The 144,179-nt window shown below is 42.8% G+C and overlaps 4 protein-coding genes across 7 annotated transcripts in view; 3 read left to right on the forward strand and 1 right to left on the reverse strand.

Moving 5' to 3' along the window:
* Positions 1 to 4,040: 4,040 nt before the first annotated feature.
* On the forward strand, positions 4,041 to 5,222 carry socs4 (suppressor of cytokine signaling 4). The gene has a single exon (XM_075472287.1). It carries the CDS (start codon positions 4,041 to 4,043, stop codon positions 5,220 to 5,222), a length of 1,182 nt encoding a protein of 393 aa, XP_075328402.1.
* A 3,485-nt stretch (positions 5,223 to 8,707) lies between these two features.
* Positions 8,708 to 49,957, forward strand: wdhd1 (WD repeat and HMG-box DNA binding protein 1). Of its 3 annotated transcripts, none has more exons than XM_075472308.1 (26): positions 8,708 to 8,755; positions 9,050 to 9,143; positions 10,356 to 10,467; positions 10,545 to 10,696; positions 12,158 to 12,269; positions 15,320 to 15,370; positions 15,449 to 15,544; positions 15,627 to 15,719; positions 18,290 to 18,396; positions 18,911 to 19,055; positions 19,466 to 19,676; positions 20,726 to 20,913; positions 21,993 to 22,177; positions 22,274 to 22,515; positions 24,628 to 24,765; positions 24,850 to 25,006; positions 25,439 to 25,553; positions 26,731 to 26,862; positions 26,973 to 27,196; positions 39,712 to 39,863; positions 39,944 to 40,000; positions 40,696 to 40,727; positions 41,358 to 41,522; positions 41,682 to 41,836; positions 41,927 to 42,062; positions 49,672 to 49,957. In XM_075472308.1, the coding sequence occupies exons 2-26, from the start codon at positions 9,067 to 9,069 to the stop codon at positions 49,855 to 49,857; spliced, it is 3,420 nt and encodes a 1,139-aa protein (XP_075328423.1). In that variant the 5' UTR covers positions 8,708 to 8,755; positions 9,050 to 9,066; the 3' UTR covers positions 49,858 to 49,957. The 3 variants fall into 3 exon arrangements, with proteins under 3 accessions (XP_075328423.1, XP_075328414.1, XP_075328431.1); XM_075472299.1 differs by having other exon boundaries at positions 8,710 to 8,762; XM_075472316.1 differs by having other exon boundaries at positions 8,710 to 8,762; positions 19,469 to 19,676.
* Positions 49,958 to 51,843: 1,886 nt separating this feature from the next.
* gch1 (GTP cyclohydrolase 1) lies at positions 51,844 to 91,595 on the forward strand. The gene is made up of 6 exons (XM_075472328.1): positions 51,844 to 52,316; positions 63,352 to 63,461; positions 80,937 to 80,992; positions 84,909 to 84,940; positions 86,659 to 86,743; positions 88,946 to 91,595. Exons 1-6 carry the CDS (start codon positions 51,938 to 51,940, stop codon positions 89,070 to 89,072), a joined length of 789 nt encoding a protein of 262 aa, XP_075328443.1. The 5' UTR covers positions 51,844 to 51,937; the 3' UTR covers positions 89,073 to 91,595.
* A 2,967-nt stretch (positions 91,596 to 94,562) lies between these two features.
* Positions 94,563 to 144,179, reverse strand: part of samd4a (sterile alpha motif domain containing 4A) — a 67,123-nt gene continuing 17,506 nt past the window's right edge. The window contains exons 3-13 of one of the 2 annotated variants that reach the window (XM_075466897.1): positions 126,896 to 127,498; positions 123,083 to 123,370; positions 118,874 to 118,983; positions 117,580 to 117,666; positions 115,912 to 116,158; positions 115,737 to 115,822; positions 115,227 to 115,345; positions 113,474 to 113,675; positions 109,404 to 109,530; positions 103,357 to 103,440; positions 94,563 to 98,821 (exon numbers count right to left, since the gene is read on the reverse strand). In XM_075466897.1, the coding sequence (XP_075323012.1) occupies positions 98,793 to 98,821; positions 103,357 to 103,440; positions 109,404 to 109,530; positions 113,474 to 113,675; positions 115,227 to 115,345; positions 115,737 to 115,822; positions 115,912 to 116,158; positions 117,580 to 117,666; positions 118,874 to 118,983; positions 123,083 to 123,370; positions 126,896 to 127,498 (1,982 nt within the window). In that variant the 3' untranslated portion in view covers positions 94,563 to 98,792. The remainder of the gene's footprint in view (positions 98,822 to 103,356; positions 103,441 to 109,403; positions 109,531 to 113,473; positions 113,676 to 115,226; positions 115,346 to 115,736; positions 115,823 to 115,911; positions 116,159 to 117,579; positions 117,667 to 118,873; positions 118,984 to 123,082; positions 123,371 to 126,895; positions 127,499 to 144,179) is intronic. The other variant, XM_075466898.1, reaches the window with a different exon arrangement.

Consider the following 144,179-nt stretch of genomic DNA (forward strand, 5'->3'; position numbering starts at 1 on the left):
TGAAAATAACCGGAAGTGCGTTGCTCACTGCGGCTAGCTTTAGTAGCGCCGAATTCGTGGGAACAAAATTGTATATAGCCGGTATTTTGTCAGGTTTTCAACACTTTGGGGATCTAAACGACTACTTTCCCACCTGAAAATGTTTCAAATGTTGCTAAAGTTTACAGAGTTTAGAGCTTAAGCGAAATCAGCTTCAGGCCGGCTGATTTCGGCTCGGGCAGGAGCGAAATGCATTGTGGGTAAACGCTCTGCATACTGTCTGATCGATGAGTGTGCAGAATGTAGTATGTAGTATGCGGTTTCGAACACAGCCGGAGTGAATAATCTGTGATGCAGCGGCGTGCGTCGATGACGTCATCCCAGTAGATGCGTATGTAGAAAGCCCTTGATAAGCCCCCCGATAGCCCCCAATAACAACAACAAAAAGCAGCTCTGAGCTAACAGTGCAATAGTTACACGTTCATTCATTCATTGGTCTTACAGTATTGAAATAAAGACAGATAATGCCTTATTTAGAGGCTGTATTGTCTCTGCCCTGTTCTCTCCCGTTTATATGGATATACGTCGATCTCCAGGGATCTAAATATCTTCCGAAGGACGCCGACTTTCACCAAACTGTTATCGGTGAGCAGATGAAGGTATTTTATGCCAGAAATAAGGTCCATGTTTAAAAAATAAAAAAAAAACACGAACTTCCCCTTTAAGGATAGGGTGTGGAGCTCAGACATCCTGAAGGGACTCATAGTCGAGTCAAAATCAGCCAAATGAGGTGGTTGAGGCATCTGGACAGGATTCCTTCCGGATGCCTCCCAGGGGAGCTGCTGTGGACACGGTCCACAATGAAAAGGCCTCAGAGCAGACCGGGGACTCGCAGAAGAAACACTATCTCCCCACTTTGACGGGACGCCTCGGTGCCCCCCCCCCCCCCCCCCCCCCTGGAATAGTTGGACGGGAGGTCTGGGGATCTTTGCTCAGACTGTTCCAGGATAAGTGGCAGGAAATGGATAAAAGTAAATTAATTTCTCCCACAAACTGCACACATTTACCACAAAGCATCTCTACGCGTACGCGTACATACAGCATCGGACAGCTGGCATAACAGTGGACTCCTGGTCCTGTTGCACAAAACATTTTAGAGTTTGCAGCTGAGACATCAATTTAGTTAAGTAATCCGATCCCCTCTGTAAAAAAGTTTTAGAGTTTTTACTTTAAATAAAACATTTCCCCTGGGTTTGAGTCAAATAAATTGATCTGGTTGTTTGCCAAGACGTGCCGTTATCATCCTGCCTGTCCGAGTGATAATGTGAAGAGCATTAAATATTCAGTTCAGAGGAAGTCAAGTGTCACTACATTGTCTGAGATATTAGGAATTTATCGATGACCCTCCTTAATCTGTTAGAGCTGAAAGGACGCACAGAAACAGACACGAGCAAACCTCACGAAACCATTGGGACTAATATTATTTGTCGGATAGATGTAGTCTTGTTTGTTTCATGAATTATAGATCTTCCAAAATTCAGAGTGAGTGGCCAGCTCCAGCTCCAGCTCCAGCTCCCACCCTGCGAGCATGACATCATGTTGACTGATGAGACCTTTCAGCAGCACTTTCTGGAAGTTTAAACTGGGAGACTCAAAGGTCATTCAGTCAATAAGTGAAGCTTTTTGAAATGCTTGGCCGTTTCCTCTGCCGGCCTCAATCGTTAATTTGAGTCGGTCCACACACAAATAATCCGTTTGTAGTGCAGCTTCCTCCACAGCCGCAGACTTAAATCGATTTAAAGCTCCACAAGAAACGCACTTTGATGCTTTAAGTTCAGCTTCGCCCCTAATGAAGTCGAAAAAATGACTCGAAGAGAATTACGAGCAGAAATAATTCACTTTGCGTCAGAAAAAAGCACTTTCCAGCTGCCCTGGTTATCTTTTATCTTTCACTTTTTTTTCAGACGGAGCTCATCAATGAATGAGTAAAAGAGAAGAGGATGTTTCACTGCCATTAACTTGGGATTGTCCCTCTCTCCTCCACCCCCCCACCCGCCCATTTCTGCCAGTAGCTCGAGCCCACTCCACCTTCACTCCCATTCATCCATTCATTCATTCATTCAGACCCTGGCGGAGAGGAAACTGCTGCTCCCTCGGGGACTTGGCATCAGAATTATATAGGAAGCAGAACAGCCTGCCGTCTGTTAGAGGATCTAACGGCTGTGGGCTGGTCACACGCGTCCTCAAAGTGCAGCCAACAGCTGGTTATAACATGGACGTGGAGCTCCGGTTCTGACACAGTTTGGAAGGTAAGACAATCTATTCCATTAATCTTCAAAAGGTTGATTTTAACGGGAAGCGATTACCAGCCCGTGATGTTAAACCTCCTGCTGTTAACAGTCTGCTCACTTTGATAAAACCCTCTTTGCAAACTGCTGCCAGATACACATAATTAAACAGCTTGAAGACTGTTTGACGATTAGTAGTAATGAACCCCCAACAGGTTTAACAGCATGACTGGAGATCGGATCAGTTTCTGTGTTTTTATGGAAGATAATCAGTTTTTTTTTTTTTATCTGCAAGACGTTTCTTTATTGCATGGAGAGAGGATCAAGAGGTAAAACAGGCACTTTATGTAGTCTGTGTTAGAACGCGCTATAATAATATAATAATATGATAATAAACACTTGTTTTTAAGATTTTAACAAATTGATGTCAGAATCCAGTGTGGCACGGATGAGTTGGAGCACTCCCCAAAAGGTTGTTCAAGGTCCCGTCTGTACAGCATGTGAAGGCAGGCTTTCCTAAATGGATATTCGCTGATCGTACTCGAAGATTTTTCTTTACCTTTTAAATTCTCACACTCATATGCACCACGAATATATTAAAGAACCACATATTAGGCTCATTTAGTGTTTCATAATTTATTTTAATCAACTTTTCTTACTTAAATGTTCAGAAGCCACATTGATTTTGTCAAGTTCTACACTGTTGTAGCATTTCTGTCTGGAACGCTTCATAGTTCCTGTCTCTTTAAGGCAGGGATGTCCAAAGTCGGTCCTCGAGGGGCCGCTGTCCTGCAGGTTTTAGATGTTTCCCTGCTTCAACACACCTGATTCAGATTAAATGGATCTCTTCAAAAGATTGTTAAGTTCTGCACAAGCCAATGATGTATTGATCTAAATCAGGTGTGTTGAAGCAGGAAAACATCTAAAACCTGCAGGACAGTGGCCCCTCGAGGACCGACTTTGGACATCCCTGCTTTAAAGGGATAGTTCGCTTCTTTTGACATGAAGCTGTATGACATCCCATATTAGCAATATCATTTATGAACATTTTCTTACCCCCTGCTGCGTCCTGTGAGCCGAGTTCCAGCCTCGTTTTGGCGTTGATGAAGGTAGTCCGGCTAGTTGGCTGGGACTTAAAAAATAAAGCGTCTTGCTTCTCAAAACAATATGCGTTCAAAAGAGTAATACATTTGCATCACAAAATCGTTCTCCAGGAAAAAGTCAGACCTCACAATCGCTTGGCGCTATTTTCTCTCCCTTCGTATCACTGCCTGCTGTGTAGACCGAAGTGCAGACCGAGCAGTAAACACCGTGACAGGTGCAGTTATTGGCAGGCGGCAGCAGGCAGTGATACGAAGGGAGAGAAAATAGAGCCAAGCGATTGTGAGGTCTGACTTTTTCCTGGAGAACGATTTTGTGATGCAAATGTATTACTCTTTTGAACACATATTGTTTTGAGAAGCAAAACGCTTTATTTTTTAAACCCCAGCCAACTAGCCGGACTACTTTCGCCAAAACGAGGCTGGAACTCGGCTTACAGGACGCAGCAGGGGGTAAGAAAATGTTCATAAATGATGTTGCTAATATGGGATGTCATACAGCTTCATGTCAAAAGAGGCGAACTATCCCCACTCCAAAAGGCCTAGTCCGCTGTGATTGGTCAGCTTTATGCAACTTTACTACACCACAGAGAGCTAGAAATCACCGCCAAACTTTAAAGAAATAACCAGTCTGTGTTTTTAATGTTTCACAGGGCGGGAAGAGAAAGCAGGTATGTCAGAGAAGAAGCCACGAGGAGCAGACGCTCGTCCCAAATGTGGCCTCCGAAGCTGGAGCGCGGACAGTTATGTTTGGCGGGGGAAGAAACGCTCCCGAAGCGCTCGCAACGGGTCAAGTCCCGGAGGCCTGGAGGCGGAAGGGGCGGAGGAGCTCGGCGTGCGGTCCACATCCTGCCCGAGGCGGCGCAGAGAGAGGAAGTGCAGCTGCAGCGCTCTCGGGGATGCGTTGACCGCTGGAGACATCGACGTGTGTCGGAAAGCCTTGTCCCGGCGCTCTCTGCGGCAGAAGTTTCAGGACGCCGTGGGACAGTGTTTTCCCCTGCGCTCTCACCATCACCACCACCACCATTACCACCACCCGCCCGGGTCCTCGCGGCCCTTCTCGGTGCTCTTCTGGTCCAAACGCAAGATCCACGTCTCAGAGCTCATGCAAGACAAGTGTCCGTTCTCACCCAAGTCTGAACTGGCCAAATGTTGGCATCTTATCAAAAATCAGGCCACCCACCCAAGTGCCCTCAGAGACATGGAGGCTCCCTTAAAGCTGAGTGTTTCGTCCTCCATCTCTCCCCCACAAACGCCTCTTTCCTGGGAGGACATCTGCTGCTCCCCTGGGGCTGGAAGTACCACCCTGGAGGACTGGGATCCTTCATGCATTCATGGTGGCGCATCGGGCAGCTGCGGCCACACAGACTACATCCTGGTTCCCGATCTGCTCCAGATCAACAACAGCCCGTGTTATTGGGGCGTACTGAACCGCTTTGAGGCGGAGGAGCTGCTGGAGGGCCAGCCCGAGGGGACCTTTCTGCTCCGGGACTCTGCCCAGGATGAGTATCTCTTCTCGGTCAGCTTTCGTCGCTACAGCCGCTCCCTGCACGCACGAATTGAGCAGAACGGGAAGCGTTTTAGCTTCGATGTGCGTGACCCATGTATGTACCGGGATCCCAGTGTGACGGGACTGCTGAGACACTACAGCGACCCGGCCACCTGCCTCTTCTTTGAGCCCCTGCTTTCCAAGCCACTGCCAAGGACCTTCCCTTTCCCCCTTCAGCACCTGTGCAGGGCTGTGATCTGTAGCTGCACCACCTACCGCGGCATAGACAGCTTGCCGCTGCCGCCCCAGCTCAGGGACTATCTCAGACAGTACCACATCAAGTGTGACGGGGCCTGTGCTGTGTGAATGTCCAAAGCAAGCCTCCTGAACTAGATCAGCAGACATTTTCTAAGAGGGAGATTTGAAAGGTGATTGTTGATCTTCGGGCGTCAGGAAAAAGAACATCCAAATGCAGGATAAACACCACTAAATACATCAAGTGGGACAGTCTGTCCTCAACTCTCCGTTCTGATCTCAAACCTGGATTTAGCTTCTATGACAAGCCTGTAAAAAGAGATCGACCTGCCACAGATGAGCTCTTAATAGTCACATTGACTTTTAGACGTGGAGCATTTCGTTCTTGACTATAATCACACTTGCCTTGAATGAACTGCACCTTTTATGGCGTCTGACTACAACCAAATCTTGTGTTATGTTCAGTCATATCAACGTGAAGATGCAAAGCTTTGCTACGGTTAATTCCCGGTTAACTTTACAACAAAACAAATGTTTAGATCTCTTTAGAAGTCTTGGTAGTAGTTTTTTTTTCAATATTTTCATTCAAAACAGCTTTCGAAACTTCTCCAAATACTAAAATGTGGAGAATGAGGTGCCTAATAGACCACGTAGGGGGGGGGGGATCAGAGAATCTTGTGATCCAAGTGACCTTCAGATAAAGCTTCAGTATTTATTTTCAACACAAATTGGGTTGACACAATCGATATGGGTAACAGAAACAAATCAAATAGAGGCAAAAATGTCAATTACTGTGTCGTTTTTTTATTTATTTTATGAATGGAAGTTTAATCAGGCTGCATTATGCTCTGCGGCCACAAGATGGCGCCACAACCCGAATAATCAGACATTTGGGACAGCATCTGTTTAACTTTTCTTTCTGAGCAGCCTTCACGTGCTTCTTTTGCTTTGAAATCTCCCCAGTAAATCAATACCTTAACATCAGTTATGCCTCGACAGCTTTCTTGAGTATAATTTTTGAAAACTGTTTACACACAATTAAGACAATAAACTTTAGCATTCAGCATCACCGTTCTTTTGGCATATATTCTATTAGCCACAGTAATACACAAACCAATAAATGCCACTCTGGTGTGACAGTTTCCCATGTTTTTGTCATCGGCGGACCGTTTTAATGGCGCAGCACAAGCCGTGCTCATCCATCCCTGTTCGTGCTGCATCTGCGTCACAGTCAGACAGGCTAATGATATGGAAAATGCTGCTTTTGAAGTATCGCTCTGAAAACAATTCATCCCACTCTTTGTAAAGGACACCTCTAAATGCCAGAGCAAATGGACAGATACGGACATGAAAAAGACCATTTCAGTGTGTCAGTCAGCTTCTCCCCGGCAAGTGGAGCAGGAAAAACAATCCCTGAGGTGACTTCTGGGAGGAGAAAATGGGAATTAGACAGTCAGCATGAAACGGTTATGCTATAAGACGCAAAGAGTTTTCCTTTCTGGTGTAATGTAATTCTGCTTTCAAACAATGTTTTCAGCCTCACTGCTCATCAAAGTTCTCCACTTTTATTTCCCAGCTGCTCCAATCTTGCATCATTCAGACCTTTAAATGGAAATCTTTCAGTCAAAGTGAGTGTTTCTCAACTGTTGTACTTGGACGGCTGGAAACTAACTCTCGGCCTTTGTTTTTATGTTTTTGTGTTATGATGATTTCAAGCCTATTTGACTGTGGAACGGCCCTCTGCAGAGACTTTTACTTTCAGTTAAGTGATGCCATAGAGCCACAAAGTCCACTTAGAGTGAAGGTGGTCGTGAACGGTTCTATAAAAACATTGGAATTTAACCTGGGAGATGGATTCTCAGTCATTCACCTCTAAGAAAACCTATAAGAAACAGAGCTGCTTTCTATTCAAACACTTAAAATGGGAGATCAGTGTACTGAGTCAGCATGACCTTTAACTTAACCCTCCACAGCATCAGAACTCATCCAACTCAGGGCTGACACTCTCTTCTTCTCTTGATGCAATGTAGGTATTTCCAGCCCACCTATCTCCATCAGGTTTGAGGCAGTTTCTTCTTTCACTGACACATTATGCTATCAACAAATCATTAAGAGTGTCTGAAAGTAGTCCATAATGTGAGCTTAAGTCAGTTGTTTAATGCGGTTCTTTCTTTTAACATTTAAAAGTCCTTGCAGACACTTTCTAAATTCATCTAAACATTGATGTCCGTCCGACTTTGGAGAGAAATTTCAGTGGTTTCTAAAAGAAACCGTAATCTGACAAACTGTACAAAAATGGCCTCTTTTTATTGAACATATTCTGACTACTTCTGACTTCTTCATATCAGTATAATAAAAAAAATTAGTTTTTTTTATTCTTGTGAACATTTTTTTTTTAGCGACAATTAATTTCTATTAATTTTCTTTTATCTTCCGTCAGCCGAAAAGAAATAGCACCTTTTAGATTTCAGTCATTGAGCTAAGATCCATTTTTTTCTTTCTTTATTAATCTCTGGTGGGAAATAATATTGTTGTATTGTTACTGGAGATAAAGTCCACCATTTACTGAGAGAAAAAAGAAAAATTAAAAAGAAGAAAGCAGGCTCTTTGAACGCCAACATCTCCGTAGACAGTCTGGTTCCCCATCTATTGATTTTCCTGAACCACTTACATAAAATATCAATATTGTCTTGTATGATCTGGTTATCAGGCACCTTTTTTAGCAGCTCAAATCCAATATTTAACGCTAAAATAGATGTGTGATATCCAAACCTGAGAAATTAAAGTTTATTCCTGATTTTTGAGTTTATCCGGGACTGTTTTTACTCATCCAAGCTCATGTGTAAGACCTCAGAAGTGCTTCACATGTGCATGCTCTCATTTTGAGTCATTTTTAACACAGTTGTCTGTTAATAGAGAACTTCATGTTGCACTGATCAACATCATCCTGAGCAAAAGATAAGAGGTGCATGAGCTCTGCAACGATAGCAGCTTAAATGTGTAAATAATCAAATAAAAAGCAGTGCTGTGTGAAAATAATTGTTTCCGTTTGTGGCTTTCATTGCACACTCTCATTTTTTGTTTTTTCCAGTCACCACCTCAGAGTGCAAATACAAAACATTCCTCCGTCTGACCAAATGAAAGCAAAATGAACTCAGATCACATCTTCATCTGCTGTTTGTAGAACAATTACATGCAGGATAAAAACAACATTTACAATGGAAGATTTATAATGCTTATACACAACAACATCAGACACAAATATGAGCTTTGTTGTATGCTTTAAATTCCTCAATAAACTGTGTTAAACAATATAGTTTTTCCTTTGGGGCTTCATAAAGTATCACTCAATTCGGTTCAGTTTCTACATTTCTTCATTAACAACTGTTAATGTATCAAATTAAACAAACAGGGAAATTTAGACATAAATATATGCATTTGTTTTAACCGTAAGATTCCATGTTTGTGTTGAACGTTCATAAAACAAAACAAAAATCCGGCTCAAACGGCTCCACTCGATTATGGGCGGGGTTTTCAAGTCTGCGTCATGACGTCCTGGCGGGAGTTGTGACGCATCGTTTCCTTGTTTTCAACTCAGCGCGGGAGATCCAAGCGAGCAGTCTGTGGAGTCATCCGGGGAAGTTGTAAGTTGTAAGTTTTGTCGTAGAAACTTGAATTTAGAGAAATAGCCATTTATTCTTTAAGTATTACGAGCTGAACGCTTATGCACGCCAACAGCGTGCAGTATGAACCATCTTCCACGGATTTATTTGGCTTGAACTTTTAGCGTTAGCCTTACTGCTTTGCTAGCTGGTATCTGCAACAGCAATAGGGAAGGATTACAGAGGATGGCTGTGTTGTACAGAGGCGTTACAGATGTGTAATGTTCATGCACTGCTTCCACTGCACGTTTTAATGATTGTTTTCTTCATGTTCAGTCTGGCGGTTTGTCAAAATGCCTTGTGAGAGGAAGCCGATGCGCTACGGGCACTCGGAGGGACACACCGAGGTCTGCTTCGATGACTCTGGGAAGTAAGTCAGATCTTAGGCAGACAAGTTTTATCTAACAGCCTCACTGGAGCGCCTTCTTTTGTTCACAATAATATAGTACATTAAAAACAGATCATTTGGGCTATAATCAGTATCATTTTTTAAATTATTAATCATTAAATCGGCGCATGTCCTCTTTTTTTTGGTGCACAAACTCAACAAATCTGCAAATAGAAGGTTAATTTCTGAAGGCTTACTGTGTGACAAGTCAATATTCACATACAGATTTTTGTAAATGTCATTCATAATCATTTTCCTGCTCTAAACAGCTAGTCAAGGAGTTCATGTGCAGATTAATTCGTATTCTTTATTGATTTATTCAATGATTGAGAAGCAATAGTCACCTAGCTTTGGATTTTTCACCCACTAAAAGGGAACCTGAGCTGGGTCTAACTATTAGGTTAGTTTTAGCATACTGATGATGTGTTGTTGCAGTAGTGGTTTTTCTTAGTTCTACATTTTTTTAATTGGGTTAATTTGAATTTTAATGAATTAGTTTATTGGATTATGATTGGCTTGAATTGGACTGTATCTTTGAAGTGCCTTGAGATGGTATTTGTTGTGATTTATCACAGTATAAGTAAATGCCTCATTTGATGCCTTTTGTGCACAAAATCCACTTAAAAAAACGATTATAGCAAAAACACATTTGCTGTAAATAAGGTAAATCTGGCAGGAAATTGTTATTCGTGTAAACTTATAAGACAGCAAAGTTGGCAGCTCAGTTTCTTCTCAGTGTCTGAGGTACATTTAACCCACTTTCAGAAATAAATGCAGCTGTGATGCTGTCCTGTAACAAAGGTTGAATGGAAATAACTTCAGTTTTTTTGGTCAAATCAAAGTGAAATTTAGCAACACGAATCAATAATATGTGTTCTGTTAGCTGTGATGTAAGCTTTGATGATGTTTTTCTATCAGTCAGAAGTAATTTAACACTGTCTCATCATCTTAATGCTTGTAGGTTACCATAGCAACATGTTTAGCTCAACAGGTTATAATATATAACATCTGATGAGGATCTGTGTTGCCCAGTGAAATAGTTGTTTTAGGCTCACCTCATTAATCTTTATTGTACATCCCTCAGGTGCAGGCTTGGTATTGTTTTACAAGCTCTAAAACCCAGAATTTTACAGAAAAACTGAATTGTGCTGCACAAAGTTGTCCAAATCTGACTCAGATGCAATTTTTTCTCAGATTTATTGTGACTTGCGGGAACGACGGAGATGTTCGGATATGGGAAAGCCTCGATGATGACGATCCAAAGTTCATCACCGTCGGGGAAAAGGCTTACTCTCTCGCACTCAAGGTCGGTCCCCCGCTGGTTCCTTCCGGTTTTAGATCATGTGACGTGCGGTGAGTTACGTTGCGCTCTCTCCTCTGCAGAACGGGAAGCTGGTGACGGCGAGCTCCAACAACACGGTGCAGATCCACACGTTTCCTGACGGAGATCCGGATGGCATCCTGACGCGGTTCACCACCAACGCCACGCACGTCACCTTCAACAGCAGCGGCTCCAAAGTCGCTGCCGGGTCCAGGTACTCGAGCTGGAAAACGACCCGAGAAATTCTTCAAGTGTTTTGTGTTAAGCAGCGTGGATGTAAGCAGTAAATTAGGGGGAATGTGCACATTTTCAAAAGAGATGACTTCAGCCTTCAGAAAACAACTAAACCCTGAGAAATACCTTTAATTATGATTATTGAGAGGAAGAAAAAGAGAGAAGAGGTAAACGTTTCCTCACTGAAATGCTCCAGCATCTTTTACTTCCAATTTAAGAGACTGTGCGGTGCTTTAAATGTAAACGTACTTTATTTATACAGCCCTTTACAGACAATCATTACGGTGTACCAAAGTGCTTTACAGCAGGTAATAAATAAAGAGAAGAAGAAGTAAAAACAAATAAAAACAATAAAAGAACAGTGAAAGCAATAAAATACAACAAAATTGAATAAGATAAAAGTGTCATCATACTACTGGGTATTAAAAGAAATCCTAAATAAGTAGTTTTTTAGCCTAGATGAAGAGGCCCAGGTCAGAAATAAGAGGCAGCTGGACGGGGAGCTTATTCCAGAGCCTGGGGGCAGCTTTGGGAAAAGGCTCGCTCACCCCAGGGTTTGTATTCTGACCTGGGCACTTCCAGCAGAAACTGGTCTGCTGACCTCGGAGCTCTACCAGGACTGTTAAAAGCTCAGATAAATACGATGGGGCGAGGCCGTTAAGAGCTTTAAAAACAAACATTAAAAGTTTAAAATCAGTTCTATAAAGGACAGGAAGCCAATGGAGGGAGTTCAGAACAGGAGTGATGTGCACACGTCTGTTGGTGTTGGTTAAAAGACGGGCAGCAGCGTTCTGCACCAGCTGAAGGCGACTGAGAGAAGACTGGGAGACGCCCACATGAAGCGCATCGCAATAGTCTGACCTTGACCTTATCAGGGCATGGATGGCTTTCTCAAGGTCATGACGACTTAAAAACGTTTTAACTTTGACCAGGAGACGTAACTGGAAAAAAACTAGTCCTGACGACATTGTTCATTTTAAGGAACAAAACGGTGAAATTTGGAGATTCCTGAACAAAAGCTACCAATCATGAGTGCGTCACCTGACCGACAGGCGAGCGAATGTCACTTTTACTAAGTCAAACCATGCGCGTCTACGCGGCCTCGACTTCTCCTGTGGCGCCTGATCGGGCCGCCGTGCGTAATGTGCTCGGTGCTGTGCACGCTCCGACTAAAGAACGTGATCTGTTTTGTTCATCCAGCACAGCTTGAGCAACATTTCTTTTTATCGGTTTATGATTAGCCTTGACTTGGGTTAAATGTCTTGCTTGCAGCCTGAATTGATTTGCTGTACGCAGGTCTGTCACAGCGTGACGCCGTGTTCGATGCTGCTCGCCGGTGTGATATTGATGGTTAAAGTTCGAGCACTCGTGGTTGCAGGGGCTGTGCTCCCGTGGCTTCACTTTGCACACGTTCATTCTCCATCCCTCCATCTTTCCTCAGTGACTTCATGGTGAAGGTGGTGGAGGTGTCGGACAGCAGCCGGCAGAAGACGCTCCGAGGCCACGAAGCGCCAGTCCTCAGCGTCTCTTTTGACCCCAAAGATGACTTCTTGGTGAGCTTAATGATAAAAATCTTTGTGTTGGATAACAAGCAGGGGTCTCACATAAAATAGGGCCTTAAAGGGATGTCTGGTAATCCTCCCGGATCTATGAAAACATCTGGAGTACGTGGTCCGGTGCGGAGAGCTTTGACCCGTGAATACAAACATTTTGGGGTGAGGAGTGCTGAACAGAACTTAAATATCTCTGTTCATATCACACCTTACAGATTGACTTTTATGTCTTCTTGACGTCCACAAGAGAAAAATGGCTGAAGCTCTTCTTCAGGTGGCAAAAAGAAACAACAAGGTTCCTGACAGATTGATCCAAACAGCGTCGTAGCAATCTAATGAACCTTCATTTGGCTAATTACGGACTAAATTGTAACGAGAAGTGCAATTACTCCTCTAATTCCAAATCGAAAGCTTCCTGGTGGAATTTTTCTCTTGAAACAAACAAGTTTAACGTGAATAAACGAGTTTTGTTCATATTCGGTGTTACATCCAAACATATTGTGTGTATCTTTCAGGTCTAACTGACAAGGTGAATGTGTTTCCTTCCTCTCAGATGCTCGTGAATATGTCTAAAAGTCTGTGTTTTCAGTTCTGCTTTGTGTCTAAGCGTCTCAGTTTTTGATTTGCTTGGCAGATGCTGGCTAAAAACCCTAAAAGATGCTTTTTTTAGGGTTCTGTTGGTTTCATTTTGGCTGCATGTGAACGTGAGCTTGAAGGAGACTTTAAATGTTTTGTACTGTGTGAGCTCGAGACTGAGCCGTTAATGGTCGGTTAGTTGGTTTTGCTTTGCGTTCACCTGTTTGTAGTCGCAGCAGCAAACACAACCGTGAGTTTATAAGTCGGCTGGAGTTTCTGTTCCACATCAGGGGTGGTAAAGTGGAAATGTTTGGCTTTTTTTCTTTTTTTTTTTTCTTTGAGTGTGTTTATTGGCATGTATTTTAAGTTTTTTTTTACAGTGGAGAGCCGACTACAGGTGAAGGAAAACATTTAACTGGAGGGGTGTACTATGAAGCGAGTTCAAAAGGCTTATTGCTTGAAAACACAGAACGTCACCATTTATGACCACGAGTGTTCAAGATGGGCAGCAGCTCGTTAAACGGATTCAGACAAACAAAAAAAACTGAAACAGGGGTGGTCCATGGCGTAGTGGGTTGAGCAGGCGTCCCATGTACAGAGGCTACAGTCCTCGCTGCAGCTGGCCCCGGTTAGAGTCCCGCATCAGACGGCCCTTTGCTGTAGGTCGTTCCCCCTCTCTCTGCCCGCTGTTTCCTGTCTCTCTGAACTATCCTATCCATTAAAGGCATAAAAAACGGGAAACAAGATTTCAATACATTAAGAAACACAGAATCAAGTCAAAGAATCAGACAATTTGGCTAAAATTGCCCATGAGATAAAGATTAAGTCCGTCAATCAAAACATCTGCAGCCACATGCAGGTCGCTCCACATCCTCTTAAAAAAAAGTCCAGAGAAACCAGATCTTTAAGTTTCTTTTTGAAGTTAATTCCAAGTAAATGGAGCCGCAAACCTCCATCCATCATCTGCCTCTTCTCCGGGGGTCGGGTCGCGGGGGCAGCAGCTTGAGCAAAGAGACCCAGGCGTCCCTGTCCCCGGCCACTTCCTCCAGCTCTTCTGGGGGGACCCCGAGGCGTTCCCAGGCCAGCCGAGAGACATAGTCTCTCCAACGTGTCCTGGGTCTTCCCCGGGGCCTCCTCCCAGTGGGACGGGCCCGGAACACCTCACCGGGGAGGCGTCCAGGAGGCATCCTAACCAGATGCCCGAGCCACCTCATCTGACTCCTCTTGATGCGGAGGAGCAGCGGTTCTACTCCGAGCCCCTCCAGGATGACCGAGCTTCTCACCCTATCTCTAAGGGAGAGCCCAGACACCCTGCGGAGGAAACTCATTTCGGCCGCTTGTATTCACGATCTCGTTCTCTCGGTCACTACCCACAGCTCGTGACCATAGGTGAGGGTAGGAACATAGATTGACCGGTAAATCGAGAGCTTCGCCTTCTGGCTCAGCTCCTTCTTCACCACGACGGGCCGGTGCAGAGCCCGCATCACTGCAGACACCGCACCAATCCGTCTGTCAATCTCCTGCTCCATTCGTCCTTCACTCGTGAACAAGACCCCGAGATACTTGAACTCCTCCACTTGGGGGAAGGATCTCATTCCCGACCTGGAGAGAGCATTCCACCCTTTTCCGGCTGAGGACCATGGTCTCAGATTTGGAGGCCGCAAACCTGAACGCCTTTTTTCCCCAGTTCAGTTCTGACTTTAGGAACAGACCGTAAAAAAGATCCTGAGAACGAAGATTATAAGATTCTGTGCTCCTCTGACTGATGTAGGTCAGAAGGTAGGACTTAGAAATTAGAATACGCCAGTGACTGAGTCTAGGAGCAGACAAAGAAGACCATCCAACACGAGCAAACAATGATGTGTGAGAGATTTAAAATTGGTGATGAACCTCAGAGCTCCATGATGCACGGTATACAGGGACTGTAAGCTTTTAAAGGAGGCGTGCATGTACACGTAAAAACCAGTTTTAAATCATAAAAACCTAGGTGGACGGTGTTAAAAGCAAGTTGTAACTGTGGAAGGGCTTGGACAGGAAGCAGAAGTGCCCAGGACTGACCCTTGTGGCACACCTTTTGTCAAAGTGGGTGAGCTGGAGGTGCGGCCGTCCACCTGCACACACCGAGATCTGTCCGTCGGGTCATTTTTTTAAACCAGTGTGGTCTGATGGTCCTGCTTTATGTGTGCAAGGATGGAGTATCAAAAGCTTTAGACGGATCGATTAAAAGGGGCTGTTTGTTATCTATAAAATCATTAAAAGCTGCTGTAACTGTGCTGTGTCTGTTTCTAAAACAGCCTGGCTTGAGTTTAGGACCATCTTACACCAAATGAGATCACAGGAGCGAACCACGACAAGAGAAAAGTCCGCCTGAGCACACCTGGACGAGCCATTTGTCCTACTTCATCGTACACCCCTCTGACTGCACGTTTGAATCCAGAGGATGGCACATCACAGCTGTCTGCTCTCTTTTTCAGGCCTCCGCCAGCTGTGACGGCTCCGTGGTGGTGTGGAATATTGAGGAGCAGGTACGCCCGTGTTTCACAGAACGGCCGCGGCGTCCCTCTTTATTTTTTCACCTGACGATTGTTTGTCCTCTCCCTCAGACTCAGGTGATCAGTTGGCCTCTGCTGCAGAAGACGAACGACGTGAGCAATGCGAAGTCTCTGTGTCGGTTGGCCTTTCAGCCCGCGGCGACCAAGGTCAGTGCTGCAGCCGATTGTGTCTTAGGAGGTTTGATGGAAACGTCAGTCCTAAAGTAACACAGAAATGCTTGTGTGTCAGTTTTTGGCGGTTCCTGTGGAAACCAAGGTGCACCTGTATGAGCGAGGGTCCTGGGATCATGTGAGCACGCTGTCTGATGATCTGCTCTCGCAGGTGAGAGCGAGTCTAACTCACGCTTTTCCCTTTTCACAATGTTGAACTGACTCCACGTTTCTTTATGAGAAAGATTTTACACATTTAAGACACGAGGTGATGCAATATGAAGCAAACAAAGAGCTTCCTCAGGGTCTGTGGGCCGAAACACGATGTTCACGACTATGTTTTCAACAGAGTAGAACCCTGTTATCACCCTAAATCGGGGCTATTCAAATGGCGGCCCACGGGCCACATGCGGCCCAGAGGCAAATACCCGAGTGGCCCAACTTGTTGTTCAGCCAAAAAAGCAGAGAAAAACCATGAAAAACACAGTTAGCGAAAAATTAGATCAAAACTCCAACTGAAAAAGTACGTCTCTCTCAACCCTCAAAAGAAAAATTGACGATGAAAACCGTCATTTTAACCCTGCCTGGGCGGACAGATACTGTTTTATTTTACCACCAACTCCAAACGGTAAACTTATGTGTTTACTTTGCAATGACTCTGTTGCGGTACTTAAGGAGAATAATGTCCGGAGACACCACCTGGAAAAACACCCGACTTTGATTTCATTTCAAAAGGGAGACGACATTTTGTGACGAAAATATTCTTTTTAGTCATTTAAAGTGAAAAGTAGCATTGCTGTTACCTCAGGTTCTATTTATTTAGAGAAGTTTTTAATGCACTTTTTGATGTTCTCATGTCAGATATGTTTATTTCATTTCAAAAGGGAAAACTATTTCATCCGCATTGATGTGCACTTTTTGTTTTAATGCTCGGGTTATTTCAGGAGCGAGAGTATTGCGACTACCTCGGTTCATTTAAAAGTTTTGAATTGTGTTTTTATGCACTTTTTTTCCAGGGGCACTCATTTGGGTGCAGTTTGCAGTTTATGCCACTAGATGTCACCCTACACACTTGACCTTGTGATGCATCTTTAACACAGTTTTCTAAATAAATGTTATAGGATGTATATTAGCAGTCCCTCCGGGATTTCGCAATTATTTATTTATTAATTTTTTAATTGTTTTATTTTTATTATTATTATTTTTTTTGCAATCAAAATCACTGATTTTTGTGGCGCTACTTTAGAAATATTTGCAAGGAATTTTGCAATATTTTTTCCTCATTAAAGCGCTTCCAAAATCTACATATAGAAGAAAAAAGACGAGAGCAAAAAAAAACAAAAAAACAAGCAGGTAGATTGGACACACAAACATTTTTATTCTCTAAAGAACTTAAACAGCTTGATATCAGCAGACACTGACACACAACAAATGTCCTGAACAGCTTTAAGTTTTTCATTTTGTGATTCAGTCGCTGTGGTTTGCCTCTGGTCCTTTCTTCTTAAAGTGTTGTTCGGCATGTTGATGTTTGATTCCTTGTGAATGGGAGTCAGTTGTAGATTTCCTTCGGTGCAGAACAGAAGGACACCGCTTTGCTCGGTCCTTTTGCGCTCATGCATGACCGGAAGTGTGACTTTGTTACCCGCCATATCGATCTCAGACTATAACTTTAAGTACTTCAAGGACATCAAGTGGTACAAGTAAGAAATACTGCCACCTGCGGGTGGGAGTTAGTCACTGAAATCCAATTATTTTGATCATTTTTGTGTAAAATTTGCAATAAACTCACAATTATGCATTAGTGTGAAAAAACATGGGGATCTCTGTTGTGTATTAGGGACATTTGGCTCTTCTTTTTTTCATCCACAGCTTTTACTTGGAGTATTTGTGTATTTCGTTGCACCCCGTGTCTGCAGGTGAAATGCAACACTGTCTGCTAGCAGTCGTCTCTCTACTAGCTTGGTGCAGCTTAGTTACCCATCTGTGTCGACAAGCCTTCTAACCACAGCAGTGTGTTGGCTGTTTTATGACCACTTTGTTTATTTTAATATTATTATTGTTGTTAATAACTGTATGTTTTTATTGTCGACTTTTATTGTATTTTATGTGCACTTCTTGTGAAGCACTTTGTGACCTTCATTGTCTGAGAAAGGTGCTATATAAATAAATATTACTTACTTACTTACTTACCTTTAATGTGGCTGATCTCACACAGTCGGCATGTTTGAGATCAGTCGCTCCTAACTTTCTCTGACATCGTGCGTTTAAGCGTAGCAGACAGTTTTTGTTATCGGGGATAAATAATAATAATGATAATAAATTTTATCTATAACGCACTTTACATTTACAACAAAATCTCAAAGTGCTACAGTGGGATAAAAGACCAATACTAAGATCAAAAGCAGGGACAGTAAAATCGGAAAAATACACAAGTAGTGAGTCCTTTAAATGAAATGAAAACAGGACGGAGCTTTTAAAGGAAGATCATTAAAAACATGATGAAACAAATGCGTTGGGATATTAAATGACCTCCGAAGGGTTCAGTGACCGGGACATCAGATGTCAGAGCTCAGCTCGTGTGAATGAACACTTTCCATCCCATTCTGTGTTTCTCACTACATCTGATTGAGTTAATGTTAGAAAAAAAACTTCTTTAGACTGCAGTAGAAGAAGAAGTCGCTCAGTCTGCCTGTTGTCTCTCAGAAACATTTAAGATCTCGTCCCTTCCTGTTTCCTCTGCAGCCCATCAACGTGGTGACCTGGTCTCCGTGCGGTCGGTTCCTGGCAGCCGGCTGTGTGGGCGGTTTGCTCGCTGTGTGGGACGTGGACAGCAAGCTGTGCGTGGAAAGGTGTGTAATGGCTGTGTGCTCAAGCTCAGAGGTGGATTTACTTAAAGTGGCCCCAGAGACGCCTGCACATGGCGTTTCTCCTGCCTGCTGACATTAATCACCATGAATCCTCTTTCAGCACAGGTTTCTGATGCATTAAGCTCCCTTTTGAATTTTACTCTCTAAGATTTGGGGAAATAATAATGGCGTCGTGGACCAAAGTGTTAGAACTGGTTCTGTTGATGCTGCTGCCTTGGCTTGAATTCTTTTAGGACTTCATCAGTCGGGTTCCAGCTTTTAGACGGAGGCTCGTCATCGTTTTTCATCGTTTTTTAGATTTCCTCCAGACAAATTCAGTCAGATTAAGATCCGCTTTGCCGACGCACGCAAGTGACGGAGAGCGTCCGGGACGACTATAAATGAGGCTTTACATTGGTGCACACAGCTTTGTCCTCATCGGGGCGGCGGTGCAGCTTCTGATCCGTCTCTCTTACAGAAATGAACTTCCTTTGATCACGTTTCGTCTTTGCTGCAGGCAGAAACACGAGAAAGGCTTCACGGTGTGCGGTCTGGCCTGGCATCCATCAGGCAGCCAGATCGCCTACACAGACACGGAGGGCTGCCTGGGTCTGCTGGATGGCCTCTCCACCTCCACCCCGGACACCACCAACACCAACAAAGTAAAAACCAGCATGTAGCTGATCCCTTTTTTTTTTTTTTTTTACTCTCTTCTTCCTCAGCTCATCCGGGGGTTTCGGAGGATTATCCAGCTGCGGTTGGGCATGGCTCTGGTTTTAGTTTTAGTTTATTTAAGCTGGAATACATCGCCATGACGACACGGAACGGATTAGATTCAGAGAATGCGATAACACTGAAAAAAGGAGTGGCGCTTAAATTCATCTTGACAATCACGGCTGGTTTTTAATGGTGCAAAGCTGGTTTTATTGTAAATGGTGTCACGTGATTCCTGAAGTCATCACTTTTCCAATTCTTTTATCACTCATTGTCACGGGAAAGACGCTCCGTCTCTGTTTTTAAACATTCTTTCTACCCTTAACTTCCGGCTGTAAATTACTCGCTGGACTCTCAGCAGGCGCCTGCAAAGAAACTTCCCAAAGACTACGACGACCTGTTTGACGACGACGACGAGAGACCTATGGACGAAGGCCTGAGTGACACACACTCGCCAGCAAAGAAACCCGTCGCCAGAGAGGACGAGGACGAGGACGAGGATTTCCTGATACCGTCCACCGGGCGGGTGAGGAACAGAGGGGTGATCCTGGATGATGAGAACTCGCTGGGTGAGTGAAGGATGGCTTCAGTGATGCTCTGAATACAGACGACTGATGAACAAACGATGATTTCACATCCCTTCATAAGCTCTAATAATGTTGTTCTTTTGTGTTGATCTCTGGTGATTGTGAACGACGTAACGTACTCAGATTATTTGGTGTCAAACAGTCACAGAGGCTCGCTCACTTTTATTTCTGCATTCCTGATATTCCCGCTTACGTCTGCGATTGCCAGTAATCGCACATGATGATCGAGGGAAGAAACAGTTTAAACTTCCTCTGCTACGCTTCTCTCACCTCCTGTACTGAAATATAAAAAGAATACAGCTGCAAGCAGCAATTTTATTTATTTATTTTAATTTATTTATTTTAATTTATTTTTTTTTGACCTGAAATGCTTTTTGAAGGTTTTTGATAAAATTCAAAATGGCGGAAATTGACGTCATATGATTTTTATCTCGTCTTTATAGTCTTTATCCAAGGATTCCAACGATGCCAAAGTTAAGCAAATGAATGCACTTCAAACTTCGACATGTTAGTGGCACTAGAGAGTTCACTGTGCGAATAAGAAAATTCTTGACGTTGACTTTGACACTGTCCTGAATACGTGTGCCAAATCTCACAACTTTTTACCATAGTGTTAATGGGGCTGCCATAGACTTCAATTGCAGAAGAAAGTAGATCAATAATGGGAAAAGCTTGATAGTTTAATGATTGAACATCTACTCCAGGGTGAACGGTTCCAGCGGATACTGTAACAGTGTTACTGACTTTGGATTCAGCCATCCCAGCCTTTAATAATCAGAGTTTAAAGGATGCTTTTCTTCTTGACTGATTTTCTCTGTTGTTGAACGTCTGTTGGCTCCAGAATCCGACTGCTGGCTGCCATTTCTTAAGCGTACATATTTATTTGATTTGCTTTTAGCATCTTCGCTCCCTGTTCGGTGTGAGCCGTTTTACTAAAAGTCTTCCTTCATGCTTTAGGTGAATGGAGAATAAGCAGATTTAACAGTCACTAAAACCTGAAATCATTTCCAAATTGGCGTTTCTTGATGCAGACGCTGGTTCTCTGAAGCTCGGTCAAAACAAATTCGATGACGACGACGACGATGCCGGCAGTGCGGTGGTGCCTGCGGCTCGCCCTCCGGCGGCCCCGCGCCCGGTCTACGAGGGGCCACTGCCCACTCCTCCCCAGAAGGCCTTTCAGCCCGGCTCCACGCCCGCGCATCTCACACACCGCTTCATGGTAGGATTCACCGAGGACGGGTTGATAATCGGACCTTTCTTTCCACTGTTATGCAGACGATTTACACATTTATCTACCACTGAAGCCAAATAGTAACAGTGCACAATGTTCTTTGTTTAATTGTATTGCTGATATGAAGCAGTGGTTTAAATAATGACAAAACTGAATTCATTGTGTTTGGGGACACTGTGACGGCTGGCTTTGGCACCTCGTCTTCAAAGCTTAGTTCAACGGTCTGAAATCTGGGAGTGACCTTTGACCTTTGACCTTTGATCTGAGGTCGGACAAACAAATGAACAATGTCGTCAGGACTAGTTTTTTCCAGCTGCGTCTCCCGGCCAAAGTTAAAATGTTTTTAAGTCGTCATGACCTTGAGAAAGCCATCCGTGCCCTGATAAGTTCAAGGTCAGACTATTGCGATGCGCTTCATGTGGGCGTCTCCCAGTCTTCTCTCAGTCGCCTTCAGCTGGTGCAGAACGCTGCTGCCCGTCTTCTAACCAACACCAACAGACGTGTGCACATCACTCCTGTTCTGAACTCCCTCCATTGGCTTCCTGTCCTTTGTAGAACTGATTTTAAACTTTTAATGTTTGTTTTTAAAGCTCTTAACGGCCTTGCCCCATCATATCTATCTGAGCTTTTAACAGTCCTGGTAGAGCTCTGAGGTCAACAGATCAGTTTCTGCTGGAAGTGCCCAGGTCAGAATACAAACCCTGGGGTGAGCGAGCCTTTTCCCAAAGCTGCCCCCAGGCTCTGGAATAAGCCCCCCGTCCAACTGCGTCTTATTTCTGACCTGGGCCTCTTCAGATCCAGGCTAAAAACCTACTTATTTAGGATGGCTTTTAATACCCAGTAGCATGATGACACTTTTATCTTATTTTATCTTATTCCATTTTGTTGTATTTTATTGCTTTCACTGTTCTTTTATTGTTTTTATTTGTTTTTACTTATTCTTCTCTTTATTTATTACCTGCTGTAAAGCACTTTGGTACACCGTAATGATTGTTTGTAAAGGGCTGTATAAATAAAGTACATTTACATTATTTCAAGCATGTAGTAACAGACAAACTGTGCCTCAGATGTGGAACTCTGTGGGGATAGTGCGGGGATACAATGACGAGCAGGACAACGCCATCGACGTGGAGTTTCATGACACGGCCGTTCACCACGCCATGCACCTGACCAACTCGCTGGGTCACACCATGGCCGACCTCTCTGTGGAGGCCGTGCTGCTGGCCTGCCCCGGCACAGACGAACTCGCCAGGTGAAGCCCCTCCCAGCTTCCTCTGCTTCATTTTTTTTGGTTGACGTTTGCTGCAAATGTCTGAAACCTCCTCCCTCCATGTCCCTGTCTTCCCAGTAAGCTTCAGTGCCTCCACTTCTCATCATGGGACACCAACAAGGAGTGGATGGTGGACCTGCCGAAGGGCGAGGACGCCAAGGCGCTGTGTCTGGGTCAGGGTTGGGCTGCGGTCGCCACCAGCGCGCTGATGCTCAGGCTCTTTTCCATCGGCGGCGTCCAGAAAGAAGTGTTCAGCCTGCCGGGGCCGGTGGTGTGCATGGCGGGACACGGAGAGCAGCTGCTCGTGGTCTACCATCGAGGTTAGACGCTCCTAAACTCCGTCAAGAAGCCTCAGAAGTAGTGTTGTTCCGATACCAGAATTTTGTCTTCGATACGATACCTGCCATAAATACCTCGATACTCGATACGGAACCGATACCACGGCAAAAATTAAAAAAAATCTGGAAAAGAGATGAATAATGGTCCAGCTCGGTCTCACTATGGTTTAATTTTTAGCAGCTTCTGCTTTCCTGCTGTTTGAGCAAAGTAACTACAGAGCAAGTATGAGCACAATCTCTTCTGTTGGCATATTGGCTTTTGCTTAACAAGCTACTTTTCTGTCCAATATCAACGTTTGAACAGTGAACACATTAATGACTGACATACACATTTAAAATACTATTTTATTTTAAACATAACAAAATGCCACTACATGGTATATGCCATTACACGAAGGTGGACAAACGTACGTCAGAGAATTGCAGTGAAGTATTTCAACCTTTACACTCAGAATAAATCATTTAAAAAATATAAAAGCCAAAATAAATAGCTACTGAACATGCCTTAACAAAAGTAAAATTATTGCTTTCCTCATGAACAATGAAATCCAGAATACACTCTCTCTCAGCCTCTGAACTTCTGCAATATTTCACTTATTTGAAGTGTCCACCTCGAAATAATTATTAACAAAACGGCATATATGCCATGACATTACCAGAACTGATAGAATATTAAATGGCGTTTGCAAGTTATGCTTCAGTCAACATCACTAGCGTGAACAACATGCCCTTTCATAAACTAACCAGTTGAGAATGATAAAGGCTCTGGTATGAATAGCCTACAGTCGCTACCTCGACAAGTGTTGGGAAAGAATGTTTCATACACTCGATAAGAAAGGGAAGGCTTCCTGTAGGGCTAATGGCGATTTCAGTCACATTCGTTAACCCGTCGGTCTTTGAATTCTTTGTTAAGCAGGGGATCTCTGTCAGCGAGGTGACGTGTTCCCTCCCTTCGTCTGCACTCCTCTGTAGCGTGTCTAATGCTAAAAATCGATGCTTTAAAAAAAAAAAGAACGTATCACATCGTTTTTTGCGTCAGGGTATCACCAGGGCTTGAAAACTAAATTATTTTTCAATCGTTCCGTTCCTAACGGTTCAGGCATGTTTAACGTTTTCGTTCTTGCGTTCCGCCACCAACATATCGTTCCTGAACCGGTTCGGAACGTAAAATATCGTTCGTTCTTATCGTTCCGGCAGTGTTTGGCGGGCCTATCAAGTCTACGTGTGTGGACTTTACCTTAGAATAGACGTACTCATTAGTATTTGCTCTTGATTTACACCGTAGCTCTATGCCCAAAAATAATAAATCACCGGCAGCATCCAAAAACATTCAGATGGGCTATCCATCCCACATAGCTTACTGTAGCATATAGAACTATTCTATGATAAATAATTTCTTATCAAAAACATTTCTGGATAAGTGGGGGAGAGGAGAGCCGGGACGAATGAAACACGTGCGCCAATGCGCGAGATCCAAATTTCTGTTAAGCTTTTTTTCTGCCATTCTGAAGACTATATTTCATCTAATTCACTTATTCTATTATTATTACTTTAGGCTACTTACTTGAGCCCTGTTGCAGAATTTATAGTGGATCCTCCTGTTTTATTTTGACCCAGCATTAAGGCGTGGGTGACAATTGAAACGAGTGTTTCATTCGTCCCGACAGTGTCCTCCTACTGACACTTAAATCCTTTTTGTCAGTAAATCAACGTTAACATTTCATACTTTCGGATTTATTAAAGTAACGATTCATCTGCTGTATGGTCATAACATCCTACTGCATAAAACAACTAAAACAACTTTTGATCACAAAAAAACTATGACGGGTAAGATTTTACTTATCAGTGTCAAGCCCTGGGTATCACGATACCTTTCTAGTATATTTTTCTAGTATTTTTGTGCTGTTCAAACATCACAGCAAAGTTGGACATTTCCCTCCCCAGTGTCCTAGTTTAATGATTGAACTGAGCTTTAACTGTTGCTTTTTTTCACTGATTTGTGCACGTTAACCTGCTGAGTTGCATTCAGCAGGTTTGTTTTGTCATCTATCGTCTTCTACGAGGCCTCATCGGTGCTTCCCTTTACCCCCTCAGCTACAGGCTTTGATGGAGAACAGGCTCTTGGAGTTCAGCTGCTGCAGTTCAGTCGCAGGAAGACGCAGCTGATCAACGGCGAACCCCTCCCACTCTCCCACAAATCCCACCTGTCCTGGCTCGGGTTCTCAGCAGAGGGTCAGAAGCGAAGCATTTCGGTATCTTTGTTAACGCCTTGATGTAAGCTGTTGCTTCAGGGCAGGTTTGTGCTGCTTTTCACAGGCACCCCGTGCTATGTGGACTCGGAGGGGGTCGTGCGGATGCTGAACCGCTCGCTTGGCAACACGTGGACACCGGTGTGCAACACCAGGGAGACGTGCAAAAGCAAATCCGACCACTACTGGGTGGTGGGAGTGCACGAAAACCCTCAACAGCTCAGGTGAGCTTTGAAAAATCAACCTGTCGATGTTTGATGGGGAAGAATCTGTCAAATGTGAGGCTGTTTGAACTAAAACATGCAAAAAAAAGTGAGTTTTTCATCAATAGTGGCATCAATTTGGTTTCGGTTACGATTAAAATAGCCTTTTAAAGACCATATTTTTGTCTTAAAGGAAAATATTTACTCTGTAGGACGTTAAAAAGATTCTGATTGTCTTTTGTGCAAAGTTCTAAAGAATTTTGATTGGTTTTTGCTTTGATAAAGTTGATTTTAGGTCAAAATTGATTCATTTCGTTCTTTAAGAAAAGGATTTACTCATTCCCAGTTTGGTTTGATCAGTTTAATCAGTGATAATGGCTCATTATATGCAACACATGCTCCTTCTCTTGTTGTTTCTTATTTCCTGGGGGCTGTTTCTGATTGTCCCATCAGGTGTATTCCTTGTAAAGGCTCCAGGTATCCTCCCACCCTGCCCCGGCCTGCTGTGGCCATCCTGCCCTTCAAGCTGCCTCTGTGCCAGACCACCACAGAAAAGGGGCAGATGGAGGTAAACCGATGTAAACGCAGCAGTAGGATGGGATTCTTGGATATTTCATATTAGCTGTGATGTTCCAGGAAACCACAGATACTGGCTTTTTATTGATAACCCTGTGATAAGTATAAGTTTTATCAGCATCTGTGTGCAACGTAGATTTAAAACACTCCTTTTTGTTCCCGCCCAATACATTTTCTGCCTTTGCGAGATGCTTTGATCCTAAACAATGGCTAAAACAATCCAAAGTGAAGGGTTTTTGAGTTTAAAGCAACACTAGAGACGTTTGTTAACCTTAAAACCGTGCTTGTGACTCTGATCTTTCTCATGCACGTCGTCAGGCGTGAAACTGCCCTGCAGCATCCAGATGTTAAGATGTCTGATTTGAGCCCCGCCTCAAACTGTGTGGCTTTACTGTCGTTTGACACTTTTCTGGCCTTTAAACTATGGCTGTGTTCGAAACCGCATACTTCTCATACTAACTTTTTGAGTTAGTATGTGAGTTTTAGTAAGCGAGAAGTTCCCGGATGCATACTAGATTCTCCGAAATGTTGGGTATGCATCATGAGGTTACTACTCATACTCAAACTACCCAAGATGCAACGTAACGTGACGTCGCCGATCGTCATTTCCTGTCAAAACTGCAGTTTCAAGCTAGCTACAACGAGGATAGGTTCACTTCCTGTTTTCAAAACAAAAGCACCAATTGTATGGTAATGGCTTTCCCTATGATAAAAGGCAGCGGGTATTTTATTTGGTGAAAATAACCAGAAGTGCGTTGCTCACTACGGCTAGCTTTAGTAGCGCCGAATTCGTCAGAACAAAATTGTAAATAGCCGGTCTTTTGTCAGGTTTTCAACATGTTGGGGATCTAAACGACTACTTTCTCACCTGAAAATGTTTCAAATGTTGCTAAAGTTTACAGAGTTTAGAGCTTAAGCGAAATCAGCTTCAGGCCGGCTGATTTCGGCTCGGGCAGGAGCGAAATGCATTGTGGGTAAACGCTCTGCATACTGTCTGATCGATCAGTATGCAGAATGGAAGTATGTAGTATGCAGTTTCGAACACAGCTGATGATGATTATGGCTGCGCACCTGTAGGGGGAGCCAGAGAGCAAACTCAAATTACTTTTTAAATGTTAGTTTGAAGCGGACAGTGACGGGTGAGCCTTTCCTCCTCTGCGGTCCTCCAGGAGCAGTTCTGGCGTTCGGTCCTCTTCCACAACCACTACAGCTTCCTGTCGTCCAGCGGCTACGACGTCAGCGAGGAAGCTCAGAACCAGTCGCAGAAGGAGCAGCAGGAGCTGCTCATGAAGATGTTCGCAGTGAGTATGACCTGTGGATAATACGGCCACCGTTTTTACCCCCTCTGGTCTGACTCTCCTCATGAATGCACAAATAAATGAGTATTTCTTTTCTTTCTTTAATCTTTCAGCTGTCCTGTAAGCTGGAAAGAGAGTTTCGCTGCGTGGAGCTGGCGGAGCTGATGACTCAGAATGTGGTGACGCTGGCCATCCGGTACGCGTCTCGTTCCAGACGCATGGCCCTCGCCCAGCGGCTCAGTGAGATTGCTCTGGAGAAAGCTAACCAGATCCAGGAGGAGGAGCCAGAGGAGCAGGAGGAGGAGCCAGACTACTCCAGCATCAGGCGGACACCAGGGTAAACATGACAACACATCCGTTTACCGCTCAGTTTTCTTACAGACTGAAGTGGAGCTGCAGCAGTCTCTTGTAGTTCAGCTGTTTATTTGGAGGGTTTGTGATGCACATACTGGGCTTTAACTTTATTTCACTGCATCGACCGCAACTGCAGACCTTTTATTTAATTTAAAATCACAGAAGGAGCACAAATCAGCTGGTTCCACATTTCTTTAGTCTACCGGACCCACAGTTTTTCCTCCCCTCAACACTTACGTTTCCACTTTTCTGTAGTTCAGCAGCTGGTACCAACCCCTCTCTTTGGCACAAAGTGTAAGGCAGCGGTTCCCAACCGATTTTACGCCACGGACCGGCCTTTAAGGTGTGCCGGATAAATACAACAAAGTAAAATGATACGACCAACACAAAAACTGGTATAATATAAAATAGAATAATAAACGTGAATCCACTGTGTACTTCTATTTAACTTTTAGTTTTGAAGGCTTCATTGCCTTCGGTCGCCGCATATTATGCAGAGCGGGCTCGGTGCGCGGGAATCACCTGTCGTAATAAATCCCGGTATTGTTCGTTAAATGCAGCTTTCTTTTTCTTAGTAGTCATTGGCTCTTCTTCTGTCTTCTCACTGGGCCTTTTCCTCCTTCGCAAAGAAACTTTCCAAAGACGTCTGTTTTTTTTAACTCATTTTGCTAGCTTGTGGGTTTAATATTAGCGTTAATGTATCACGTGACCGAAACAAGTATCTTGACACGTGTCGAGAGTGAGTCATAGACGGATGTAACGGAGAGAATTCGGTCATTTTTCAAAATAAAAACCTCGAAATAACGGAAATAATGCAAGTTATTTATTCTTTCTGTGCGGACCGGTACCGATCAATTTAGTTTATTTATAACGGGCCAAATTACAACAAATGTCACCTCAAGCCACTTAAATAATATAGTTCAATTCAAGCCAATTTGAGTTAAATTCATTCATATAGAGCCAATTCAAAAACAATTTCCCAGCTAAGGAAACCAACAGATTGCAATGAAACTTGTCTTCAGTCCAATCTCCCGTCCTGAGCGTGCCTGAGGCGACTGTGCAGAGGAACGACTCCCTTTTAACAGGAAGAAACCTCTGGCAGAACCAGACTCAGGAAGGGTGGCCATCCGCCTCCACCAGCTGGGGTTTGAGAAGACAGAAAAGAGGGGAAAAACCCACTGTAAACACCCCTTATTCCCTAACTAATCTTGTTTTTAGGACAATTTCAAGAGAGAATTTCCGCTGTGTTATGTTGACAGTGCTTGAAGATTGTGTGCTTGTTCAACCATCATCTTGGCATGATGGGCACGGCCTTCCAGAATTTCAGATGGCCTCCTTGTCCGTTGCTTGGCTGTGAGTCCTGTAGTGGTTCTGAATTTGTGGATTAATAATTAGTCGGAAAACAAATCATGCAGCACACCAGAGCAATTTTTCATTTTCACTGTGTCTTATACTCAGGACGTGTCTTTCTTGTCCTCACTAGTGGGCACAGGTTCAGTCCTAGTGCCCAATTCATCATTTTTTCTTATGTCCCCCAAACCAAACAATAAAATTAAATTAAAATAAAATAACCCAAAACAAAACAACTGGCCAGTTGATATAGCCCTTGTGTGCCCATGTAACTCAATGCTGTGCAGCATTACTGCAGAATTCAGTACCATCAATTTCCTTTTGCTGTGGAAAAAAAAATAATTTAGAGAACACATCACCACAGAGACGCAACACAAAACACAGACCAAAGAAGACAAAAACACACACAGAATTTTGTTGGGAAAACTTGAGAAGTAATTAATTGCCGAACTGCTCCCCTGCAGTTTCTGCTCCTGTGTTGCTCTCTGCTGCAGGACAGAAATGTTTGTGGTTAGATTTTATATTGGGAGCAGCACAGCATCAAGAAAGCAGCCATTTCTTCTCAAAGACTAACTGATTTACCTGTTTAGGATGAATATTGTCTGTCCTCTCTTAATTCAGCTCAGAGTGTTAACCCATTGACGCCGGATGTTGCGTAGCGCAACATTGTTCATTTATCATTCATTTCAAGGCGCATGTAATGCACAATGATTGGTATTTGTTTGGAGAGGATGAGGACGAGGACGAGGAATTTTTTGGCTTTCAAGTAGACTGGCAGTCCGCTGGATTTCGCCCCCGACGTCAACAAAAGTTTACTCGTACACCGGGGCTGAAGGTGCCAATATCTGAAGATGCAAGTCCTTTAGATGTGTTCTCGCATATTTTCACTGATGAAGTTTGGGATATGTTGGTGACACATAAAAACTTATATGCGGATCAGGCGCGCGGCCACACACCACCCAACTCGAAGTGGAGCCCCGTGTCAAAGCAGGAGATGAAATCTTTCATCGGTATCTGCCTAACTTTTGGAATAATCAAACTACTAACTCGCCGGGATTACTGGAGGCAGAGCAAGTGGCTGTATCAGACAAATGTCGCCCGAGTGATGGCACGAGATCGTTTTGACATGATCTGGAGGTAATTATTTATTCTTGCGCTTCATTCTGACGACTTCTCATTCTTATTTGAGTGGCGTTGCCCTTATGTAAAAAAAAAAAGAGAGAGCCCGGTGTGAATTACTGCAGTATAACTATGATGTTTTAGAAGTCGTGTCACTGAAGTATACAGTATAACTGCACAATGCAAGATATATTGCAGTTTCTTTTTATCATTCATTATTATTGCTGATATTATAATTTTGCAATGACGTCTCTATCATGGCCAGAAATGTAGCTGAAGTGGTGCCTACATTTAGTACTAATACTAATAATAATAATGATGATAATAATAGTAATGATGATTAGTTATAGTATAGTAATAGTAGTATAATAAATAGCAGCATTGGGTATTATCCTGAATCATGTGTGTGTCTGTGTGTGTGTTTGTGTGTGTATTGACTCATCTTTTTAATTTTTTTTAAATGAAAATGTGTTGGTGTTAATGCTGAATGAACATGACGGAATAAAAGCAGAGAATTTAACCTTTAAAATGCAACTTATTTCATGTCTTTATGTGTTTCAGAGGCTGAGACTATTGAATTGTTCTTAAGTGTTTTCAATTAATTGTTTTTAGTTAAAAAAAACCTCAGGCATTGGGGACCTTTTCTAAAAACTGGCTTAGGCATTGAGCAGCTTTTTTTGCAGGTGCTTTAGGCGCCAATGGGTTAAGATACAATTTCAGCATAATCGGTTTAATTCTCACTTGTTACTTGCTACTAAATTTTCTTAAATTCTTACCAGTGGCTGTGTTTCGTGATGCTGAGCCGTCCACAAACGGTTCAGAATCAGCATCTAGTTTTTCTGCTCCAGTGGAATCAGAAACACTTCATGTGGAAACCAACAGTGTGACATCAGAGCTGTTTCCAACATCACGTGATACCGTAACATGTTTTCATACAGATTAGAATTAGCAACATAGGTTTATTTTATTTGTTAGTTGATCTTAATTCATCCTTTAGTTTTTATCTTTGAGGTGAGTGTTGTGGCCTTGGCTTTCACTGCTTTGTTTTATCCGCTTCTTGAGTTGATGTAGGTGTTTAACAGGGCGCCGGCTGAGGTCACAAAAACCTTTCTTATAAATGGATTAATCTTCCTTTTCCAATCAGAGCGGCTCAGACCTGCTGTAATTATTTAACGTGTTCTAAAATTCACTCCTTTTCTCAGTTTGTTACTATGGCTGAGTGGCATCTCTTTAACTGTAAACAGCATTTCATTTCTATTTCACCCATTCTATCCAATGCTGTACTGTTTCACTTATCATTAATCTGCAGGGTTAGAAACTGCTAATCGTGTTGATATATTGTTTCTCTTGTACGGCTCTCTGGTCGCTGTGGCTGTTTTTAAATGCGTCATAAAAACAAACCTTATCTTTTTATGAATCAGTCTCACTGCAGCTGTAGTTTTCCTCTTTAAGAAAGCGGAATTGGTGATTTTTGGTGATTGACTCCTGTAGCGCCTTTTTATTGTTGTGTTTTTGTTAATATCCTAATAATCTAACTTATTTTAAACCTCTCTATAAAGCACTTTGCTTCTTTGTTAAGAGAGCATTTTAATTGTTTCATAGATCTGCTGCAGTTAAATAGTTAAATAATTTAGTTGAATAGTTAAATGGTATATGAATATTGATAACTATTAACTCAGAATTGGTGAAAAGAGGTAGAGGAGAACTATTTAGATCAGCTAAATTTTTGAAGTCATGTTAATATGATCTCTAAAACAATAAAGGCTAACTTTTACTGCTTTAAGATGATAACCGGCTGTCTGACATCTGCCTGTCTGGCCTTGCTGTTAAATCCTGATTGTTCAACCTATGTCACATGGTCTGACTGTCTGATCTCAGTCCTGCTTCAGGTGGAAATCAAAAAGTCTCACTTTGTAGAACGTTTTGGTCTGACAGTTTTCAACAACTGAATGTCTTGTTTTAAACCTTGTGTTCTTCCTGGATTCATTTTGGACATTTTGTTGCTTCTTATCCCTTCACTGTGATTCTTGCATTGAAAAGCTGTTTTCAGTTAATCTAAGTACTTTGGTATCTCTCCTAATCATATTCATGTTAAAATAAAATGGATGAGGTAATAATAATTGCTCTAGTATAAAACTAAACATCCATTATCATATGTAGTTCTTGTACTCTTAAAGTACCGGCCAATGATCACTCAGGCTGTGTTCGAAACCGCCTACTACATACTACATACTTGAAAACTGCATACTGATCGATCAGACAGTATGCAGAGCGTTTACCCACAATGCATTTCGCTCCTGCCCGAGCCGAAATCAGCCGGCCTGAAAAGCTGATTTCGCTTAAGCTCTAAACTCTGTAAAGTTTAGCAACATTTGAAATATTTTCAGGCGAGAAAGTAGTCATTTAGATCCCCAACGTGTTGAAAATCTGAAAAAATACCGGCGGTTTACAATTTTGTTCCCACAAATTCGGCGCTACTAAAGCTAGCCGCAGTGAGCAACGCACTTCCGGTTATGCCGTTTTGACTGCTCTCGTCCCGTTAACGGAATTTGACCGTTCAAATGGCGATGGGTGACGTGACGTTACGTTGCATCTTGGGTAGTTTGAGTGTGACAAGTAACCTCATGATGAAAACTCAACATTTCGGCGAATCTAGTATGCATCTAGTGTACATCCGGGAACTTAAAAAAGTATGAATAGTAGGAATAGTAGGAGAAGTAGGCGGTTTCGAGCACAGCCTCAGAGTCTGTTCTCACTCTCAGGCTGAATGAGAGAAGAAGAAGCAAGATTGAGATGAGACACTTAGGCTCTGTTTACATTAATTCATTTCACCATTTCTTCGTGTCGGCGTCTTGCAAACTATTTACATTTACACACAAAGTTGCTGTCCTCTCAATAAAAGCCTAACTGTTTACTCTGAAACGGGGATCGGCTGATTCGCTAGTCACATGACTAATCAGTCATCACATGATCGCCCTCGCATCTGGAGCATGCGCAACTGCTTAGAAAACACGACCTACAGGAAGAATCCCTCTGCATTGTGTTGCTACCTGTAGCACGTCACGAGCGTCAAGAGGAATGGCAAACATTAGTTCTTCCAGTGTGAAATGTGTGTTCTCGTGGACAGATGACGAGGTGCAACTTCTTTTAAACACAACCATGGACTATAAAACTTCGGTTGCGGCACAGTGCATAGACTGGGAGTCGGTGTGTAACTGAAGTGAAGCACGCCTGTTTGTTTTTAGTTTCCCAGCACTCAAGTCACATGACGAACGATACCAGCCTAGCGAATCAGGGAGGAGTATGTCATAGTGATGTTGTCCAACCAGGACGAGTAGCTACAGCTCAGCACTGCGGATCCTCGTTTCTCACCGTTTACAACTGCTAAAATCAGCATCGCATGCGAATGCTTATGTGGGCTCCGGCGTCTTTGAATCCTTCCATCTATGAAGTCGTATTCCAGTATTTTAATGCAAATGGACAGTGCATCCGCGATAGAAACGATCTAGAAACAGATTAGTATAAATGGCACCTTAGGGTGATAGTATTTTATGACACAGAGAACAACTAATAACATTATGGAGCAGCTTGGAGGTTATCAGTTATCTGAAAAAGTGTTTCAAGCTTTTAATCTGTGTGATTCATTATTTAGCCAATCTTTAGTTAGAAACTTTGCTCTCAGGCCAAGCTTCCAACTCTGTTGATCTTTTTCTTTTTCTCTTATGTAGGTCTAAAAACAAACAAACAAACAAAAAAATGCTAATTTGATGCTAGGCTAATTTATCTGGTTGCTCTTAGTTGTGATTTTGCCACTTGTGCTTGCAGGGAAATTAATTCCTTTTTCTCTTGTTCCCGTTCTTCGATTTCATTATCAATGTATTGAGTGACATGGGAAGCCCATAATGCATATGTCAAGTTTGTTAATCCAACCACTTTTTTCAGCGTAGATTGCACAGAGGGAGACAGTCCACAGCTCCTCTAAACAGCATCTCAATGGTGCTACTTATGGCTGGATCTTCGCCAGTTCTCTCATGCCATAGTTCTCTTACTCGGAGTAAATAAGCTGCCCCTCTCTCATTTCCCTTAGGTGGATTTCGGCACAGTTCCGCTGATCTCATATGTATAGGGAACTTCTCTCGTATCTGTGGCCAGAGTAAATATACAAGCTGCTGGAGGGGCGTATTGTCTGGGTCCAGATCAGTTCGGCAGTGTCGTTCAATTTCTGTCAACATGCCCAATGACGTGCACGAGGCAAATACTCGTCTGAAATCACCCAGGGCTGGGACTATGCCAGCACATGCTTCTAGAAATGCCTTAATCCATGGTGCCCCCCCCTTTATATATATCTGGTAACTGGGATTTAATCACTACAGTGTCCTGCAAGGAGAATGGATTATATGTGGTGGTAATGCGACCATCACTATTAGTCGTCGTTATCAATGGCATCTGATGATACTTCCGACGGGTGTCTGTGCAAGAGTGAATATTGCCACCATTCAGTTCAAGCGGTTTTCTCTGCTCGAATACGGAAGTCAGGTCACGTACTGTGGGACCACCATGTGCATCCCCTGATGTATTTATGTAGACGAGTTCAGATGGTGTAGCCCACGATCGGGTTACTAGTGATTCAAATGAATCACTTCAATGTTCTGAGGCCGGTGGTTCCAGAGTTCTGGTGGTGAATGGATTAGTGCTCTGTCGCGTCGTTGCGTGCAGGTACTCTTTTGCTTGTGTTTGAGAGTTAGTTTCTCCTGGGAATGGAGCTGTTTGCAGTATGCCATTTTTAACAACCACTAAATTACCCATCGTGGGAGGTGTAGTGTTGGTTAGTGCCTCTGTCTTAATTGGTTCAGTTTGAGGCATCTGTTTCTGGAGAGCGTCCAATAGCCTGCGGGCCTCAGCATAAGGAGGAGGAGAAGACAGTGTTGTCTTATTCTCCTCGGTTGCAGTTGTGTTGTGTAGAGGTGTCTTATCTTTTTGCGTGTCAGGATGTGTCCCTGGAGAAGATTGCGGCCCTGCTGGCATGAGGTGCTGTATCTGTGCAGAGGACTGTGTCTGACAGGAGAATTTAACTTCACCTAAAAAAACACTGACAGTCCGTGAGAAATATTGATGCTCTCGCTCTTTGCATTATGCCTGCCTCTTTTAGCTGTGTTACTGCTTGTTCTTTACTTCCGGTTGCTTGTTTTAAGAAGATACTGAACTCACTCAGCTTCGGCGAAGCCCCCTCCCAGCATCCTCCAAACATTCCTCTTTTTTGCATCTCTCTAGTCCAATCTACAAATCTATCAGTCCCCTTTTTTTCTTCTTCCTTTGGGACCTTTTTTTCCCATCTAGTCAAGGTGTCAAATGAGTGTTTTCCACTCATTGATCATTATTTGTGACATATTTAGATATTATTACACGTGTTAGTCAGAATGGGTGAAGGGCTCAGTGCCCGAGTGGTAGGACCCGTATCAAGAAGCTTCTACACAGGTTCTAAAACTCCTGTGCGCTTGATTCGCTCGGGGTCATTTCCCAGTCCACACACTCGTTGTACTTCACCAATTTCTGAAACACCCTATCTTACTTCCCCCCCCTTTTTCTATTCCAACCCCAATATGCAGAAACCAGTTGAGATCTGTGTACTGTCACAGCAAAAATCTCTTCAAATGGCGAACCACCCCCACAGTTTCATTAAAAATAACAAACTCTTTCCCTGTGTCCTTTTATGATTTGTCAGTCTGACCACCACCGTGGATAAGTTTACGGACTCTTCCCATGAGGATAACCTTTTAGAAGAGAACCTCTCACACGGTTTCTTTTATTTGTTCGAATTAAACTTTTTGCAGGACACTTATGTTCTTTCCCTATGTGAGACTATGTGTTTTTATACCACTCAATAAACCAAACAAACAGTAAATTTATACTTTGATTTTTACTGATCAGAGGACATCTTAATTCAGACAACTTAATTTAGCTTCTCCAATGTGCAGAAATTTAACATATATTCATATATAAGAGGTTTTTCTGCTCACCTTTTTTCTCGGGCGCCTCGAATTGTCTGAACAAAGTGACCCCCTCAATCAGCTCCAGCAGTCCTTCCTCGGAGTCAGTCCAATTCACGGGGTCACGGCACCAGCTGTTAAGACCCGATTCTTTATATTGGAAGCCCAAGAACCAGTTGGAGCAGTCTTTAAGTTAAACAAAGTATTTATTGGAGGTCACAGGTCAAGTATCAGCGCTGGACTCGGAGAGACAGAGTTCTCGCATGAAATCCGTCCGACCAAGTCCCGCGATACGGAAACATTTCATATTTATGTTCACCTTTATCTCAGAGGTTGTACCTACACTTGACAACGTATCATTGAACACTTACTCATGATGTGAGCAGGCCATCCACCATGTTCGCCATGTTCTTTGGATGTGATAAGCAGTGTGTGTGTGTGTGTGTGTGTGTGTGTGTGTTGTTTCAGGCGTGCATTCTACTGCACCAGAACTATCTGTCCTAAGAGACGTTTTATCTGACCCAGTTATTTTATCCCGCTACGTCATCTTAAAATGTTGGACATACATTTCGTTTGTATGAGCAGAGTGTAAACGTACAAACTAGGAACATAGATTATCTAGTGAACTACAGAATATGAATACATAAAGTTTACGAATAAAGCCAATTTAGAACAACACCATTCAAAGGATATCTGTTGGAACAGGGAAACACTAATAGCCATTGTGCTGCAGTGGGTGGGATATTTGATTTCCAATTAAGTAATATTAGTCTTCACGCAAGCAAAGAAACTTAATGCTGTGATGTTGAGTTGCTTCTTAGTCGAGCTTATGGCCTCCTTTGGTACACCGAATAATGCAATCATTGCACAAGGTTGTAAAGTAACTCCAAGGACATTAGACAGTACGTCAAATATGGCCGACCAGTACCCAGATAGCTTATGGCAAGACCAAAACAAATGTGTCAGATCTGCCACACCAGCATGACATCTGATACAACTGCTGTCGACATTTGGATAAAAGGAGGATGGAAAGGAAAGTTTTAAGCCTGGTCTTAAAAGTGGAAAGGGTGTCTGCTTTCCGGATATTTACTGGGAGCTGGTTCCACAGAGAGGGGCCTGATAACTGAAGGCTCTGCCTCCCATTCTGCTTTTAGGGTCCTGATAACTGAAGGCTCTGCCTCCCATTCTGCTTTTAGGGGCCTGAAAACTGAAGGCTCTGCCTCCCATTCTGCTTTTAGGGGCCTGATAACTGAAGGCTCTGCCTCCCATTCTGCTTTTAGGGGCCTGAAAACTGAAGGCTCTGCCTCCCATTCTGCTTTTAGGGGCCTGATAACTGAAGGCTCTGCCTCCCATTCTGCTTTTAGGGTCCTGATAACTGAAGGCTCTGCCTCCCATTCTGCTTTTAGGGTCCTGATAACTGAAGGCTCTGCCTCCCATTCTGCTTTTAGGGGCCTGATAACTGAAGGCTCTGCCTCCCATTCTGCTTTTAGGGGCCTGAAAACTGAAGGCTCTGCCTCCCATTCTGCTTTTAGGGGCCTGATAACTGAAGGCTCTGGCTCCCGTTCTGCTTTTAGGGGCCTGATAACTGAAGGCTCTGTCTCCCGTTCTGCTTTTAGGGGCCTGATAACTGAAGGCTCTGTCTCCCATTCTGCTTTTAGGGGCCTGATAACTGAAGGCTCTGCCTCCCATTCTGCTTTTAGGGGCCTGATAACTGAAGGCTCTGCCTCCCATTCTGCTTTTAGGGTCCTGATAACTGAAGGCTCTGCCTCCCATTCTGCTTTTAGGGGCCTGATAACTGAAGGCTCTGCCTCCCATTCTGCTTTTAGGGGCCTGAAAACTGAAGGCTCTGCCTCCCATTCTGCTTTTAGGGGCCTGATAACTGAAGGCTCTGCCTCCCGTTCTGCTTTTAGGGGCCTGATAACTGAAGGCTCTGCCTCCCGTTCTGCTTTTAGGGGCCTGATAACTGAAGGCTCCGCCTCCCATTCTGCTTTTAGAAACTCTGGAAACCTCAAGTAAACGTTTTTTCGCCGCCTCGATTCTGTTGACCCTTCTGTTTTTGGCCGGCTTTTAATTAGACACCAGGCTTGGTTTTTACGTCTGTTTTGTTTGCTCTCATCTCCCCTCCGTCTCATCTCTTATCTCCTGTGCTCTTATGTTTTTATAAGTCACTGCTTTTTATTGTGTGCCTTCGTTTTATTCACACTTTGTGGCTTTTAACCTGTGAAAAGTGCTTTATAAACTAACTCAGCTAGCAGGTTTACTTACCAATCAAAAAAGCTTGCGTGCATATCGGCTCCATAGACCCTGGGTGTCATCACTGCTCCATTCCTCTGTGTTTTGTTTAACTTTTTATTGTTTAATGTTATAAACTGATGCTTATATGGATCAACTAGACGTCAACGTCAAACAACATGCAGTTATTCGCTCTTTTCTGCCTTAAGTGACCGATTTTAACAGCTGATAAGATTTTGAAAAAAGAGTTTCTGACAGTCAGTTGCAGCAGGATTTAAGTTGAAGTTGTGAGGAAGGTGGATATTTCTGGTCTGAGCCGGGAGTGTCATTCTGCTTTTAGGGGCCTGATAACTGAAGGCTCTGTCTCCCATTCTGCTTTTAGGGGCCTGAAAACTGAAGGCTCTGCCTCCCATTCTGCTTTTAGGGGCCTGATAACTGAAGGCTCTGGCTCCCGTTCTGCTTTTAGGGGCCTGATAACTGAAGGCTCTGTCTCCCGTTCTGCTTTTAGGGGCCTGATAACTGAAGGCTCTGTCTCCCATTCTGCTTTTAGGGGCCTGATAACTGAAGGCTCTGCCTCCCATTCTGCTTTTAGGGGCCTGATAACTGAAGGCTCTGCCTCCCATTCTGCTTTTAGGGTCCTGATAACTGAAGGCTCTGCCTCCCATTCTGCTTTTAGGGGCCTGATAACTGAAGGCTCTGCCTCCCATTCTGCTTTTAGGGGCCTGAAAACTGAAGGCTCTGCCTCCCATTCTGCTTTTAGGGGCCTGATAACTGAAGGCTCTGCCTCCCGTTCTGCTTTTAGGGGCCTGATAACTGAAGGCTCTGCCTCCCGTTCTGCTTTTAGGGGCCTGATAACTGAAGGCTCCGCCTCCCATTCTGCTTTTAGAAACTCTGGAAACCTCAAGTAAACGTTTTTTCGCCGCCTCGATTCTGTTGACCCTTCTGTTTTTGGCCGGCTTTTAATTAGACACCAGGCTTGGTTTTTACGTCTGTTTTGTTTGCTCTCATCTCCCCTCCGTCTCATCTCTTATCTCCTGTGCTCTTATGTTTTTATAAGTCACTGCTTTTTATTGTGTGCCTTCGTTTTATTCACACTTTGTGGCTTTTAACCTGTGAAAAGTGCTTTATAAACTAACTCAGCTAGCAGGTTTACTTACCAATCAAAAAAGCTTGCGTGCATATCGGCTCCATAGACCCTGGGTGTCATCACTGCTCCATTCCTCTGTGTTTTGTTTAACTTTTTATTGTTTAATGTTATAAACTGATGCTTATATGGATCAACTAGACGTCAACGTCAAACAACATGCAGTTATTCGCTCTTTTCTGCCTTAAGTGACCGATTTAACAGCTGATGAGATTTTGAAAAAAGAGTTTCTGACAGTCAGTTGCAGCAGGATTTAAGTTGAAGTTGTGAGGAAGGTGGATATTTCTGCTCTGAGCCGGGAGTGTCTTGTGGAAATCGACACATTTTCAGGCTTTTTGAGCCCTAAACGAAGTTTCCAGGGTTCAGATTTTGAGTTTGTAGTGACTCTGGAAATGTAAATAAATGCTCCGGGGACATGGTTTGTCCTCCTGTGGTTTGAATGCTTCTTCACATAGAAACCACTCAGTTAGCGAATGCTAACTGCTGCTCCAAAGCTTGATGTCGAACCTTAAATGTATCAAACATTGGAAACGAGTCTTTCCTTCTTTAATAAGACTTTTACTAACTTTTAATGTATTAGGTATTCCTAACGGTGAAGCCTTTATATTTGGGTTCTGAAGCTTAAAATGACTGATTCCAGTCCACGGCTGTAACTTTTGTTGACAGATATCGTCAGGCTGAGCTCTCAGGAGGACGTCACCGCTCCAGACATCATCAAGAGGAAGAGGAGGAGGAGCAAAGAGAAGAAGAGCCCGGGGAGGAGGAGGAGGACGGAGGAGATGAGATGGAGGCGGAGGAGGCAACAGAAGCCAAAAAACGTCAGTTTTCCTTTTATCCTCCCTTTGCACCAGATGTCAGTGTCTCGGCTAACCTGTCTGCTTCCTGCGCCGTTCCACAGGTGTGAATCCGTTTGCCAAAGAAGCCGGTTCCCCTGTGAAGCCGTCGCTGACACCAAGTGAGTCGCATACGGTTACCCCGCCATCGTCGCTCATTAAAACCCCGCAGCCACGCTTTCACCTTCCTTTAAAGCGACTCGTCTGAAATCAGCACAGATCAGTGAACAAGCGTGAAATTATTCCCAAACTAAATGAAAGTACAGCTGTTTTTGTGACTGTCCGCCTGGATTTGGTATGAACCTGTGTCTTTGTCGGCTGTTGAAGCTGGAATGTGAACTTTTTTTTTTACTGAGATTGATCATGATGAAGTGTGACGGAGTGAGAAACCTGCCGCTCATCCACGTGTCTCAAAGCTTTTACTAAGTCGAAGCTCATCGTGGTGAATGGAGGCCTTCAGCTGATTTAGGCTCACAAAGTTAAAAGGTTTGGAAGGTTTCCAGACCTTTAAGCTTTTGTTTCTCCAAACAGAAATGATCCAACAAATAAGCTAATAAATACTAATCTGTTGATATTTGGTGATCTTTGCTGCAGGTGATATGTAGAATTTATCTCAGAAAAAGGCATCCTAGTCATTGTCAAAGCCGCCTGTCTCATCTTGGCCAGTTGTTTGTCTTCCAGCTGTTTTTAAGGAGTCCCAGAGCTGTTTTAAATCCCATGTTCGTACTGTATTCACTTATAGTTTGTGTGTTGTGTTGTTGTTTGGAGGGAAGGGGTTTCTGAATATATATTTAAACTGAATTCGTTTGATTTTCAGTTGGAAAAGCAGGACGAGCAAATCCGTTCAAGGTAAGGGTTTTAATATTTTTACAATGAAATGAGTTGATGCCACTTTGGTTCATTTGACAGGTTGTGGGTGACGGTTACTTTGAACGGTAAATGAATTGATCAGATATTACAATTAAAGGTTAAATCTTTGCCCTCCGACTTCTTTCAGGAAGCGGTCACATTTCAGACGTCTCGTTGTTAAACACTCCATCAAATATTTCCAATTCATTGTCAGATGATCCAAAAAGTCCCGTCAGTCTTCTGTGATCCATTAAAATGTTTAATAATGATGTAAAACACAGGATCAGAAAGACCAAACCATCTTTTTTTGACGTAATCAAAGACCTACTGTTAGACCTTTTAGTTAACTATGATTTTTCATGCAAGATTTTTACTCATAATGGGCTGCTGTTGCAGCCATTTCATCACAAAAATACACTTAATGAAGGTCCATTTCACCCAGTTCTTCTGTGGTTTGACTTATTGATAGTTTGTGTCTTTTTAATCTAACTTATCTCCTTGTACACCAGCTGTACTGCTGCTTGTGTATCAGTATTTTTTAACGAGGTTTGTTTTCTCTTAGATGCTTATTTTTCTTATAAGAAAAAGATGATAATCGCTGATGTTTTCCTTTACATTTGACGTGGTCAGGTTTCCGGTTCTGGGAAAGCGTCGTCTTCCTCTGGTCAACCTCGAGTGACGAACATCCTGGACAACATGACGGCCAGCAGGAAGCCGGCTCCACTCAGCGGATCTGCAGGCAGACCGAGCAAAACCCCCGTCCTCAAGCCGCTGGCCCCCAGGCCCAAGACCAAGGTATAATCATCACCTCCAAACCTCTGAGATGAGCACACGGAGGGACAAAATGTTCAAACTCTTCTACGTTTATCTCCCGTCTGTGGTGCCAGTTTTCTGTGTAAAAGTGGATGTTTACTCCCAAGATTCTTCACCCACATTTTGTACATTTCTCTGCAGACTCAGTCCACTCTGCTGCAGATGGCGAGCAGCAAGGCGGCTAATAAGAAGACTCAGGAGAACACGGAGCCGGCTGCAGATCAGCAAAAACAACCAGACCCCTCCGCCCCCGCCCCCGCCCCCGCCCCACCTGCAGAGGAGACGGAGAATCAGAGGTAAGAACAGAAACGGAGCAAAGAAATGCTCAGAACTGTTGGAATTATCCTTTAAAAGCTGCATTTTCTCACCTGCTTGTGTGACTCCAGGCCAAAGACGGGCTTCCAGCTGTGGTTGGAGGAGAACAGGAAGGGTATTATGGCCGATAAACCAGACCTGGAGGAGACGGGCGTCATCAGAGAGGCCATGTCACGCTTCAGGACGCTGTCGGCAGAGGAGAGACTGGTACGACACGCTGAGGGTGAACTCAAGAGGGGATTTAAGAGGCTGAAAGGGTTACAAGTTTGACCAAAAACTTCAGTTCTGAGTGATCGCTGTATCCATCTCTGTAGAACAGGACTTTTAAATGGAGGAAACAGTTTTTTTCACCCTTTCCTGTTTGAGAATTACCTCCAAACTCGAACTTTAAGGTCTGTTTTGTAGCACCCGGACGTTCTTCTGTCAGGCTTTTGAAGCTGTCAGAGTAATAGTCTCCGGCAGTTTTCATGTCCCAGACATCAGTCAGTGGGGTCACATGGCACTGAAAGGATCAGATAATTGGCTAAATTACAATAAGAATGAGTTGAGCAAGCGTAATTCTCCTTTGATATATGGCGGTGAATGAATCGAATCAGAGGCACAAAGCGTGTCATACCCCGAAACCATGGGTAATCCGATCGCGAGTAACTCGATCCGATCCAATTTCTTGTCAGATTAAGGTGTCTACATTCACTTAATAACTCAATCTTATTGTAATTTAGCCAATAATCCGATCCTTTTAGTGCCATGTGACCCCACTGAGTGACGGCTGTAATTCTGTTCCACAGATTTTCTCCTTCTGTAAAATGAAACTCATTTTCAGTCATCGTGAGTTTATTTCCTGCGATGTCGGAAAAAAAAAAGTTTTACAGCAGAGCCCAAAAATGACTTTAAAAGTGCTTTAAAAGACTTTTTTTTTTTAGTTTGATATTACAGCAAACTGACACTTTTAAAGCTGCCGTCAGCAACTTTTTTTTAGTCATATTAGCTTGAACTGTCATGGGATTCTAGAAGTAGAATATTAAATAGGCTGTTTAGGAAAAATAACGAAATCTGTAGCTCCCTCTGAAGCCTGTAATCATGCTTGCAAAAACCGAGCGCTCCCGGCTGTTTTTAACCAATCAAGTTAGGGTGGAGGAATCCTACCTGTCAATCACAGCTTGTGCACACGCTGCTGAGCGTGAGTCTGCCCCAGCTTGTGTGCGCTCACACTGCTGTGAACTCACGTGCACAACCTCGTCCACAGAGGGGGAGGGGTTTGGGGGGCGATTTGGAGCTTGTTGGAGGTTGGGGGAGGGACCTGAAAGTTGTGTCAGTTCGAATTTTCCGACTTTAGACTCGTAATTTTGAAAACCTGCCGACTGCAGCTTTAATTTCAGAAACAAATAAATTATTTCAAGTTTCAGCCAAAGCTGCTCAGGAGTCGCGAGTCTGGATGAAATTACAGCTCTGAAATGCATTCGAAAGCAGCCCTAAAGATGCTGGCGTGGAGTAAGACGTGATATTTGTTATAAATTAGATGTAGAGAGGTGTCAAGGTCACAGTGTGGCACAGAGGCTTTCTTTAATCCAAATCTGGCCCCAGCAGAACCCATTAATTAGACCCTGAGAGACAGCGGGGATTATCAGGAGACTCCCCGCTGGGCGGCCCTGGGACGCTTCGCACTCCAGCCGGTAACATCTCTGCATGCGTGGAAAATGAAAACACTTGAAACACACAACTACAACATACAAATTTAATGCGTTAAAATTCATTTCTATTACCGAGATACTCATAGTTTTGAGTATATGTTTCATAATTGTCTACAAAGTAGCCCTAACATACACTATACTGCCAAAAGTATTCGCTCATCTGCCTTTACACACATATGAACTTCAGTAACATCCCATTCTTAATCCAGAGGGTTTAATATGACGTCGGCCCACCCTTTGCAGCTATAACAGCTTCAACTCTTCTGGCCAAGCTTTCCACAAGCTTTAGGAGTGTCTATGGGAGTTTTTGACCATTCTCTCCTCTTCTGTGGCCCATGACTCCGGACCGTTTCATGCCTTTGGTGCACATAAAAGGATCTAAAGCACAGTTTCCAGACCAAAGGGAGATGTAGCGTCCTGCTCCTGAGCGGCCTGCAGAGAAAAGTGTTCTCCTCGTTTATCTTCCTGATAAACCATGCAACACATCTGCATAAAGCGTGCCCAACGGCCTCAGAGAAAGATGGAGAGTTTGGTTTTTGGTGTCTCCGTGTCGAAAAGCAAGCCTGTGAAAGGGACGTAAAAAAAAAAGCCAGGCAGCGGTGGACAGAAGCAGCCGGAAAAATATCACTTTTCCACATTTTTCCACAACAAACGGTGTTATCGTCATAAGAGTTTAACGTTGTTATCGGCTGGAGAGAGGACATGATCGCCGTGTCCTCGGGTGAAGTAAGACGTCAATGAGCCCACCGCTGCAGTCTGTTGATGTGACGGCAGCAGTTCAGACTCAAAACCATCCATTATATTTACAATAACCTACCACACAGGTATAATAAAGGAGAATAGAATTAGGCGCACTTAATCTCCTGACTTCTGTTTTGGAGTAATTAAAAATCCAGTCATTTTCTTCCAGCAGAAATCTTGCCATTGTGCAGAATTTGCAGCAAAGGCTGTATTTTTGTCGCCACGTTATGTTTGCTTCTTCTTCCCAGCGCTGTCTAATACAATCTGTTGAATTCTTCTTTGTGGGTGTTCAGTCGGTGCAGGATTGATGGGAAAACTACATGAACTGTAACCGAGGGGTGAAAAGAGGTGCTTCAGCACAGTAGCAGAGACATTAAAACTAGGGCTGTGCGTTATCGCGTTAACTCGTTATTTATTTAACGCCAATAAATATTTTATCGCGCATTAAGGCAGGTTTTAGTATTTATTTTGTAAATTTAATTAAAAAAAAAAAAAAGAATTTTTTTGGGGCTTTTGTGCCTTTAATGGAAAGTTCAGAGAGACAGGAAGCAGGGGGCAGAGAGAGGGGGAACGACACGCAGCACAGGGCCGTCCGATGCGGGACCCGAAACGGGGCCCGCTCAACCCACTACGCCACAAACCACCCGTTTTATTATTTATTTTTATTTTGTAAAAGTCTGTTGCTCACAGGCTTTTATTTTGGAAAAGTCTGTTGCTGTCTGCTGCGGAACCGGAAAAGAAAGTAATCGGCGGATCCACCAAACATGGAGAAGGGTACGGAACTTTTACTCGGCCATTTTCATTTTAAAGTTCTTCCAGACGGCAGTCGACAGAACCAAAGTCATCTGTAAACACTGCCAAGTTGAATTGTCTTCTCAGCGTAGTAGTTCCAGTCTAAAATATCACTTAAAGGCAAAACACACAACTGATAGCAGCAAGTCATTCAAGGAAACAGACAGTGGAGCGAGGCTTCTACATAAAAACTACAGAAAGATGCTGATGTTAAAAGTGTGTTTGCACAACAAATGTTATGGCACTTTCATTCATATGGCAGCACATTTAAAATAAAACTAAATGCTAAAAGCTATACACTACTTTTGGATTCATTTTTGGATTTTGCGTACAAATGCGATTAATCAGGGAAATCATGTGATTAATTAGATTAAACATTTTAATCGTTGCCCAGCCCTAATTAAAAACATTCAAAATGCGTTCAGTTTTGCCTCAGCAGTGATGGTTTTCTACAGGAATCATGGCGCTGATTTGACCGCTTGATGGTTACAGGTGTTTCTTTTCTCAGCGGCCAACAAAACCCTTCGGTTTCCCGTTCTTCAAACCAATTTCTCTCCTGCGTTTCATCTCCACACACAGTGTCACCTGTGGTCAGTCGATGGGTGAATAAATGAGGGCAGCTGTGTCGGTAATGGCACACCTCGTGCTTTCATTCACAGCAGTGCTTATGTGGTCGCCTGGTCCTGACCCTGAATACATCAAGTAGAAAGCTGGATGACAATAAACAGAAAAGAGGAAATGGATGTGCTCTGAGGGGAGGAGGATGGGCGAGGGACGGCTGTTGCTAGGAAACCCGAGTTAAGTGTGTTTTGGTAGTGAGGGCACAAAGCATTGATCTTATGATAATACTGAGTGACGGCGAGCGGGGAGACAGTTTTCACACCAGAGGACTTGTAAAGAATGAAATAAATCTTCTTGTTTTCTATAAACGAAGAAGAACCGGACTTTATTATTATTATTATTATTATTATTATTCAGATAAAAGCCTCAAAGTTCACTCGTAGCTCCGCTGTGGCTGAAGTAAAGACCAAAGAAAGGTGCAGTCGGGTTGTTTTCTGCTCATTTTTAGAAGGAAAAAGTTCTGACATTTGTCGCTAACACCTTTCATTGGTTGAATGTTTCCTCAGACCCCCACAGAGCAGGATGCAAAGGATCACCGATAAAGAGAAAATGATGAGAGATGCACGGTTCTTGATCAATAGTGATTATTTCTGTTAAATCCTCTCTTCCTGCTTCTATGAAGATCCGTTTCAATGAATCACAGATTTGTTGCTCTGCCATGTAAGATATATCTGTAACGCAGTGAATGCACCGTCCGTTTTTTTTTTTTCTCTGGTCAGTAAACCCACCGTCGGTGCGGTGATGCCACACATGAACACACAGCTGAGTGTATTTAAAAGTGTTCTGAATGGTTTACTGGAATGAATCGAGCAAAAAAGGCTGGGAGTCGGGTTCTGGAACAACCCCGAGTTGTTATTTAGTGGATCTTTGGGCTTTTAAACACTAAACCAACATTGAGCACCAGCAGTCAGTGGGGTCACATGGCACTGAAAGGATTGGATTATTGGCTAAATTACAATCAGACTGAGTTATTAAGTTCATGTAGACACCTTAATCTGACAAGAAATTGGATCGGATTAAGACCCTGAGATAACTGGGTTGAAAGTCAAACTAAACCTGCTTGTAGACGCTGAAGCTCGTGGTGAATCAGACTTTGCGTTCTGCTCATGCTCCAGATGTTTTCCCGGGGTCGTGACCCGGAAGTCAAAGGAGACGATATTCCTGTTGTTGTCGCCGTCAGAAAGAAACAAGCAACGCGATGGAGAATGCTCCGTTGGGCATCGAGTTTGTGCAACAAGCAGCTCATCACAGACCAAATGTAGAGGGACGTAGCTTCATCTGGCTCTGCGTTCTCCATCTTTCTCCAATGCCTGAGTTTGTTGTTGTTGTTGGTGGGGAAGAGGTCAACAGGAAGTGGCTCTATTAGCAACAGCTGGAATGGGTACAGCGCCACCTATCATACCGGGGTATGACACGCTTTGATTCGATTCATTCACCGCCATATATCCAAGGAGAATTACCCTTTTCTCAAATAAGGAATGTAACCCAACTGTAGCTATAATGGAACTAATCTCATCATGTAGACCAGGGGTGTCAAACTGGTCCATGAAAGGGCCGTGTGGCTGCAGGTTTTTGTTCCAACCCTGCGACAGCACAGCTGACTTGTTTCCTTCAATCAACTGAACTGGTTAAGACCTTCAGTGCAGACAGTTCAGTTGATTGAATGAAACAAGTCAGCTGTGCTGTCGCAGGGTTGTAACAAAAACCTGCAGCCACACGGCCCTTTCATGGACCAGTTTGACACCCCTGATGTAGACCCACTGAGTGACGGCAGGAGCTCCTGCTGTGGCTACTCACATTACAAAAAAAAAAGGCTTTTGACCAACTAAAATGTACAATCTCCACCTGCGAGGGAGTCTCGTTTGATCAATTAAAGAACAAACGTGGTCCATCAGAGCCGGCAATGCGTTACACATCGTCGCCCATTCTCCAGATGTTCCAGGCGTTAGCTTCTTTGTGTATTTGGATCTAAAGGATCTTTACACACAGCCACTGCAAAACTTCTTGTGAGCTTCTAGGACTTTTAAACTCCTGCAAAGTGAGGACTCGGTTCAGATTTTTATTTGTCACACATGCATAGTGACACAGGTGCAACACACACGGTGAAGTGTATCCTGATCAACGCCGCAGGCCGACTCTGCCAAGGTGAACGTTTTAAGTTGGAGAAACAGTTCAAAACCACCTTTTGCAATGGACTCTGAGGCAAAGCTTAAAGGACCAACAACAGCACCGATGCAACAAAGAGCAGCCGACGCATCAGATTTACCCACAAATCTTTCTGATATTGCCCCAAAGTGGTCGCAGGATGCTATAACATAACCACAAAAACCGTGTATAAAGCACAACAGGGCGGCTTTCTTCAGAAGATGGCGTTCCCGTCCCAACTTTCTCTGAACAATTAATGGTGGAAAAACTCAAAACAGCTGGCCAGTAACTAAAGGAATCGTTTGTTTTCTATAACGGATATAACGGAACATTTTGTCATGTCTGTGGGTTTTTTGCCACGTTTTTAGTATCTGTTTAAGTTCTTAGTTTTTACCATGTCTTAGTGTTGTTAAGTTTTAGGTTCAGGTCTTGTATTTAGTTTTGCTTTGCCACCTTTTTCCTCAGTCTTTCTCCTGCCCTGCCACCAGCTTCACTTCCCTCACCTGTGTTTTCCCCATCAGCTGCACTCATTCACCAATCACCCTCCTCAGTATTTAGTCTCCCGGTTGGTCCATGCTCATATCCAGATCCTCACTTGTTACTCGTGTCCCGTCACAACTAAGTTAACTAACTTTTCTAGTATTCCAAGCCATATTCATGTTTTGTTTTTGTCACAGTTTAGTTTTTGGAATCCGGCTCAGCTGCGCTTTTTGTTGAAACCTTTTGAAAATAAACCAAGTTTTGTTTTTTGAAAGAATCTGCATCCTTCCTCGCACACACCCTACCTGACACCTTTAAGATGGCGTTCCCGTCCCAACTTTCTCTATAAACAACTAATGGTGGAAAAACTCAAAACAGCTGGCCAGGAACTAAAGCAATCGTTTGTTTTATATAACGGATTCCTTTTATGTGAGAAGCCAAACTCTGGATGATAAATGCAGAACTGTGGAGTAATTTCCTGTCTGTTACCTTATCGATTCATTGCTCATGAATACAGCAGGTGGTGGATTTGGTTTGTTGTCGGCACGTCGTATATTTTTTTATATCGGTGTTTTAGAAGGTCTGCTCTGCAGTCGCAGCGTTGCTGGACAACCTGGAGACAGCCTGCAGGCACCCGATTGGCCGGAAATGTGGCCGCTGCGAGTTGCTTTACTCCCTGAAAATATCAAATCAGATTTATTTGTAGCACATTTCATGTACAAAACAATTCAAAGTGCTTCACATAAAATAAAAGCATGGCAGCAGGGAGTGGAAGAAGCATTAAAAATATATAAAAGAATATAAAGAGAAACAAATAAAATCATTTAAATTCGTTTAAAAACAAGCAACAGTCCAGATAAATAAAATGTATCTATTTATGTAAAAATACAGTGAAATGGCTGTTAAAAACCAGCTCGTCCCGTATCTGCTCGGGGATGGCGGTGTCTGCTAATATGCGTTGGGTTAATGGTGGTGCTTCATCAGGCGCTGGAGGTGAAGTGCGTGTGTTTATTTTTTTGCGTTTGTGTGTCACCAGGCCTGATGATTCATCCCAGCTCTATTACGTTCAGGAAAGCGCTTCCTTTTGTCTCAGCTGGAGGAGAAAGAGGAGGGGGGAAAAAAACACAAAAACACGAGCAGGAAAAGAGCCAGCAGGCCAAAGAGATGCAGCCTGTCAATAGTGATTATACTTGACAGGATGCAATTTCAAACTGCATGCTTGAGTGTCCATGTGTGCGGTTAGTCATCGTCATGTAGGTGTTTGGAGCCCGGATAGACCGAGGATGAACAATGCCGTTTTTGTTTTAAATTAACGTGTGCGTTTAACGTCTTTCTCCGTGTTTCAGACGTGGACAGAAAGAGTGAAAGGACCGGCTGGAGAGGCAGAGCTGAAGAAGAGGAAAAGGGCAGAAGGAGGAGGAGGAGGAGGCGCAGAGGAGGAAACTGCAGAAGCTGATGAAAATAGTGCCAAGAAGAAGAAGTCTCTGGATCCTTCCTCCAAGCTTTCAGCGTTTGCGTTCAACAAAAACTGAGCCGTCGCTGAAAGTTGGGTTTGATGCGTGTTTGGCCTCCTGGTTTGTTGATGAAATACTGTTAATAATGTTTGTTTTTAACCTTTATAACTATTTTGTATTTTACCAGTTTAATAAATCTAAATGTTTAAAAGACACATTTCAGTCTGAGGTTTAGTTATTGATTATTTTCATTTTATTTTAGTTCCTTAGAGCAGCGAAAAGGAAAAGTTGAAGGTCCACAGTGAGAAAATATCACTAAAAACGTGTCACAACATCGGAAAACTTCCTGTTTTCAAAACAAAAGCACCAATTGTACGGTAATGGCTTTCCCTATGATAAAAGGCAACGGGTATTTTATTTTGTGAAAACAACAGGAAGTGCGTTGCTCACTGCAGCTAGCTTTAGTAGCGCTGAATTCGTGGGAACAAAATAGTAAACAGCCGGTATTTTGTCAGATTTTCAACACGTTGGGGATCTAAACGACTACTTTCTCACCTGAAAATGTTTCAAATGTTGCTAAAGTTTACAGAGTTTAGAACTTAAGGGAAATAAGCTTCAGACCGGCTGATTTCGTCTCGGGCAGGAGCGAAATGCATCGTGGGTAAACGCTCTGCATACTGTCTGATCGATCAGTATGTAGTATGCTGCTTCGAACACAGCCAATGACTGCAAGCTGCCCAGGTCCTGTGGCTGCAGAACCAGCCCAGATCATCAGCCCTCCACCACCGTGCTTGACAGCTGGTGTGAGGTGTTTGTGCTGATATGCTGTGTTTGGTTTCCTCCAAACGTGCTGCTGTGCATTATGAGCAAACATCTCCACTTTGGTCTGCTCTGTCCAAAGGACATTGTTCCAGAAGTCTTGTGGTTTGTTCAGATGCAGCTTTGCAAACCTAAGCTGTGCTGCCATGTTCTTTTTAGAGAGAAGAGGCTTTCTCCTGCAGCCCTTCCACACAAGCCATACCTGTTCAGTCTGTTTCTAACTGTGCTGTCATGACCTTTAACCTTTAACATGCTAACTGAGGCCTGCAGAGTCTGAGATGGAGCTCTTGGGTTTCTGACCTCGGGGTGATCTTGCTGGGACGTTGTTATGGTAAATTTGATGTCTGCTAACCACTTGTCTTTTAAATGACACCTTGTTGTAAACCCAATGTCTGCAGACCATGTGTCTGTTGATTAACACAGAGACAATAATCATTTAAATGACCATTGTTACCAGATTCTGCATTTCCCCAAAGTGCGAGACCGTGTTTTTCCATGACAACGTCCACTCCTGGGAGGATTGACAGCTGTCCTGAATGTTTGTAGAACGATGGACTGCAGATAGTTTGGAAATGGCCTTATAACCCTTCCCAGACTGATGGGCAGCAACAGTTGCTTCTCTGAGATAATTTCTGATGTCTTTCCTCCTTGGCATCGTGTTAACACACACCTGAATGCTGCAGAACTTCTGCTTTTATAGAGGTGCTCACACTTTCTGATGATCAATTAAAGGTGGACTGCTTTTCCATTTTGTCCTTTTTTACAAATAAAGTAATGACGTAGCATCAGGCCTTTCATATGCATGTATATAGTCACGTGTATAATACTCCGTTTGCGTGTCAAAAGCAGATCTAAAACAGAAATAAATTCATCCTGCAAACGCAGAAGGAAACTATAAGTACATCAGTGCTAAGAATTGAAGAGTTCCCGTGCAGAAATTGCTGAGAAGAAAGCAAAATCAACCACAAAAACAAGTTTTCAAGAGATATTAAAGGACCAATATGTTAAAATAAAGACCCTGTTCAACAGGTCCGTGGCTTCATAATCTACTCGCAGTGCTTGAGTATCCTGAATGTACTTATTTACCTTCTGTAACCTGAAATTGATGGATTCCCTGCAGCTGTTCATGAGTCAAACGAAGTTGTCCCCGCCCCCGCAGTCCTATCAGCCAATAGGAGCCGTCTCCGGATTATCCTGCTGTTATAAAGCCAAGGGATGCTGAGGCTGCGGGAAGAGTGCCCACTTTTAATTATAAAAAACACACAAAATTACCAGCGGGGTTGGCCAAACTGATCCAACAAGTGCGGAACTCTGCAGGAAAAGGACAAGTAAAGAGGTGATGGAGCACGCTAAACAGACAAAGTACGGCTCAAGTGAGAGGAAAGACGCCGGGGACAGCGGCTCCGTCCTCAACGGACACTTTGACGGGATGGTGAAGCGGCCGGCCGCCGGAACCGGGCGGAGCGCCGCTCCCCAGGCGCCGGCCGCGGAGCCCGGCTCGCACCGATCCGCCGCCTCGGTGATGGAGAGCTGGAAGGAGGATCGCACCAGGAGCGTGGAGGACAACGAGATGAGCCTGCCGTCCCTGGCCGCTGCCTACACCACCATCCTGCGGGGGCTCGGGGAGGACCCGCAGCGGCAGGGACTCCTCAAAACCCCCTGGAGAGCCGCCACCGCCATGCAGTTCTTCACCAAGGGCTACCAGGAGAAAATTATCGGTGAGTTTTTAAATCCACAAAGCCGCTCAGAGGCGGCTGGGATTTGTCAACAGGTGGCCGGTGTGACAGGGCAGAGAGGACACCTCCAGAACTCACAGTTATGAGCTCAGATGCTCCTTTTTCAGTCAAATGGGAGCTGAGATTAAAGACTTTTTGGTGAAGGGTGCATTTACCACAGACTTAAAGAACTAAATGCTGCTTAAACTTAGATTTTAATGCTTTCCTGTGGAAATTCTTGTACTTTTGACTCCACTATATTCCCTCTAAAGCAGTATGAGGTCTGTAAATATCAAAGATTATCATAATCACGCTCTTATCTTTTAGTAATTAGTAGTATGAAAACTGTGGGGGAGCGTTCTGCATAATTACAGTTTATATTTGCCATGTTTTTCTGAAAGAAGCTTTATTTACTTTCCCATTCTTATGATTTTCTTATTGAGCCGGTTATAAAACTCAAGCCGGAGCTCCACGTTGTAGCTGCTGCTTGTTGCAAACTAAGTTTAGGATTTCCTCGGCTAAAGATCTGTTAATTATTCTTCCAGATGCAGCCAGGGGTTGAGCTTTATATCTGTTTTAACTGGCACAGGAGAGCCTTTTCTCCCAAATCAAACATATTGTGTAACACAGATTTCTGTGCCATGGATTTGCTGCCCTTCATGCTCAAACCAGGGCTTCCAGCAGCGTCCAAATACCAGAAGCTTTAAAGTATTTCTTCTGCACGGGAGATTCCCCGTCTCTGTTTCTCTGCGTTTAAGCAGCAGTGTGAGACGTACTTAAGGTTTTAACTTGAATAAAAGTATTTACACAGTAAGACGTGTGCAGATACTTCACTGGCAGGTCTGAAAGTCAGAAATTTCTGTTTAATTAGGTAATGCCAACAAATAAAGATTGCCCAGCACCCTCCCATCAGTATTTTCTGAATTATCGCTTACAAAGTAATAAGATTTGAACAGGGATTCATGCAACTGTGGAGCTAATCTCTTTTTTTTTTTGTAACTTTATTTATAGGTTTTCACAATTATACAAGCAACCCAAATCCCACCCACCTAGGTGTACACATAATACATACAGTACTCAGTTTAGAATACAATAATAATAATACCAAAATGATAATGAATAGATAAACAAAAAACAAACAAATAAACAAAACAAAATGACAAATGTATAGCATGAAGAAAAAAGAAATGGCAGTAATAACAATAATAATAATAGAAAATAAATAAATAAAAACAATAACATCAATAACAAAAAAGGAGGTCTGCTACCTTGAGGAGTATCTCAACATTTAAACACATTATGTGGATTTATTTCTGAGTGTCATCTTGTAAACAGTGCAACTGTGCCGCACCCAGTGCCCTGAAGTATCCACCAGTGATGCTTAAGAGAAAGAAAGACTGTCAGCAAAATCTAGGAAAGGACTCCATGTTTTGTGAAACCTGTTAGGAGACCTACCCCTTGAGTATCTACCGTGGAGCTAATCTCAACAATATTGCATCATGTATTCTGCGCTGGAGGACAAGTACAATCATTTCTTCAGAACAGTTGTGCAGAAGAAGTAGAAAGTTGCATAAAATGGAGGTATTTAAGTCCATTAAATGCTCTGAGACACAGACGCAAGAGTTTCCTGCCAAATTAAAAATCTGCATTTGCTCGATTCGAGCCTCGTGTTTCTCCCAAAGATAAAGAAAAACGTCTCCTTTTATGATGTCTAAGTGATCAGAAGTGCGATTGATGGCTGGACACAGGAAGGGAGTCGCTGTGGGCTTTGGGACAAACTGAGCATATTTATCAGAAAGTTTTCTCTCCTATTTTTTTTGTAACTTTTGAGATTTTGCTTGAGCGCTTTATCACGAGCAGCCACCACACAAAGAAAGAGATCCTTTCCTCTGCAATGCTTTAACATTTCATGTGGTGTGGTCTGATAAAGCCTTCAAAGCTGGAGATTCCTGCCCAACATTTAAAGCTGGAGACGTGTGTTTGAACCGGCTGATGTGCAGAGTCAGATCCGCATGGGGCGGCCTCTCCGTGCTTATGGCTTGTTGGAGTGGCTGGAGTCGGGGATCTGCCCCTTCCAGAGCTCCATCTGGAGGCAGTTTGGCAATCACAGGGGTTGTTGTGTGTTATGAAGCTGTAAAGAAAGGAATGCAGTGGAGCAGGAGAAGAGGTGGTTCATGTTCCTGCTGATCCTCTGAGCTCTGGACTGGACGGTGCAGATACTGACGGTGTATATGTGCAATGTCATTCAGGCGAGGTGGTGCGCCGTGCGCCTGCTGATTGGCTGTTCCAGCTGCCTCCCCTTTGACGTGCTTGAAAGCAGAGAACAACCAAAAACACATGTACGACTGAGGGCTGACGCTTTTTGTGGAGAGTTACAGCAGTTTTCAGAAAAAAATGTCACTGTTTGGTCAGCGTGTGCACGTGTTTGTGAGCGTGGAGTCCACGGGTTCAGCTTTCATCACAAAGCCTCTTTTTGTTGAGCTAGAGACGGGAAAAGTTATGTGGAGATTAAACTGATGTGAAACGCTACAGGAGCCCTGATACGTACAGATGTTTCTTTGTTTAGTGTACATGTTTGGATTTTAATGTCTCTACGGGGCTGCAGGGGAATGATATGGTCAACAGGTCTGTGAATTGTAGTCGCTATTAAATATTTGTTAGATAGTTAAGGCAAGGCAGGTTTATCTGTACAGCACAATTCAACAACAAGGCGATTCAAAGTGCTTTACAGATACATTAAAACAGTAGAAATAAAAAGCATGATTTAAATTTTAAACAAAAAAGAAAGGAATAAGAACAATAGATAAAATCAGGAGTTAAAATGTGATTAAGTTTTGAAACTCAAGCTTCAGATTTGGAGCTTTATTCAGCTGAAAACAGGTGTGTCTTCAACCTGGACTTAAACACACTGAGTGTTTCAGCTGATCTGAGGCTTTCTGGGAGTTTGTTCCAGACATGTGGAGCATAGAAGCTGAATGCAGCTTCTCCATGTCTGGTTCTGACTCTGGGAACTGATAGAAGACCGGATCCAGATGAGCTGAGGGGTCTGGAAGGTTCATACTGGGTCAGGAGGTCCCTGATGCATTCTGGTCCTGGACCATTCACCACCAGTTAAAGCAATACTATGTAACATTTCTACCTTAAAATAACAGCTTGAAAAAAATTGTGCGGCTAGAATGAGTTTTAATATTACGATTGGCCTGTCTCCTATGCCCTTCGGGGGTCTGAGTTGGAAAAACTGCGCTATGTAACTTTGCTGGACCGGCCCGGGAGCTGAGCGGAAGTACTTCGACTTGCTTTCTGGCACAGCTACCGCAAAAACAAATAGACCCCTCTCACGCTCCCAGGTATAAGGCTAAGCTAGCGCAACATTGTCAGTACGATCATCATGGCAGAGTCACCTAAGAAACAGAAGAAGACGTTGACTGATGAAGCAAGGAAGAGAAAGAGAGAGGCCGACAAAGCAAGAGACCGGACTAGAGTTGCTCTCGGAACAGCCTGTAGGGGGAGCTCCATAATGGGCTTTTTGAGAAGTTACATCGTATTGCTTTAAGAAAAAAAGGGCCAAACAATCCCTCAGAACAAAAGCTGCATTTAGCTTTGTTTGCTTGACAAATAGCATAAAAAAAGGAAGAAAAAGATTGATTGAAGTTGAAGTTAAACCTGCTTTGAAGCTGGGACCTCAGGAATTGTCTCCTCCGGCTTTCAAAAGGATTGACCGTGAGATCCAACAATGCTGTGCAATATATCCACCGAGTTTAAGGGAGCAAACCATTCAAGTGGAAGTGCTGTGTTTTCTCTCTTTTTGGCTAAAATGTCACGGTTTGCATGTTTGTGATCCAACCTGCTGCAAACAAAAGGTGGAAACGTGAGGACTGGGAGTGGAGAGTCTGCTTTCATGGGTTTTTTGATCATGCAGGACATAATGACTTTAGTTAGGGCAGAGAATGAGCAACGTCTAATCTAGTATGCATCCGGGAACTTCTCGCTTACTAACTCAAAAAGTTAGTAGGAGTAGTAGGAGAAGTATGCGGTTTCGAACACAGCCACAGTCTCTGAATATCTGGGTCGTTAAACGCACTGCGTATAATCTCACCACCATTCACACACTTCCTTCCTGCTTAAGAGACATTTAGATCCCTTTAAAACTATTTTACAATACGGCTAAATCAAACCTGAAAACTTTAAAGATTGATTTTAAGTTTCAGTTTAGTCACAACCTGGATTTCAGTTAAGTTTAGCAGCAACCTGATTTATTTAGTCCACTTTTTCCAGTCTGAAACTAATTTGAAAAGATAGTGAACCTGCCAAATTTAGCCATTTAATGACCTTATTTTATTTAAAAAATGTTCCCTGTTGTCAGCATTGGCTAAATATTAAGTTTTACTAATATATTCTCACCGTTTAAAGGAATCATGCAGTTTCATGCTAACACATTAGCTAGCATACGTATCAAACAGCTGCTTCGGTTGACAGATGATCACCAGCTGTTAGGATTGTTGCCTAACAACATTAAAGCCCTTTGTAGCCTCTAAACAAAACAGGCAGCAGCAAACAGAGGGAAGTCCTCAGATTCAGATTGTTACACCGGAGATGAGCAAGCAAGTTGGACAAACATAAATAAATAAATTTACTTTGCAGACATCATGAGGCCGAGATATGTCATGTTTAGCCTCAACAGCCTTGCTTTATGATTGATATACATCCATGTTTGCATTTCACGCATGTACGGCCTTAAAGACCACATCTTTTGCAGGAATGTCCGCGTATTTTTTCAGCAAGACAACGCAAAACCACATTCTGCAAGCATGATAAAGGCATGTCTGGACTGACCTGCCTGCAGTCCTCAGCTGCCCTCGTGTTGGAGGACTTAGAAACACAAATTGGGACGATGACCGTACCGTTGGACACTTTTGGACGTGTTTGAAGGAAGAGTGAGAGAAAATAACGGATGAAATTCTTCATCGCTTTGTTTTCTCAATGCCAGGAGTACTTTTAAGTGTTGTGAGAGGACATGGTTACATCGGAAAGGTGTAAAAGCCTTTTTTTGATTTAGAGTTGTGTTATTCAAACAACTAGATGTGTTTGACTTGTTCATGGCAAGATGTACAATTGGGATTTATGAGCTCCTGTCCATGGATATAGCAGAAGCAAAAGTAAAGATCCCTCAGAAAGACTTCCAGTACACCCATTCATCAAGGTACTGGCCTGTTAGATTCATCTTTGGATTTAGATTTTTTAAGACTGAGTCATCAGAAGGCCGTAGTTATTTTGTTACAATCGGCAGCTATGAATCTGAGCGAGTGGCCATGACTTGTGGAGTCCCCCAGGGGTCAATTCTTGGACCTCTTCTGTTTAACTTGTATATGGTCCCTTTGGGTCAGATATTGTAGAACTTTAACATCAGTTATCACAGTTATGCAGACGATACACAACTTTATGTGTCTCTGTCACCATGGCGACTGCAGCCCAGCAGACGTACTGTGTCAGTGTCTGGAGGAAGTAAACACCTGGATGAGAGAGAATTTTCTACAATTAAATGAAGACAAAACTGAGATAATTCTGTTTGGTAGCAAAGAGAAGAGGGTCAGCGTTGGTAAATATCTTGAGACTCGGGACCTTACAATCACTGACCAAGTTGGTAACCTCGGAGTGTTGATAGACTCAGATCTGACTTTCAGCAGCCACATCAAAGCTGTCACCAAGGCAGCTTTTTACCATCTCAGAAACATCAACAGAATTAAAGGTTTCCTCTCCCAAAAAGACCAGGAGAAACTCATCCATGCATTCATCTCCAGCAGACTCCATCACTGTAACGCTCTTTTAACTGGACTTCCCAAAAAGAGCATTAAACATCTGCAGCTCATCCAGAACGCTGCTGCTGGAGTTTTAACCCGGACTAAGAGATCTGAACACATCACAGCAGCTTTAAAGTCTTTACTCTGGCTTCCAGTCAGTCACAGAATAGATTTTAAAAGCCTGCTGATGGTTTACAATCTGTGATCTGTTCAGAGAATATAAACCCAGCAGAGCTCTAAGATCCAAGGACTCAGGTCAGCTGGTCCAGTCCAGAGTCCAGACTAAACATGGAGAAGCAGCATTTAGCTGTTATGCTGCAAACAAGTGGAACAAACTGCCAGTGGAGATTAAACTTTCACCAAATGGAGACATTTTTAAATCCAGGTTAAAAACATTTCTGTTCTCATGTGTCTATGCATGAAATCTGCACGATATCTTTGAATTTATCTGGACTGTTGCTTGTTTTTAATCATTTTAATTGTTTCTCTTAATGCTCTTTTATGTATTTTTACATATTTATGTATTTTTAATGCTTCTTCCACTCCCCGCTGCAATGCTTTTATTTTATGTAAAGCACTTTGAACTGTTCTGAACATGAAATGTGCTATATAAATAAACTTGACTTGACTTAAAACCTTTGCATGGTGCTTTATGAACGGGACGGAGCAGAAAATGTGCTGCTGCAGTGTTTGTTTGCTCACTGTTTCCTGCTCCATTCAGAACGTGTCAACATGTGGCCTCAGTATTTAATCGTGAGCGCTGATGTTGACTGTCATTACCGGACGACCGGCCCGTTTTTCTGTCACCCAAGCCGACCGTCAGGCTCACCAGTTGTTCTTTATCTAATTAACCATGATTTGACGTTATTTTTCCTCTCGGTGTGTGCTCGTTTGTGTGTGTGAGACGCAGTTTTCACTGTTACTGATGGTTTAATAAGCTCTCTGAAGAGGGTGGCAGGATTTTACTGCTCTGTACCGTCCTTAAAGGATAATTCTGCAGGTAATATTTACAACCACTCGCATCCTATTCAGACACCTGGGTCCTTCATTCATGCCACCAGCACATAATCTGCACTCTCACTGAGCTGATGGTTGATATCTGGGGACTTTTCAAAAGCAAAGGTTGGAGAAGTGATGCAGTTTGAGTCTAAGAAGTTGAGTTGCTTGTGCTGTGGATAAAATCCTATGAAGTCGTCTGCTTCATCAGAAATCACTCAGACGAAAGAGGAGCAGCAAAACCTGCCTGAAGGGAAACCTGTTGTCAGACTTCCCAAGGTGCGGTTTAAAAAGGTCAAAATGTAAACACATGCCAGCTTCATTCATCTCCAGCTTTGATAGAATACTGATGAATAACTCGGTTTGTTTCAGTCGGATTCTTCTGGTGCCGTACTAACATGGTGATAACAATCTTATCAGCAGCCACTGAGCTCTGCTTGAGGTGTCACTCAGTGGGTCTACACGATGAGATTAATTAGATTTCTAGCTATAGTTGGATTATGCTCCTTATTCGAGCACAAAGGTAATTCTCCTTGGATATCTGGCGGTGAATGAATGGAATCAGAGGCACAAAGCGTATCATACCCCGAGTATGATAGGTGGCGCTGTACCCATTTCAACTGTTGCTAATAGAGCCACTTCCTGTTGACCTCTTCAACACCAACAACAACACATCGTCAAAATAAAAGCTTTTAAAAAAAACAGATTATATTAAAACATACATTGCAAAATGTTTGAATGCATTGTTGATAAATAAGCTGAGTAATAGTTAATTAGACTCATTATTTGCAAAATAAGTTTTGCAATATGTAGGCCTATTGACTTATTGATTAACAATGTGAAAGAAAGTGTAACTTTTCTAAGCCGTGGTTTTATTTGGCATTAAAATGTTCTTAATTGTTCTTCACTATGGGAAGTTTTTTATGCCAAATAGAATTGTGTGAGGTCACAAATGTTGGAACTAATATATGAATTTAAAAAAAGCTTAAACAGGCTTTTATCTGACATTATTAATGTTATTATTCTTATTTTGTGATTTCAGCTGTTTCCATTTAAGATGATTCTGTATCATTTTAACATGATAGTAGCCTGACATGAATAATAACAATAGCCTACACTGAATGGGCTAAAATTAAGCTAATTAATTAAGCTGTATACAGTAGGTATATTTAGTGTAATTTACATGGAAAATCTCCGACCTCAGGCCCTCTCAAAGAGCCATGCAGGGCGAGCCGGCCCTCCTTAGGAAAAGTTAGGGGACCGCTGGTTCAGGGTATCAACACAGGAATGGCTGTGCCAGTCAGTGGGTCCATCTCTGGGGACAGATTAAAGTATCTCAACAACTTTCTGATCAAATTTAGAGAGATTTTGCAGAGCCATTCATTATCCTCTGAGGATGAATCTTGCAGACTTTGCAGAGCCCCCGACATGTGCTGTAGCACCACCAGCAGGTCAAAGTAGTCACACATTTAATCTTCTGTCTCTGAATCTTTTTTGGCTTTCATGGCACCATCAACTAATCTAAACTAGTGCCGGTAGCTGATTCTTATCAGGAGATAAAGTGGTGGAAAAATCTAGGAAATTGTTTACAGTTTTGTAGACATTTTCTCTCTTATTGTTGAAAAATTCTCACTCCAAGCTGAGGTCACAAGTTGGCAGCCTTGTGTTTTCTTTGTGTGCATAAACCAACCCATTAATATTAGAGTGATGTCTGATAATGGGGCAGCTGTGGACCTTACGAGCCTCGCGTGGATGTTGATTCAGGCGAAAAGCAGGCAGGAGGATGGCAAAACTGCTGCGAACAATAAAAAAATCCAGATAATAATTACAGAAACGTGAGCAGAGGCTGTAAAGATGGATTAGGAATCCATAACAGACTGAAAAGCCCAAAACCGAGACACAAGGTGACACTAAATCAAGGAAACGTAACACATAGAACCCACAAAACCCCACATATTATGACACAAATATAAAACCTATAGACTGTGACAGTTTTGGAATTTTAAAGTTAATAAATGTGGACGCAATAATCAGAAATAAATGTAAAAATGACTCAACAAAAAATTAATTCAGGTAATGATTGATGCAACTTTAGTTAAATTTGTTTAAGTTCCAATGTCGTTTTCAATTTGAATAATTAATTTGATCATTTTTTATTAATTTATTCATGTATTTCTTCTTTCATCCCTGCATTTATGTTCATTATTTTTGTATCGTCCCTTACTTTGTCTCCCTAAACTTTTTTTATTCATGCTTTATTGTAATTTCACCTTTTCCTGCATGTATTTCTGCTTCATTTTGCAGACGAGGGGGCCAGTCTTTCGTCTCCTACTATGTTTCCTTCAAAGGTTTTAGAGGCTAATGTTAAGAACTGTTGCTTATATGGGCAAAGTATAACTTGTGCATGTTTTTATATCAAAGTGCATTCAATGACAAAGAGAATTTGGATTTAAGTTGAAGAAAAATACCAACAAGAAGTCAGATTTCTTAGTCGGGATATAAATCATTATTTTTTTTGTAGATATAACTGCTGTGTATGAGAAATTCCCTTAATAGCATGAGGAAAATATCTTTTCCGACGTTGAACTTGTATCTTCTGGTTTGATTTAATTAGCTGATTCAGGATATTGAAACATTTATTTCACACCAAAAGTTTGCTCCTCATTAGTGAGTGCTTGCACATTATCATTATATGAGTGGCGTAAACTGACCGGGTGGAAATCTGTTCAAATTCTATAAATGAAACACGAGATCTTAATTTAATCTGTTTTCCAAGTGAATTTGTGTGAAGTATGCACTGTCCTCATGAAGATGCGTAAATCAACCTGCGTCATCATCAAATGAGCAAAGAATTGCCCAAAATAAAGCGTTAATCTTCTCAGTTTGGACCGAACACAGATTAGCTGTTTACACGCAGTCATACAGCAAGCAGCAGAAACTGCAGCAGCAGGTCAGGTTGCTCCGTTTGTCCGACCTCCCGGTTCCCTCTTCCTCCAGCAGATAGCCAGTCAGGAAATTAAAAAGAGAGAGCGGGAGCCGCCTGCGTCGCCACAAACAGATAAAGCGGTTTATTGAACCCCGGCGACCAAAAAAAAAAGCAATAAAGCAACAGCGCGAAGGAGGAAGCAGAGCTATAATTAGACAGACGATGTTTGTCAGAGAGAAACACAGAAGTCCTCCATAAAGAGCGCAAAGGTGGAGGTGGAGATGATCTGCTCCTGCACGCGCGCCTGTTTGGTTTCCGTCCGTCCTGCTGCGTAAACACAAAGATGTTTCCACAAAAAGAATACAAGTCATGTCTCTGAGATGAGATAAAGTTAGAAACCTGAACGTGTATTCAAACATCACTGAAAATATAATGATTTAAAAGCGCAAATCTGTTTAAGATGTAAATGTATTTTATTACTTATTATTATTTATTACTTATATTATTATTATTATTATTATTATTATTATTATTCTCTTATTATTTATTATTATACAGCCCTTTACAAACAATCGTTACGGTGTTCCAAAGTGCTTTACAGCAGGTAATAAGTAAAGAGAAGAATAAGTTAAAACAAATAAAAACAATAAAAGAACAGTGAAAGCAATAAAATACAACAAAATGGAATAAGATGAAATAAGATAAAAGTGTCATCATACTACTGGGTATTAAAAGCCATCCTAAATAAGTAGGTTTTTAACCTAGACCTGAAGCGGCCCAGGTCAGAAATAAGACGCAGCTCGACGGGGGGCTTATTCCAGAGCCTGGGGGCAGCTTTGGGAAAAGGCTCGCTCACCCCAGGGTTTGTATTCTGACCTGGGCACTTCCAGCAGAAACTGATCTGCTGACCTCAGAGCTCTACCAGGACTGTTAAAAGCTCAGATAAATACGATGGGGCGAGGCCGTTAAGAGCTTTAAAAACAAACATTAAAAGTGTAAAATCAGTTCTATAAAGGACAGGAAGCCAATGGAGGGAGTTCAGAACAGGAGTGATGTGCACACGTCTGTTGGTGTTGGTTAAAAGACGGGCAGCAGCGTTCTGCACCAGCTGAAGGCGGCTGAGAGAAGACTGGGAGACACCCACATGAAGCGCATCGCAATAGTCTGACCTTGAACTTATTAGGGCATGGATGGCTTTCTCAAGGTCATGACGACTTAAAAACATTTTAACTTTGGCCGGGAGACGTAACCTGGCGTCTCTGAGATAAGCGTATAAATGTGTAAATTCGGGTTTTCTCTCTCTGTTTGCCCTTCACAGACGTGATGAATGACGCCATCTTCGACGAAGACCACGATGAGATGGTGATCGTCAAAGACATCGACATGTTCTCCATGTGTGAACACCACCTGGTGCCCATCTTTGGCAGGGTGAGAGGACCGCACGCACCGTGAAAACAAACGGCAGCAACACTGAAACACTTTGCTAGACGACATTCACGTGGATCACGCTGACATGTGGCGCCCCCATAAACATTGCTGCATGGTAAGCAACACCTCGTACACATGAAGCCAGGCCAGAACTCAGGCTGCTGACCGAGCCGGATCCAAACATCTGCAGAATGCATCTGAACAAGCGCCTCCACAGAAGCCCCACTTTGGTGGAATGAGGTACACAAAGTTAGGCAGGAGGTTATAATACAGAGGTTCATTGGGGGGGTTTCTACCCTTATTGGAGATAAATCAGACAGTAACCCAAAGTCTTTGCTTCCCAGGTGGATTATTTAAAGCTAAATGAGTCCACACACAAATGAATGAGCCACGGAAAGGTTAAATCAGACAAAAAGAGGGTTAATTTTTATCAAAACCAAGTATTAGAATGAAAACCGGACTTTTTAATGTAATCTAAATGCATGTATGCGGTTTAAAATGTATTATTATTATGATTTGACTCCACAGACATGAGGTGCTCTCAGACCGAACAGTTCTGAGGCTCGCTGGGGGTTAACACTTTATAGTGCAAGTTACCAAGTTTGTTTACTTGTGCACACTTTGAAAAATGCCATGGCGTTAGAATAACGTCATGTGACTTTCTCCAGCCAATCAGCAAGGATCAGACTTCACAGCAGGCGACGTCACAAGCTCTGACCGATCGGGAATGAGTAGAAAAGGGTTGAAACTTTAAGTTTCAGTGAGTGCACTTTGATCAGTGAAAGACAACATCCCTCTAAAGGATTTTTTTTTTTCTGGTTGCATCTGCAGCTTATAGGCACGCTGATGTGATGTCAGAGCCGGTTGACACCACAGGAACCTTTTGAAAAGTTCCTATAACCATAAAAGGAACTTAACGTAGTTCATGGAGCTGCTTTAATCGTCCTTTTTATCTTCTGCTTCAGAAGAGGACAGCAACACCTGAAAAAAAAAAGGTCACTAATTCAGACAACAGTCCTAAAAGTTTGGCTCTAAAAATATAACAGAACAGAAGAACTGACTGACACTGAAGGCTCATCAAATCTATATATGCAACGGAGGAATTTGGCTGGACGTTACGTCACTTCATTCCTCTGCTGTGCGGAAGCACAATAAAAGCTCTTGGAGGTATTTTGTTCTGAAAGGGGGAGTTCGTTTTTTTTTTTAAACCTGGACCTTATTTCTGGTATAAAATACGTTCATCTTCTCACCGATAACAGATAATATAATCTCGTTATATCCATATAACGAGAGAGAACAGGGCAGAGACAACACAGCCTCTGAATAAGGCATTATCTGTCCATCCACACGTAGCCGGTATCTGCTAAAACGAATATATTTTTCTACGTTTGGACCTGTCATCTACATGAAAACGCATCATAAACGAATATTTTCAAAAATTCCTGACAAAGTGAAAATTTTTAAAAACTCTGTTTATGCAGCTGCGTGTAGACAGAGATAACCGGAGTTTTGCGTTTTCGAACATCACAATATGCGCCAAAACAACAACAAATCTGCTTTAAAGTCTAAAGTGCGACCTTTGTTTACTGAAGAAGCATGGATGCCTTGAGAACTGTGGTGGTTATTATTGTGCAGGCGCTGTTTACTGCCTTGATTTTACACGCCCAAGTCGTACTCCCAGAGGAATGGCGTGACAATTTCCGCATGTCCCGGTGTCCTCACTCCTGTCGCTGTCGGAATTATTACGTCCTCATATCGAGGGGCAGTCCACTGTCATGCGATCACCTGTCAGTGTGCTCAAAAAAGTTGCGTGCACACTTTATTATTTAGCCGATGAGGGCAGATTACGCAAAACAGCAAATGCATTTGGGTTGTCAAGACAGGTGAAAACGCAGATGTTCGGTTATGTGTGGAAGGTGTTTTTTTCGAAAACGAGGTAATGTGGATACAGATTATTTTATAAACGGAGGGGGGGAAATATTCGGTTTTAAAAATACCCGGCTACGCGTGTACAAAGCCTGAATTTCACCAATACTTTAAGACCAATGAATGTGTAACTATTGCACTGTTAGCTCAGAGCTGCCGTGTTGTAGTTATCCGGGGCTTTTTACACTGGGATGATGTCATCGACTCGCGCCGCTGCAGCACAGCTCATTCACTCCGTGCTCTGTGACGGTCGGCTAACGTCACACGGACTTTGCTGCTGATAGTTTTGTGCAATGTGGCAATTTGGAAATATTCAATAACGAACCATGTTAGCAGCAGCAGTAGCAAATTCCGTGTAAAGATGCTGCAGCGGTGCAGTGGTGTCAAAAGTACACACATTTGTTACTTAACTAGAAGTATAGATACTGCAGTTTAAAAACACTTTGGTAAAAGTTGAAGTATCAACTTGACCTCTTTACTCAAGTAAAAGTGAAAAAGTATGTGCTCCAAAACCTACTTAAAGTATAAAGTAACCTTTAAATTATTATTATTTTTTTTTTAAAACAAAAAAACACACACAAAAAGGTAGATGCCACTATATGAATTGCAAGCTTAATTTGAAAACTGATTAGTTCCACATGTGGCCCAAGACAACAATCATAAAACCATTACTGTCAAAGACAAAGTCACTCAAGGAGCATGTTCTTTCTCAAACTTTATTGGAATTCAATTACATGTGAGGTAGTATTCAAGAGGTAGGTCGTGAGGTATTCATGTTCGTCCCATCAAAAAAAAGTCTTACTGCCTGAAAAAAAATCAAAGAAAAATAGATATACACACGCACGTTCCCCCCTTTGTCATAGCTGACAGTCAAGACAAAAACGTTATATGATTCATCCAATTACACTCGTTCTAACTAGGTGTGGATGGCGCACATGACGTGAAATACATAAACATTAAACTGAAGCCAAGAGTAACGAGGCTGTTTGTTTTGAAAATGTAATGAGTAGAAGTCAGAAGTAGGCAGAAAAATAAGTAAAGGAGTAAAGTACAGATACCTAAAAAATGTACTTAAGTACAGTAACGAAGTATTTGTACTTCGTTACTTGACACCTCTGTGCGGCGGCGGCGCGTCGATGATGTCATCCCAGTAGATGCATGTGTAGAAAGCTTCCTATAAGCCCCCCAATAACACCCCCTTTAAGGGAGTTCCCGTTGCCCATAACCCCCAGAACCGTTTAGTCCTTTGAAAATCAATGTCACTTTGTTCAGACTGCATGTCGAATGTGACCCAAATCCAATTTATTTTGCTCAAATGTGACTCGGGTAGAAGTGACGACATGTCTGCGTCTCCGTGTAATTTTTCTTCACCTTATAGCTTCCATTACGTAGAAGTTTGAGCGCGTAAACATCAGCGTCTCCATTTCTGACTTTGACTTCCTGTATCTGGTGACGTCTCTGTTGTTTTTTTTCGGTTCTGTATTGTGAAACCTTCACACTGATATCTGATATTTGCCACATTAAAGAGAGTAATGTGAACAGACCAAACAAAGAAAGTCTGACCCGAGCATTAAGGCCTGCAGACTGAACGTGGTCTCATATGGGCCAGGACTCCACTGCTGAGGTCGAACCCGTCACATCCCAGAAGGTTCCCCTCGTGCAGGTGGAGATCCTTCCTTAAGGCAGAAAAAGTAGCGTTATGTGTACTGACAGGGGATCAGTGCAGCAAATAAAGCTTTTTTGACTGGTCTCACTGCTTTCTCAACTCAACTCAACCTTTATTTATAGAGCTACACTTAAAAACAACCGGGGTTGACCAAAGTGCTGTACAGGTTAAAACAGCATGGATCAAATCAAACCAAATCAAATTTATTTGTATAGCACATTTCATGTAAAAACAGTTCAAAGTGCTTCACATAAAATAAAAGCATTGCAGCAGGGAGTGGAAGAAGCATTAAAATACATAAAAGAATATAAAGAGAAACAAATAAAATCATTTAAATTAATTTAACAACAAGCAACAGTCAAGATAAGTTCAAAGATAGCGTGCAGATTTCATGCAGACACATGAGAATGATAAAAGAAAGAAATTAAGATAAATACTAAAATATATAAACACAATGCAATAAAATAGAATAAAATAAATTATTAAATTAAAATGTTTTGCCAAGTATCCACTTAAAGGGATAGATCGCCTCTTTTTACATGAAGCTGGATGACATCCCATATTAGCAACATCATTTATGAACATCTTCTTACCCCCTGCTGCGTCCTGTGAGCAGAGTTCCAGCCTCGTTTTGGCGTTGACGAAGGTAGTCCGGCTAGTTGGCTGGGGCCACAAAAATAAAGCGTTTTGCTTCTCAAAACAATATGCGTTCAAAAGTCAGACCTCACAAAGGCTTGGCGCTATTTTCTCTCCCTTCGTATCACTGCCTGCTGTGTAGACCGAGCAGCAAACACTGTAACTGGCGCGGCTGTCGGCAGGCGGCAGTGATACGAAGGGAGAGAAAATAGTGCCTGCTGGACCACATCCAAATATTATGATTTCAGTCTTCTTTCTTGATCTTGGTAGGTGTAAAATGACAGAAAATGACACCGCTGCACTGCAGAAAAAGCACTAGAAGAGGTCCCACAGGAAGCACATCATGCTTAACAAATACACGGTTTCAACTTATCAGCTTTACTTTTAAGTAGCATTTGATGTTTTTTGTCACAGTTACTGTCGTTGTACCTTCTTGGGTTTTGAGGAGTTGTACAGATGCCTGCAGTGCTGGTCCTGTTCGCACACTGTTCCTCATGTTTTATCAGATGTAGCACTCGCACAACATGCAAGAAGTTGTTAAAAATCGAGTGATGACGTCAATTTTGGCGCCAGCACTTTCAGAATGATGTGAGCTACTGTGAGCCCTCGCAGGGGAGGATCCTGGTTTTTCAAAACTTTAAAAGTCCTTTTTTTCGTTTGCTTCTGTAATTAAAACATAATTTTTAATGTCATATTGCTTAAAATTGAATTGCTATGTTTACAGTGCAGTAAGCGAGGGGCATTCCTCTTCTTTCTCTGGAGAGTGTGCACCCACATACCCGCCAATCTACAACTGAAATAATCCTCAACTGGTTACATTTTGACATTTATTTCCACCTCTTTGGTCAGTGGATCATAATCCTTTATAAAATACAAAGGCAGTCGTTTCTTATGACGAGCCCAAAAGAAAGTGTAATGGCTATTCGTCCTCTTGTGTCAATAATCAAAACTAAAAAAAATGTCAAAACCAATAATAAACTAAATGAAATCAAACGGCCACTGAGACACCTAGGGAGTGAATTTACGCAGGTAAAATGAGTCCATTGTCCAAAAAATTAGGTTTCTTTAGGTTTATTGCTCCAACCAAGCAAACGAACAAAGAACAATGGCCTTTGCCGCCTCTTTTGCCCTGGTAAAAAACCATTAGGGCCATTTCAGACCAGGGCGGCAAAGCGTGGTGGAACGGAAGCGATTTTCACTGGCGGAGGCGAAAATACATGGAAACAGATCTGTTCTTGCACACCGAGGCGGCGGTAGTCGGGCGGTAGCGGCACGGGAGACGCCTCCGTCCCGCGCTGCTTTTGGAAAATAGAACTCGAGCGGAATTTGGACGGCAGCGGCCGGCGATGGCCGGCGGTGTCCCGTTGAAATGAATGGGGAATGCAGACAGGGCTGGAGCGGAACTACCGCGGCCGCGGACTGTCCAGTGTGAAAAGCCAAGTAGAACACACCGCCTGATAACCGGCGTTAAGACTGCCGTCGTCTCGCTGCCGCCACGCCACAGTCTGAAATCGGCCTTAGCCCTCTCAGGTGCCTGCTCCCCTGTGACTGCCTGCCCATCTAAGTAAACTCTCCCAGTGCGTGTCAGGGTGGTGTGGGGAAGGTAGGACACGAATGCAAACTTCAGAGAAAAACTTATTTACAAAAAGCAAAGTGCTGAGCCGGATTCAAAAATATAACTGTGAACACAACAAACAAAGAACTGGGCATGACATGGTATGAATAAATACTTAACTTGACGAACAACGAATATCATGGGACGCAACGAAGGCAAGGTAAGCAAACAAAGATCCGACAAACAGACAGGCTGGGAGTGATTGGAGAGTGAGTGCAGCTGGTGACAATGACTAACGGGTGCAGTGAATGAACCAATGACCAGAGTGAGGGGGAAAAACAATGACAAGACCGAGGCCCCGTTTACACGATAGGAAGACGCAGATATTTTCCTGCGGTTTGGCCTCTCATTTACACCAAAACCCCGTTTTTAATCACAGAAAACGATTATTTCTAAAACCTCCGGCCAAAGTGGAGGTTTCTGATAACGCCGGTTATGTGTTGCCGTGTCAACTGGGAGAAACGGCGTTTTAGGTTCTTAAACGTCACATTATGCGCCAGAAAATGCTTAACGTCATGCGAGCGCCTTATGTTTACAGTTTGTTTGGCTGCTGATCAGGATTATCATGGATGATGTTAAAGTTCTACTAATTTTTACGTTTGTGCAAACGATTCTGGCCTTATTGCATTTGCCACCCCAAACCTGCTCGCACAGTTCAAAATAGAGGAGCACCACTCTTCCCTGGCCGCTCCTGCGTCCAGTATCCACTGACTGTCTATATTTCCCTCTTATTGCCTTCAGTTTTGTTGTGATATTTGCTCGCGTTATCTCCTCCTTCACATGAGGAAAGTCCTCGATTCTGAGGATTTTGATTGGCTTGCATGGCTTTATTCCTTTCCCTACACTGCCGCCAATAGGTTTGGCAGAGTTATTATGGCGCTTGACGGCGTATTTATGCGGGTTGATGTAAATGAGAAGTATTTTGAAAACGATGTTGTGTGCACGATGTTATTATTGAAAAAGGAGGGGGGAAAATATTCGTTTCTCTAAATACCCAGCTATGTGTAAATGTGGCCTGAAACTCAAAACCTGGGGGGTATTCCACGAAGCTGGCTTAGCGGAAAGCCTGGCTTATTTTGCTACTTCTGGCTAAATTTAGCGAGAGTTCCGTTCCATAAAGGTGGCTTATTTGAACGCCCGCTGAGTAACCATGGTAATTTATGCCGCTGAACTAGCCTGCTCCTGGGCAGGCTAAAGTTGAAGCTTAGCTTAGCTGCAACTCAAAAAATGTCCGACCGGCTGGAACAGACTCCGGAAAGACATGTTCACCTAGAATTCTGCGCTCCCGCAACTCATGTCTTGTCTAAAAAAACGAAACAAAAACTGTGGTTATCATATCACCACTTTCACTGTCTCGAAAAATCAATCAGTCGGTGCCAGTGCAACTAAAGAAATGCAACTATACACACGTGAGCATGAAATTAAATGAGAGAGAACATGGTATTCATTAAAACTAATCAATACCTAACAAACATCCGATCTACACCCACGTAGGACCAGACTCAGAAAAATGGGGGACAGGTAATAATGTTAATAATACAAATGATTGAAAGCTCCTTTCAAAACAGTCAAGGACACTGTACAAACAAGATATTAGATAAAACGCAGGAATTAAAACATCATACCATATTAAAAATACACAGAACGGAGCAATCACTGTAGGTAAGCACAGTTAAAGGTAGGGTAGGAGATCCTGGATTTTGAGTCCAGGGAAGCTGCATTTTGAAAATACACCGGTAAAAAGTCCCAACCCTTCTCTTCACTTTCCCCCCGAAGCCACGCCTCTAGAGTACATGAACGAGCACGAGCACGAAGGTGCATGAGCGCTGTTCTGACAGCAAGCATCGATCGTTGCCGTATTTAGTATTTAGTTTATGCTAACTATACGTTTAATAATGCTAGGTGCTAGCCAAGCTGGCTCTAGTTTAACTTCCTGCCAAGCTTCGTTCACGGAGCAGAGTACGCACACAGGGGGGAGGAGGGGGAGGGAGGAGCAGATTGCAGTTTGATAGACGGCATCAGTATCCAATCATTGTGAACGGTCCGTTCAGTATGATTGGATACTGTTTTTCCTAGACTGTACGTTCTAGAGGCCACTAAAACTTTTCATATTAATGTCAAAACTTTTAATTAATTGGTTGCAATGGGGGTGTGAAGAGTATTTCAAGCAATATGTAAAAAAATGTTCAAGAAAAAGATCCCCTACCCAACCTTTAAACGGATGGGTTTTGAGTTAAGACTTGAACAGAGGGAGAGTGTCAGCATTGCGAATGGGGGGGGGGGGCAAGACCTCTGTCCTTTCAGGCTGCTGCTCCCCATTTACAGTAGCCGATAATGTGAAACAACCTACTGGCTGAAGTATTTGCATGCATTAAGTTCATCATCTCCCTCAGGCTTCCCTAATGTTACCTCACCGGTGCACTACACTGTACCCATGTACGGCACGGCAATGTGTAGAGCACAATTCGTACACAAGGCAATTCAAAGTGCTTTACAGCTACATAAAATCACAAGAAGGCAATAAAATCATTCCAAAAAACAAAAAAATCATTAATTAATTAATTTAAAAGTGAAGAGTGCAGATAAAATACTTAAAAAATACTCAGGTGGCATATGCACATCTAAATAGAACTGTTTTCAGTCTGGATTTAAACATTGTCACATTGTCCAGGCCCCTGCTGGACCCGTGGAGGCTGACTATGTACACCGAACATTTTTCCATATCTTAAATGTACAGGTACACTTGGGGATTGTGGAAAACTCCCTGCCGGAGTCAGCGTTGTGACGTCAGCGGTGACGTACCACGCACTTGCTTGCATGCAGAACTTTAACTTTCAGTGCGCTTGGCTGGCAGACACCTGCCGTTTTGCTCCAGCATCGTGTTGAAATGTTCTATTCTTTGTGTGTACGTGTGCGTTGATGACAATGTAAGTACATCTTTTATATCTGTATTTATGTTGTATTTCATCTGTTTGTGTTTATTACATGCTGTTTAGTTCGGTCACCGTGTAACTTTGAGTTTACCACGAGATCCAATACATTTCTACGAGGAAATGTCTATTTCTAAATAGCTTGTTAAATGCTTATTTCTTTGGTTAAAATTACATGAACAGTCGGGTTTGGGAGTGCTTTGATAGTATTTTCGGCCTGTAGCGTTATTCTCTGTTCTGTGAATGTTTGAGGCATTATATTTAGCTTCTAAGTGTTGCGTCGCCGTGTCTATGGTGCCATGCATTCTGCATACGTTAGTACAATGCAGAATTTGCTTGTACAGTTCCTAATTACTTTCTGTATATGTCTATTTTACAAAAACCACACACAGACACACGAACTGTAATTCATTTACCACAATACATTGGATATGTATTTGGAACCTAATTTGATGCCTGAATATCAATAAAACTCTCAATATCACCTGAAGTCGCAGCTGTTCTCTAACCGGAGCACATAGTCAGTGAGAAGGAAACTAGCCATCAACGTACACGTCCGTCACAGGGATAATTGTCCATAGACTCTGAACTGGATTTCTCGTTTTGAAAAACACCACATCAACCCCTTTGAGTAATGCTGAGCAATGTTACATTTATGCCCTGTGGAACCTCATCATTGACTCATATCCTCCGTGCATACAGATGATCTGTGATGGAGGTCATTTCATTTCCAACATTGAGGCTAAATGGCCGGGATCAGTTCATGATTCTAGGATCTTCCGAGCGTCCTCACTGGCACAGAAGTTTGCACAAGGCGCAAGAATTTTACTTACCCGAAGGAGTGTACTTTTGAAGTAAGGTGTAGCATAGGCAGAATTTTGGTAATGTAATGAGAGGTCAGGTGTAGAGGTCATCTTAAGGAATTTAAAGTGCTCGTCATACTTTATTATAGATAGCCATATAAGGCACATATTGCATCAAATTGCCTAAAGTCTTAACACATGTATATCCATCCAACATTTCTCTTATTCTGCAGGAGAGTTCAATGGTGTCCTGCTTGGGGACAGAGGCTATGCATGCTGGCCGTACCTCCTCACGCCATATCCTGATCCAGGAACAAGGGCATGCACATGCACATGCGCATGCTACAACAAGGGCACGGATAGAAATGACCTTTGGCCAAATTAAATACAGGTTCATTGCTTAGAGTTCTCAGGCACCATGGCTGACTTCTGACTGAGCCATCTTAAATTAATAGTATACTTCATATTTTATACATTTTGTCTTGCGGACAACTTTTCAGGCTCAAGTCTTTTCTTCCTTGAGTCCCTGCAGGTTCTAGTGCCTGAAAGGACTGAAAGGAGTTTCTCCTGACACAGTGAGGGACCTGTACAGGGACACATATTTCCTTTGATCCTTATTGTTGTGACCTTTGAGTTAGAACTTCTTTTCATAATTTAGCATCGACACAGTAGCAGTTTAATTCAGAGCAGGTGTAAGAAGGCTAAATGGACAGAGATGATTTATACTTTCCACACGTTTAGGTCATGGCACCCCACTGTGAATATAAATGTAAAAAACACATTTCTAACACGTTGCATAAACCGTACAATAATGACAAGTTTGAGTTCAAGTTGTGTTGAATTGTTTAATTATTATTACATGTTTTTTAAGCTGTGGAGAGAAAACAGAATTAAATACAGTTCACAACACTAAATTCTCCTTTATCTGAATTTATACTAACATCCCTCTCCAGTTTCATAATCTCTAGCTTGATCTTTTTTATTTTCAGTTTCTTGTGTTCCGTATCTAGTTTGGCGCTCTATTTATTGGACAAACACATTTCTTCAAAGGCTACTTACCACTCTGAAATATTTTCCTGTACTTTACCTTCACTTGCTGACAGGTACGCTTTTGGCTGTTAAGATTGTAACAGTGAAAAAATAATATCTGGGTCACACACAGGATAATTTAGTCACAAAGTATGATGATGCGTGTCGATTATTGGGTTATTAATAAACTGAGCAGTATATTTGTGCTGTACATCTCATACAGAGACAATTCAGCATGCTTTATGTAAACACATTATACAAAGAGGAGAGCATAAATACATGAGGACAGTAAAATAAATGTCTAACAATTGACAATGGTATGAAACTTTCATAACTTACGCGTTTAATCTGTCTGCAGTTGTTCCATGCCGTTTTCTTCTCTTTATCTGGTGATGACACTTTTAAAATCCTCATACAGCTCCATCAGCATTATTTGTTCAGCTGCTGAAAAAATAACAGTGCTTGTCTTGCTCTCCTTTTCACACAGATCTCTGTTTTTCCACCATCCACTCGTCAGGGCTTCTTACGTTCCTCGTGCACTCGCACTAAGCTAGGCTATGTAAGCCTCGCTTGGATTAGCCTCACCGAGATGCAGCTAAAATGTCTTCGAGGAACGACTTGAGGCTTAATTGGGAGATGGCGCTAGTTCAAGCGACGCTTACCGGCTATAGCCTGGCTTTCTTTAGCTACTTTCGTGGAATACCCCCCTGGACATGAACTGAACACCAAAACATAAAACTTAAAACATGAGTCCCATGGCGTGACAGTGCGCCCCAGCTAACCAGTGCTTTCAAAATAAAAGCATAATTAAATACCCAAATTAACTCAAACAATACTAAATATCATAAACAACCAAAAAAGGTGTATTCCCCAAACTAAACCCCCAAAAGATAACTAAATTATAAGTGAGCCAAATATTACAAAATAACAAATAGCTCCTACAGAAAGGAAATGACTTTTTTCCTCATGACGGGCTCATATTTACCGCACAGTTGTGTCAGTGTGGAAAGCCAGGCTGCAGCCCTCTGAAGTGTAGACCAAAATGAGCTTGAAGTTGCAGTCATAAGGGATTTAGAAACGAACACATCACTTCCTTGCAGCTGAGTTAGCTATATTTAGACATTTCTTTGTGTTTGGCACTCAAAATCTCATTACAAACATGGAAACATGCAGGCAGATGTGTATCTTAAAAACCAATTCTCTGTGTTTGCCGGGAGGCCGCGGCTCCGAGCAGCAGGGAACACGAGAAACAATCAGATTAGCTGAGATCTGTTTATCCGCAGCCTGCTCTCTGCTCCTCGGACATCATTACTCTCCACTAGAGCCCGGCCAGCCTCCTCCATCTCTCTGCCTCCATCTTTCCATCTCCACCTGCAGGTGCATGTGGTTCGACACAATAGGAGCCTGCAGCCGATCTGTTTCCACCGGTGCAAATGGGCTCTGATGACAGCAGTGAATCACACAAACACGTTCCGCCCGCCCGCCTCCCGTGTCGTGTTGTTTGTTTCATGTCCCTAAACCTCCGTCTTTGTCTTTCCTCCCCCTCGTCAGAGCCAGCTGTCTGTCTCTGGTTGCTGGTGAGGTGACAAACAGGTTGTCACTGCCTGTTTCAGTGTCTGCTGCAGGCCGTCATTTACTCATCAGTCATCAGTTTACACCGTCTGTGAGGAGAAAAACATCTATCAGCTGGTCTGATATTCAGCCGTCGGGACATCTTCACTGTGATCCGTTTCCTGTTGAAACAGGTTGATCCTAAAGTGTGTAATTAGACACTACAGGTGAATAGGCCAATATTTTAAAATAATAGATATCACCATGCTCAGTTGATTACTTATACAAGTATGAAAAAAATATATATTACAAATTTTAGAAATTTGTATGTTTCATTATGCAAATGAGGCATTATCTCATTAAATATGCGCACATCTGCATATATTTCCTGAAGATAGATCTGAACATATGATAAAACCAGGTGCAAAACTCTTTTTTCATTTTGTTTACACAGAAAATGAAAAGAAAATTACAGAGGGATTTCAGGATATCTGCTTTCATTTCCTAGGAAATCAAAATATACTGTCCATAGCCCTAAAAAAACATCAATTTTCGCCATATTTTTTTATTATAATGTCACATAAATCAGGCCAGGAATGATTTATCAACAAATCCTTCTGTAAATATCTTTAGAATACTGCTAAGTGTATAACTGGAAAGTTTGGTGTTAGTAGGTGCTCCAGAGGCTGAGATATCGATACTGGAAAAATACAAAAAACTGATTTTGAGAAAACGGCATTTAAAGATTTAAATAGGGGAATTAATTTTGGTAAATTTGGGCAAAACGTACTGCCGCGATTAAACAAAATGTGATGAAATAAACATTTTAATTTATGTTTTCAACGTTTTCTTTATAGCAGGTTGAAAGAACACATATTGAAGGAGTAGACTGGCCCAAAAATCTAAAAATTGACCCCTGCATGAAAAATCACTGTTTTTGCCTGCCGTGTCTCGCCTTAAGGTTTCGTGCCGAGAAGAGAAGTTTTATTGCTTACACTTTAAGATTGTATGTATCAGGTCATGAAAAAGAATCTCATGAGGATATTACTCAACAAGACATGGCACGTTACACAGGATCATTCCTTATTTCATAGAAACTACAGACCTGACATACTACCACCTTATATAATTGTTCAGGTGAACGTGCCCAACCAGTCGTCTCCTGTTTGGTTCATCCGGAAAGAGACGATATTAGGCAAGGCACCTTTATTTAAATAGCGCATTTCATACCACAGGCAACTCAATGTGCTTTACAAAGCAATTTAAAGATAATTAAAAAAAATTGAATAAAAATTAAAACACAGTTAAAAGCAATCAAAGAAGAGGGGAAAAAGAAAGATATAAACTCAACCATAAGCACACCGAAAGAGAAATGTTTTTAACCTGGATTTAAAAGTGCTTCCAGTTGGGGCTGATTTCAGTTCTGCTGGTAGTTTGTTCCAGTTGTGAGCAGCATAACAGCTAAAAGCTGCTTCACCGGGTCCAGTCTGAACTCTGGGCTCCATTATCTGACCTGAGTCAGCAGATCTCAGAGCTCTGCTGGGTTTATACTCTACCAGCATGTCATTCATGTGTTCTGGACCTAAACCGTTCTGTGATTTGTAGACGAGTAGCAGAACTTTAAAATCTATTCTGTATCTGACCGGGAGCCGATGTAAAGACTTGAGAACTGGGGTGATGTGATATGATCTCTGTGTTCTGGTTAAAACTCGGGCTGCAGCGTTCTGAATGAGCTGCAGCTGTTTGAGACTCTTTTGGGGGGGTCCAGTCAGGAGACCGTTACAGTAGTCAGGTCTGCTGGAGATGAAAGCATGAATCAGCTTCTCCTGATCTGTTTGGGACATGAAACCCTTAATTCTGGATATGTTCTTAAGTGGATAAAAGGCTGATTTGGTGACTGATTTGATATGATTGTTGAAGGTCAGGTCTGAGTCTATCAGCACGCCGAGGTTCCCGACTCGGTCTTTAGTTTCTAGAGACAGTGGCTGTGTTCGAAACCGCATACTTCTCCCACTACTCCTACTAACTTTAACTTTTATTAAGTTCCCGGATGCATACTAGATTCTCCGAAATGTTGGGTATGCATCATGAGGTTACTACTCATACTCAAACTACCCAAGATGCAACGTAACGTGACGTCGCCGATCGTCATTTCCTGTCAAAACGTCAGTTTCAAGCTAGCTACAACGAGGGTAGGTTCACTTCCTGTTTTCAAAACAAAAGCACCAATTGTATGGTAATGGCTTTCCCTATGATAAAAGGCAACGGGTATTTTATTTTTGTGAAAATAACCGGAAGTGCGTTGCTCACTGCGGCTCGCTTTAGTAGCGCCGAATTCGTGGGAACAAAATTGTAAATATCCGGTATTTTGTCAGATTTTCAACACGTTGGGGATCTAAACGACTACTTTCTCACCTGAAAATGTTTCATATGTTGCTAAAGTTTACAGAGTTTAGAGCTTAAGGGAAATCAGCTTCAGGCCGGCTGATTTCGGCTCGGGCAGGAGCGAAATGCATTGTGGGTAAACGCTCTGCATACTGTCTGAGCGATGAGTATGCAGTATGGAAGTATGTAGTATGTAGTATGGAGTATGTAGTATGTAGTATGTAGTATGTAGTATGTAGTATGGAGTATGTAGTATGGAGTATGTAGTATGCGGTTTCGAACACAGCCAGCGACTCGAGGTGTTTACTGACAGCAAACCTCTTCTCTTTGTTGCCAAACACAATGACCTCAGTTTTTTCTTGATTTAACTGAAGGAAATCTTATTAGATCAACAAACGACTAAAACGAGCGATAAAAGTGGTGGAAAAGTGAATCAACGCAGCCCCGCCGTCTCTCACAGCACGAGCCGGTTAATAAGAGCAACGTGAGCAGATAAGAGAAGGAGCGACCGTTTGATGTCGGTCTATCACACCGCTGCAGCAGAGGCCGGGCGGAAGAAAGAAGAGAAAGAAAAGTGGAGAAGAAAAGATCTTTGCACGGTTGTTGCTGCTGCCCTTTTTCCCCTCTTGTCAACAAATTGCGCCTGACATTTGAGTGGAGTGCATGTGTGTGTGAGTGTGCATGTTGGTCAGAGAATTAGTGCCTCCAGCCATCCGCTGCAGCCATGACTCCATCTCTGCTGAGAATCTGACGGTCACTTTGAAACTCATCTCTGGAACACGGATCATCTCACATTTTTAGCATTTTTCAGAAATTATTCAAACGCTCGTCAGTTTGCTTCGTGGATTTTTATTTTTGTTTTTAAGGGGAAACGGTGTGTCTCAGCGAGCTTTGAGACATGAAGAGAAAACATAAAACCTGCATTTCCAGGATGCTATGAGAGATGAGAGGCGCCCATCGTGGTGACCACGATGAAGTAACTCGTGTACGCTGAAAAGACTTTTCAACACTAACCTAGCAAGAAAAAAACATTCAGCTAACATCAGCTGGTGATTCTCCTGAGGTTAGATTGAAAATAACCATAAAGGTTAGGGCTGGGCAACGATTAAAATGTTTAATCTAATTAATCACATGATTTCCCTGATTAATCGCGATTAATCGCATTTGAACGCAAAATCCAAAATGAATCCAAAAGTAGTGTATAGCTTTTAGCATTTAGTTTTATTTTAAATGTGCTGCCATATGAATGAAAGTGCCATAACATTTGTTGTGCAAACACACTTTTAACATCAGCATCTTTCTGTAGTTTTTATGTAGAAGCCTCGCTCCACTGTCTGTTTCCTTGAATGACTTGCTGCTATCAGTTGTGTGTTTTGCCTTTAAGTGATATTTTAGACTGGAACTACTACGCTGAGAAGACAATTCAACTTGGCAGTGTTTACAGATGACTTTGGTTCTGTCGACTCCGCCGTCTTTCAAAAATGTATTTTGAAATACGTGCTTTTATGTTGAAACAAGTAAAACAGGAAGTAGCGCTGGTTCCGTGAGCTTCACACAGAGGCTGTGTTCGAAACCGCATACTACATACTACATACTTGCATACTCATCGATCAGACAGTACGCAGAGCGTTTACCCACAATGCATTTCGCTCCTGCCCGAGCCAAAATCAGCCGGCCTGAAGCTGATTTCACTTAAGCTCTAAACTCTGTAAACTTTAGCAACATTTGAAACATTTTCAGGTGAGAAAGTAGTCGTTTAGATCCCCAACGTGTTGAAAATCTGACAAAATACCGGCTATTTACAATTTTGTCCCCACAAGTTCAGTGCTACTAAAGCTAGCCGTAGTGAGCAAAGCACTTCCGGTTATTTTCACAAAATAAAATACCCGTTGCCTTTTATCATAGGGAAAGCCATTACAATACCATTGGTGCTTTTGTTTTGAAAACAGGAAGTAAACCTACCCTCATTGTAGCTAGCTTGAAACTGCCGTTTTGACAGGAAATGACGATCGGCGACGTCACGTTACGTTGCATCTTGGGTAGTTTGAGTATGAGTAGTAACCTCATGATGCATTCCATAATGTGATAAATACAGATGGAATCATACAGATAATATACAGATTATCCTATACCATAAATAGGTAAAAGTAATCCAAAAGTAATTAGTTACATTACTTTTTTTATAAGTAATCCAAAAAGTTACACTACAATTACATTTTAAACAAGGTAACTTGTAACTGTAACGGATTACATTTTTAAAGTAACTTACCCAACACTGTAAATAAGTAACAAGTTAACGCGATAATAACAAATTAACTCGCCCAGCCCTAATAAATTTATGTTCTGAGAACGCTCAGACGGCATTAAAGGAACCAAAAACTCTTTTTCTGTTGGAGTTACGTTGCTCTTTTCATGGATATGCTTCCATTTTAAAGAGAAACTTTGAAAGGCTTTACAGAGGGTGACAGGTTTAAGTGGCGTGAAAGTGTCTCTTTGAGTGATGCTAAAGAGTCCGTTCATCAGGGCTGGGGTCATCCTGGCATTCATTTCGTGTGCTCTGGTGCCAGTTTGACAATAAAACCGTAGCAGAAGGCAAAATGATCTAATTCAGTCGGCAGCAGGTCAGTCTGCTTTCTGAACAATGTCTCCACAGGAAATGTTTTAATCAACTTCAGCCCCGGTTAGTCCACCAAAGCTTTGAGCGTTTGGTTTTCATACTTTAAAAACGGAGATGGCTGCTACAACTCATCCTCCCTCAGGAGTTCAGAGTCTCTCCGTTAACACACCTCTGCTCACCTCATATATATTTCATGCTTTCTTCACCCTTTTAGTCACTTAGACCCTCCAAGATGAGAAAATTAGAATTCAGGTTTAAACGCATCAGATTTCCTTTTGGTAGATTTTACTTCAGTAAAATCTTTTCACTTTGTGCAGGTTCACATCGGCTACCTCCCAAACAAGAGAGTACTGGGCCTCAGCAAGCTGGCCAGGTGAGTAAATTTACTGTAATATGGTGGAGTCTCTGCCTGTGTGTGTGTGTTTCTGTATAAGCTGATTATCAAAACTTGTGTGTGTGTACTACTGCAGAATCTGATCCCACTGACCCCAATACCTCCAGGCTTACTGTCCTAACACTGCTCACTAACACAGGACCGGATACACACACTCGCACTGTGACGGCGGCGGCTGAATCCTTCACATTTTAAAAGTAAAGCAGAAAGAAATGTGCGTTTTGAGTTAGTCGCGTTACAGAAACGTGTTATTAACCGCGCAGCCAAGCAGCCGCCATATGACTGAAGTTATTCCAGACGTCAGCCAGCCTCCCAAACTGGCAGCTGGTTCCACAGAGAGGGGCCTGATAACTGAAGGCTCTGCCTCCCAAACTGGCAGCTGGTTCCACAGAGAGGGGCCTGATAACTGAAGGCTCTGCCTCCCAAACTGGCAGCTGGTTCCACAGAGAGGGGCCTGATAACTGAAGGCTCTGCCTCCCAAACTGGCAGCTGGTTCCACAGAGAGAGGGGCCTGATAACTGAAGGCTCTGCCTCCCAAACTGGAGGCTGGTTCCACAGAGAGAGGGGCCTGATAACTGAAGGCTCTGCCTCCCAAACTGGCAGCTGGTTCCACAGAGAGAGGGGCCTGATAACTGAAGGCTCCGCCTCCCAAACTGGGAGCTGGTCCCACAGAGAGGGGCCTGATAACTGAAGGCTCTGCCTCCCAAACTGGCAGCTGGTTCCACAGAGAGGGGCCTGATAACTGAAGGCTCTGCCTCCCAAACTGGCAGCTGGTTCCACAGAGAGAGGCCTGATAACTGAAGGCTCTGCCTCCCAAACTGGGAGCTGGTTCCACAGAGAGGGGCCTGATAACTGAAGGCTCTGCCTCCCAAACTGGCAGCTGGTTCCACAGAGAGGGGCCTGATAACTGAAGGCTCTGCCTCCCAAACTGGCAGCTGGTTCCACAGAGAGGGGCCTGATAACTGAAGGCTCTGCCTCCCAAACTGGCAGCTGGTTCCACAGAGAGAGGGGCCTGATAACTGAAGGCTCTGCCTCCCAAACTGGAGGCTGGTTCCACAGAGAGAGGGGCCTGATAACTGAAGGCTCTGCCTCCCAAACTGGCAGCTGGTTCCACAGAGAGAGGGGCCTGATAACTGAAGGCTCTGCCTCCCAAACTGGCAGCTGGTTCCACAGAGAGAGGCCTGATAACTGAAGGCTCTGCCTCCCAAACTGGGAGCTGGTTCCACAGAGAGGGGCCTGATAACTGAAGGCTCTGCCTCCCAAACTGGCAGCTGGTTCCACAGAGAGGGGCCTGATAACTGAAGGCTCTGCCTCCCAAACTGGCAGCTGGTTCCACAGAGAGAGGGGCCTGATAACTGAAGGCTCTGCCTCCCAAACTGGCAGCTGGTTCCACAGAGAGGGGCCTGATAACTGAAGGCTCTGCCTCCCAAACTTGCAGCTGGTTCCACAGAGAGAGGGGCCTGATAACTGAAGGCTCTGCCTCCCAAACTGGCAGCTGGTTCCACAGAGAGGGGCCAGATAACTGAAGGCTCTGCCTCCCAAACTGGCAGCTGGTTCCACAGAGAGAGGGGCCTGATAACTGAAGGCTCTGCCTCCCAAACTGGCAGCTGGTTCCACAGAGAGAGGGGCCTGATAACTGAAGGCTCTGCCTCCCAAACTGGCAGCTGGTTCCACAGAGACGGGCCTGATAACGGAAGGCTCTGCCTCCCAAACCGGCAGCTGGTTCCACAGAGAGGGGCCTGATAACTGAAGGCTCTGCCTCCCAAACTGGCAGCTGGTTCCACAGAGAGGGGCCTGATAGCGGAAGGCTCTGCCTCCCAAACCGGCAGCTGGTTCCACAGAGAGGGGCCTGATAACGGAAGGCTCTGCCTCCCAAACTGGCAGCTGGTTCCATAGAGAGGGGCCTGATAACGGAAGGCTCTGCCTTCCAAACTGGCAGCTGGTTCCACAGAGAGGGGCCTGATAACTGAAGGCTCTGCCTCCCAAACTGGCAGCTGGTTCCACAGAGAGGGGCCTGATAACTGAAGGCTCTGATTTTGAGACTCCCCTGACTTGCGTCAACCCACAAAGGTTTTTTTTTTTAACACGGAATGATCTGCAACCAATCAGATATCTTCCTTGTTTCAGCCAATCATAAGAACGAACCCAACGTGGGAGACCATGTACTCATAAGCCAATCACATTAAGCCATTCAAACTGCACTGTATGATGTAGCCGGCGTGCCGTCAGCTGTGTATCTTTCCTCTGCGTTGTGTTGTGAGGGAATGACAAACAGGGACTCAGATCCAATTCAACAGTTTTAGTGCATTTGTGGATATTGAAACTGATTTAGCTCCATAGATTTCATCTGTTTTTTTAGGCCTTATTCTGGATCAGAGACACGTGGAAGCCTCAGTTTTTAACTGAATGGTTATCAGACAAGAACTGGACCGTTGATAAATAATTAATACACACTGTCCACACTGCAAAAAGCCAGCTTTTAAAAAACAAGAAAAAAAAGTACAAAAATTAGGCGTATTTTGCTTAAAAATAGCAAAATTATCTGCCAATGGAACAAGAAAATGTGGCTTGTCAAGATTTTTCAAAACAAGTAAAAATATCTAATCTCAATTAACCCACAAATACCTTAGAATTAGTGTATTTTAACTAATAACAAGTACATTTTTCTTGATTCTAATTAAATACACGTGGCCTATTTTCTCAATATATTGAAAAATATTCTTGAATTAAGTAAATGCTAGAGCCATTATCCTGTCATAGTGGTATGCACTAGGCCTTATATTTCTTGAAACCAGCTTGACAAACTTCACAAACTGTTGATATTCTAGCTTCAAGCATGTACTTACTCAAAACAGGTCATAAAAACAAGCTGTAATTTCTTATTTAGATAATTAAGGACAGAAACACTTAAAACAAGTGAAACCGTCAAACATAAAAACTGCTTCCTAAGAAGAATTATCTTATCGGACAAAAAATAAGCACATATCCCTTTGATCTAAGATATTTCTTTTTACTTAGATTTCACTTTTTGCAGTGCAGAATAGGAGCTGAAATCAAAGCATCAGAGCGCTGCCTCCTTCCTGCTGCTCGTTCGGCCTGGTGACATTTTCTCAGGGGCGAGTGAGGTCAAAGTTTGTCCAAAGTGCTTCTGCTCTCCGAGAAGAGCACCAGGTGGAAGGTGGAGGCCGGGTTGTTTCTGCAGATCTGCAGGAGCTGCAGCTTAAGTCTTTTTCTTCTCAGCAAGCCGGACGCTTATTCACTATTTCTGAAACGGGGGGAAAAGGTCCATTCCAGCTGTAATTTCCATTTTTTGTCTCCTGTTTAACATGCAGCGTGTTATCCACCTCGTCTCCCGTGTAAATCAGTCTAATTATGGCAGCGTTTCCACTGTTTGTGGCCAGAATTGTGCAATCTCGCTTCCTGTTGAGCTCCAAGTGCAATACGATGGCAGGAAATGGGTAAAGTGATTAAAAAAAATTACCGGTAAGCAAGATTTGAGCATCCTGGTCAATGAAGGAGCCTTTTTTTCTGGAACAGTAAATTAACAAAAAATCTGGCAAAACTGGATCACATTGACTCTCCAGACAGTTTATATAGTCTGACATTACTCACGAGTGTTTCTGCTACAGGAGACGCAACATATCCATGCTGTTATTTTATCTTACATTGTGTAATTATACCTGATAACACACCCTTTTATAGATGATTAATAAAGCCAAGAAACGGCTTGTTATTGATATTTAATTAGACCTGTGAGAAAGGTTTTAGGTTGCCAGGTTGTGTAAAATGAAACTGAAAGTAAAGAAGGTTTTTTTCCTCGTTATCTGCCAGTTTTTGGTTTATTTTTGCTCAAATGCATTTAAGCATTAACACTTTTTTCTCTTTTCCTCTTCAGGATTGTTGAAATCTACAGCCGTCGACTACAAGGTGCCAAAAAAACTCTTCTTGTTTCAACAAATTACAATTTTAACGACACATTTAGCTTCATCGGTGTTTTTGTTTCATCCCATTTCAGTGTATGTTGCGCTCGCTGCTTATTTATATATAAATTAAAGACTGAATATAATGATCAACGTCTGAAATACAACAAAAGTTCAAAGATGAAACCGGCGGTTTCTTATTTTTTTTTTCTGTGTGGCGACGTCTTGAGCCGTTAGCTGTTTTACTAAAGTGACGTCCTACTATCCAACTGTAGGGTTGCAGGGGGGCTGGAACCAATCCTAGCTGTCATTGGGCGAGAGGCGGGGTAATCCTGGACAGGTAGCCAGTCCATCACAGGGCCACACAGAGACTCCTAGGGACAATTTAGAGACACCAATTAACCTAACATGCATGCTTCTGGGTGGTGGGAAGAAGCCGGAGTACCCTGGGAGAACATGCAAACATCAAACCTGGAACCGTCTTACTGTGAGGCGACGGTGCTGACCACCACACCGCCGTGCAGCCTCACGGTTTAATTTGTGTACAAAGTACATAGTGATCAGATTATCTTATCTAATCTTATCTAATTATCTGTATAAGTTTGTAGAGCTGCCACAATAACAAAGGGTGCCACTTTTTAGTTGAAAAGTGTTGGGAACAAAAGGCTTATATCTAAAAATATCTATTCCAAAGTCCCTGCTTTAAAGGGACAGTTCGCCTCTTTTGACATGAAGCTGTATGACATCCCATATTAGCAATATCATTTATGAACATCTTCTTACCCCCTGCTGCGTCCTGTGAGCCGAGTTCCAGACGAGTTTTGGTGTTGATGAAGGTAGTCCGGCTAGTTGGCTGGGGTTTAAAAAATAAAGCGTTTTGCTTCTCAAAACAATATGCGTTCAAAAGAGTAATACATTTGCATCACAAAATCGTTCTCCAGGAAAAAGTCAGACCTCACAATCCCTTGGCCCTATTTTCTCTCCCTTCGTATCACTGCCTGCTGTGCAGACCGGGCAGCAAACACCGTAACAGGCGCGGCAGGTGGCTGTAAAAGTTCCGTACCCTTCTCCATGTTTGGTGGATCCGCCGATTACTTTCTTTTCTGGTTGCGCAGCAGACAGCAGCAGACTTTTACAAAATAAAAGCCCAGCCCTATTTTTTAGACATCATCATCTCTTTAGTTCAGCGGCTTTGCATTAAAAAAGGGTAAAATTACTATCAGACAAAGGCCCTCAGGGGCTCATCAAGCAACTCCATTGAGCATTTCCCACTTCAGATCGCTTTAGAAGCTGATTTTGGAGGATGGTTACGGTGAAATAAGTTGAACTGAAGCTCATCCTCAAATCTGATTGGCTCTCAGGGCAGGGATCGTGTTGTGAGGTCGGCTTTGATCAGTTTGATGTGGAGCTGACATGCTCGATGCGGACGCTCTCTTCAGATGATTATTAACGTCATGTTCGGTCTCCATTTAATCAAACATGTTGTTTCAGACATTAGCATTGAACCTGTTTGACATTTCACAAGAAGGCAAACATCACCTCCTGAATCCTTCTGGCACCGAACACTTCGTCCCTCCAGTATAACTGATGTTATTGATCATGGGATTTGTACTTGTGATTGAGTATTTCTGGTGTGTTTGCTGACGTAAAGCACCTGAATACTTCTGTGATCTCTGACTGCTGTTTGCTCTGTCTCTGCTCATCCTTCTGTCCGTCTGTCCACAGTTCAGGAGAGGTTGACCAAACAGATCGCCGTGGCGATCACTGAGGCCCTCCACCCCACCGGGGTCGGAGTCGTCATCGAAGCAACGTGCGTCAGACTCACTTATTTGTTATCTTTGCGCTTCCTCCTGCTTTTTCTTTCTTATGAATTTCACCTTCTCTGCTCCTCTTTGCTCTCAGTCTCTCTCCTGTCAGTTTGTTTTGGTGAGTTTTATCAGAAAGAAATCTGGCAAACGAGTCTTTTGGGGCAGCTGTGTTTGCTCCTGTGGGTCTAAACTGACCTCGGACCGGGACTCGTGATAACGTCAAAAAAACTCTCATCGGATTATACATTTTCAAGGTCACCTGAGTCAACGGTTTATTTCCGTGTGAACATCTTCCTTCATCAGATCCAACCCTCCCTTCACGTGTAATTAAATGGCAACAGCCAGAGTGAAATCTTTAGTGCAGTTTGTGATTTAAAAGCATCCCCTGAAGGTGGAAATTCTGTTTTTTCCCCGTCTGTTCGACAAAGTTTAACTCCCGGGGAAACCACGGTGAAACAATCAGTAAATAGGATTTACAGTTTTGTCATTTTCCAGTCATTTAATCTGCCTTTTCTTAGCCATCCTCGTGGAAATTTAATTCCTATTCGAAGTGAAGTCGGCTGTACAAAGTGCAGCTATTTGTGTGGAGAGAAGACCAATGAGTAAAAACATGATAATGGTTCCAAAATGGTGGTCTTCTGTTTCATTGTGAGAGATTAAAGACAAACAAAGCCTTCAGCAAAGGCTGAAGCATGGAAACCCTCAGAGTCCTCATGTGCACTGAAGAGTAAACTCTGATCTGAGGCCATTTTGGCCAGCTTTGAAGAAGAGTGTGTTCGAAACTGCATACTTCCATACTGCATACTGATCGATCAGACAGTATGCAGAGCGTTTACCCACAATGCATTTTGCTCCTGCCCGAGCCGAAATCAGCCGGCCTGAAGCTGATTTCGCTTAAGCTCTAAACTCTGTAAACTTTAGCAACATTTGAAACATTTTCAGGTGAGAAAGTAGTCGTTTAGATCCCCAACGTGTTGAAAACCTGACAAAATACCGGCTATTTACAATTTTGTTCCGACGAATTCGGTGCTACTACAGCTAGCCGCAGTGAGCAACGCACTTCCGTTTATTTTCACAAAATAAAATACCCGTTGCCTTTTATCATAGGGAGAGCCATTACGATACAATTGATGCTTTTGTTTTGAAAACAGGAAGTGAAGCTACCCTCGTTGTAGCTAGCTTGAAACTGCTGTTTTGACAGGAAATGACGATCGGCGACGTCACGTTACGTTGCATCTTGGGTAGTTTGAGTATGATGCATGATGCATACCCAACATTTAGGCGAATCTAGTATGCATCCGGGAACTTCTCGCTTACTCAAACTCGCATACTAACTCAAAAATTTAGGATTAGTAGGAGAAGTATGCGGTTTCGAACACAGCCTTGGTGGCCATTAGAGGGTTTGCAGACACCTTTATGAACTGAGTCCGACCTGGAAAATATTAAAAGGATGTGACTCACCTGCTGTTTATCGTCTGAGCCGTTTAACAATAAACTCATAAAATATCCCAGATATTCCCAGAGCTGAAAAGTCTTTCTGAAGAACAGCTCTGTTCCTTTTTTCCACTTGTGGTCGTCCACCACAGTGTTTCTTCCACTAGCAACTAAACCTTTGCTGCTCCCCACTGGTGATTGTGACATTTCACATTTCTTTTCAGTGGAAACTGGACCAGAAAAGATAAGAGTTTTAGAAAAGATAGAAACAGATGACTGAACCTGTACGACCTGTAGACTTCCTGCCACTTTTGTTGGGTGTGTAACTGGAGCCACATGCTTCTTTCCGGGCTCTTTCTCTGATTCACGGATGGCCACGATTCCTTTTAGACCCTCGTGGACTGGTGCAGGTGAGGAAATGTACATCGCACGAGCCGACAGAGAGAATATGAATCAACTTTAAAGCAACTGTTTTTTTTTGTCATCTTCTTCCTCCATCTTTTGTTGTCGAGCAACTTTGTCTTTACTGCCACCTGCTGAAATCATTCACTCCAAACTGAGCAATGGAAACAAAATGTATACGTATTTCTGTGAAGCAACATTTAAATAGTTTATTTGGTTTTCACGTCGCTGTTGGAGATTTTTGAGGGACTCCCTGAGTTTGAGAGTTACGAAGAGTTCCAGGATTTCTCCTGCAGATCTAGATTTTTAAAGGTGCTTCTTCCCACGTGCCTGCCGCTGGTTAATTCTTCCTCTCCTCCTCCCCGCAGTCACATGTGCATGGTGATGCGAGGCGTCCAGAAGATGAACAGCAAAACCGTCACCAGCACCATGTTGGGAGTCTTCAGAGAAGATCCAAAGACTCGCGACGAGTTCCTGACGCTCATCAGGAGCTGAGGAGGATGGAGCTCCTCCTCTTCCTCTTCTTGTTGCCTGGGGTTACCTCCAACTGCTCGGACCGGATGCCGTGCTGCCCGTGTGTGTGTTTGTGTGTGTTTCCATCCCACTGAAGGCAGTCGGAGTGTTTGCTGTCTTTCCAGTGCTTGTAGTGACCTGAAAAAGCGGCGCGTTACCTCAGTGACTTCAGCCGCTGACTGACATGTTTACTTTTAGACAACTGGACAGACTTTAACCCCCTTTGTCCACGTGTTGTGTGTGTGTGTGTGTGTGTGTGTGTATGTTATTGAAATATCAGTTACTGGCCTAAAAAAAGAAGGGGAGAGTTTACACAGATAATTTGCCCAGATAAAAATCATAAAAAGGTTAAAAGATACGAGCGAACAGAGCCGACATTCCCTTTGTATAAAGTGTCAAAAACAACATCAGACTCACATGTTTAACACTAACATGGAACAATCTGATTTACTGATCATTTATCATCCTCATCCTCCTTTGTGCAACCAAATATTCACATTATTTCTTCTGGCTTTCTGCACCGAATTCATTTAATGAGTAACTTTCCAAACACATTTCCAACCAAATGAAATGTATTTACATTGTTTATGAGACGGCCTGAAAGATGTACTTTAAAGGGGAAGTTCGTTTTTTTTTTTTTTTTTTAAACCTGGACTTTATTTCTGGCATAAAATACGTTCATCTACTCAGCGATAACAGTTTGGTGAAAGTCGGCGTCCTTCGGAAGATATTTAGATCACTGGAGAGAACAGGGCAGAGACAATAGAGCCTCTAAATAAGGCATTATCTGTCTTTGTTTCACCGATACTTTAAGATGAATTAATGAATGAACGTGTACTATTGCTCTGTTAGCTCAGAGCTGCCGTGTTGTTGTTATTGGGGGCTATCGGGGGGCTTTCTACACACCCGTCTAGTGGGATGATGCGCGCAGCCACAGCAGCATCTTATTGCTAACATGGTTCGTTATTGTTTATTTCCATGCTGTTTCATTGTTGTCCAGTTGCCATGCTGCACAAAACTAACAGTAGCAAACTCTGTGTATCTAAATATCGTCCGAAGGACGCCGACTTTCACCAAACTGTTATCGGTGAGCAGATGAACGTATTTTATGCCAGAAATAAGGTCCAGGTTAAAAAAAAACAAAAACAAACTTCCCCTTTAATTGTATAAAATACTGAGTCATACGGAGCATGAACTCAAACCCCTTTAACCTCCTCCTGTGGACTTCTTCCACAACTGGTGAGCGAAGGTGACACAAAATGCCGGCAGTGTGCATTTTCACGTGTATTTCACATTTATGGAAATAAGGCTTCATATCTAATTCAATGTTTAGGATATTATGGATATATTTCAAATTGTGCCCGTATTTTATAGGCTTAAAAGTAACAAGACAATTCTGTCATGAGCATTTTAGCAACTCATTATGGTCTGTTGAATTTGCCACCAAATATACGATTAAAGAGATACAAGATCACGGAACTGTTTCCAAGAATTTAATTAGCTTTTTGTGGCCGTTTTTAGTAACTTTTGGATAAAAAAAAAAAAAACTCCACAACAGTAGTGTGGTCTGAAAGGATGAATCCACCGTCTGCAGGGGGATAACTTATAGGGTTAATATACAACATGGAGACCACCTAACAGCTCTGTTTGATGCAGAAACGGACCAACATGCATTAAAACGTGCATGTGCAGCCGTCCCCGCTTTCAAAACAATGAGCTCACAAGAAGGAAATAAATGGAGAACAAAAATCCACGTGACAAAAACGGCTTTTTGCTGTTTTATTAAGCTCTGAAAGATCATGTAGTTGGACTTTAAGTTGGTGATTATAGAGTTAAAGATAAAAACAAATGCAAAGAAAAGCCCGATAAACAGATAAATAAACCTGTCAGAAAAAGAATAGAGAGGATGGCTGATTTGGATAAAATGTGATGGTGATGCACGTAAAGTGATGGAAACTGTGTCCAACACTCTCCTCATCAGCGTCTCATCCTTTTTACGACCCCGGCGGCAGATTTACGAGCCGAAAAAACACAAAGTTTCCTTCGTTCAATTGAAAAAAACAAAACAATCTACCAGTATTCTCTTCTTGTGTGAGGATCTGCCTTCATGTGCCAACCCGCCTCTGGATTTAAACCCCCGAAAAAACACGTTTAATTTCCATTAGAGGCGAATTAAACGTGTTTTTACACAGTTTTCATCGCGGGAGATGAACCGTGTGGAAGAAATTGTGTGTAGTTCAGTGACTTTGCGTTTACGTGTAACACACCTTTGCATCTCAATGCATCAACATGTCCCCAGTCAGACTTTTGGAGTATGACGTGCTGACTGGAGTAGTGTGCACGTTAGTGTGCATGTTAGTGTGTGTGTTGGAGGGAGGAAGAGTGTTAACTAACAGCGCTTCTGTTGTTTTTGTGGCCTTGTTGAGAAGGACGGTCCCTTCAGTGTCACTTTATGTACTGTGTTCATTTCAAAGACTTTCTAATCAAAGGTAATAAATCTATGTGAGAGCAACGCCTGCGTGTTCATTATTTGCAGCACACGGCTGACGGGATGCTTACATATCGACGCCGTACAGGTGTTTAATGCGGCTGGAAGCAGTATTTTATCATAAAAAAATGAAAGTAACAGATATAGGGAAGTAAAAGGGGGTCAAACTTTGTCATTAACCAACAGAGTATGGTCCACATTTGGTTTACGGGGATAGTTCGCCCTTTAAAAGTTCGCAATATCATTTATGAACATCTTCTTACCCCCTGCTGCGTCCTGTGAGCCGAGTTCCAGCCTCGTTTTGGTGTTGATGAAGGTAGTCCGGCTAGTTGGCTGGGGCCACATGTTGTATCACTGCCTGCTGTGTAGACGGTGCAGACCGAAGTGCAGACCGAGCAGTAAAAACCGTAACAGGCGCGTGTCGGCAGGCGGCAGCACACAGTGATATGAAGGGAGAGAAAATAGGACCAAGCGATTGTGAGGTCTGACTTTTTCCTGGAGAACGATTTTGTGATGCAAATGTATTACTCTGTTGAACGCATATTGTTTTGAAGCAAGACGCTTTATTTTTGTGCCCCCAGCCAACTAGGCGGACTACTTTCATCAACACCAAAACGAGGCTGGAACTCTGCTCACAGGACGCAGCAGGGGGTAAGAAAATGTTCATGAATGATATTGCTAATATGGGATGTCATACAGCTTCATGTCAAAAGAGGCGAACTATCCCTTTAAGGAGCTCCAGCTCATCCTTTAGCTTTCTGGTGAATAAACTTAAAAATTAAAGTTCAGACTCACTGTTATTGTCGTTTTTTTGGGGCTGCAAACTCTGCTCGCAACCAGCAGCAAAGAACGAGTTTACACTTCCTCCGGCGTCACATATAAAGACAGCGTCTTGTCTATTTTCTACTAAATGCACAACTGAACTACTGACGTTTGTCTGTGAGGAGCAGAAAATCTGTTGACCGAGAAGGTAACGCGACCTGGATGGTCGAAGCTCCGCAGCTGAAAGCAATAAGCTTGCAACTCTGAAAGGAAAAAAAAACGTTGATGATTAAAGTGGAAACAGACACAGTGGGGCCCCCACAGTTAGCCCCAGTGACAGGATTGATCTGGCCCGGGGCCCAGCGCGAGGCAGCAGAGAGGTGGAGCTGGTCCGGGTCTGGCTGTCTGACAGCAGCATGACTCACCAGAGTTTTGTAACATCACAGTGGTGCTTTTTTTATTTAACCACAACGAGAACGTTCAGGTGTCAGACGGATCCGCGGGTCTCAGGCGGCATCTATATCCTGCTGCTGTTCTGGGCCCACTTCACATTTCTTTTTCCATTTCATTGTCAGAAAACACGTGCTGCTGAGTTAAAGATCAGTGATCCTGAGGCTTATTCTACCTATTCTGGATTTTAAGTATGATAAAAAGGTTTTTAAATGCCTCCCACAAGCCACCAGTGTCTTAACTGTAGTTTAAGCAGACCAGATTTGGTGAAAGATCACAGCTTTTAAGGTTAAAACTGGAATAACGAAAATGATAACCACACTTTGTCGCCCCCTTGTGGTTGCACTTAAAACTGTCAGAAAACAGTAGAACGTGAGTTTTTGTCTGGACTCAAAAAGGAATGAAAGGGACTCAGAGTTTGAGAGATGATGTTCAGAAATACAAGTTTTTTAATCTGTTTGAATTCTTTTGAACTGCAGAAAGAAAATACAAAATGACAACAAAGTCCTGCTGTGTGTTTTCACGGCAAATACACAGGAGGACTTCGTTTTTATGTCTTTTAACCCTCATAACTGATTTAAAACACAACTTAATAGTATTTAAAGGGTTAAGTTTTTGAAAATAATTGAAAACTTGGTGGTTATGATCAGAACTGAAGTGGAAGAAATGTCCCTTTTCAGAAATTAAGGGGTTTTGTTTTTTTTTTTAAATCAGGCATAACAAAAAAAATCAAAAGTCCCTAAAAATCAATGTTGTTGCTAATCATTGACATATCCCAGACCATAATTATCCCTACTCAATAATTCCACTTTGCATTCCATATTTTGGAAATACCGGCACCTAAAGGCTTAAAATTTGGGCTAAAAAGTTCAAATTGGCATCTAAAGGGTTATTTTTTTTTAAATAATTGAAAACTTGGTAGTTATGATCAGAACTGAAGTGGAATAAAAGATTTATGGAAAAAACAGTGGAAAAAAAATATTAATATATGATGTTTTTAGGTCGTTTTAAAAGGGAACAAAAATGTCCCTTTTCAGAAATTAAGGAGTTTTTTTTCTACACAATGAAAAATTGCATTGTAAATGATGTGTGTTTGAAATTTAAAAAAAATAGTAAAAAAATGCACAACTGGACCAAATATGATGAGTATCACTATTTCCAGTGTGAAATTAGAGGAGAAAGTACACCCCAAGTGGACAAAAATGTCCCCTATCAGGGATTAGGGTTAAATCAGAGGATTCTGGTAAGTTACATTAAAACACTGATTTTTCATCTTTACATCAGCATTAAAATGTAACGGCTGCAGTGGTTACTAACCCTAACCCTGAGCTCACGTTCACATAGAAGTTTTACGGCGTTAAACAGCTCCTTTCTGGAAGTGTAGCTGCATAAATTAGGAAGAGCAAACATCCAAAACATCCAAGACTTACTTCAACTTGGCCAAAAGCAGCTGGTTCTGCACCGATAAACTGAACTCTGAGTCCAAACTAACTTCTCGTTCTGTGTGTAACACTGAGAGCAGCTTCAATCACGAACTGTAAGCAGAAATGCTGCCTCAAAGGAGCAGAGCAGAAAGGAAAATGGGTGTTTTTAGGGATAAATAAACGTGAGTAAAGCAGGAAACTCTGAAAGATATGAGTCTTTGTTTCCGTCCTGAATAAACTGCAGTTCATGTGGAGGATGAATCGGATGATAAAGTCATAACATTCAATGATGTTGCTGCCGCTCTGTTGAGATGAAGTGACACATTTAACCAAATTAAAGCTAATTCAATGATCCTTTATTTTCATATATATATATTTTTTCATACAAACTCCAGAAGACAACATTTTTTTGGACAAAAAAAACAATCCATTCTGTGGATACTGACACAAATCCAGCATCAAAATGATTTGGGAAGTAAATAAAACTAAATGATCGATTTCTTTCTGCATTAAAGGAAAAATCTGTGGATCACACGAAGGCGTCGGGGGCTGCAGAGCGAACGTGACCCATCACATCGTTTCTGAAAATCCGTTCAGGAAAAATAAACAAAAACAAAACAAAAAAAACAACATTTTTTTTACATTTGGGGTCAATGTCTCAAGTATAAAAAAGGCACTGCCATTTGTTATTCTAAATGTGACCTTCCCAGTCTTTGTGCATGCAGTTTTAAAATATAAATAACACTTTTTTTTTTGTTGTTGCTGCAATTTTTCTCCTTTTCTTTTTTTTCTCTCGATTTTCTCCTTTTTTTGTGGCGTTTTTTTCTCTTTTTTTATTATTAAACATACAATATTCTTTTCTCAAATATATACGTAAGCCTGCAGTCAATACAGGACATCGGCTCTTTGATAAAATAAAAACTAAATAAAGTAAAAGGAGCACAGTCAAGCGGTAACACCTCTGTTGCAGAATGGATGCAGCTGCGTTTACAAACAACAACAACAACAACAACAACAACAAGTCTCGGCATCCCATACTGCGATACAAACTGGCTAAACTGCAGGATCTATGACAAAAATAAAAGATACAAAACGGCGTACATGTCTCGACTTAAAGTACATTAAATATTTTTGGAATATCGAGGCGTTATCTAACTGTTAATACTGCCGCGCGCGCGCCCGCAGAGCTGATCCGCATTTGGTTTGAAGAGACGACCCGGAGCGCGGAGGTGGAGCTCAGAGGTGGAGCCCTCCGCCGCCGTGCCGCAGGCGACTTTCTTTGCTCACACAGGTGTGCGGCAGGAAAAAAAAACCCAGCCCGGCGGAAACGGTGCCGTTTTTAGGCTCTGAATACATGCAACTTTACCGTCGCCCACTAAAACCCAGAAAATCAAAGTCAGCATTTGCACGAAAAGTGATTAAAAAGGAACATTAAGCGTATTTATGTGAAACGGATCTGAACTTTTAACCAATATCTTTATGAGTCAAACATGGCACAGTGATGTGAAAGTGAAATACCAGTTTCTGTGATCCCTTTGATTATATTCGGTTAGAAACAAATCCCACGAAGAGCCGGACCGGCACCGACCCGCTCCTTCATTTTGGACTCGACTCGTCCTCCCCGCTGGTGCCGAGCTGCTCTTTTTCGTGGGATTTGTTCAGGAGAAAACTACAGAATAATGCCGACTTCTCCCAAACGCGTCCACAGCACCAGGTTCGGACCGACTCTCGTCTGGGCCGCGCCACGACAGCGAAGCTTCAAATGAAAAAGCCCCAACACGACAACGACACGTACAAACACAGTTAGAGTTCAACAAGAGCAACGACAAAATAAAAGGAACAATAACTATGTTAATATTTGAGATGGATGTATGGTCACCAGCCATAACACGTAAATACATTTAGTACTTTAAATAATAAAACACCTAAATGATCAGTATCATCTCTGCAAAAAAAACTATGAAAAAAAGAATAAATAACTGTTTCTACTTTAAGTTCTGATGCATGCGGCAGTGACGCTGAAAGAATACGACGCGATCCCGAGGAGCGAGCGTCGGTTCGACCGTCCGGGATGAATCAACTCGACTCCACGTCACATTCGTGCTTTGGTGGAATCAGGCCGACTCAGAGCAGGAAACGCGCACCTAAAGCAGGAGTCCGAAGCGTCCGGCCGGAGTTTTTAAACCTCCGGAGCAGAACCGACGCGTGTCAAAGACGCTGAACTCATCTGGAAGAGATCTAAGATGGATCCAAGGTTTCAAAGTGAGATTCTGGGACTGAAATCTCAACACAAGCAAACATTCAGTTACAGATCCTTTGAAAAAGATGGGGAACAATTAACCGATTAAATAAATCCATCTGCAACATATTTGAGTTTCTGTGTTGGAAAAAAACACGACTTGTGTGATTATTTTTGTCCAGAAGGACGTAGAAAACGCTCGCTGACGCGTTCAAGCTTGGAACTGCTTGAAATGCTTAAAAGTCGGTAAAGAATGTGCACATTATAGTCGGCCGTTTAAAACGCGTGTGTGACACCTCCAACCTTCAGACAAACAGGAATCGCATGCGGTGACGGAGAGATGTTGGTATTCTGGTCTCTGCCGCTGGATGAAGCGCCGCCATCTGTTCGCTTTCATCCGCTCAATGACACACGGGCGCCGCTGCCAACCTCGTCCCTTCAGTCCGCTCCGTTTGACTCCACTCCAAAGGGCAGCACTGGCGGTTGAGCCTTGAACATTTTGGATTTTAGTGTATCACATTATCATATCAAGTGCATAATACAAAGGAAATACTACAGAGTCGCAAAAATAATAATAATAATAATAATAAAGAAACTAAACAATCGGAGCCCCCCCCCCCCCCTCCAACGGCGACGGTTCAGGTGCTCAGCTGAAAGCAGAACTCAGGTACCTGTAACCTGTAACCTAACCAGCTTATTTCAGTATAAACTTCAATAAGTCTGTATTCCAGACAAAAAGCAACCAAGGATAAATATTAAGACACAGAATAACCGTGAGATTCAGAACTCAGAAGAAAGAAGATAAATTCTGCGCTGACAGAACCTACAGAAGACCCAGATGCGCCGGAAATCTGTGAGAACTTCCCAAGTGTTCCTCATTTATGATTTTCCGGCTTCAGAGTCTGCCCCGCAATGACTGCATGTGGCCAGCAGGTGGAGGTCAGCGCTAACGAGACAATCTCGGGGAAAAGCTACCCTTCATGGATTGACGGTGTGCGTTTTCTCTAATATTTCGTCCTCTCAGCGACGCCGTCTGAGCGGGAAACCCGAGTCCCCTGTTCCGTTTCCTCCCGCTTCTTCTCTGTATTTCACAAACTTCCTCTCCTCCAATGAAGACAGACCGCACAGCTCAAAGTAACTCAACCGGGCATCTGAAGATGCCACTGATTTACCGATCTCCCATTTAAGTTTTCCAAAAACATACCTTTTAAAAATGCTAACGCCTGCAAAGGCTTTGGATGCAAAGAGTTCATACAGTACAAGTTAGTGATGAACAATATGTGATAGAGTGGTGCCAAACTGACTCCCTGCTCCGGTCTCACTCACACCGACAGATCAGACATGACATCATCATCCTCCGTCATCTTCAGAGGTCCGGCCTCTGATGTCTTTCCTTAAAACATCCGCTTCCTTTCTCAGTATCACTTCAGCCCGACTCCTTCCTCTCCCACTTTCTGCGCCTGTCCTCCACACCATCTCGCTCCTCTCGCTCTTCTCCACACATCCGCTCTACTTCCGCCTCTCCTTCTCTCGACTTACAGACGTTCAAGCTACTCGTGTTTTCCTGTTGGCAGCTAAAAGTAAAGAGTGAGCACGTTAACTGTAAACTAGTGTGACGGCTACTTGTGGGACGTAAAAAAAAACGTGCAGATACGGTCGAGGCTCTGCAGAATATTACACCAGACATACCTGCGTTTAACATGTTTCTGTACCCTCTGAAAGTAGCATCGTTATGTAAACATTAAATACATACAATAATAGAGGATATCTTTTGCCCCCCCCCTCCCGAGCTCTCTTCTGTGCCGGACGCTCCGTCTGCACTGCAATCAGTCCAGGAAATCCCAAATGTCCCTCTGAATCCTTGTGGCTCCGCTCGTCTGGTCTTTTCTTGGGGTCTGAGGTAATGTTATCGATGTGAAAGATGCCACGAGCTGCGGTGGAAGAGAGGGGGGCCAGGAAGCGTCTCACCGAGTCCTGATCCACGGGCCCAGGTTCTCCCTCCTGGCTAGATAGTAGTAATGCCTCCGGTCTCCCCAGAGGGGGCGCTGTTCCTCCTCCGTCCAGCCGCGCTCGATGCTTTTATCTCTCCGCACTCAGACGCAGGTGACTGCAGGAAGTGTGGTTTTTCCAAACCCGATGGAAGGTGCCAACGTGATGGCTTGTGTTAGCTGTTTGATGAGCGGCCTGCTTGTGTTTCTTGGATCCCGCCCGGTCCTTTGGTTGAGCTCTACCAACGGCTACAGGGAGGGGGACGGGAGGACTGGTGACCTTCAGCTGGCTTGGCGTGAGAGAGCCTCGTGAACCTGCGGCGTCCTGCTGCTCTCACTCAGGCACCAGCTTCATATTGTAGATGTGCGGTCGGCACCATCTGAAGAGAGAAGAGAAAGATCAGCGTTCAACTCTGATCTCCATCCACAGACACAGTGAGTGGATTCAATTCAATTAATTCTTATTTATATTGCGCCAAATACAACAAATGTCATCTCAATTAATTGTAATCATAATTATTTATAAAATAATCCAATTCATTCATATAGAGCCAATTCAAAAACAATTTCCTGGCTAAGGAAACCAACAGATTGCACCGAAACTTGTCTTCAGTCCAATCTTCCACATACTGTTTTGGATGTGGAATCAAACAGTAAAAAAAGGTGGTCACGAGGCCTCGGGCTCCAAAAAACTAACCCTTCTCGTTTCCCTATCTGTCACCCAGTGCATGCTGGGAAAGACTCCAGCTGCGACTCTGACAATGAATACGAGTAATCAGGTGCAGAGAGAGATTTGAAGTATTTTAAGATAAAATCATCGGTTCAATAAAACAGATGTGTCAGATGACGCCGAGCTGAGTGTGTAACTGTGAGAGCCTGACGGCATGCTTTGAGTTCTTAAGTAAATGTATTTTATTTATACAGCCCTTTACAAACAATCATTACGATGTACCAAAGTGCTTTACAGCAGGTAATAAATAAAGAGAGGAATAAGTAAAAACAAACAAAAACAATAGAAGAACAGTGAAAGCAATAAAATACAACTAAATCGAATAAGATAAAAGTGTCCTCATACTACTGGGTATTAAAAGAAAAGTAGGTTTTTCATTCTTCCTTCTTATTTGGGATCAAACATGGCTGCTCTCGTGTGCCATGAACCGAAGGCTCGTAGCTGTGCTGATCTGGTGCACAGCGAGGGGCCCAGGGCCCACACTGTCATGGTGAGAAGAGCACATCTGTCAAAATACTGATAGAGCCTTTCGGAGAAAAACAACCGTCTGACAGCTGTTGCCTCTGGTGTGGCCGCGGAGGGAAATTTTACCGAGCTACGCACTGGTGGACGTTTTATTTCCACAAAAATAAAAGCCTCCGTGGTGACGCAGACAGAGCGGCGAGGCAGAGGAGAGACGCCGCCGCACATCCTCTCTACCAAAGCTGAGGTTGATAACATCTACATCCATTCAAACACGGCTCCTGACAGAGTGAACAACCCTAATCCTAACCCACAGGGAAAAAAAGACTCTTCTTCTTCTTTTTATGCAGTTATATTGAAGAATTATCCAAGTTGATCAATTCAGACTTGGCCTCATTCTGAGTATAAATCAATTATTGGTGTTTTTAGTCATTTAAATACTGTTAAAGTATGTTATCACTGAATCAAGGGCTGAAATCCTCTGAGAAACTTTAACTCGTCTCTCTTCTTATATTTGTCATTCTAATCATCATTTTTAGCAGTTCACCCTCTAACAAAGACAGCAGCTGACATCAGGCCAGAAGCACCTGCCGACCAACATGTCAACATCCTTTTCCCTTCGTCCGTGAAACATTGTGTTTTGGGTCATTTTCTTTGTCTCGCTTGGGTTCAGTTTCCATGGTTTCTGGGGTTCAGCTCCGCCAGCTGGATGTTTGGGTTGGAGAGACAAGGAAGGTGGCACAACTCCGATGGAGAGCGAGACATTGTTTTAGACACAGCCGACTTCTGGGATGAGCAGAGGTGGGTAGTAACGAGTTACATTTACTTGAGTAAGTTTTTGAAAACATTATACTTCTAGGAGTAGTTTTAAATCACTATACTTTTTACTGTTACTTGAGTAGATGTGTGCAGCAGAAACTGTCCTCTTACTCCGCTACATTAGGCTACAATGAGCTGGTTACTTTTCTTCTTACCTCTTTGGTATTCTACGCCTCATTATTTTTATCCCCCCGCGTACGCCTCATTTTAATGTTTTATTCTGACAGAGAGAGAGACTTCCGCCAAAGGCTCTACCACCTGACTGTGTTTCACCAATCAGACGCAGCCGTGCAGTCTGGTCACGTGACCATACTCGATCTCAGCGGCGGGACGGGTTAGCTTTAGCATTAGCAGTCGTAGCAAACAAACAAAGAAACAGATGAAAAATGTCAGAACCAACGGTGGGAAATGAAGACGCAGACGAGGCCTCATACTGAAAGCATGTTTACCTTACAAAGAGTGAGAAACAGCAGCTACATTATGTGTCTTCTGTGTCAACCAAAACAAACGGACATTTCAGCAGAAACTCAACATCTAACTTTAGGAAACATGTAGCGCTAAGTTTCCTAAATTCATTTTCCCCCCATGGATAGGTGAATGTTTGTTTTTTAGGTTACATATGGGTTACATATGTTTTAAACATTTCCTAAGTCTCTTTTATTTTTTATTGAAGTTCTTGAATTTAACTGGATTATTTTAATTTAAGCTATTTTGTACTTAATTAATTAATTTTTAATTTATTTCATCAATTGGATGAACTCTAATTTGCCTAAAGATGATTATTTAGTATTTTTGTCTGTCTGATTGAATGCTTGTGTTAACAAATAAATCAGACGTTACTCAACAGTTACTCAGTACTTCAGTAGTTTTATCACCGAGCACTTCTTTACTCTTACTCAAGTAATTATTTGGATGACTACTTTTTACTTTTACTTGAGTCATATTTCCATAGTCTCCACCTTCTCCTCAATACCACAAAAACCAAATGCATTATCTTCAACCGGAAACACACTTCCCCTTCTGCCCCAAAAATCCTCTGTGCTGGCGGCTCTGAGCTGGAGTTTGTGTCCTCTTATAAATACCTTGGCCTCTGATTGGACTCCTCCTTCTCTTTCACCACCCACATCAAGCACCTACAGTCTAAAGTCAAAGCTCGCCTGAGCTTCCTTTACAGAAACAAGGCCTCATTCACCCGTGCAGCCAAACACAAACTTGTAAAAATGACCATTCTGCCCATCCTCGACACCATCTATAGAGCAGCTTCCCACTCCACTCTTAGCAAACTGGACCCCCTCCATCACTCTGCCATCCGTTTTGGCACTGGAGCTCCATTCACAACTCACCACTGCGACTTATATAAGTTGGTTGATTGGACATCACTTCACACCAGACGGCTTCACCACTGGTTTATTCTCATCTACAAATCCATTCTTGGCATTACACCTCGCTACCTCTCGTCCCTTCTGCACATTTCCCAGCCTGCCCGTAACTTAAGATCCAATGCCTTCCTCAATTTATCTATTCCCAAAGCCCGGACTGTCTTTGGACGTAGTGCCTTCCGTTTTGCTGCAGCATACGACTGGAACGCACTTCAACGCACCCTGAAACTGTCTGTCCTCACCCCAATCTCTGTCTTCAAAACAAACCTGCTCCAAGCCACAGTTGATTCCTGCACTTGTTAATATGCCCTCCTGCCATACTGTTTACTGTTTGTCTGTATTTTGTTTTGTACTGTATTTATTTATTTTATTATCTTTATTGATTTCTTTTGTTGTGTATTTTATATAACCCTATTCTTTTAACTGTTAGCTCCTCCTCCCCCTTCCCTTTATCGAGCCTCTGCTCGTTCAGGCTGCTATTGAAAATAAGAATTTTTGTTCTTAATTGCTTGCCTGGTTAAATAAAGGTAAATAATATTATTCTGAAGTAACAGTACTTTTACTCGAGTACAATTTTTGGCTGCTCTACGCCCCTCTGGTGATGAGGAACTGGAATAAACATAAACCCTGAATGAAACTCACTGCATTTAGGAACATGCTGCATAATGTATGTCACCAACTGACTCATCAAGTTCACCACGGTTCTCTATTCTCATCATTTTCACACAAACCAAGTAGCTGATATGTTCTCTCGTAGGTATTTCCGCCTAAAAAACTGAAAATGCTTTAAAATGATCAGATTTCTTATGTGATCAGGTGTGTTGGTGCAGATGGGAATGGTAACTGGGTTGAATTTGATGATGTAAATCTCCCCTGGTTCCTTCTGAAACTGATCTCACCTCAACTTTCTGCTTGGCCAGACTGAACCAACCAAACCAAACGTCTGGAAAAAACCTCTTCTGGGTTCCAACAAGTCTGGACTTATTGGTGGGTCAAGAATCATGCGTCTTAGAGCTCTTATACACCCATCTGCCAATCAAAACCCATCAGTGTCATAGCAACCAAACTCGCTTCGTCATCATGGATATTAAATGTTACTGAAAGAGCTTCTCACACTTCAGCTCTTGAGACAGTCTGAGACGACCAAAAGAATGAAAATTGTTGGCAGAAATTCCCAGAATATGTCAAGTCACATCTTGAGGTGTTACTTGGCAGCAGAAGGAGTAATTTATTCAACGAGGAGAGGAAAGGAGAGCAGAATTCACTGATGTTATCAGTCTGCTTTTAACCTACAACATAGTCTTATTGGATCATTTCTGTGTGATTCAGAACAGGCCTGAGTTCACATTCATTCAGTCAGACTTCTCTCTGCGGTGGTCTGACTTGGACGTATCGTCACACCTTCATCACAATCTTCCTGACAAGAAGGAGGTCTGAAATGTTCTCCAGCCACATTTAATCTAAAGAAAAACTGAATCTTGCGTTTTTTTACTGAATGTTTTGATATTCAGGGTGAAAAACGTACCTCCCAATGCGTGTTCTGTCATGCTCAGACACAGAGACTCAAGGCGATTGTTGATGTCCGGCTCGGTCACTGGTAACTGAAGATCTGAAAAAAAAAACACAACATCGATGATTTAAAACAAACACCTCCGCGCTGCAGAAAGTACGGACGGTAAAACACTGAAATGAGTTGAACGAGTTCAGCTCAGATTTCAATTTAATTAAACGCTGATGCGGCTCTTTTAATGAATAAGTCAAGATTAAGCAAGCTGACTGTGCAAAAAAAGGAAATTAATTCAGATCAGCTGCAAAATCCAGAGGAGGCGAAGGTGCCACTCGGTCAGTGTTCGCTAAATAATCAGATTATGACTCACTGAACATCAAAACAATGAATGCACGGCTGCATTCTTGGTGTAACTTGTTATGGGAACAGAATCTGTTCAAACAGGCACAAACTGGGGCCTTGACTTTCTTTAGGGGACAACAAACAAACGCCCATATGTGTAAATCAATACATTTTCAGAGTTGATATCACATTTGACTAAAGGATAAACCAGGGATAATGTAGTGACGTGTGTGTTAAAAGGTGGCTTTGGGATTAAGATTATAATCCTAATCGATGTTCTTTCCTTCAGCAGCCCGATGCTCTGCAATAAGACAATTACAGATCAGATCTAATCAATTATTTACATAAATACACATGAGAAACCACTCAGTGATGCACGGCTACCATCCAAAAAGACACAGGTGAGCCGAAAGGTGGAAATCAAGTTACTTTTTCTTTTGATTGTGTAAACAAAGTAGTATCTTTTAAGAGTAATAGATGAAGATGTATCTGTGCAGCTGGTTGGAGAAAAAAGGGATTAGTTGACATCAAGTCAACAGGAAGTCGAGTGGTAACTAACTTAGTAATCGTTCAGCCATTTCAGTCACTCCTTCTTTCCAATTAGTCAATACCTCGTCTAACTTTAAATTCAACCCCTTCAGTTTGGCCTTTGGGGGGTGTTGTAACATGATCAGTCAGCGCTGATGTTGCACGTGTTGTTTCAAAGTAAATCTGTTGAATTATAGAAGACTTTAAACAAACTCTTATCTATGGATACACATTAGGGCTAAAAAACGATAATAGAAATAGTCGAGAATGAATTCCATTGTCGACTATACGTTGTTTTTCCAACAGAGTGAGGCATCTCACTTAGTTATAATCGCTGCCAAGAGTCGCACACGCACAATAGCGTCTCTGTCGAGCGGTAACGTACAGAAATGGCGGCGTCCAACATGTTAGCTACGCGTACCAAAACTTCTAAAGTTTGGGAGCATTTTAGCCTGGATACGGCGAATAAAAAGATTACTTGCAAGGTTTGCAAAGCAGACGGCAGCACGAACATTTAAAGAGAAAACACGTCGGGCAGTCTGACTCGCCTCGGTAAGATTCAAGTAACATTCAAGCCAATACGTTTTTATTTTTGCAAAGTTGAATAAAAGATGCATTTTTCTTTGACGTACCCATCTTTCTTGTGTTTATTATCATTTGCCACATAATTAAAGCAACTTCATGCTAAATTTAAGAAAAAAATGAATAATTATCCGATTAGTCGACTAATCGTTTCAATAGTCGGTGACTGATCGACTATTAAAATAGTCGTTAGTTGCAGCCCTAACACACATCACAAATGTTGAACTTTATGACCTGAAGCTGCCCCGTCTCCTGTTTCAACTCTCAGGTGCTAGTTGCCCTTGACTCTCTTGGCCTCAACTGTGAGCAGGGTGGAGCCTGTTTAGTGGAGGGCTGCATTGGGACATGGAGGGGGGGAGGGGGGGTATGTGTGTGTTGAGTGGTGAAAGTGGGTTGTGTATTTAAGCCACGGTGCAGCCTAGCAACCTCTGTGAACCGTTTAGTCCCTAGCTGCGTCTTCAACACAGGCCGGGCAGTGAAAATCCCTTGTGGCCAGAGACACAAGCTGAGTTAGGTCCACTAGTCCACACCGGGCTATTTATAGGTGCCAAATCCCACCATCCCCTCCCTCCCTCCCTCCCTCCCACTGCCCACACAGCACTCCACCCCCTGTATGCACACTTGGCACAACACAAACATGCTTGTGGGGGAAAGCATGCACACAATCACAGAAGATGAAGAAATAAGTCCGTGTATCGGTTAATAAGGCCCTTTATCCATCTGTTGGCAGAGAGGAGGGGAGATCACACATATGTACACAGGGACGCTGGGACACTGGGGGCTGGAGGAATGGAATTGGAGGATGTCTGGCCTTTCAAATCTGTTACCCTGGCCGAGGCCCAGCGACAGCCACTCTTGAGGGAGACTGTTATGTGTGCATGACTCTGCAGAGTTGTCAAAAACAAGGGGCATAGGGGAGGGGATGGCAGAAGTGGAGGAATGGGAGCAAGGAGGAAAAAGAGGGGCAGGAAAGCAAAGAAAGAAAGTGAGTCAGGGAGAGAAGGAAGGGAAGGGAAGGAGAGCGGGCCAGGGAGCCCCGTCCTCGCTGCACAAAGAGCCTCATTGTGAGACTCCTCACGCTTTCCTCCCTCCCTGCCTCCATCTCTTCCTCTCTCACATAGTCTCTATCCTCCCTCCAGCTTTACTTCCCTCCTCTCTGCTGCTTTATTTGAAAATCTGTTTTTCCTCTTCATTCTAAAAGGAGAACGTTTCTGACGGGGCAGAGGAAGTCGGCTTTGTCCTATTACTGTCCACGGTTCCTGTGGGACCAGGCCAGCCAAAGAGGCCACTGTAGGTCACTCTGCCGGGCACCCATGGTTACTGTGACCCAGGTATGTAAGGACTCAGAGTGGGAGATTTTACAATAACCTGCTCACCCACAGTCTTCTTACATTTTATCATATTCCATCCAACACCTGGTCTTCTATATATAAGGACCATAATTCATAAGAATCTGTGATCCATTACAGGAAGTGATTTTGACTGGTCTACCACCTGCTGGTATGCTGTCCCTCCGGGTGGTCACAAGTCCCTATGACCTGCAAGGAGCCCCTGCGACTGTTTGGTCCCAGGGAGCCTGGAAGCTCCTGTTCCTTTTCCGATGTGGGGGGGAAACAAGACGCACGCAAAGCGCCATCAGAATGAGCCACACATCAGTGGGAGCTTCCATCCAAATTGGGCTCGAAGGTGAAACAGGATCACATTAACAGTAAGCGTTTAAGGTACTGCTTTCTGATTGTCTAGTCTAATGATGATGATAGATTTATTAAAGACTCGTAGTCCAGATCACATAGAAAAGCAATCAATAATAAAAGTACATAAAAAAGAACATTCATAAAAAAAAACTAAAAAAAAACAAAACACTGCTTATCTTTTAGGAGCCAATCATACCAATATTTCCAATATATCTTGTTAGTCAACAGTAGGATAATTCTATTATTAGACTCATTTAGCCGGCAAATCAAACAATACACAAGCTTCCTTAAAACATCCATCAAAGAGCTGACATTCGCAGACACAAACAGTTCACTGGCACCGCTCCATCTGGGCTTCTTTAACAAAAGTCTTAATGCATCATTATAAGCCACCTTCCATCTCTGAAGGCTGGCTTTTTTATATAATTGCACCATAAGTGTGCCGTATACAGTGAGGTACAATATGAACTTAACAAGTTCAGTTTAACTTCATCAGAGCAATATCCAAATTTCCGAACTGGAACATTAGCTTGAGCTTATAGTCGGGGAGCCAAAGTCTCAAAAGCTCAATAAAATGGGTTGCACCTGACATGGTCTGCCATACTTTTTATTTGTGTTTTTTATGTTCACTTTGACTCTAAGAAGCAATAATCAGAGGGTCTGCTCTGCCGGAAACATCGAGAAAAAAACCCATTGTGGCCATTTTAGTGTATGTACCCTTCATTTTTTGATAGAAAATGTTGGAAAATTACAATTTTCCACAAATCCTCAGTGGGTTGGGTAAGCTGTCAATAAATGCATTCCAGATGCACAGAACACATGTGGAGACAACATCCAATTAAATTATAACTCTTAAAATACATTCCTACATGATTTTGGCTCAATTTAATGCAAAGAAATCAGGCGTTTTTTCACTTTTTTCCAATATTTTCATCTTTACTTCATTGGCAATCAATTATTCACCCAAATTATTACATCAGTCAACATGCCATTATGATCACCAAACAGTATACTCATTCCACAGAAAAAATTGGAAAAATCCAACCAAAATCATTGGATCTGTGATGATTTCACTGCTGGGCCTAGATGGCGATCAACAGGCTCAGAACCTCAATAGAATTTTAGCCATTTCTCAAAATTCAGAAAGACAAACTGGATATTTTAGCATCATGGCACACTTACGCACACGCACATGATCTTAGTCATTTGAATGAGTTTTAAACAACCAACCGACGGTTACCAAGTAACCATCATGAAGTTCACCGTATACCGTATCTAGTCACAAAAGTAAGACTGAAATCATGTAATTTACCGAGTGGATATCCACATGAGTCAGCATCTAGCCCAAACATGTCACTGCTCTCTGGATTTATTAGAATGAGAACCTGATGAAAAAATAAACTTCCTTCTTTTTTTTTTTTTTTTTTTTTAAACCTCAAATCTTGGCACGATTTCAGAGAAATCGCACGTTTGTGCAAAATCCTCCAGCAAATACTGCGAGACGGCCGTCACACAAGCATGAGCAAAAGCCTTTAACTGACATGACAGTGAGACCCAAACACTGACTCAGCGTTATGGTATCCGGAGCTAAATCCGATTATTCAGTATAAATATAAAGTATAAGTATCTATGCGTCTCAAAGTTGATCAAAGTGATCACTTATACAACATCTGTCCACTGCATTTATGAGTTAGATTTGCAAATCATTTGCATCACTTACAAATCAGTTCAGACTGCAGCAGCTCGTCTTTTACCTCATTTGAAAAAGCGGGAGCGTATAATTCTGGCCCCGGCATCCCTTCACTGGCTCCCCGTTCATTTCCAGATTGAGTTTTAAGATTCTATTACTTAGTTTTAAAGGGACTGCCGCTTATCTATCTAATCTGAACACCAACACCCCTGTAAGAGTTTACCTTTTATCTTTGAATTGTAGCTCCAATGTCATCGACGCCTGAACCGATAGTTTGTATCATTATTTATTCTTTTTATTTCTATTTATTCTACCTTTACTGTTTTTTTTAGATTTGATCGTGTGTGTTATTGTTATATATATATTTATTATTTACATTTATTATTTATTTATTATTATTATTATTTATTATATTTATTTATTTAGTTATTTATTCATTGTTATTGGCTGTGCATTAAGCACTTTGGTCAACTTTCGTTTGTTTTTAAATGTGCTATAAAAATGTTCTTGTTCTTTGTGTGCCCTAACCTGGGGCAGAACAATAGTTTCCACCCTTGCCCTGGTATTCCTGAACTGGGCGCTCACACCAAAAGCAACAAAATCGCCTGTAGTCACCGCACACCAAAAGTGAGCGTCCACAGCGACCGAAGGGGCGGGGCTTTCAAACAGCAGGCATATATAATAATCCATCTATGCATCGGTTCCCTCTTTCACCGTGGAACGCACTCTGAGCAGCCTTCTTTGTGACGCATCTGCATATTTGCGATGGAAACGCAGCGCCCGTTGCCGTCAGTCCATCTGGGTCCATAACGGCCTGAGAGACCGGCGTCTCCACGGAGAATTTCACCGGCTGATTCAGCAGCTCCGCTTCGAAGATGTTTGGTTCCAGCGTTATTTCCGACTGGATGAAAGCCAGTTCGAGCATCATGTTTTTTTTTTATTGTCTCTTTAGACAAACAGACTTGTATCGTACAGCTCTGGGAAACCGGAGACTGAAATAATTAATTTATCCTCCATTGTTTTCCTCTCTTTTCCGCCTTTGGAATCCAGATCGGCCCACAATTGGCTGTCTAATCAACCCATCCTGTACTACAAACAGCATGATGTCACACTCAGGATGGCGCTACGCTTGTTCAAAGATGGTAACTTTGATTACTTTTGAACTTGTTAACTGTAAAAAATGTGTTTTTTAGATGCTGACGGCATCTTTTTCCCAGCGTGTGTCGTACCTGCTTGTTGGAACATGACCATGGTTTGTGGCGTGGTGTGAACCGGTAGGGAGCGGGTCCTCTGTACGGAGCTGTGGGTCCGGCTGGGCATGCTGTTGCTTCCTCCAGGGTTGGCAAACCAGGGACCCTGAGAAAAAAAAAATCACATCCACAGCATTAGATTAACTGCTGATAAGGGTCAACATTATGGTTAAAAACTACAGATGGTTTAATGACAGAAATCTGTGCCTGTTCTTTTTTTTCTTTTCTTTTTTTTTATTAAAATAAAAAGAACAGAGGGATGTAGCAGAAATGTACATGGTATGTTGGGACATCAACATCTGGGTTTCTTTAAACAATTAAATAAAATGTTAAATAAAATAAACAGGAGACGGAGCAACCTTTTCCTTAGACAGTAGAGCTGTGTATCAGATTATGAGAAAAACTGAAACAAAACAAATAAATCCCAAGAATTAAAAGAATAAATAAATAAATAAAACAACTGGAGACAGAAAGACGTTCTGCTGTTTGGAACATTCAGCGATCCATCCATGTAAATATTCTGAACAGTTCTGTGCACGAGGGTTCTGTCAGAGGATAGTCGGATTTTAACGTTTAAAAACTGCTTCCAAATGTTTTCCCCTCAGCTGTTAACGCTTCCACCCCTCGGATTGTCTTCCTGACACAGATAACGCTTTTTTTTCTTCTTCTTTTTAACACAGAGATTGGTCCAAATGAAGGACATGCTGTAGCTTGTAGATTGCTAACTCTGTAGAAGGCAAGCTCCACCTCCACCTGTACATTATGTCCAAACTGATAAATCAGAGTATGTCTGGAAACAAATGAGGCTACCAGCTACTAGGCGCAATTATGTCACCGCAAAAAGTCATTCTCTCTGTGTTTATCTGTTGTTTATCTATGTGTCCATCTGTGTTGTATTAAAAAGATCACATGTCCCTCTCAGTTTGAGGAGCAGCACATGTGGCGTGCATTGGTCACATGACTTTCCAGCGTGCACCGAGGACCAGGTGAAGATGGATGTGGAACTGGTGGCCAAAAAGAGCGCTACGCCTGCTATGTGGCGATATTTTGGCTTCAGGCTGTCAGACGTTGAACAGAGAGAAGGTTCTGTGTGAGATATGCAGAATTAAAGTCGTTGTTGCATCACATGGCAACACGACAAACTTGTATCAGCGCCTCATATATAGATGCACCGATCGGCCATAACGTTTAAACCACTAAGAGGTAAAGTGAGCAACACGTCTCATCTTGATCAAATTCAGTGTTCTGCTGGGAGTACCTGCATTCTTTGACTCACACCTAGCTAAACATTTCTCACAGTATGGCAGCACCACTCCCCCAACGAGCAGCTTTCTACACGGGGACAGCACTGAGCCCTGCAAAAACAGCTTAGGAAGGACTAAAAAGCACATCAAAGAGCCCCAGGTGCTCCCCTGACCTCTAAACTCTCCAAATATCAATCTGATGGGTTCTGATAGGCTCCATGGGAAGCAAGCCCAAATACACGAAGACCCTGCCCACAACCCACAGGGCCCAACGGATCCTGGTACCAGACACTCTGGGACGCCTTCAGGTGAGCCCTCTCTGTATTAGGGTGGTCATAATGTTACGGCTGATCGGTGTGTACACACCACCATACAGCACCCTGCATGCTTTAGTTAAGAAATGCATAATTCAGCCATATCAGTCATTTGTGAATCCATTTCCCCAGATAACCAATCAAGGTGGATCACAGTAGCATTTAAAAATGTGCGCCGCCGGGGACCTTATGGATAGGTAACAAATTAACCGATTCTGTGACAACATTTAGTCAGTAAGCTTAAACCTTTATCACAACATCGACCTTTAATAGGCAGACTGTGGAGTCCGGCTCCATTTGTGATCAGGACACAGATTGGCGACATCGGTCCGATATCCACCCTGTGAATTAGGTCAGTTTTGGGGCCTGATGCAGATACGGGATCAGATACAGGATCAGATATTGGATCAGGTACTGGATCAGGTACGGGATCAGATACTGGATCAGATTTGGGATCAGATTCTGGATCAGGTACTGGATCAGATTCTGGATCAGGTTCGGGATTAGATTCTGGATCAGGTACTGGATCAGATTCTGGATCAGGTACTGGATCAAATTCTGGATCAGGTACTGGATCAGATTCTGGATCAGGTACTGGATCAGATTCTGGATCAGGTACGGGATCAGATTCTGGATCAGATTTGGGATCAGGTACGGGATCAGATACTGGATCAGATTTGGGATCAGATTCGGGATCAGATACTGGATCAGATTTGGGATCAGATTTGGGATCAGATTCGGGATCAGATACTGGATCAGATATCAGATACTGGATCATGTACTGGATCATGTACTGGATCAGAAACTGGATCAGATACTGGATCAGATACGGGATCAGATTCTGGATCAGGTACTGGATCAGATTCTGGATCAGGTACGGGATCAGATTCTGGATCAGATTTGGGATCAGGTACGGGATCAGATACTGGATCAGATTTGGGATCAGATTCGGGATCAGATTCGGGATCAGATACTGGATCAGATTTGGGATCAGATTTGGGATCAGATTCGGGATCAGATTCGGGATCAGATACTGGATCAGATTTGGGATCAGATTTGGGATCAGATTCGGGATCAGATACTGGATCAGATATCAGATACTGGATCATGTACTGGATCATGTACTGGATCAGAAACTGGATCAGATTCTGGATCAGATACTGGATCAGATTCTGGATCAGAAACTGGATCAGAAACTGGATCATGTACTGGATCAGATTCTGGATCACGTACTGGATCAGAAACTGGATCCCAGCTCCATTTGAGATCCCGTTTGGGCCACACGGCTCTCCTCTGAGCATTCCACCACAGCGATCTCGCCCTTACTTTATTACTCGTTCCACACACCGCTGCGTTTCACTGATCGTACATGAATGTGCAGGCTTGAAACGAGCAGACCGCAGCTTCTTCAACGTTTTTATCCCCCACAGTGCTTTCTACGTCTGGCCCACACCTAATGACAGTCTAAGACGCTCACCGCATGAATTCCTCACTCTAACCTGCCCATTAAACCCCCAGCGCCACCACCACATGGCCCTCCCCTCACCTCTATCTCTTACCCCTCTCCCCCCTAGCGGCCCTCCAGCGCCGCAGGCCAGGGAAAAACAGGAAATGCCTGTGCACTGTTCTCACTGCCTCTGACTGGCTCTCTTTCTCTCCCTCATATATATTTACACACACTCACATAAACACAACCACTCTCTCTCTTGTTGCCCCTCCTCCTGCAACACCACAGCTTACGTCTCCCAAGCTATGACTCACATATTTTCCCTCCCTTTCCTCTCCTTACACATCCCACTCCACGGGCCTCCAAAAAGAAGCTCCAGTGTGATGAGGAGGAACTGAGGTATTTCCTCCCATTGTAGGGGATGCGGAGAAGGGGGAGGGAAAGAGGAGGGGGAGGGAAAAGGTTTCCACTGAGCTGGGTCAGCCCAGACCAAAGTGTGCCAGGATGGGCCTGAAACAGCTCCACAGCTCCTCCTGTTTCAGTGTTCGGCGCTGACGCAGAGCCTCTGGTATGTGGGGTGACCTGCCTATGAGTTCCATTCACCTCACTTCATTCGCCGCACACCACTACGGCTCGTCTTCCTCACCCCTGCGTTTCTTTGTCATGGAATAAAAAAAAGTCTATTTTAGGTGGAATACAGGCCGAAGCAGGAATTCTGCTGCCCAGGTTTATTGTAAACATCCTGGAATGTGTTCTTAACCCCCATTTCAAACCGTTCCTCTGTACAAACACACCAATGGGAACAGATGAAGCAGTAACACAATAAACTTGATCATGACCAAGGAACCGAGCTGGATGAAAACCTCCACAAAATGGCAACTGTAAAACCAAAACCGTATGTTTTTAGTTTTTTTTTTTTTTGCAGACACAGCTAATTAATTAGCATCCACAGTCCCACCCAGGAATTATGGGAAAAACCTTGCTTATTACACAGCATTCAAATGTCTCTCCTTGATGTTGAACTTTTCCTTTTCTTTGACTTACATGTCTCCCCTGCTTGGGACCTGTGGGTGTGCTACTGGAGCTGCGAGGTGTTGGTCCGAGCAGCCCCCCGCTGCCCAGCAGACCAAGCCTGGCACCCGGCAAGCTCCTGGAGGGCATTTGGAACTGGTGGTGGCTCCTCCTGGCTGACACGCTGCCTCCAACGCACCCGGTGGTGGGGAGAGAGTTTGACTGACCGAAGCGGCTGCAGCAGGGCAACACAAAGAGTTTTCAATTAAAGGCAGGAACAGGCTGAATTCCTAAAAACTGATGGTACGATAAAAAAACAAAAAAAAAACAAAAGATGTGCATTCGACTGTTGAGGCGAAAAGAACAGCAGAGAATAACTGAGCTAAATTAAACAAAAACCCTCTATCTTAAAAATAAACAGCCCTTCCTCAAAACCTGGTTCGATGTTAATAGATTGTCAAATTTATGGTCTTTGGACATCGAAAAGAATTTGACAAGGACATGAAATTAAAAATGTGTGATGCTGAAATTGAAAGAGTGACAGAGATAAATTCATTAGGGGGGGTTATTGACCATAAATTAACATGGAAAACCACATGTTAATTATATCAAAGGAGAGATTTCGAAGACAATAGCAATTCTGTTCAAATCAAGAAACATATTAACTTAAAAGGCCTTACATATTACTTACTGCTCACTTGTACTTCCGTACACATCATACTGTGTGGAAGTCTGGGGCTCGACATATAAAACAACTGTTAACGCAATAGTTCTCCTACAGAAACGAGCCAATACGGATTATTAATAAGGTTGATTACTATGCACATACTCCCCCACTGTTTATGAAATCACATGTTATGAAGTTCAATGATCCAGGTTAAAAACATTTCTTTTCTCATTTGTCTATGCATGAAATATCTTTTAACTTATCTAGACTGTTGCCTGATTTTAAATTCATTTAAATGATTTTATTTGTTTCTCTTTATATTATTTTATGTATTTTTAATGCTTCTTGCACTCCCTGCTGCAATGCTTTTATTTTATGTAAAGCACTTTGAACTGTTTGTACATGAAATGTGCTATACAAATAAATTTGATTTGATTTGATCTGGTATATTACAAAATAATGCAAATAATGTATAGAGCTAAATCAAAGTTACTCCCAGTCAGCATATAAAGGTTTTTCTCACCTCAAGAAACAAAGTGTAATTTAAGAGACATGTTGCAAATTTACTGTACCAAAGGCCAAAAAAGAAATGAAAAGGAGATTTCATTATGGAATGATGCTAATATAAATGATAAATGTAAGAAATTGTAGTACATTTTTGGTTTTCAAAAGGGTGGTTTCTAAAGCAATTTTTGAGGGCTACAAGTATTTATAATTTGTGAAGGATTTTGTGTTTATTTTATGATTTTGTGTCATTATTCTTCTATTTTTTTTTACTTTATTGGATACAATTCTGTTTTTTGTCTTTTTACTATTACTTTTCTTCTTACTTTAGTATTTGTAAAAATATAGGTTGATGGGTAGTTTAATTTTGTTCAACAGGACAGGCTTAAATATAAGCATTACTAAAAACAAACAAACAAAAAACAATCTTAACCTGTCGAAATAAACTACTTTATTCAAATCTTAGATTAAATATCTAATTAACGTGATAACAATGATAATAATCACCTTAATTCAAATCTCTGTCGAACACGATTTATCTCTGATTTGTAGTTTCCTTTATAACCTGGATTATTTCATGACATCAACAGGCATTACGGTGTAAAGCGAGCGTACCTCCTCTGTTGTCGGTACCCTGCTATGTCGAGCAGAGTTTTCCTCGGAAGGGACCGGAACAACCTCTGGACCTGTTGTTTCCATGACAACAGCCTCTTCTTCTGCGTCTCAGTGAAGGACTGACAAGTGGAGGGGGAGGGTAGAACAGGAAGTTCAAATTCAGGGATGAAATAAAGGGGCCCACAACGATGCCCCTCATTTATACAACGTGTTAAAGTTTAAAAAAACAGACGTTTGTGGCCAGAATGAAGAGTCAATCGTATCCTTATTGATCTTATTCTCCAACTTTCTTATACATTTAGGAAAAAGATGCATTAGTAATAATAACCTGTGCAGGAACTCATAGCATGTGACTGTATAACAAAAGAGTCCACAAAGAATGAAACGTTCTTCATTAGTTCTTATTCAAATACATTACATTTTAAGAAAAATAAATGATAAAACTAGCTGACAAGTAACTTTCAGAAGATTGATATCAACAGGAGACCTAAACATCAAGGGAGCGGCTACCTCATGGATAAGGCATTTGTCGATGAGCTGCAGGTAGGAGCTGATGTTATCCTCATCTGACCGGGATACCAGTAGCTGGGTGCAAACTGGGGACAGAGGGGGGTAAAGATGGAAAGTAAGACTTCTCCTGCTCTATGAAAGCAACCTCACCAGAATGCTGTTGCATGCAACTCACCTTTGCCCATGACGCGCGTGAACTGACCAGGCAGATCCCCCTCAGCGAGGACACTTGTGCCAGACTCGGCCTCCCCTCCACTTCCCCCACTGAGGTGGGAGCCAGGCGCGGCGCTCTTGCTCTCTGGGCTCAGCAGGGGGCGCTGCAGGGAGGACTCCTCACCCCCACCGAAAGCCTTGATAGGAGTCATGATCATCTGGTGGAGCTCCTGAAGTGGGTTGCGTAGATTACTGCCCTCCAACACATCCTGGTAGAAGAAACGATGTCAGGGAAGTGGACTGAGTGAAAATACTAGGGCTGGGCAACGATTCAAATGTTTAATCTAATTAATCACATGATTTCCCTGATTAATCACGATGCAAAATCCAAAAATGAATCCAAAAGTAGTGTATAGCTTTTAGCATTTAGTTTTATTTTAAATGTGCTGCCATATGAATGAAAGTGCCATAACATTTGTTGTGCAAACACACTTTTAACATCAGCATCTTTCTGTAGTTTTTATGTAGAAGCCTCGCTCCACTGTCTGTTTCCTTGAATGACTTGCTGCTATCAGTTGTGTGTTTTGCCTTTAAGTGATATTTTAGACTGGAACTACTACGCTGAGAAGACAATTCAACTTGGCAGTGTTTACAGATGACTTTGGTTCTGTCGACTCCGCCGTCTGGAAGAACTTTAAAATGAAAATGGCCGAGTAAAAGTTCCGTACCCTTCTCCATGTTTGGTGGATCCGCCGATTACTTTCTTTTCCGGTTCCACAGCAGACAGCAGCAGACTTTTACAAAATAAAAGCCTGTGAGCAACAGACTTTTACAATAATAAAAGCCAAAATAAAAACCCGGTTTAAGTCCAGCATCGGACGGCCCTGTGCTGCGTGTCGTTCCCCCTCTCTCTGCCCCCTGCTTCCTGTCTCTCTGAACTTTCCTATCCATTAAAGGCACAAAAGCCCAAAATATCTATAGTTAAGGATTTATTTTAAAAATCCATTTAGATGACATATAGAGGAATACGACTGGCATCTTTGTGCTACTTGTGTGATCCATCTTTCTCAGTAATCGTATGTAAAACGCTGAATCAGACAAGCTGAGGGGGGGTAATCTCTGATTAGACAGAGAATTAAAACTTCTTTTCCTTCATTCTTGTGTCCAAATACCCAACATCAGCCTCCCTCCTGCCCCTAACAGAGCAGTCATGTCTCTGTAAACCGAAAATATCAAGCAACAGGTGTCCCGTTTCCCCAGGCCCAACAAATGCAGCAGTAACACATTTTAAAATGAAGTGTTGGTGAAAAGGTTATGACTGAATTTAGCTGGCCAAAGTGGTCCCTCCCGCGCTCTGCCCTTCGGTGTCTTTGTCTTGCCTCGAAGGCTGAATGGAAGGGTGAAGGGTGGGGGGGGGAAGAGTTTAAATTCGGAGCCCAGAACTGTCCTTCCTGGATTAGGTGTTCCGTTACCGGCCATCTCAGACACATAACACCGACTGGGAATGGCCACCCCGCACACTTCATCTCACCCACGGGGCAAAAAGAAGCGGCGGGGTCCTGTGTTGTCCACTGAGGCCACAAGCTCAATAACCGATGTAAGAAAACAACCATCTTGGAATGAGCGCGTTTCTCGCATGTGAAGCTGATGCAGGAAGGAACAAGAGGAAGCCATATATAGCTGCTCTAACCTTTTCCAGGCTGCGCAGAAGATTCTGTCTCTCTTTGAGTTTCTGAATGCTGATGACAATCTTGTGTCTTGCTCCTTTAGTGACTTTCTGTGGGAAGAAGCAGATCAGAGTCAAACATCAACGGCAACATTTGGAGCAAACGTATGGCAGACGATGAAGTCGAACAGCAGGTCCAGCAAGTGAAGCGAGGGGGCAAACATCTTTGAACAGGAGTGCAGAAATTAACTGTAATAAATCTTAATATCTTGAGTAATAAAGGATGGTTTAGCTTCTTTCAAATCTCAGATATCACTGACGAAGAAAAGCCAGATATTTACACATCATGAGCACGCAGAATCCATCCTCACAGAGGGCATTTGTGCTATTTTGTTGAACTTCAGCAAGTTTCAGAGTGTCTGTAGTCACGGAGTTGGACTGAAATGTCTGACAGAAAGAGTTGGCAGCACCTGGAGGAAGTGTACAGCTTCCCGGTCAGCTGTAGCCAAGTTAAATTTAGCTGGATCCCACTTTTCCTTAATGCCGGCTATATTTGTCATGTACCACTGATTTACAACATCATCAAATTTTCACATGACAAATCAAAAACTAAAGGAAAAGGAGGAAAAAAAGGTCCTTATCAGCATAATTTTAGTAAAAATCTCAACAAGCTTTCTTATTGCAATATAAAACTTAGATGATCATATTTTATCATTCTTTATTCAACTTTTTCCTGTTGTCTACAATCAACTACAGTATATTCGTTATCACTGTACCTTAGAGAGTATTCCTCATTATCTATCATTGCAAAAAGGAATTAAACGTTACCTCCAGGCACTGGAACAAGCTCAGTGTCACACATTTCTCTCTGCAGCTTTTGTGTTTTCTATGCTTTAGCGTCATTGTTTTTACATTGTTATCTTGTGTTTTATGCCTTATACTTCGTGTTTTTATTCATGTACAACACTTTGTTTCAACCACGGCTGTTTTAAAGGGCTTTATAAATAAAGTTGAGTTGACTTGAGTATGTGTCGCCACACAACTGTGACGTTAAGCTTCATCCACCAGCCTTCTCCTCATTGAAAAAAATAATCAGCTATAGACAAACTTAGATCTTCAGTGCACTCATGGAGAGAATAACAGGCCAGTGAAGAAGGAAGAACTTAAAAACTAATGATGCTAATGGTGTAGCTAACTGTGCAGGAGGTGCACTTGCACAGTCAAAGTCTTATAAAAAATGAAAACCATTCAAGTGAAGTTCTTTTCTTTTTTCCAAATGAAATCAAACAGATTTCTGTGTATATGTGAGTTTATGAACCTGTGCCTCCAGTTGCTCTTCAGTGAGCGACATCATCTCATCGTAGGTCATGGTGGAGAAGAGAGCAGCATACTTATGGAGGCGAAGACTCTTCAGCCACGCAGGAACATCTGTGGAGGAGACAAAGATTTCACTGATTAGCCGAAGGTTTCATATCACAGACCACCATCAACGTTTGTCTTCGTCGCTGCAAACATGTAGTTTATTAAACAAGGGAAAAAAAATCCATATTACAGTCACCCATATTTGCAAAAGGATTAGCTAATCAAATTACTTCTCGAGTGTTTGGTTATACTTTGCTAACTGCTAAAGTGTTAGCATGTCGTTCCGATATCTCTGTTTACAAATTAAACTGGTACATTGTGCTACTTTAGCTTGTCGGGGACTGACTGTATAATCTATATCTACACCACCAGATGTTAACCATGTCTCCATTACACAACTATGACCTTCAAGTAATACAGACTTCAGAGAACAAGATTACAGAGTTTTATTTAGCCAAAAAAAACAAAACAAATTCTAATAAGACTTTAAAGTCTGACGTAACACAAACCTACATCAAATCTTTGGTATGTTAATTCCTTTTAACTCAATGACAAATGACAGGTTTTCATCTTGAGACCCTCAACGAAGAATATTCGTACTGTGTTCCTGTTAAGATGGATAACAAAACTAAAAACATTTATATTAAAATAAAAAGACAGCAATTACATAAAAGGGTCAACCACAGTGCAAACAGCGGCCTCAGAAAGGTCAGTCGGGTCAGCAGTTCTGGCCTCTGCCAGCCCAGACAAACTGCTGTGACTGGTTTCAACAGCCGGACGCTGAAAGGCGCACACAGCAGACATTTGTACAGTTCCAAGAAAAGTCTGAACCTTACTACTGTTACAAATAAAATGTGATCTGATCTTCATCTCGGTTTAATTTAAAGACACAGGGTACTTTTTCGTCTCTATTGACCACAGTGAGAAAACACTCACAACGACAGCTGTAAAAGGAAGGTGACTTCTTTAATTTTGGAATCCAGAACTTTATTTAACAGAAAAAAAAAAAAAAAAAAACACAGCTCAATGTTTCCTGTGGCTAACGGACCACAGCTCGTTAAGCTTCACGTCATGAACGACTGCTGTAGGGCTGCATCATATCAGGGAAACATTAAGTATCAAAAATTATTGTTGAATATTGTGATAACTTCTGACATCTTAACAAATATTTGAGTATATGGTGTTAAGCTCTGGTTTGGGAACCTCAGGGTTGCATTTCTTCTTTTTGCAGATGATGTGGTTCTGTTGGCTTCTTCAAGCTACGACCCTCAGCGTGCACTCCAGCTGTTTGCAGCTGTCTGAAGTGGCCCGAGATGAGAGTCAGCTCTTCCAAATCTGAGGCTTTTCCGAGGTTTTCAACCGAAAAAAAGGTGGGAGTGCTCCCTCTGGATCAGGGATGAGTCTGTGCCCGAGGCCGAGGGGTTAGTATCTCCGGATCTTGTTCATGTGACAGCAAGTTGGAGTTAGAGATAGATAGCTGGATTGAGGTTTCATCAGCGGTAATGAGGACGCTGCTCTGGTCCGTTGTGATGCAGAGGGAGCTAAGCTGGAAGTAGGCGTTGTTGATTTGCTGGTCCATCTTCGTTCCAACCCTAACCTATGGTCCCAGATCTGAAAGAATGAGGTCGCGGATACAAGCTTAGAGAAAAGAGTGAGGAGCTCGGCCATCCGGAGGGAGCTCAGATTTGAGCCACTGCTCCTCCACAACAAAAGTAGTCAGCTGAGGTGGTTCGGTCAACTGGTTAGGATGCCTCCTGGTCCCTTTGGAGGTTTTTTTGGGCAGGGGGCCCCGGAGCAGACCCAGAACACACTAGAGGGATTATATGTCCCATCTGCCCTGGGAATGCCTCAGAACGCCACAGGAGGAGCTGGAGAGTGTTGCTGGGAGAGGGATTTTTTTGGGTTTCCCTCCTGAACCTACTGCCTCCATGACCCGACCTCGGATAAGCGGAAGGTAATGGTTGGACGGATAAATACATTCAATTTCTGCACCATTGTTAGTTGTGGAATAAGGGAAAATGTAGAACTTTGTCTGAATGAATGACAGAAAATGTTTGATGTATTGTGCAACCCTAGAATTATTTTCCTGTAAAATGCCTACACATATCTTTTAAATAAATTTTCATCAATGGCTGCAAAACAATGAAGTCCTGGCATTGTAAGGTATCTCCAAACCACAGTGATCCTTCTGTTATGTTTCACATATTTGATGAGGTTTTATTTATTTTTTTCTTGTAACACTGCATTGAGTATTTTTGTTGAAATATATGTCTTATTAGTACTCATAATTGTTACTAATATGGATTAGTGCACATTTTTGGGAGAGATTGATGAGAAAATGTTGGTAATTCCACAAGAAGTCAAAGTTGTTTTTTCTATCAGTGTAACTTTATTTAAGGTGTGATCATTGTCAACAACTCGGTCTAAAAAAGGGGAGTAAATACAGTATTCTGGATGGGTTAGCAAAGTTCTCCATCCATCTTCTTAACCACTTAGTCCACATGGGGTCGTGGTGGCAATATAGGTAGAGTAGAGAAGCCCAGACATCCCTGTCTCCCGCTACCCCCTCCAGCTCATCCTGGGTGACCCCGGGCCATTCCCAGGCCAATCAAGAGACATAATCTCTCCAGCGGGTCCTGGGCCGACCTCGGGGCTTTGTCCCAGTTGGTCGTGCCCGGTGCACCTCCAAAGGAACGCGACCAGGAGGCATCCTGATCAGGTGCCTGAACCACCTCAACTGGCTCCTCTCAATGCGGAGGAGTAGCGGCTCTACTTTGAGTCTCTCCTGGATGGCTTAAATCCTCACCCTATCATGAAGCGTGAGACCCGCCACCCTGCAAAGAAAACTCATTTCAGCCACTTGTACCCGTGACCTCATTCTTTCGGTCATGATCCAGAGTTCATGACCATAGGTGAGGGTAGGGATGTAAACTGCCCGGAAAATCGAGAGCTTTGCTTTGTGATTCAGCTCCCTCTTCACCACATCAGTCCGATACAGCGGTTGTCCCAGTCTGCGGCTGATCTCACCATCCCTATTCCGAGCACTCATGAATAAGACTCCAACATATTTGAACTCCTCCACCTGGGGAGGACATGCTATCCTTTTCCGTGAAAGGACCATGGACTCAGACTTTAAGGTGCTGATCCGCATACCAACTGCTACGAACCATTCCAGTGCACGCTGGAGGCACTCGCGATGGAGCCAAAAGGAAAACATCATCTGCAAATAGCAGTGATGAGACCCTCGGACTACCCCACACAACGCCCTCCTGACCTCGGCTATGCCTCGACACCCTGTCCATGAATATCACTAACAGGAGTGGAGATAAGACCAGTCAAGACCTTGGGGAACACGATTGTAGGCCTTCTCCAAGTCCACAAAACACAAGTAGACTGGATTAGCAAAGGGCAGAACCCGCATTTTTCCTCCTCAATCTGAGGTTCAACTATGGGACGGAGCCTCTTTTCCAGCACCTTCCCAGGGAGGCTGAGAAGTGTGATACCCAGGTAGATGGCACAATACCTAAAAATAGGGACCACCACCCCGGTTTGCCGGTCCAAGGGTAGTGCACCAGAGGTCCATGCAATATTGCAGAAACGGGTAAGCCATGACAGCCCCACAACATCCAGAGCCAACTTTGTGGCAGCCAGCCAGGGGCTTGTGAGTCGCTAGCCGAAGAACACGCCTGGCTCTAGGGGTTGGTCCAGGCAACCCTACACCGGGCAGGGTACACGTTTTCCTGTGTTCTTTCGACATGGGATTTATTTTGGATCGTGTTCGTCTGGGTCTTCACTCCAGACCTGTTCGCCTTGGGAGACCCTACCAGGAGCATATAGCTCCCGACGATATAGCTCTGGAGATCACTAGGCCACGCAAGCCCTTCCGCCCCGGCAAGGCCACGATCCAGGAAGGGTTCCCCGTTTCTCTCAAATTCTACCAAAATATGATTCCAGAATAAAAGCAATAATAAAAGCAGGACCTGTGTAGTTTACACTATTCTTTGCTCAGAACATAGTATAGTAGATATGCCCTGAGGAAGCCAAACAATTTCAGAGATAAGTGTCTTACACTTACACTACAAGGAGTTATGAATATCTAGGAGCAAAAATACAGACTGCAACCAACTGAACCATCTAGAGTGAATCTTCGGTCTGTCTTACTCACCCCTCATGCCACTTCCCTCCTCATGAAAGGAACTGCGATGCAGACCTGAACTGCCTCCTAAACCTGCATCCTCCAGATGTTCACTGCCTCCACTGCCGGAGGAGGCGATGCTGCTCTGGGGTGAGAGAGGTGCATGGTCTGGAGCTGGGCCTCTTGCAGTCCGTAGGTCCTCCTGGGACAGCCAGACGTGGCCCAGGGGCTGGTTGCTGGGGCCATTCATGGGAGGCGTGAGGGACACCGAGCGCTTTAGGGGACTGTGTTGCTGACTGCCTCCCCCACTTGTCAGGACTGCGAAACAACAAGACTAGGTAAGTACACTGACCTTAACTCAGAGTCTAAACTACATTTGCTTCACGATTAATTCAAACATTTTCGTTGGAAACTTGATGTCTGGCATAGGCATCAAGTACTTCTGTGTACTGGCAGACTTTTTTTTAATCATCAGTGTTTTTTGCTCAACGAATATTACAAAAGAAATATATTCATTTAACAACACTCATCTATGTTCACTTGGTTCTTTCCGGTTTTGATAAATATCCTGTTACGCTTGTGTACTTTCTTTAAAACATAACTTCTCTTGAGATGAGCTTTGAGATGAAATTAAAAAGCAGTCGTTTGTTTTGTAACTGAGGAAGCTGTTGGAAAGAGGCTGCATTTGCAGATACACCTGGCTTGTCGGTTTAAATTCTTTTGAGCTGTGGCCGATATTAGCCCTTGTTAACGACACTGCGCACTCCAGTTACACCAATCCGCCATAAGATTAACACCACCCGCCTAATGTTGAGTAGGTCCTCCTTATGCTGCCGGTCAGGGCCGTGGACAAAAAACATCTGAAGATGTTCCAGAGTGTCTGGTACTGAGATGTTAACCAATAGATCCTCTGGGTCCAGTGAACTGTGAGGTGAAACTTTAGTGGACTGGACTTGCTTCACACAGATGCTAACACCTAGGACACTTTGACATGTTCCTTGAGTCCTTCCAAAGCAGTTTATACGGGGCCCATTGCTCTCCTACTGGGGGCAACAAAGTGCTGTTGCCATGTGGGGGGGGGTGCAACTGGCCAAAGAAATTGTCAAGAGTCAAAGAAACATCCATGTGAATGCCAGGATGCAGGTTTTCCCTGCAAATAACTGCATTTTAAGAAGATGAGCATGTTTAGAAACAAGATGTTAACCACTTTACCCGATAGTGGTTTTAATTTTATGGGCGTTGTATTTTCCGACACTCCGAGTGTGTAAACGTTTTGTTATGTGGTTTCTTCAGATATTTTACCGTGTCGCGGCAAAAAGTAGCTTTTTTTTTACCCTGTTGCATAAGTTGTAGTCAATAAGTGACCGAAGGAGTAATTTTGGATTTTGAGCAAAACTATCTCAATTTCCTTCTTGAGCTGGACCACTGACAAAATATATTTTTCTCAGCAGCTATATCACTGAAATAGATGCATTATCCAGAGATGTGTTTGCAAGATAAAACCGATGATAATCAATAAAAGCAGTGGGAGCATCAGAGAACGCTTGAGGGGGTAAAAGATAAAGAGATGTAGAGCCAAAAGAGCTTTTTGTGTCGCCTCTCTGACGGGATAAGCTGCCACCAATACTCCAGTCCCTCTCCTCCTAGTCCTATATGCGGTCCTCTTACTGTTGGCGCTATGTATAGGACTTCATGGGGCCCGTTTAAAATAGGTGCCCAGCTAACATTTCAAGTTCCAGTCCCTAAATATTAGCCATTTTCCCTAAATACAGTCTCCCACAAAGGCTGCCTTACAAGGGAAAGGATGGTTGGTATGTGCTGCTGTGGCTTGGACTGAAGCTGAGAGTATGGGTGGGGGTCCTTGGGATGGTCTATCAGTAGCACACAGGTTGATGTGTTTGGACAATTATACTCTTCGAGTCATCACCATGACCAGAAAAACACAGTAAAGACTTGGTGACAGACTGAGTAATAGAAACAGAGCAAATGCTGGATATTCAGTGAGCCAAATATCAGCTGCATCCGTTGGTTTGTGATTCACATTGCAAATGGTTCAAGGAGAAGAGAAACATCATCAATTTTAAGACAGAAGCATCAAGATTTGATGGGAAAAGCAGTGATAGAGTCTTTGTAAAACACCAAACGCCGTTTCCAGTTAGCTTGAGGTGTATCAAACTCTTCTTCTCATTATCAGTAGTTCAGAAGGCCACCAGCACAGCACTGGTGGAGACCTAATCCTGCTGCTGGTGGCTGGGGTAACTCTAGTTTACCAGTTGTGAAATCCTGAGGTCTTTGTGTGGGTTTGAAGCAGCTAAGCAGTCAAAAATACAAGAGGATCCTTCTTGGAGCAGTGAGCGGGGTTTTAAATGTGCCTTTATTTATAAACCCTCAGCTGTTTCTTTCATCTCCCAGAAAGAAAAAAACAAAAAAACACAGAGCCCATGCATTCATGTCTGGAAATATCCTGCTCCGACCATGGTTATGTTGAATTTCAACAGCCCTGCCCTCCCTCTGTGTTGTCGTCCAACACTGCACCTCCATAGTTGCTGTGGAGGTTGTCAGAGGTCTGATTAGAGTGTTTTTACTGAGTTGACCGTTTGGTCAGTATTTGCTTGCACTTAAGAGGGAATTGAGTGTGTTTGTTAAGTTTGGAGGACACTTTGTGTTTTATAACAGTCTTTAATGGATTTATAATGAAACCGTCTTTGAATAAATTGAACAAAAATACTTTAAAATAAATACGCAATACCTTTATTGTGCTTTTAAATGCTATGCAGATGTTACTTTTCTATGTGTCTTTTATAATTACTACAAATAGATTCATCATCATCATCATCATCATCATCATCAAGGCTAATCATAACAAAATAAATTCCAAAGATTGTGATGTCATACGTTTAACAGCAGCTAAATGTGTCTCAGGAGTGTACTTGGCTCTTAATCTTCTCCTGGATGAGCTAAACTTGCATTGTGTGAGTTGATAACCATACGAGTAAAAACTTTAAATGAACCAGAATGGCCCTCACCCTGCCAGCTAAGAGTAGGTGGCAGCATCACCACCTCATCAGGCTTGGGAAGTCAATGAAAAAGGGTGTAATAGATGTATTTGTAATCCATTTATCCCACAAGGGTAAACAATGCAATCATGGATCATTTTTGGGTTTGTAAATTTTACCTGTGTCTAAAAGGGCCGATCTATGAGCACAGCCATCAAACGCTCCTAATTTAAGTCGTTCAGTGTCGTATCTCAGAGTCTTATCTGTCACATCATCAAATACATACACATCATAGCTTTAATACACTAATTAGGAGTCTTACCTGCTCATCGGTTACATTTTTACTTGATACATATTTTTTTTAAATGTATAATTAGTTTGGTTAAAACTCTTAAGATATATTCTGTAATCATTTATTCATCCATGTGAGTTCAGAACTTAGTGTGGATGTAGTAAATGTTGAGACTGATTGACACAATCCCAACAAAAACTGCCAGATTATGATTATTTGAGCTGACTGTGGATATGTTTCTGTATGAGTTTCCATCCTTAACCCACCTTTCTCTTGCAGTGCTTCAATATGAAGACTCCTTATATCTGACCAACTAGATTTCCACGGGGCTCAAACACTGCCGCATCACATTATAGTTTTAAGTCAAAGGATACTCCTTTTAATCAGCCACCATTCAATTTTTACCAAAATTAGACGTGCATAATTTGATCAGAGACCAATAAAAAGGCCGGTTTAGATTAATCTGTAATTACTAAACTTGAACGTGGTGTTAAATTTTCAGCTGTACTCATCAACAAATGAAACAACTCTTACTCAGGTAGGAACAAGACTTACCAGTGTTACTTCCCCCGCCGGTTCCCACTGTGTTGATGGTTGCCGGCACAGAAGATGATGGGTAGAGAGGGAGGTGTCCGTTCTCACAGCCCTGCTGCTGATGCCAGCCTCCCCCAATTCCTGAATCCCGGGAGCTCTGCCACCCGTTGAGGCGATCATCCGAGCCGTAACGCTGGTGATGATGCAGGGTGTAAAGATTCCCTGACGAAGAGGTGTTTGTGGAAGAGGAAGATCCCGATGAGGTGAGGGTGGATGGGGGTGTGGACTGGTGGTGGTGGTGGTGGTGATAGTGCGGCCCGGCAGGAGGAGGCCTTTCCAGTGAGTCTCCCCGAGCAGCAGCCCTCTCCTCCAGGTGGTTGAGCCACTGTGCCAGAGCAGCACGGTCCTCCAGGGAGGTGGCAGGGTGGATGAGGGCGTAGGACAGCAGCTGGCGCGACTCCTCAAGGTGATGGCCATGCTCAATGGTGTGGGCCAGGATGCGTGGCAGCAGACGCATGTACTCCCCCTTGGCTTCGGTGTTGCCAGGTTTGAGCAGCGGAAGGTGTGTAAGGACCAGCGAGATAACGCGCTCCTTTGGCTCCCCTTGCCACTGGCTGATAAAAACTGTAGGAAATAAACAAAGAAACAGAACGCAATAAGCTTTACAAAGCAGTAACACACCGGTCCCAAAATCCACAATGCTCTAAAAAAAAAAGTGTATTCGTGAAGCTTGTGACTATGAATTAAAGTGTTAGGTCTTTAAAGCCTCGTTTCCACTGTCAGTACGGTTCGGGTCACTTCGTATCGGTACGGGTCGGGTCGTTTTGGGCTCAGCTTTGCGTTCCCACTGTACAAAAGGGACCCTCAGGGGTGGGCACAGTGCGTGCCGAAGCGTCACTACGTCGATCGCTCCGAAGCTTCTTCAGCTTAAAGGGATAGTTCGCCTCTTTTGACATGAAGCTGTATGACATCCCATATTAGCAATATCATTTATGAACATGTTCTTACCCCCTGCTGCGTCCTGTGAGCCGAGTTCCAGCCTCGTTTTGGCGTTGACGAAAGTAGTCCGGCTAGTTGGCTTTGGGCTTAAAAAATGAAGCGTTTTGCTTCTCAAAACAATATGCGTTCAAAATCACAAAATCGTTCATCCAAAAAAAGTCAGGCCTCACAATCGCTTGGCGCTATTTTCTCTCCCTTCATATCACTGCGTGCTGCCGCCTGCCGGGCCTGTTACAGTGTTTGCTGCTCGGTCTACACAGCAGGCAGTGATACGAAGGAAGAGAAAATAGCACCAAGCGATTGTGAGGTCTGACTTTTTCTGGATGAACGATTTTGTGATGCAAATGTATTACTCTTTTGAACGCATATTGTTTTGAGAAGCAAAACGTTTTATTTGTGTGGCCCCAGCCAACTAGCCTTCATCAACACCAAAACGAGGCTGGAACTCGGCTCACAGGACGCAGCAGGGGGTAAGTCAAATTTAATAAATGATATTGCTAATATGGGATGTTGTACAGCTTCATGTCAAAAGAGGCGAACTATCCCTTTAATGTGACACTGGCTCGCGGTCCGGTTGAAACCACTCTCTGCCATTTTTGCGGCAATCAGCTGGAAAACTTTTTCGTTTGGCACAGCGCCATCGAGCTCCCGCTGCACAGCCTCCTCACCAACAACGGAGAGCAGAGCCTGGAACCGGTCCTGTGTGCTCGGTACCCCGAGCAGAAGGGTTACAAAAATGGAAAAGGGTACCATGGGACCGGTAATGGAAACACTGAAATAAGCGAACCGTTCTGAACCGACCCATACCGGACTGCATAGTGAAAACGCCTAAGCAGCCAGCTCATGTTGGGGACCCTTAATGACCCCATTGGGCATCCTTCGAAGACAAAACGGACAATGACATTCAAGGATGCCGCAGAGGAGAATGTAATTCATAGATGGAATTAGTAAGGACATGCACAAGTAAAAAATAGAAGACACCACAATGACTTCATCCTTCCATTTTGCTCTTTTTTTTTCCAAACACCCAGGTGTGAGGGCTGCTCATGAAAGCTGTACGGATCTGTACATAACCTGGAGGTCATTGAGCTCTATTGTTGTCCAAGTCATTAGGCCATTAGGGGTCCATTCCTATCATCTTGGACCACAGCTATAGATACCAACAGGTCAGGGCGACAGCTTTAGTCAGCCACACAAATAAAGACAGGACGCAGGCAGGCTTCACTTCCTGCTTATGAAATGCATGATCTGAATTGGACTACACTGGAAAAATTTAACAATATGGTTCTTGTGTCTGAAACCCACATATATGGTCAAACAAAGTAATACATCTACTATCCCACGCTCCCCGTTATCACGTATCCTCTGATAATGTACCGTCCTTTCAGACAGAAAAGCCTTCAACAAGGTTCCCGTTAATTTCATCTAACGACACTTAAAGTGATGCAGAGTTCAAGGAGGCAGGAGATAAGGAAACATGTAATGTAGAGAATTAAGGAGCGAGATGTGTGAGAGGGGTGTGTGGGGGGGCAGGGAGTCACTCGACTCTGCTCCAAGTATGACGTGATCCTTCATTCCTGCGAATGAGGCAACCTTTCGTTTATTTAGGAACACGAATTGTTCCGTGATTAAAACCCATTTAAGTCCAAATGACTGGAAAACATTAAGATGTAACAGAGATTTACCGAAGTAAAATATTCCGACTGAAGTTTACTCAGGCAACATTTAAACATCAGCTTTCATTTTGAACATTGAAATGCCAGATTTTCACATTCTTACAAAAAATGATCGGAAGTTTTTCAAAAAAAGAGTCTGAACAAACATCACAGATTTGATCACCAACGGAAACTGAAACACATCACTTCTGGTTTATGTCACATTTCTTAGAAAGACCTTCAAAAATAGCCGCGTTTCATTCAGAAAGATGTCTTGCGTATGCCTTTAATTAACCGGCACAAATCCATGCATTTTTTTGCAAGAGAATTTAAATAATTACACAAAAATGAGAGCAAAGTTTTAACACACTCTTCGAAATGTTAGTGTTGTTCTTACAGCTGGCCTGAAGCCTACATGATTATAAAAGAAAGATTGTAGTTACAGTTTATTATAGATACACAATAATAATAGACAGGAACCACAGATGCTCACATTTGATTTTGTGTGGGTCGCACTGTGACCCCAGAGAGGATTACCTGCTCAGGTACAACACTTTAACAACTGCTATGCAGCATCTGTCCATCAGAGAGAATTTTCTGTATCTTCTCTGAAACCTACTCCACAAGAGCTTAGAAATGAGGTCATTTAAATGATGTGAAACAACTGATAAAGCAGTTAGAAATAAAAGTTAAAATGAAAAAAAACTCCAGTGGGAATACTCCATGGTATCCCCAGTCAAGTGTGTGAAAATGAGCAAGAGGCTGAACCCCCCATAGACCCAACTGTGCTGCCGGTTTTTAAGCTGCTTCGGATACAAGTGGCGGCTAAATTAAACGATGTTTCAAAATAAGAATTAAAAGAGAATGGCTGACGAAAAGGTATAAAAACTTACAGGTGGAAGTCAAGATGGTACTTCAGGTTTCCTGACCGATTACTCTGAGTTTAAAAGGTCAGGCGGTCAATGGTGGACCTGTTCCCCTCACAGCGGGCATGCACCATCTCTCACCACTCAAAGAGGAGTCACAGTTCCCACCCAGCATGAGCTAAAGGTCAAAGGCCGAGAGAAACACGAGGCTACGTATTACACGTGTGGACCCGCTTCCATCCAGCAGGGCGGAGAGGGTCGCAAGTATGACACCAACCAGAGAATAGGGAGGAAACAGCGAATTCATTAACTTTTTCAGTCATGTGACAAGCCTTAAAATCAAACTTCAAAATTAAGTCCAAGTTTGGCTGCCCTCATCGTGAGCTTTAAAGGCAAAGTGCAAACTTAATCCAAAATTAAGCAAAACACAGAGGGGAGGGGTTGTTAAACTGAGGTAACCACAACGACACACTGGAAAAACTGAGATATGATTGCTCTTTACTCGAGAGTACCAACGCCTTCTTTTCTACCTTGTTTCTGTCCGTTTATGACTCAGTGTTTACTATGAATTTCACTGGAGCTGGGAGTGGATGGCTTCATCACTGAAACCCATCGAACAGAGCGCACAGAGAGGGGTCCGGTTCTTTATTTGGACTTATTGTCTGATAACTCCAAGGACAAATAAATTCACGAAGTAGCACGTGAGTGAGCCATGAAATTTGACCCAGATAAACAGTTTGATAGACGAGATGAATCCAAAATCAAAGCAAGAGAAAGCCACTGAGGTATTAAACGAGACGAAGAATGCCGATTTATTTTTTCTTTCCCGGGCAGACAGAAAAACGATGAATCATATCAGACTAACAGAAGAAACGGTGGAAAGTTGGTTGGACGCAGACAAACAGTGAAACCTCAGACAGAAAGAGTCATTTGTTCAGGGGCTGACGCAGCATTTCCCTGATGCGAACAATGTCTGCTGGTGAACTCTGCGTGCCATCCTGGCCTGGCACTACCCTCTGACACCATCTGTTGCACTAAAACAAGCTTCTGCTTTCAACAAAGCCCTCCCTTCTGGCGAATAAATCCTCCTTCATCAATCTTGTGTCAGACTCTCCACCTTTCCCCCACATGCTGAAAGCACAACAGAAACAGAAAGCAGGCAAACCGGATAAAAAAGTGAACGTCTGTGTTCGAAACCGCATACTACATACTACATACTTCCATACTGCATACTCATCGATCAGACAGTATGCAGAGCGTTTACCCACAATGCATTTCCCTCCTGCCCGAGCCGAAATCAGCCGGCCTGAAGCTGATTTCGCTTAAGCTCTAAACTCTGTAAACTTTAGCAACATTTGAAACATTTTCAGGCGAGAAAGTAGTCGTTTAGATCCCCAACGTGTTGAAAACCTGACAAAATACGGGCTATTTACAATTTTGTTCCCACGAATTCGGCGCTACTAAAGCTAGCCGCAGTAACGCACTTCCGGTTATTTTCACAAAAATAAAATACCCGTTATGATACAATTGGTGCCTTTGTTTTGAAAACAGGAAGTGAACCTACCCTCGTTGTAGCTAGCTTGAAACTGCCGTTTTGACAGGAAATGACGATCTGCGACGTCACGTTACGTTGCTTCTTGGGTAGTTTGAGTTTGAGTAGTAACCTTATGACGCATACCCAACATTTCGGCGAATCCAGTATGCATCCGGGAAAAAAGTCAGTATGAGTAGTAGGAGAAGTATGCGGTTTCGAACACAGCCAATGAGCGCTTAAACCAGAGCTGACTCAAACACTTCAAAGGTCCAACCACTGCCGTGGTATTAGAAACCTAAATCAGAATTTTTATATCTCCGTCATCAAAAATTCCAAACAGCCCACAACAGACCAGACACTTGAATGACTCACTCTCGCCCACATATTCTTGTGAAAATCTCATTAATACAAATCAAATTACATCCTCTATCAACACGAGTCCCCTGCAGACACTGACCTGGAACTTTACAGTAGCAGCAGATGTTCTTGGGGGGGTGGGTGGGGGGTTTAACGCTGACCCTGAGCTGGATACAGCTTGTCCTTTCACATCAGACTCAGATCACAAGACAGAAGTGACAGCGTTGGAAACAATGTGATTGTTTTAGCTCATTTGTTACACATTGGTTATGTGCAAACAAAAAAAAAACACACCCAAATGGACACTTGTGGTGACACATGACTCCCCTCCTTCTAAATATAGAAGAGTCAACAGCGAGCAAAGCCACAACAAGGCGGCTAAGCACAACAGATAAGACCATATATGTGGTTAGAAAAGGGACACATCAAACAGACAATGACACACCGGCTTATGACGTAGTGTGTGAGAGACGGAGAGATAAAAGGTTTCCAATGCAACACGTGTGAAAAGTTGTGTACGATATGCACACCTGATCCTAACCTATCCAATCCAATCCAACTTTATTTGTACAGCCCTTTAAAAACAACACAGTTAAACCTGAATATTTCCCATATCTGCCATATGATAAGTAAGATTATCAGAACCTTGTCTGTGTATGATTGGTGTGACAGATTACTTACTCTTTTGTTCCTCTGGCCATCAGGCTGTACAACAGCTCTCAGTGATGGCACTTCTGAATTTCACTGGTCACTTTATATTTCACTTTCGTCTTACTTCACTGGTGACTTTATATTTTTAAACTGTTTTTTAAATTGTTTTTAAAATTCTTAGATTGTTTTTAAAGTGTTTATAATTGTATAAACATTTTTATTGCTTTATTATGTCTGCTACTGGATGCTTGAATTTCCTTCGGGATCAATAAAGTATCTATCTATCTATCTATCTATCTATCTATCTATCTATCTATCTATCTATCTATCCAAGTTTGGATTAGACAGTGTTTGGTTGGGGTTGTTATAAAGCTACAGCAAAGTGAATAACCATGGAGGTTGATGGTTAGCGAACTCATCTCATACATAAACAATCCTCAGTCTAAACATGGAATATGTGTGTGACTACATGCGTGTGTGTCAGGCGTCTAAGCTTCTTCCCCTGTTAGCAAAACAAACATGATACTGTCTCACTTTGTCCCGCTACTGGCAACTTGCTATGGCTCCTGTTGAGTCAACACCACATCTGACACAGCGTGTTCTTTTACCAACCCAGAGGACAGCGATCAGAGCAAAGGCAAGAGAGATTACCGACGATAAACAGAGCAGGGGGCTTAGTTTAGAAAAAAAAAAGCCCAACCAAGGAGGCTAACGCAGGCTAACACAATGAAAGAGGCAAACTGGTTCATTAGAAAGTGAATATTGTTAGTTATACCATAATATGCTGTAGGTGTGGGACTGCTTAACAACATACTCTGTATCCTTTTTGTTTATAAGATGAAAAATTCCAAAATAAAGTGTTTAAAAAAAAGGAAAAAAAGGAAAAAAAAGAGAGAGTGAATACATAAACGTGTGCATGAAAGGTCCTGGAATCATCTCTTTAACATCACAGACGCATTAAAACGCAGCGTGGACGACCACACGGTTATGAAAACATGACTTCATGGACTCAGGATGCGTCCGTGACCAGACAGTATGGGGAAGCAATTTGGAAAACACAGTTTGGAGAAACAGTCTTGTGGGGGTTACTTGAGGAGAACAAAGTTAAGAAAAAAAAAGCAGAGCAGTGAATGGGTGGAGTGAGGGGGGTGGGGGAGGTCGTGAGGAAAAGTTCCTTCTCCTGTTTTCCGAGTAGATTCTCCAGCTCAGCAGTGGGGAATGTGCTGGCATACCACAGCCCTGCTGCTGAAGAATGAAGTGATTCCTCATGGATCAGAGCTCCCACTTACTCACACACACGTATACAGCAGAGCGCCCCGGTCCTGCTCTGATAAAGCTTTATTTAACAACACAAAGCAGATTACGATAACCACGCTTCTATTAAACCGCTGAATGACAGAGCAGGACAAAACAAAACAAAACAAAACAAAACAAAACAACATATTAGTTTAATTCACAGCGCCCAGAAGTTCAAATGGCCCTGGAGTTCATTACTGAAGCTTTGAAAAAGCAGCCCAAACATGTTAGTTTCATAAAGGGATATAGTTTCATATGTTGCAGCAGGAACAGAGACGTGCCACCTACAGCCTCTGTGTGATACATTTTAGACCAGATAGCTGAGAGTAAAAGCAACGCATCCTTCAAACAGCATCCTCCCGTTCCAGGACGCGGGAATCCGTACATAAAATCTGTTTCTGTGCGTCTTCAGCAAAGCAGATAACATCTTTCACTTTAGAAAAAAAAAAGACTGAATTATCAACAGATGCCTAATCTGCCACAGTACGCGGCTGAGACAACTTTCAGCTGTTGACTCTCCACCGCTCTTTCTGTCAACACTGGAGATAAAGACAACCACCGACTGGACAAAAGCAGCCGGGGGACCGGTATTTAGCCTTTGTGTAAGCTCCTTATTGTTGCCACTCACTTGACCTGTACTGTAACCCCAGGATTCCTGCGGGTGTGGGCCTGAAGCTTGTCCATTCACAAGGTGCTCCACACAGCTTCTTACCTCACAGCATTTCAGAATAATGTCAGGCCTTTTGTTCTCTCCGGTGTCTTCATGAATTCTAACTGATAAACCCCCTCGTCCACCTGTTAAAACCTGGTCTGACGCCAGCAGTTGTGTTGATTTAGTGATGCAATAGACGATCGAGAGTCCCAAAATTGGCTCAAACCTTGTGGGTTTGACTGCGCTCATTCAAGCTCTGACTTCCTGCTCTGTGCAGTTTTACACGGCTTAGAGATTCAGTGAAGAGATGAGCCACACCTTCTTCAGCATCGGTGAAATCAATCACATCTTGAGTGGCAAACGGCTTTGGACAGCGATGCAATCAGGGGAAAGGTCAGCAACCTACTTTGCCAATTCATGAACTCACGCTACATTTAGTTTGAATTTAAAACAGCCTTCCAGTGTCTACCCAGCTTTGAAGTCTAACCCCGCTGTCTTGATACGGCTGATAGACTGGTGTGCATAAACTGACTTCTAGCAGCAACTGTTTTGATCACGGCGCATCTTTCTAACAGTTTGGATTACTTACAGCCCCATCTTTCACATGATGAAAATGTTGTGTGCATCCTTTTGCAGGAAATAAGATCATGAAAGAGACTAAAAGCTAGCTTTTTGTTTCCAGACAACATTCTCTCCTAAATCGTCGGCTGTGTTCGAAACCGCATACTGCATACTTCCATACTGCATACTCATCGATCAGACAGTATGCAGAGCGTTTACCCACAATGCATTTCGCTCCTGCCCGAGCCGAAATCAGCCGGCCTGAAGCTGATTTCGCTTAAGCTCTAAACTCTGTAAACTTTAACAACATTTGAAACATTTTCAGGTGAGAAAGTAGTCGTTTAGATCCCCAACGTGTTGAAAACCTGACAAAATACCGGCTATTTACAATTTTGTTCCCACGAATTCGGCGCTACTAAAGCTAGCCGCAGTGAGCAACGCACTTCTGGTTATTTTCACAAAATAAAATACCCGTTGCCTTTTATCATAGGGAAAGCCATTACGATACAATTGGTGCTTTTGTTTTGAAAACAGGAAGTGAACCTACCCTCGTTGTAGCTAGCTTGAAACTGCCGTTTTGACAGGAAATGACGATCGGCGACGTCACGTTACGTTGCATCTTGGGTAGTTTGAGTATGAGTAGTAACCTCATGATGCATACCCAACATTTCAGAGAATCTAGTATGCATCCGGGAACTTCTCGCATACTCAAACTCACATACTAACTCAAAAAGTTAGTAGGAGTAGTGGGAGAAGTATGCGCTTTCGAACACAGCCCTCGCCTTTAGATCAGGTGCACCACAGCTTTAACCTGCTTGGTCTCAGTTCAAAACCAAATATCGACCAAAGACTTCAGCGTCAATAGATGGCGATCATGCACAGAATGGTGACAGATTTTAAGGACATTCAGACACATTTCAACGAAAGTAAAGAGTTTAAAAATAAAGTGGCACAAATGTAAAATAGAACAAAATAAAAACAGACATATTGGTTAAAAAAGACACGAAAGAAAGAGAGCAAAGTCATTAAAATAAGCGCATAAAAGCATAGAATGCAGTATACACTGTGGTACAGCATACCCTGCTCCACCCAGAGAGTCCATGTCGAGGCAAGAGGTGCAGGCAGGTTCCCACAGGCCCCAACAGCAATGAGGGGGGGGGGGTACGAATAAGGGAGGGGAGAGGAAAGGGGGAGGTTAGTATATATAGAGAAACAGACCAGAAAGTTCACTAGTGTCAACAGGTTTCAACTGGAGGGGTAAGAAAAGAGGGAGGGTGGCGCAGGATAAAGAGCGACATAAAGAAGACGGGAACACGGTACAGGCGCTAAACAAGAAGCGAGAAAAACAAACAAAAGGGCCGAAAGAAAGAAAGGGACCAAAAAAAGAAACAGGCACAGACAAAAGGGAGACTGAGGTTAGCGGGATCAGCTTGGCCTGGGCCTCCGCCTGAACTCTTACACATAACGGCATGAAAAGAGAAAAAATGGGGAGATCTATAGGCCGACAGGACAGATGGATGAAAATCCTAAACCTGCTGCCGCTTCTCCGTCTGGGCAGTGTGGCACATTCACGATTTATACCGAATCCCAAAAACATGGATTTAGCTGCAGTTTTTACACCACGCAGAGCAAACCATGTGATGATCTTAAGTTTGATCAGCCTGAAGTTGTTTTTACATTTTAAAAAAGCTTCAAGATGAACACACAAAAGCTGAAAATTAAGGCGGAAAGAAGATATAAAAGATGTGACATCATCTATTGGTTTGCAGAGTGGAGTTTTGAAGCATTCTGGCCATCTTGGTCCTTTGAAATCAGGCGTTACAGGTTACTGGTGAATGTGGATGAGATGCCGTATGTACCAAGTTTTATGGTCCAGCCCCAATTTGTTGTTATGCTGCATTCCCTCAGAGCTCTGCGCTCATACTTAAGAAGTCCCGGCTCGGGTGTGAATACGTTCTGCTCGACTTCAAGACCGTTTCTGCACTAATTATCGTCTGTTCATGTAAATATCATGTGCTCCAGTCTGAGCTCCTCTACCTGCATTCAGGCTTCTTCTGTGCGCGCGCACATCTTCTGCTGCTGGGTTTTCACTGTTAGCTCTCAGATGGCTGTGAAACAACCCTGCCAGAAATCCCCCAGCCAATAAAAAGCCACTTCCTTACATCCCTTTGCCTCCTCCTGGATGAGCTCTCTGCACTTCACAGCCAGTACAGATGACCAGTTCACCTCGTTCTGCAGATTATCTGCCGACACGGATCACCCAAACCAGTTAAATAGGTATGCGTATGATAACATTGGTGCTCTCTGATGGCTGATCACTACATTTTCCTTAGTAATCTCTCAAAGATGGCTCTAAAAGTCTGAAACACTCAGTGTATTGTAGTCCAGGTTGAAGACAAACCCATTTCCAGCTATATTGGAATAAAGCTCCAAAGCTTAATCACATTTTAACTACTGATTTTATCTATTGTTCTTATTTCTTTCTTTTTTGTTTAAAATTTAAATCGTGCTTTTTATTTCTACTGTTTTAAAGTATCTGTAAAGCACTTTGAATCGCCTTGTTGTTGAATTGTGCTGTACAAATAAACTTGCCTTGCCTAAAGAGGTCAATACGAAGCTATTAAATTGCATGAAGTTGTAGGTTCATGTCACACAGCTCAGCTCCACGTGTAAGAAACCCAGAGAAATGATAAATATACACTTTCACATGTATGAATCATATTTATGGGACATCTAAACTTATTATCAGGCATGTTTCTACGGTGACGGGTGGACACTGACATGCAGAGAACAAATGTTAAAGTGTCATTTATTGAATTGTATATTAAAGATTTATCATATTGAACTAAAGAATAATTTATTAACTAATTATCAGATTATTCTGTAAATACAGTCTATGTCTGAAGCTCAGGGAGAGGAGAGCAGAGACAGATATGCTCTTTTCTGTCTCACTCATTGGTGCATCGGTTGTCATGTGACCCAGGTGAGGCTCTGTGAGAGGAAACCAGTCAGCAGGTGATTTACACTCACAGTCTGACACCTCCGCTGCTCTGATCGGGATATTTTGACAACAGTGCTTTAAACAAAAATGAAACATGCATCCGTTTCACATCAATGAGCATTTGACGTGGATTCTTTACGTCAGAAATTTATGTTTTTATTCATATCAATCAAATTAGACAGATGTTTGTGTGTGTCTGTGTGCACAGTGTTGCTGTAAAGTAGGGCTTTTCCTCCTGGGTGCTTCTTTATTCATACTGTTTAATGTTTAAACCGGCAGCCAATATGCACGGCTGAACGTGTGTGTGTGGTTACATTCGTAAAGTGGGAAGCACCTGCCTGATGATAAATTGTTTGTGTTGAGTGTGTGCGCTTGTGTCTACTTTAAACAGAAAAAGGAAACGCATCATCAAGGCTTCTGTGGATGCCGACATCCTGCTGCACCAGCTTCATTAGCTCTTTGAAGGGTCTGATATCAGTTCACAACCACCTTCAACCTCGTTAAAACCACACATGGTCTTATCATTAACTACGTCCAGATCCTGCAACAAAATTATCTCCAAATTACATAATGCTATACAAATATCCAAACGAGAGAATACAGAATACATAAAGACGAAATGGGAAACGGAAATAAGGATAATAATCACACAGGAGAGCTGGGAGAAAATATGCCAACTACAGTGGATCTCAACCGGGTCAAATACATGGCTTGTTGGACTCTGTGGGTCTAATGGAGCCAACCACTTCCATATCTTTTGGGACTGCCAAGCAATAAAACCCTAGTGGGAAGAGATCCACAAACATATTGAAAATATATTTAATGTGAACATTCCATTAACCCTTTAGGCGCCAGGTTTTTTTTTTAAAAAGACTAGATTTTGACATCTAAATTTCAAAAGGCTGTGGCTTCTAAATGGTTAGAGATAGAGACAAAGTGTAAATGAGAAACATATTGGGAATGACCTGAATTTCATGTAGGTTGTAAATTTTCCTATCTAATTTGCATATTATGACGTCATATGGTGGCGGCCATTTTGGAATTCGATCATTCTCAGGAAATAAATGATATTGTTGATAGTGTTGAACTTTTTTCATCATATCCACCCCTCCATCCATCTGTTATGTTATCCACATATCAAATGGACAAGCAAACAGTGAATTGTAAGCCAAATGTTGCAAATTATAACCATTATTATACCACAAAACTCATATAAACAGTAGGCGTTTTTCAGAAGCAGAGGCCTTATCTGTGCCCATCTATCCAGATTACAGTTTGTAGTTCTTTAGAGTGTGGAACCTCTCATGGCAAGGCACAGCACACAGACAGTTGGCACACAATATTGAGAATCACCCTAAGTGTATGTGGGGAATAATTTACTAATCTAATTTGCATACTTTGACACCAGATAGTGGCGGCCAACTTTCAAGATTGATATTTTGAATGGATGTTGAAATTGTTTAGACAGATTATTCCCTGTCCCTTTGTTATGCTAACCACATAACAAATGAACAGGAAAACAGTATAATAAAACTAAGAATTGTACATTTTGACTACTGCTGTGCCATATAGTAGCAAACACATGTAAACACCAAGAGGGACAGAAAATCGAGAGGTTGTGATTCAGTCTGAATTTCTCTATCACCACGATAGCCAATTGCCTCATCAAAGGCTTTTATCCATTCCTGTAAAACTTCCTCATCTCTCAAAAAGACCCAGTCACCATTACCAGCCCTGTTTAGCCTCCCCCTGCTGCCTCTCCCATGGGCACTCCGGCCACGTTCATTCCTCTCACCCCCTCTCCCATTTAGCAACGCTTCATCTTCGCTACTTTCCGCCCTATTCAGACCCCTGCTGCCAATCCGACACCCACCAACCCTTCTACGGACACTAAGTCCCCGTTTACCCCTGCTTGTGTTTGGCAAAGAGTTGGAAAATGTAGTTTTTTGTGCTTTGGAGACATTGGTGCGTTGCACAGCCGCAGCATTGACGCGCAGTAAAGCACCATGGCTAGCACGGTAGGCTAGAAAGAATTGACACTCACGCTGGTCCCAGCGCCACTCTCACCTACACTGTTTCCACCATTACCACCAGCCCCCCTACGAATACCAACACTCCTAGTAGCCTTTCCAATTTTCCTCGCTTTGCCCAGCACCGCCATTGCCATGCAAAGACGCACCAGCGAGCTCACTAGTTGACCGACCGTCATCTCCAAAACAAAGATTTTCCCCTTCTGAATCAGAATCGGCGAACAGGAAACCCATCACATCACTATAAGTAAACTTTTTCCCAGTCATCTTTTATTTATTTTGTCTCTAACTCTTGTAATCCAGCAATACCGCTTCAGCAATCAAGATCCGTGGCACAATTTCTCCGGTTTTTTCTCCTACAACTTGGAATGGACTTCCTCGAACATTTTACATTACAGTGTGACATATTCCGACCCAAAGTATAAGTTGGGGATGTCTGCCAACTAGTGGACGGGAGTATAAGGCAAATTTGACACTCTGCTTGGCTCTATCGTCTGTTAAAGTCAACACCGCTTCTTGTCGCAATATTGCGACTTTGGCGCTTAAAGGGTTAAAATGTGAAACTTTCTGTTCTCATTACATTACATTACACTTAGCTGACACTTTTTATCCAAAGCGACTTACATCTATTTAGATACAGGGTATTGGTGACAGGCCCTGGAGCAATGTGGGGTTAGGTGCCTTGCTCAAGGGCACTTCAGCCATGAATAGAGGTGTAGGGAGAGGTAATGGCAGGACTTGAACTTGCAATCCTCTGATCTTAAGTCCACCTCCCTAACCACTAGGCCACGGCTGCTTTATATCTTGGGCGATATAAAGTTTGAAACATGGAACATAAAAGACCAAAAAAATTGTTGACTATGTTGTTGGCAGCTAGTAAGAAATGTGTCACTAGGAAATGGTTAAAAGTGGAACCTCCCACCATCGACTAATGGATTGAAATTGTTTACGAGATTTATGTTATGGAGAAGATTTCTTTCTCCCTCAAAGTTGAGAAAGAACATTTTTATAAGATCTGGACCAAGTGGACCGAGTATGTAAAACCAATCAGATCTGATTTTATCTGACTATACTCGTGCTTTGTCTCAACCTACCCTCTTCTATTTTTATTTTTTTTACATATATATATTTATATATAAATATATATAAGTAAATATATATATATACATATATATATATACATATATATATTTTTTACATATATATATATATAAAAAAAAAAAAATTCTGTTGTTTTTGTGTTATAACTTCCACCTGGAATGGTTTGGGTCCGTGGGAGAAAGATCCAGAAGGGCAGTATGGACTACATCACTGAATCCTTGGCAAACTGAGTTATTGTACATGTGTAGTGATGTATGTGATGGAGATGTGCCGTTATGAATAAAAAGAGAATTAAAAAAAAAAAAAAAAAAAAAAAAAAAAAAAAAAAAAAAAAAAACTACACATGGTGGTATCAGCGTTTTCATTCATTTAACTTCAGTTATGAATGAAAAGCGCAGAGATATGTTAAATGTTAAAGACATCTTCCTTTTTCTTTCGTTTCCCTTTCCCAAACTTTTATACGTCTTCTTAAACTGTGTGTTCTGTGTGAGTGACAGTGCCAGGTGATTTTCTTTAGAGATCCGAAATGAGGGGAGTTTCCAGGTAGGACACAACAGCTGTAAAAATGGAGGACAATTCTTTGCTAATTCGATCCCCTCCTGTCCCGCTTCCTGCTCAGCAGCCCCCTTTATCCCCTGCTGATGTATTAACTAGTGTCTGGAGGTCCAGCGGAAGCATTGTGGGGGCTGCAGGCGGTGCAATGATATTCAGTCTACCTGTAAATGTGCGCAAAGTGCTCCAGTGTTCGGGAGGCTTTGAATGTGGCAGTCGCAACTATGCTGGGAATGTCAGCTTCTGCTCTGCCAGGATTGGACCAGCGGAGCCCACAACTCTATTTAAGGAAATGGAAGTCAGGGGCCCGTCAGCCACTCTCTTTGCATCTTTATTTCTCTCTGTGTGTGTGTTTAGTCTGCTCAAAGCCTTTTTCCTTCCTTGAACAAAAATGCTAATCATTTCCTCTGTGTGAGAATTGTGTATATCCATACCTGCTGGGAAAAAGAAAAGAAAAACACGTGTGTGGGTAACAGTTCCCAGTACATCTGTGAGCTTAGTAAGGATGTGTCCTTTCAAACTGCTTTAATGAAACAACAACAGAACGCCGGCGAACCAGACGAGTCTTAATAAGAGCCAACTAAACTCAAAGGGGAGAGGGGGCATTTATAGGTGTGATTTCAGGCTTGTAAGTCCCAATACTACCTGCTCCAGGGTGAGAAACTAAGAAAAGAACAACAACACTTCTTAGTTCAGCACAATGCAGCATACTGAACATTTCTGTTCAAGGAAAGATTTCTTCTAATGTGCACAACTGCAGCCCTGATACGGGTTTGACCACAGCAGTCCTGTTTGTAACTGTCTACAGCAAGTGAGTCTATAGCCGCATTACCACTGTAGGAACCTTTTACAGTTCCTAGAACCTTTTCAGGATCGGGGCCGTCTTTTCCCGCATTCGCACATACAGGAACTCGGGACCATGGCCCTCAGGTCTGGAACCATTTCAGCTCCTTCTCCTCAGCTGGGTTTGTTCTGGTTTCCATAGGAACACATCTGACGGAGGTGTTTGGTGGTCGGTAGCTCCGCCCCTTGTCATGTTGTCACGGCTGAAATGTTTACTCATACGAAACGTTTAATAAGTTAAACCTCCACGTGGTCTCCTTTGTCTGCGGCGCTCACTCTCCTTCCTTCATGAAACCAAGAAGTATGGCCTGCGCTCGATCCTTCGTCTCCTGACTCTCTGTGAGCTCTTCCAGCCTCCATGTTAGACGCCTGATGTGATCGTCCATGATTAATATCACCATCATGCAGACCATGAACACGGTGGCCTCCCCGCTCTCCATGTTAGCTTCTTGGTGTTTTTTTTTTCTTCTCTCCTTACTTTTCGCGGGTTTTGTTTTGTTTTGTTTTGTTGGTGAATGTGGCGCTACAGTAACACGTCGCTGTCACAGACGGCGACGTCGCATCAGTCCCTATCAACGTCCCGACTCATGTGCGAATGCAGACTGAAACAGTTCCCCTGGGGAAGGGCAGCTATCAGAACGAGATTCTAGGAGGACCGTTCTTAGAGCTGCTCTGTTCGAATGCGGCTAATGTTGTCCTCCCAATGTCATTATTCCATTACATGGTATGTTATAGTACAGTTCAACTGGGCACAGTTCTACATCTTATACTACAGACAGTATCCCCTGATTAGTAACATGGGGACACAGTGGTCTTTAATGGCGTTACACTGATGTAGTGGATGCTTTTATCCAAAGAGACTTACTAATGAGCGGTACAGAGGTAAAGAGGTAAATACAGAGTGGTTTACAGCAAACCTGAGCGCTACATAGCTCATTGTGCTGGTTGGCTGCCAAATCTGTACAACTGTGTGTGTGTGTGTGTGTGTGTGTGGGGGGGGGGGGGGATTACACGAGCTTTCCAACCTTTACAATAAATGGATAGCGGCAAATCCTTGGCAAGAATCAGTTACAGGAAACATTTTTCTACCACGGGAAAAATTGCTGAAAATTCTCTAAAGTTGAACTTTAACAGGCAACTTTCAGCCAACATCAACAATCATTACTCCCACTCAACTGGTTATTCTCAAAAATAAAGTTTCAGAGTG

This window comes from Odontesthes bonariensis, chromosome 1 (genome assembly GCF_027942865.1).
Source record: "Odontesthes bonariensis isolate fOdoBon6 chromosome 1, fOdoBon6.hap1, whole genome shotgun sequence".
NCBI classification, from domain to species: Eukaryota; Metazoa; Chordata; class Actinopteri; order Atheriniformes; family Atherinopsidae; genus Odontesthes; species Odontesthes bonariensis.

Excerpts from the sequence above, each read along its gene's own strand:
- socs4 (XM_075472287.1), top strand. The coding sequence starts at position 4,041 with ATGTCAGAGAAGAAGCCACGAGGAGCAGACGCTCGTCCCAAATGTGGC.
- wdhd1 (XM_075472308.1), top strand. The coding sequence starts at position 9,067 with ATGCCTTGTGAGAGGAAGCCGATGCGCTACGGGCACTCGGAGGGACAC. Across the intron at positions 10,468-10,544 it reads CTTACTCTCTCGCACTCAAG|AACGGGAAGCTGGTGACGGC; the intron begins GTCGGTCCCCCG and ends TCTCCTCTGCAG. Across the intron at positions 10,697-12,157 it reads AAAGTCGCTGCCGGGTCCAG|TGACTTCATGGTGAAGGTGG; the intron begins GTACTCGAGCTG and ends ATCTTTCCTCAG.
- gch1 (XM_075472328.1), top strand. The coding sequence starts at position 51,938 with ATGGAGCACGCTAAACAGACAAAGTACGGCTCAAGTGAGAGGAAAGAC. Across the intron at positions 63,462-80,936 it reads TGGTGCCCATCTTTGGCAGG|GTTCACATCGGCTACCTCCC; the intron begins GTGAGAGGACCG and ends CACTTTGTGCAG. Across the intron at positions 80,993-84,908 it reads GGCCTCAGCAAGCTGGCCAG|GATTGTTGAAATCTACAGCC; the intron begins GTGAGTAAATTT and ends TTTCCTCTTCAG.